At 42.8% G+C, this 144,179-nt stretch overlaps 1 protein-coding gene across 1 annotated transcript; it reads left to right on the top strand.

Annotated features, from left to right (window-relative positions):
* Window positions 1-27,356: 27,356 nt before the first annotated feature.
* Window positions 27,357-113,135, top strand: TCF7L1 (transcription factor 7 like 1). Its single transcript, XM_082255089.1, has 12 exons — window positions 27,357-27,694; window positions 29,392-29,452; window positions 36,533-36,660; window positions 100,552-100,635; window positions 104,706-104,838; window positions 104,918-105,020; window positions 105,102-105,185; window positions 105,299-105,439; window positions 108,967-109,126; window positions 110,298-110,405; window positions 111,410-111,461; window positions 112,570-113,135. Exons 1-12 carry the CDS (start codon window positions 27,509-27,511, stop codon window positions 112,986-112,988), a joined length of 1,659 nt encoding a protein of 552 aa, XP_082111215.1. The 5' UTR covers window positions 27,357-27,508; the 3' UTR covers window positions 112,989-113,135.
* Window positions 113,136-144,179: the final 31,044 nt, after the last annotated feature.

Genomic DNA, 144,179 nt, shown 5'->3' with positions numbered 1-144,179 from the left:
TATTGAAAGGAAGAACGCTGGCATGCATCTCTGTATTGAACAGGGGAACGCTGGCATCTCTGTATTGAAAGGGGCGCGATGATCTCTGTATTGAAAGGGGGAACGCTGGAATCTCTGTATTGAAAGCGGGCCACGGAAAAATTATCAAACGTTTACCGGTCCGTGGCGATAAAAAGGTTGGGGAGCACTGCCCTAGAGAATAAAATGGGGGGCTTTGCAATTTTTTACATCACAGCGGTTTTACAAACACAATTTTTGGGGAAAAAATAGACTTTTTTTCATTTTAATGCAAAAAACCACAAAACATAACCCAAATTTTTTTTCAAAATATAGAAGATATTACACCGAGTAAATCGATTCCCCCACACCCCAAAGCACCTTGTCCCCGGGGTGCTGGGGACAGGGGCCTCTACCCCACAACCTAGGGTGTGGTTGTGGGGGTCTGCAGGCGAGGGGCTTATCGGAATCTGGAAGCCCCCTTTAACAAGGGGGCCCCCCAGATCCGGGTCCACCCTATGTTCACCCTATGTGAATGAGTATGGGTAGTACCCCTACCCATTCACCAAAAGAGTGTAAAAAGTGAATAAAGACAATGCACGAGTTTTTGACAATTAGTTTATTAAAAAATAAAAAACAATACCCCCCCCCCCCCCATGTAGATCCGTTGTCATCAAAAACGTTGTCCACGTTCTTGGACCCAGAAAAAAAGGCGTCACACCTCATCCAAGGCTCCCTGCCCCAGGGGCATGCTGGGTCGGAGATGTCACAAGGGGGCAAGGTTGCCCACCGACATCATTGGGTGACTCCGCCCCTTAGCTAAGAAATGTCAGACAGAGGAGCAGGCAGTCGGCAGGGAGCCTTCGACAAGGCTGGAGGTTTCTATATTTTTTCTCTTTTTGAGTCCAGCGGTACGGTGGGGACGTGATTGACAATTAATCTACATCCAGGGACATTGTTTTTGATTTTTTAATAAAGGAATTGTCAAAAACTCATGTTCTTGTCTGTATTTACTTTTTTCACTTTTTTGGTGAATGGGTAGGGGTACTATGTACCCCATACTCATTCACATGGGGGGTGGTATCTGGGAGCCACCTTGTTAAAGGGGGCTTCCAGTTTCTGATAAGCCCCATGCCCTCAGACCCCCACACACAGTGCCCAGGGTTGCGGTGACGAGGCCCTTGTCGCCATCAACATAGGGACAAGGTGCTTTGGGGTTGTTGAGGACATGCTGCCTGGTATTGTTCAGGAGGGGGGGAGGCATTCTGAAAAATTTTAATTCGTTAGAAAATTAATAAAAAAGCTAAGTTAAACTAAACTCAACTCAACGAAGTCCAAAACGAATCAACAAAATGAAATTAGTAACATAACGTAACATAGTAACATAAACACATTTTCCCGTTCTGCACATGTCTAATAAAGACCTGAAAGTATTATACAGTATTTACAAACTGCTTAGCATGCATAGACTTACCATGAAAAAAATTAATCTGATGCTATATTTACTTAAAGTTGGAACTCCTGCTGCTGTGTCTCAGCCAATGAGGAGGAAGAGACCTGGGAGAGCTGCTGCTCTTGTGTACATCACTGGTTTGAGATTGGGCCCAGGTAAGTATTAGGGAGGGCTGAGAGAGGAGCTGCACTCTGAAGGTTTTTTATCTCTACCTTCTGCCTTTATAACCTCCTGCTAGATCAGTCCATGCTGGCCCCTTTTTCCAGGTATAGCTACATAAATTATTAAGAATAAGTGACTACACTGTTTAAAATCCATTAATACACTGACTCACCCACTCAATGCATACTCAGTTGCACTCTATTTTTCAGCACTGTACTGAAAATGTGGAGGCTTATCTGCTGATATGCTAAAGATTTACTGCTGCTCAGGGGCTCTGGACTTTAGAAAAATGGCAGCCTCCAGCGGGGAGAAACTGGATCAATAATTATTAATGTAGAATGTATGTTCTTTGCTATTTTTTTTATCAAGTTGGTATAGATAAAGGATCCACTTTAAATCCCGTTCACACCTGAGCAATTTTCTGCTTGAAGCTTTTAGCTCTAAAATGCTCAACAAGCCAAATCCTATTGAGTTTAATGGCCCCCTGTTCACATATGAGCATTCTGTCACCTGAAGCAAAATGCCTGTCACTCAACAAAGTACACAAGCTTCTTTTTTGGAGATTGGAGGCAAATAAACTTTAATGGGAACACCTGAAAATGTGCGACATGAGCATTTTGTCGCACATTTTCTGCTCAAACAGCAGCTCACCACCCCTAATCTCCTCCACCGTCTCGCCACCTTGTGCTTTTTATTGCCTAAACAAAAATTCCCGAAGTTGTAAAACGTTTGCAATACACTTCTAAAACCACTCAAAAACTCTCAAATAAAAACGCTTGAAAGTCGCTCTGCTCAGGTGTGAATGCAGGCTGACTAAAGAATTAATTTATTATCCTGTCATACATGTGCAGTTTAACTGCTGAATGATCTTTCCTATGAGGTCCCATTTAAACCTGTAACTTGAAGCTCAAAGCTCCAAAATGCTGAACATCCAAAAACCCCATGTTCCAATGTGCCTGTTCACATCTGAACTTGAAGCTTGTAGCTCGAAACAGTGCTACAGGCTTTAAAGCATTTGTTTCCCCAACACTTCATATTCCTGATATGTGCCTGCTGTACCTTGTATATGTAATGAAGAAGTATTTATTATTTATTTCAGGTAATTATATAGCGCTGTCAATTTACGCAGCGCTTAGTATCTTGTTCTCTTTGTATTGTTTCCTTTATTGGAAATCCCTGGTGTCCTGTGCTTTCCTATTAAAAACTGACCATGCTAAGCAGGAGAGCATGTCGTGGTCAGTTCTCTAGCTGTGCTGGGAACTCAGCCTGCTCTCTACCAATGATCAGACTTGTCCTGACATGCCCCCACTGCACAGCCTTTCACTGGGAAGCTCAGTGTACTGCTGCTTCTCCTCCCCCCCCCAGCTCTTATGGAGCTGAGAACAGAGGGAATGTGATCACTTCTAAAAAAGGGGAAAAAGGTATTTATAATTTTTTTTAATATATACACAGATGTTTTGCTATTAATTTTATTTTTAAACTGAATGGGTTGATTTACAAGGTGATTGTTTTTAAGTGTTTTGACCCCAATAGACTTTTTTCCTAGTAATAAGCTTTCCATTTTCTAACAATGAATCATAAAAAAAAAAAAAATGTAAAGCCTCAAAGGCTTGCAAAAACACATGTACAAAAAAAAACCTGCAAAACACCCAAAGAAGCTCAGCTCAGGTCTGAATACAGCCTAAAAGATCATTCTACCACAATGGGACATACAATGTACAACAATGGGTGTATGGGCATGTTTGTTCCCATGGGGGAAATAGTGAGTGCACCCTGCAGACATTCCTGATGCCAGAAGAACTTTAAGGACCAGCCTATCAACTCTCCCCGGAGAAGGTTCAGCCAGGCCATGTCTTCCACAGTAGGGGACAGCCTGTAGATGTGGATCATGATCAGACAGATCGGGGGAATGTCCTCTGATCACTGCAGGAAGCTTTAGAAGTGACTGGGTCACTTTACTTTGGTGGGACTGACTGTACAACACTCCAGGTTGTCCCGTGTATTTTTATAAAAATATAAAGCCTTTTAGCTGAATGAACTGAAATGATCAAAAATGTTTGTTTTTAAAAACGTAAAAGTATAACCTATTTCCTAGTTCATGACTATTTAGATATAACATGAATTTCCAGACAGGGTTCCTCTGAATTTTTGTACAATGGGCCCTCTTTTTTGTATATAAACTATGCCTGAGGGGAGGTGTGTGCGTGTCTGAAAACTTACTGAAGGGTCCCTCTCATTTTCCCAATTATATTAACCCATGAAAGATTGCACAGATGTGAGTCCCAGCACAATGCACAGAGAATAGGCCAATGGGGGGCTGGAGAACCAGTGATTAATTGTCTGGATTCCGAAGCCTTGTTTTTTTTTTCTCTTTTCCTTTCCAGGGATTTTCAAGAAAGAAACATTGTTTTCTGTCACTTTCCTTCCAGCTTTGGATAAGACGCTGACAGATCTGCTAGGCCCCTCCTATGGAGCTTGGTGGAGTGAGGGCTGCGATTGGGAGGAGGTGATAAAAATGTTTGTAGACTGCTTTAGATTCCCACATTAGATGGCATCCAGCTGTGTACCCACAATCTGCCCACTGAACAATTTCCCAGTTTGGTTGATTGTGACACAAATAGACAAGCTCACATTGAAAATATGCGCTCACTTGTGCCCATGGAGGTGTGCAGCACTAAGCAGACATCTTTGATATTTCTGGAGGCAAAACCAATAGTAATTGGCTCAGAAGTCCAACGTAGATGGGGATACTTACATTTGTCACCCAGGTCAGAGCTTTCCAAACTAGGGCCTGCAGGCCAAATCAGGCCATCTGCAACATTTTATAGAGCTCTCTGATGTTAGTGTAGCGCTACTCTTGGCTACGGCCGCTGATTTAATGTCCCAGGTTCTATTCCTGTTAGTGCAGCAGCCAGGCAAACAGAAATTTCCCATTCTGATTCCGGAAACACAGTACATAAATGTTGCTATTTTAAAAGTTTTATTGCAGCATTAACTTGAATGGGTTCAGAGAGCTGTGGGATACTTCACAATATTAACTGGAACAATGAGGGCACTCTTCCTTGTAGGAGCTCTGCTGAAAAGTCCCTTAGGCAGTGGGACACTAAGTGGACAACACTAGGAGACCAACTGCAATGACCCAGGAAAGGCAAGCCTTGTACTTTGTGCAGCAATGGTGATAAAAGAAAACAGTCAATGAAATTCTTCTCTCTTTGGGTCATTACTCAGAGTGTCTTACCCATGCTGGAAGGACACTCACTGTGTCCTTCCAGCATAGAATAAAACACTGATTCCAGGAGACAGGCTCTCCCTGTGTACTTCCAAGGCAGGTCTTCAGTGGCACCCTACTTAAATCACTAAATGGGCTTGTGGCTGAACAGGCTCTCTCAGCATGACTGGGATCCTGAAGAGCAGGCTATACTTTCTGCAGGACAGCCAGGAAAGCAGGCAGACCTTCCTGGCTGGGAACTTCTACTTCTAGACAAGAACCCTGGCATCTGGGCTCCAGAATATTTATACACTCCCTAACCACCATCTGGACACACCTCTCCAGGGATTGGCTGGGGCTGCATAAATATTCAGGCTGCCTATCTAGCTTTTATACCCACTATATTCTGGAAAGCTTCAGAAGACAGAGGGAAGCAGCAGAGCCCAGAGCAGCCTAGGCTATTTCTGCTCTGCTGATTACAGGAGAGTCTGAAACTAAATTTGCCTTACCAAAAAAAACTTAGCAGCCTAGCAGGAGGATGTTACTAACAGGGACTCTGATGTTAGGGGGCTCTGATGGGGACCTTATTGTAAGGAGGAACTCTGATGGGGTCCCTGATGTAGGGAGACTGTAATGGGTACCCAGATGTAACTGATGAGGACTCTGGTGTAAGGAAGGATTTTAATTGGCTCAAGTTTATTTGGAATCTCTTTGCTTCGTTTTACTGAAGTTATATTGTTCTAAATCATATTATGCCGAAACAAAAAAGTAAAACCTAATTATTCATTTAAATTTGATTAGTTGATTTACAAAACTGACCTATGACCTACACATATAGGAGCATTACTCTATCCAGTAATAAGAAACACATGAAGGGAACTTTCTCTGATGTCTGCAGTCAGCTTAAACTGTATATCTTGCAAAAAAATGTTTTTATACATTTTGGATAGAGTAGGAAGGTTAAAATCACTGTCAGAACTTAATTGCTGACTATGTACCAATCGGGAAATGTCACTTCACTTCAGTCACAAAGACACAAAAGGAAGTGAGAAGAAAATCTCTCTAAATTGATGAGAAATCCCCTCTTATTACCAGAATAGGTATCTTAAATGGATGAATTCCCCTCACCTCCTGTACCAAAGACAGCTGAAAAAGATTGCCCATAACTTATTGCCCAGTGAAAATAGTCACCAGGTAAATCTCCCCAGCAGGGACACAAACCGCAAAAAACAGAGGTTATCATTGTTCCCCACTCTAGTTTGGGCTGAAGTTACCTTTTAGAAGAGAAACAGGGATAGAAGAGCTATAGAGGACATTAGGAAAGTAGTGCAACTGCGATAATCAGACCATTGGTGGGCTATTGATATATGAAAAGCACTTCTAATAGTCTTGCAAACATGCTGAAATAACTCTGTGTGCATGTAATAATACATTTTGGTTCCTAGAAAAGGATACAAGTAATTACACCCTGCACATGCCTGAGGGTAGTGTCGGATGAGTCAAGCACTTGGTTCATCAATTTGAATCCCAACCAGGGCACTACCTGCATGGAGTCAGCATGTACTTTCTGTGCCTTTGTGGTTTCCTCCGGGTACTCCTGTTTTCTCCCACACTCCAATGACATGCTGGTAGGTTAATTGGTTTCTGTCTAAATTGGTTCTAGTATGTTTATGCTTAAATGTGAGATTGGGGCCGTATGCTGACCTAGCTTTTGATTTGAAGGCTCACAAAAAATTGTTTGTCAAAAATTCCTTTTTGCCATCATCACAGCACTGGCCACTGCCAACAGGCTCACATCTCCTGCTGTCCTTACACAGACTTAACATCTCTACTGGGCATTGGTCCCTTCTTTATTGTTGCGCTCCTTGTGATCGTCACCGGGATACCACCACACAGAAGTGAACAGTGGGTCATGGATGCTCCCGGGTCCCTGGCGGCCCCCCTCCCCATTTTTTGAGTTTTCTCCTCTATACCATCTTTTTGGGGGGGGCTTCTCATTCCTTAATACCTTTAACTGGGTCCAATCATACTTATTGTAGACTGGATATCTCCTTATTTATTGGCTGTGCAGCCCTTGTGGACATATTTTACCTTGTGATAGTTATATGTTCTACCTATATCTAGGGCTTTTTTTTTTCAGAAAATAGGTGCAGGAACTCCCCCCCTCCAAGTCACCCCTTGTCTTCCCCCCCACCCACCTTCAATCACTGTCATTTGGTTCCACCTTCTAACCACCTTTCAGGACCTTCCCTTTTAGAATACAGAACCAAGTATCATTTTGTTGTGGTAAGTAATTCGTATAGAGTATGATAGCGATAACAAGAAAAGCATTAAAATAGATCCCTGCAGGCAGCAACAATAGTTGCCCCCTCAGCAACCACAGACCCCCCCCCCAGCAGCAATAGGCCCCCTCCCCACAACAGACTCCCCAGGCACAATGCCCCCCCCCACAAAAAAATACCACCCGAGTAACAATAGATCCACCCAGCAACAATAGACCCCTAGCAGCAACAACAGATCTCCAAGTAGCCAGTATCAATGGACCTCTTCCATAACAGTAGATCCCTCCCAGCAACAACTGACTACTCAGCCATATAAACCCCCCCCCCCCCCAGGCAACAATGGACTCCCCAGGGCAACAATAGACCTTCCCTAGTAACAATATATCCCCTCCAACAACAGTGGATCCCCTAGTAGCCAGCATAGACTCTCCAACCCCTTGCCGTTACATACATTCAGTGCTGGAGGTGCCGGAACTGCGTTCCCCCATGTTCCTGCTGAAAAAAAGCCCTGCCTATATTTCCCTGAAGAAGAAATCATAGTTAGATTCTGAAACATGTTGGATGTTCCTACTGCATGAAGAACTGGTAATTATACCCATTGCAATGGTCCACATGCGATGGAGTTGAACATATCTCAGTAATAATGTCCTTTTATACAATGAGTCTTGTTGTGAGTCTTGTCAATTTTGTTTATGTTAAAATTGATCAATAAATGTTACCTTCTTTACTTTTATACCTATTGCACTGGTACTACACAGCCTTGTCCATTTAAATTCCCGGGGACTCTTGTTTGTTTGCTAGTTTTGCCATCATTGAGTCAACTAATTTTGTTTGAGAACCCTTGAACTTTCCTCCATATCTGCTATTTGAACGGACTCCCAGACTTATTAAACAGGTTTCATTACATTCTATATGATTTTTCATGAATGATATCCACATTCACGGTTAGAAATGTGTTCCATCCTGCTTCTTCTGAATTTTCTTATTACTATGGTAGAAAACGAACAGCAATTTGACCACACTAACTATTAGAAGATCTAACCAAAGTTCAGAAAAACCTCCTTGAGGACAGCGACTGATGGGATTGTACAATATGTAAAGCACTGTGTACATTGTCATCGCTATATACAATAGATATCTATAATTAATAAAAAAGGAAGGTAATAGAGATCTAGTATTTAGAAAGAGCATGGTCAGATTTGTTACCTTTGGTTGTTCTTTAGGATAAATCTGCTTATATGTGGACAGAAGAGACTTTGCGCTGCTGCGTCACGTGTCTTCTTTCTACACTTCTCCATGGGGTAAAGGCATCCTGTAATTCACGTGTGCAGAGAAGCATCATAAAAGTAAATGCAGGTTATAGACCGGCCTTTTGCCATCTTTTAAACATGGAGGAAACCTTAATGTGTATCTAAACCCAAGGGCAAAAATGTAATATATGGCAGCTTACAAGTCCTTAGATGTGGTGGCTGCATTCGTTTCCATCTTTTTCAAGCTTTTACTATATGTTCACCAGGTGATCCTGCCAGTAATACACTTCCTGTCCTAGGGTGGCTACATCACCACTCCGCTGTATCTGTGGAGGGATCCATGGCTGTCATCCTAAGCTGCTCTCCTGATATGGACTAAAAATATATCTATTAATCTCCATTACATCGGGATCAGGGCAATTGGTGATTTACAGGAGAAAGCTATGAAGGACAATAATCTTCAGTGAAGCTCACAGGAAGTGAAACGGACATGGCATTTCTCATCAAAAAGTATTTCCTTTACTTGCTGAAAATGTTCTTAGCTTAAAAAAAGAAAACGAATAGACCTGCCGCATCTAGGGACTAGTTAGTTGCTATATATTATATTTTTGTTCTTAGGTTTGGATTACTTTTAAAATAACTTTCAGGATTTAGGGAGCACTTGCTAATAGTTATTTTATCTGCAGCTTGTGGTAAAGTAAGTTGACTTACTAAAAATAAATAAAAGAGTAAGGCCTCTTTCACATGGCTATACTATAGTGTACACCTGTATAAGGGTCATGTTTGCCTACACGGGGTTGCACAGGTATTGCGTTCATCCCCATGCAGGCAGTCCCACTGATGTCAGTTGGGATGCAGTGGCTGCACGGACACAGCCCTTGTTCCCAATTTGACAGCTGTGCCAGTGTACAGGCCCCAAATGCAGACAGGGTGCGTTCAGTGCCGTACGCCCACACGGCTATTAAATAGAGAGTCTGTACAGCTACTGCATTTCAATGTATGGAACTGCCTCCATGGGGATGCACTGAACACTTGTGCATCCCCATGTGGGCAAACCCCATGTGGGCAAATAATGGTCAGTGGAGGAACGCCATCTTTCATTGGTGGTCTGTGTGTAAGGGTTGCCTAGTTGACTCTGGACCCATTCTGCTTCTTCCTGGATGGGATAGTTGCCTACCTGATGTTTTGGAGTAATGCCTCGTACACACGCAACAATTGTTGGCCGTGAATTTTCGTCCAACGTCCGAACGGCCGATTGTCGGCTTTTTAGTATGATGATTCCGACAACCGACTGCGACTTTTCGGCCGAACAAAATCTGGTGTGCATGCTATAAAATTTTTGTTGGCCGTCACCACAACGGCCGATTGTTTGTCAGTCAGTACAGATTTCGGCAGACAAACATCAGATGAGCAAGACTGGGCATGCTCAGAGAAGAAAAAACACATGGAAAGTAAACCAGCACATGACATCACTTCTGAAGTTGGTTGTTGTTGGCCAAAAAAATTTGTGTGCAGTCTAGAGCACATTTCAACCAACACAACAACACTGGACAAAAGACGGCCGATCGGTCGGCCAACAATCGTTGCGTGTGTACTCCACCATCTTGTGTCACTTACTTCCTGGCCTGAGGCCCATCCTCCCACATATTCCCTGTCTAGGGCATGTTCCTCGGAATAAAGAATGTCCAGTCCAAAAAACATTTTCAACGTTTTACTGCAGAAGTTCAATCACACTGGCACAATGACATTTCTCTTTCTTCACAGGACTACAGTCATTACATGTTTTCCTGACATTAGTCTTTTTGGGGCAGAACTCTCGGTATAGGCCCAGCATCATTGCAGCCATCTTCCCCGATGTTACCACCAGATTCTTCCCTCAGGTGGATCACACAGAAGGAGTTCCTCTCTCACATATGGGGTGCTCCTAACTTAGGCTCAGAGGTCATCCTAAACCAAGCTACGGGACCTGCTAGACGTAGGTCAGGTGTGGCAAGGTTTCTCTATCATCCTCTTTGTGTCCTTTTCTAGTTACCCAGACAGTTCAGCCCAGCTGGTCTCTCTCTCTCTTGCCCAGGATAAAGACCTACATGTTGTTGGTCAGGGGTGTCCTGTGCGCATACCAGAACTCTCCCAGGGCTCAATCCACAGCTGGTATAAAAGGGGTGCTCCACTTCATTCACTACATCCGCAGATTCCTGCCACTATCATTCACACTGACGCTAGTCGCCCATGCAAATGAAGCCTTAGAAACCTCCCTGGTTAGGAATGAGAGGCTGATGTAGACATTTAGAGCCCATTGACATTAGCGCGACTTGTCAGGCGACTTGTCAGCCTGACAAGTCGTGCTCGGTCGCGGTCCATTGATTAGCACAGGACCCGTTCTAATAGGAGCGACACAAGTCGCTCCGACTTAGAAAAAGGGTCCTGTACTACTTTGGGGCGACCTGGAGGCGACTTGCATTGACTTCCATTATGTGAAGTCTCTGCAAGTCGCGGTGCACATCGGTGCACGCGACTTCACAGGTCGCCCCCCAAAGTCGTGTCGCGCTAGTCTGAATGGGCTCTTAGAGGGGGATTCATCAAAATTGGGTAGACAGAATGTAGAGCAGCTGCCTATGGCAACCAATCAGCTTCCATCTTCCACTTTCAAAGCTTAACTGAACAAGCTGAAGATAGAAGCTGAATGGTTACCCTGCACAGCTACTTCATTTCTGATAAATTTCGCCAAACAAAAAAAAAAATTTGCCACTGCTTTATTTGCATTTGAATGGGAAGACATGTCAGTATCACTTTGGAACACGTGCAATTGGCCTAAAGCTGTCCATAGACATTACGGTCCTTTCACATCTTTTGGGTCTCTCATGTGACTTTTATTTCATGTTAACATGCATTGTTTTAGGGCAGCCCATTTATTTTAATGAGTCTGCCAATGCACAGCAATGTAAACAAATTGACCTGCATCTCTTATTTAATGCAGTGCATCAACAATGTACAGCACATGCGCCGTGGTGCGCTGCAGCATGGGTGCATTGGAGGCTATTGTAGATGTGCATTGAAGTGATATTCTTTTTCCAAATATTTTATTTATTGAGAAAGGCAGTACAGTGGAAAAAACAAACAAATACAATTTTGCTCGAAAGATATCCCAGTCAGACAGGGGAAGCATCTTCCATACACAACAAACATGCAAGAATAGTAGCTCGTCGGTGCAGGAGAAAACTGGAAGAACATGTCTCCACGTCCCAAAGGGGAGGCGAGACGCCCCCCCTCGGAACTCGTCTGAACTACAGTAGCGCAAGACACCTTGAGCAAGATAAAATAAATCAGCAGGGCAACGAAAACTTTTCCCAAACTGTAACTGCCCAACCTTTTATAGAATGTTGAGAATACAAGATAAAGAAGTGCAGAGCGCAGAGTAAGAATTCCAAGGGAGGGGAAAGAATAAAGCAACTAGAGGGGCGAAAGCAGAGAAAGAAAAAAGAGGGGAGAAATAATAATAATAAAAAAAAAAAAGGGGGGGAGGGACGAGGAGGGGGGGGGAGAGGTGGGGGGGTAGGTGGGGCGCCCGACACCGACAGCGTCACCTACTAATCCAGCACCAGCTTTATGCGCCCAGAAGGGACTTCCCCTTTGAAGTGATATTCTAAACAAATGTCTCAACACATTGGGGTTGATTTACTAAAACTGAGGGCAAAATCTGGTGCAGCTCTGCATAGAAACCAATCAGCTTCCAGTTTTTGTATCCGCCGATCCCCGCTGAGCCGGCGGATGACAACTCCGTCTCCGCTTGCAATGTGGAGACGGAGGTGTCACAGCCCCCGCTGCTCTCTATGGGGGATCGGATGAGAGTGGACCGTCTGTCCGCTCTCATCCGATCCGATCCCTGAACGGATGGAAAAATAGGGTTTCCATCCGTCCAGATTTCACGGACAGGATCAGATACGGATGGCAGCGGGTGTCAGCGGAGGTGTCTCCGCTGACATCCGCTGCCCCATAGAGCTGCATGGAGGATCCGATCATATTCGCCTAAAAAACTGACAGGCGGATCTGATCGGATCGCCCGTGTGAAAGAGCCCTTAGTAAATCAATCCGAAAGTGCCATGCATTACTATGCATTGCAATACTGTGCATATTTTTGCACAATGCATGGGTGAAAAGTGGCCTAAATGATTCCTGACTTTGACATTATCATGGGAGGGTTGTTGTGAGTGTGGACTGACATGTGTAGATGTTACATGTTCTGATAATTTAATTATCAGATGCATAGCTACACACGCTGGGCAGAAGAATCATTATCATTTAATAATGTACAATCTGGACTGCCAGATGAATAACATCTGCCCTGTGAATGATATTGGTGGGTGCCCTGGTGAATGATATCTTCAGTCTGCCTTGTCAGACAACAATATGGAGCAATAAAATGTTCTGCTATCCAGACTACTTACATAGATTTTTCATCATGAAAATCCTGATAACTGAACATTTTATATCAAACTCATGAGGTATTGATAGGTTTAGATCACCAGGATCCAGTACTAGAGATGTCTACTAACAAAGAGATGAGCACCTGACCAGGGAAATAACTAATAGAAAAACAGATAATATACTCTCGTCATAAAATGATCAAATCTTTAAAAATGAAATGAAAATTCCCAAAGTTCTCCTATTAAAATCAAGCGTATGTGCCGATAAACTAACACCTTTCTGGGTCAGATTTCAGATGTTTCCAATAAGGGGGATAGTGAGGATAGAGATATGGACAACTCTGCGGCCTTGTTATGAAAGGTGCAGGCTCCTAGGCTGTCATTGCTTGAGGCTGCATTCACACCTGAGCGTAGCCATTTACTGGCATTTTTTATTTGAGAATTCTTGTGCGTTTTTAGTACTACAAGCATTTTATAAGTGTATTACAAGCATTTGTCAGATTCAGGCATTTTCCTTTAGCCAATAGAAAGCACTAGGTAGAGGAGAGGGTGAGGAAATTAGGGGTGGCTAACTGATGTTTGATCAGAAAATGTGCGACAAAACGCAAGTAAAATCCTTAAATCAGACATTTTTATTATAGTCTATGTGGCCAAAAACGCTTGTAATTTGCCAAAAAGAAGCTCATGTACATTTTTGAGCATCAGGCGTTATGCTTTAGGTGACAGAACGCTCATATGTGAACAGGGGCCATTGAAATGAATGGGATTTGGCTTGTTTAGTGTTTTAGAGCTTCAAACAGAAAATCACTCAGGTGTGAACAGGGCCTCACTGCTGTTGCTGGGAAGAAGTATGCAGCAAGGGAAATGTTAGGACATACTTGTTGCCAGTTAGTGATTCACTAAGTGCTCGTGTTCACTGACTGCAGCTCCTCTGAAAAGCGATTCAGGCTTAGGTTTCTTTTCACAGACGTCTGACAGGTGGCAAGGAGACCGTATGTAGCCTCCACATCAGCTTTTTTAACCCCTTAAATACCACAACCACTACCACAGCCAACCACATGCATTGACACAGTTGGCAGTTTCAGCGCTACCCCATTCATTTAAATGGGTCACGTTTGACAGGTACTATAATTCCTGCTGCTGCTTCGGTGCTTTATGTACACCCCTGGCTGCTGCTTTTGCAGCTAAAGAGGGAGAGGTTAAGGGGTGGTAAAAACATGTCTTAACCGCATGGTTTTTAAAGCCCCCCCCCCCCCCCCCGCCTCCCCATTGGATAGTGTAAAGGAGCTATCAGTAGTGAAGCAAGGATAAGGATGACAGCCCTAGATCCTATATTTTTGTCCTGACAGAGATTGATATTTCTGTACTATCATATACTGTATTAGACAAATGTAAAAACTGAAAGACATACACAAAGGAAACTTAATAAATATGTGAAAAGTGTGGCATGCATTTGCATTCAGCCCCCCCTAAATCAAAACTTTGTAGAACCGCCTTTCGCTGCAATTACACCTGCAAGTCTTTTTGGGGATGTCTCTACCAGCTTTGCACATCTAGAGTGAAGTTTTTTTCCCATTCTTTGCAACATAGCTCAAGCTCTGTCAGATTGGATGGAGGGTGTCTGTGAACAGCAATTTTTAAGTCTTGCCACAAATTCTCAATTGGATTTAGGTCGGGACTTTGGTTGGACCATTCTAACACATGAATATGCTTTCATCAAAACCATTCCATTGTAGCTCTGGCTGTATATTTAGGATCGTTGCCCTGCTAGTTGGTGAACCTCCGCCCCAGTCTGAAGTCTTTTGCAGACTCTAACATGTTTTCTTCTAAGATTACCCTGTATTTGGCTCCATCAATCTTCCCATCAACTCTGACCAGCTTCCCTGTCCCTGCTGAAGAAAAGCATCCCCACAACATGATGCTGCCACCACCATGTTTCACAGTGGGGATGGTGTGCTCAGGGTGATGTGTAGTGTTAGTTTTCTGCCACACATAGCATTTTGCTTTTTAGGCCAAAATGTTCCCATTTGGTCTCATCTGACCAGACCACCTTCTTCTATATGTTTGCTGTGTCCCCCACATGGCTTTCCGAAAACTGCAAACGGGACTTTTTATGACTTTCTTTCAACAATGACTTTCTTCTTGCCACTCTTCCATAAAAACCAGATTTGTAGAGCACGCGACTAATAGTTGTCCTGTACACAGATTCTCCCACCTGAGCTGTGGATCTCTGCAGCTCCTCCAGAATTACCATGGGCCTCTTGGCTGCTTCTCTGATGAATGCTCTCCTTGCCCGGCCAGTCAGTCTAGGTGGACGGCCATGTCTTGGTAGGTTTGCAGTTGTGAGTTGTGCCATACTCTTTCCATTTTCGGATGATGAATTGAACAGTGCTCCGTGAGATGTTTAAAGCTTGGGATATTTTTTTTTTTTAACCTAACCCTGCTTTAAACTCATACACAACTTTATCCCTGACCAGTTCGGTGCGTTCCTTGGCCTTCATGATGCTGTTTGTTCACTAAGGTTCTCTAACAAACCTCTGAGGGCTTCACAGAACAGCTGCATTTATACTGAGATTACATTACAAACAGGTGTATTCTATTTACTAATTAGGTGACTTTTGAAGGCAATTGGTTTCAGATATTTATTTGTAAAAAAAATTGTAAAGCTCTTTATCATTTTCCTTCCACTTTACAATAAGGTGTCACTTTGTGTTGGTCAATCCCAATATAATACATTTAGGTTTTTGGTTGTAACATGACAAATTGTGAAAAATGTCAAGGGGTGTGAATACTTTTTCAAGGCACTCTATCTATCTATCTATCTATCTATCTATCTATCTATCTATCTATCTATCTATCTATCTATCTATCTATCTATCTTATCTATCTTATCTATCTATCTATCTATCTATCTATCTATCTATCTATCTATCTATCTATCTATCTATCTATCTATCTATCTATCTATCTATCTATCTATCTATCTATCTATCTATCTATCTCTCTTTATTAGAGTAGTGTAAAGATGGCCTAAGATTAATCAAAATTTGACCATTTCAGCAGGGACGGCTGAATTTCAATCCATCTATGGCCATTTCCACTCAAAAGGAGTGCATCTGGTGTGGTGATCAACTTCTCTGGAATAAGACGGTTTGAAAATGTTTGTTTGATCAGCGCAGGCAGCCAATCAGCTGCAGCTCTGATCAGTGTATTCTGGCAGCCGACAAGGCAGAATACAATAGCACAGCAAAAAAGCAATCCTTCATCCACCCTTTTCTTTTTTTTTCTTTACAGCCCACTGGTTTATCAAAAAACTGAATCATCAATAGCCCGCTAAATTTTCCCTTTGTGTGCGCCAGAATGTCTAAATCAGCCCCAGCGCCCCAGTATTTGCTATTAACATTAACAAAAGAAAAGCTAAGTGATCAGAAAATAAGAAGGAAAGTGGAGAGGAAAAGGGCTATTTAAAAAAAAAAGAGAGAGAAAAGAAAATGGTGCTTAAAAGCTCTTTGACATGTAACAATTCACTAATAAAAGTAATATGTTTCCACAAGATTTATCAGTGCCAGTTGAATGCTACATTGTAATATAAAATCTAATGTTACAGTGTAATAGAAATTGTACTGTGGGCACAGCCATAATTATCTGTAGAAACAAGAGCTTTAGCTACATTATATAGAATAGTTTGTCACTGGCGGTACTGAGCCATGGTAGAATGTAGTGGCCCAGTCTGGTGGTCGCTCGGTGGCTGAGAGTGCTGATCTGGAGCTAATCGGCTGTTGGTTTTCCATCATGCTCGTCCGACAGAAGCTGGCCAAACAGCCAGGTTCTGTTGGATCGACTCCCATGCACATGGACTGAATGCCATCCGGTTTTTATTGAACCGGCCGATGTCGCTCTGCATTCGGCCCATGTGTACTAAGCTTAAGTTCCCTCAGGCCCTAAAAAACGAAAGCTGTTCCAGGGAAGGATAAAAAGCCATGGCTGGGGAGACAAAAAAACAAAACAAAAAAAACAATTCTTCATGTGTATGATGGGTAAGGTGGGCAGTGCAGGAGCAGAGTTCTGCCTTTTGCTATGAAGTGCTGCTAAAGCCCCGTACACACGTACCGATTGTCGGCCGAACGATCGGCCGTCTTTTGTCCAGTGCTGTCGTGTTGGTTGAAAAGTGCTCAAGACTGCACACGAATTTTGTCGGCCAACAACAACCAACTTCAGTAGTGATGTCATGTGATGGTTAACTTTCCGTGTGTTTTTTCTTCTCTGAGCATGCCCAGTCTTGCTCATCTTGCTTTTGTCGGCCGAAATCTGTACTGACTGACGAACAATCGGCCGTTCTGGTGTTGGCGTACAAAAATCTGCATACCAGATTTTGTTCGGCCTAAAAATCGGTTGTCGGAAGCATCATACTAACAAGCCGACAATCGGCCGATCGGACGTTGCCCGAATATTTACGGCCGACAATCGGTACGTGTGTACGGGCCGTAAGTCTATGTCAGCTCCTGGTGACCACATGAATAGCATCTTTCTGGAATGATTAGTTTTTATTCTAACAACAAATTCCAGTCTAGAGCAGTGGTTCTTAACCTATTTTGAGTCACGAATCCCTTTAAGAATCCGATGAAAGCTTTGGACCCTCACCATGATACAAATTTAAATGGTAAACATGAGCCAACGATGAGCCAAGAGATGTTTAGCGGTGGTCGCCATAAGCGGTGGCAGGGTGTGTTTTCTTTCATTTCTTTCAATGGGAAACCATTGATTGGGACATGGGGGGATATATAGTTATTGTAAATGTTATTTTTTTATCTGACCCTCATGGGCCCCCTGAAACCCATCCATGGACCCCAGGTTAAGAAGCCCTGCTCTATATGGAATCCAATATGTTGTGCAGTAACATGGAGGTGGGTACTGTACAAGGGAATGCATTTTATAGCCACAGGTTTATCTTAAATGACAAGTTTACTCAGTAACTCCTGATACACATGGATGGAACTGTACTCCTAGCATCTCTAGTGTAATCACCTACAGGTGTGACCAAGCGCGGGCGCATTTCTGAACATTGCGTGAAAGGCAACCCATTCATTTGAATAGGCTGCTCTACACGCAAGAAACCTGAAAAAAAAAGTCCTGACTCAAACAAATACCAAAACTCCTTCCTGTTTTACGATAGGGTGTTGATAATAATCAGTTCAGGTTACTCAGAATTTAAATATAGCGTAAACTATGATAATAGAAAGTGCAAAAATCTATAAGCGCAATAATATAGTGAAATATAGTGACACAGTAACCCCAAGGTGTTCGGCTGCTAACACTACTTGTGTTCCCACTTCACAACAACAAATCAATAAATAACCAAAAAGTGTAGCGCCAGAATTAATGTGTGCAATAAATCAAGAAATCAGAGGAAATAATTCCAAACAAACTACTTAAATAATAAGTGCAATAATATCACCAAAGGATAAGCATATAAATGCAAACAGAATATTATAATGTGTATCAAATCATATCCATACTGAATTATATATCTACATATAAAATCAAAGTGCTCTAGGTAACCAAATAATGTGGATGGTGAAAGCAAAAACAAAGTCCTATTAATCCCAGAACAGTCCAACGTTGCACCTCCGTGAATGTGCTCCAGTGAACCACCACCAAAAGATGCCAAGCCTCTCACCTTCATTTTTGACCCAAGAGTCACTCCGGGTCAAATACAGCTATGCCCCACTGGGGTCAGTAGATGGTAGGAGAGATTGTATAAGGGCTCCAACGGGTTTCCTTGGACCAGGTAACACTTATCCACTTGGAAGGATCCCAGGCATGGAAGGAACAAAAAGAGATTTAAGAGTCTCTGCTAGATGCTGACAAACCATTTATTAAAATCAGTGCACTTACAAACATAGCACTCGATAGTGCATGTAAAATCCCAGTTTCATACTAGGCTCGAGAGGATGTGACATCCAGAAGGCAGGGCCCGTCCCCTATACGCGTTACGTCGTCGCACTAGGCGGTGACTTCTTCAGTAGAGGTCAACTCTGAAGAAGTCTAGCAGAGACTCTTTGATCTCTTTTTGGTCCACCAAACACCCGCTGTCTGTCCTCAGTCCTCCTGTCACTCCTGTGTCTGCTGTGCCCACTGCCCTAGAAGAAGATCCAGCCTTTCATGCGTGAGATGGAGTGCGCTGATGTCTGACATCATCACATGAGGGATATTCCCCAGAAGAGACGCTCCACTCCCTCATACTCTTCAATTTGCATTACGGGCGGCAGTATGAGATAGTGAAATGCCAACCGTAACGCGTCGCAAACTGATGACACAAAAAACTGCTGGAAAAAAAATCTTGGGAGTCAATTTGCTGCCCCACTCCAAATGCTGCCTGGGTCCAATGGACCCACAGGGACCCATGGTAGGGCCGGCCCTGGGCACCATGCAATTTTATGTGCACAAAAATGAATGTATTTCCAGATGCAAGGCGGTGCCGTTAACAGTTAAAGGGCAGCATATTTCTGTGTGCATTGGGAAAAATGCACAATTTTACATGTTACCTACATGCCTAGATGTGAGCCTAGCCTCAGGCTCATTCCAAACCTGATGATACTGGCAGTCAGAGGCAACAGTGCCTTAGATCTCATACTGCAGATTTACAGTTATAATGGTATAGGCATTGGGATACCTAGGCTCCAGGGGCGTAGATAAGAGGGGGGTCAGGGGGGGTCCAACCCCCCGCCCAGAGCATTGGTCAATTTCACAGCAGCTAGGCTAGTGTAGCCTATAAGTTGCGGGAGCCCACTGCCCCTGGGAAGACCACCTGTCCCATCCACAAGGCTGACAGGCAGGGCCCGGCTGACATTGAAGCCATGTTTACTATTTGCTTCACCAACAGATGTGCCTGCTGGGGGCACTGTATATACTGTATATATACACACACCACAATTTGTCACAACGTGGCAGGCGTGCTAATTATTGTTCTCTGGGTATGCAAGGCTGAACCCCCCCAGGAAAAAAAATTATCTACGGCTCTGCTAGGCACTCACTTACCAACAGCTACACTGCTAAAATTAGGAGGAATTACAGACAAAAGTTTTCAGGGTACTGCTTAGGCATAATTAACATTTTTAAATATTCACTATAACATAGCAAATCTTGACTTTTAGTGTCAAGGAGAACTCTGCAGGCCACCATTGCTGGCCTCTGTGAAAAATATCCAGGCTTTTATGTTGCTCAGAACACAGCCTACATATTTTACTTAGTATAGGTTAATAGCTTTCCTAAAACTAACATATACCAAGTCTTGTTATACAATGGAGGCTGAGCCTCTCTAGGGTGATCTTTGCCCTGTAGGAACAAGTGTTTTCAGTTTAGCTCATATCTATATTTGTCCCCTTTTTAAGCACACATAGCTATTTATTTTTGACATTTTCTGCTGATTTTTTTTTTTTTTCAACATGTTCTCAGGCATGTACATAAGTATTCTACAAGTGCAAGACTACTGGTGGCCCACCACTCTTGGCTAATAATGCACTGACAAAGGAGATTGGATAAAAATGGCCAACCTTGCCAGTCTGGAATTAGTCTGAAGCAGAGGATCCAATATTTATTGCAATGGTTGGTCACCCTGTCCACACTTAACTGGCACACTTTATTTTATCTTATTAGTAACAATGCAGGGAGCAAAGAGCAACCAGTAAAAGTAAATGAAACATCAGTAAAGTGAGTTCTGATTGGCTACTATGGGCTGTTTCAAGTTCCTTATTGAACCACTTCATTTATATGTCAGTGTATGTCAAGGGATGTGATGGTCAACCCTAAAGCCCAACTCTGGGAATTACCAAAAAAACTACCCATATACACTGGAGCCCCTTGCACTGCAAGGGTCAAATGCTCATTAGGTCTATGTCAAAAGCACATGTCAAACACAAGACTCACGGGCCAAATCTAGCCTGCCAGGTCATTTCATGTGGCCATCGCACCCAGGAGAGAGGTGGAAGTGAGATGTGGATAACCTGTGAAAAAGAGCTGAACCCTGCACACTGTGCATAGCATATACCTGAACCCCGCACTCTGTATGTAGCGTACCCCTCAACCCTGCACTCTGTACATAGCTCACCCCTGAACTCTGCACTCTGTACATTACACACCCCTAAACCCTGCACTCTGTACCTAGCGCATTCTTCAACCCTGCAATCTGTACACAGCGCTTCTCTGAACGTTGCTGACTGTACACAGCACACCCCTGAACTCTACACACAGTTCACCACTAAAATCTACATTCTGTATACAGTGCATCCCTGAACTCTGCACTCTGTACACAGCGCACCCCTGAACTCTGCATTCTGTATGTAGTGCACTCCTCAACCCTGCACTCTGTATGTAGCGCACGCCTCAACCCTGCACCCTGTACACAGCGCTCCCCTGAACTCTGCACTCTGTACACAGTGTACCCTTGACCTCTGAATTCTGTACACAGTGCACCCCTGAACTCTGCACTTTGTACATAGTGCACCCCTGAACTCTGCACTCTGTAGGTTGTACACCCCTAAACCCTGCACTCTGTACATAGCACATTTCTCAACCCGGCACTCTCTACACAGCGCTTCTCTGAATCCTACACTCTGTACGTAGCACACCCCTGAACTCTGCACACTGTACATAGCGCACCCATGAACTCTGTACACACCTCACCCCTGAACTCTGTACACAGCACACCACTGAACTCTGCACACAGCGCACCCCTGAAATCTGCATTCTGTACACAGTGCATCCCTGAACTCTGCACTCTGTATGTAGTGCACACCTCAACCATGCACTCTGTATGTAGTGTATGCCTCAACCCTGCACCCTGTACAGAGCACACCCTGAACTCTGCACTCTGTACTTAGCACAATCCTGAACCCTGCACTCTGTACACAATGTACCACTGACCTCTGCACTCTGTACACAGTGCTTCTCTGAACTTTGCACTCTGTACATAGTGCACCCCGGAACTCTGCACTCTGTAAGTTGCACACCCCTAAACCCTGCACTCTGTACGTAGCACATTTCTCAACCCTGCACTCTCTACACAGCGCTTCTCTGAACCCTGCACTCTGTATGGAGCACACTCCTGAACTCTGCACATTGTACATAGCGCACCCCTGAACTCTGCACTCTGTACACACCTCACCCCTGAACTCTGTTTTCTGTACACAGCACACCCCTGAAACCTGCACACAGCACACCCCTGAAATCTGCATTCTGTACACAGTGCACCCCTTAAACCTGTACACCTGTGCACCCCTGAACTCTGTATGTAGCACACTCCTCAACCCTGCAATGTGTATGTAGCGCACTCCTCAACCCTGCACTCTGTACACAGCGCACCCCTGAACTCTGCACTATGTACACACCACACCCCTGAACTCTGCACTCTGTATGTACCACACCCCTAAAACCTGCACACTGTATGTAGCACACTCCTGAACCCTGCACTCTTTACACAGCCTACCCTTAACTCTGCACTCTGTACGTTGCACACCCCTAAACCCTGCACTCTGTACACAGCGCTTCTCTGAACTCTTCACTCTGTACATAGAGCACCCTTAAACTCTGCAGTATGTACACAGCACACCCCTGAACTCTGCACTCTGTATGTAGTGCACCCCTGAATTCTACACTCTGTACATAGTGCACCACTGAACTCTGCACTCTGTGCAGAGCACACTCCTAAACCCTGCACTCTGTGTGTAGCTCACTCCTCAACCCTGAACTCTATACACTGCACATCCCTGAATTCTGCCTTCTGTACACAGAGCACCTCTGAACTCCGCACTCTGTAAATAGTGCATCAATGAACTCTGCACATAACGCACTCCTGGTGTTTATTGTCTGTTTAAGATTCCCCACTGCTAGTGCAATCTGGTCGCACTCACCATTCAATGCAGTTTGGCAGAGGGGCGTGGTTGAGTTTCTGCACCTATTCTCTGTGAGTAAAAAAAGCCCAGCATAAATTTATATAGTCTTACAGATACAACTGGCCCTCGGAGGACAACCATAATGCTGATGTGGCCCCGCAATGAAATTGAGTTTGACACCTATGCTCTAGGGCAGTGATGGTGAACCTTGGCACCCCAGATGTTTTGGAACTATATTTCCCATGATGCTCTACTACACTGAAGACTGCATGAGCATCATGGGAAATGTAGTTCCTAAACATCTGGGGTGCTGAGGTTCGCCATCACTGCTCTAGGGGATAAGAAATAAGGTGTCATACTTACCACCCTTTGCTCCAACAGGCTACCTCCACCTGTGTGACTGGTCCCCCAAAGCCTCTTCTATAAGACGCTACAGATAGCAATCAGGCGATTATTTGATCAAATACAATGCAGGACTGATAGCCCTGCATTGTACATGAGACAGAAAGGAACCAACCACTGTGGGAGTGAGGAGTAAGGTATTACATCTTCTTCCTCTACCACCTAGAGCAGGCTTTCCCAAACTTTTTACCCCAGAGAAACCCTTGAAATCATTTTCAGGTCTCTGAAACCTCTAGTAAGATTAGTCCATTGGGGGTAATTAGGAAAACTGGTGGTGGTCACATTGGTGGTGGTAAGAATGCCCCCTACAGGGATGTCCAGAATGACGCCCTTGCAGTCGTACTGCTGATTCTGCCAAATGAAGTTGGACCTAGAAGTTCTAGGCTAGAACTATGCAGGCACCATCAGATAGGAGGTCAGTCATCTACAGTTTAAGGAACCCCTAGCCACCCCTGGAGGAACCCTAGGATTCCACAGAACCCTTGAGAATGGCTGACCTAGAGCTAGCAAGCATTTAAAGCTGAAGTGTGGAATAAACTTTATTATAGCATATAAATAGCCAATGGTCCTAAATCCCAGCTGATCTAAAGTGATACCACATCCCGATATTAGTTAAGAGTAAAAAAGAGGACTGTACGGTACTAAGTGATACAAGAACTAAAAATATCTATATAAAAAATGACAAAACTTTATTGAATATCAACCAATAAAATAGTAAAACATAAAAAGTTTACATAAAAACATCTCCATATTCTGTGTTTTGTAGTGTTTAACAACACCCCAATATTTCTGAAATACATCGGATGAGACCCCAACGCGTTTTAGCTTGACAAGATTTCCTCAGTCGGTTATGTATTCTCAAAAGATGGTTTTCTGCGATATGAATATAATCTATAATCGACTATAAAAAGACATTTATACAGTATCAAATATTGAAAAGGTATATAATTAAACATCAGAATATCAGTATAAACACATCGGGTATACTTATGTTTCATTTTATACTTTTCAACATTTGATACCGTATAAATGACTTTTTATAATCAATTACGGAATATATTGATGTATATATTTATTTTACAAAAAATCATCTTTTGAAGAAAAAAATATATATATATGTATATGTATATATATATATATATATATATATATATATATATATATATATATATATATATATATTTTTTTTTTTTTTTTTTTTCTAAAGATGATTTTTTGTAAAATAAATATATACATCAATATATATAAAACTTGTCATGTTGAAACATGTCGAGGTCTTATCTGATGTATTTCAGAAATAGTAAGTGTTGGTATACAGTAGATTACAGCATATGGAGATATTTTTGTTGTAACCTTTTCTATGTATTACTATTTTAATGGTTGATATTCAATAAGGTTTTGTCATATTTTTATAGATATATTTAGTTCTTGTATCACTTGGTACCGTACAGTCCCCTAATCCCTTTTTTACTGGTTATTAGAGCATTATCTCGGTCCCAATAAGATACCTCTAATGAGGAGTGCCCCACTGGTGGTTTCTGCATGAAGTCCAGGGATATGAATGCTTAAAGTGGATCTAAACCTAAGAACAAAAACGTTCAGTATTGCAGCTTACTGCTTCTTAGATGTGCTGGCTGCATGTTTTCTTTTTATTTATTTTTCTACTTTTTCCTTTATTTTAACCTGGTGATCCTGCCATTAACACACTTTCTGTCCTAGGGTGAAAACTGTACTGAGAAGTGATGTCGCCCTAGGACTACATAACTCTCCCCTCTAGTCTACAGAACATGAAGCAAGGGGGGGGGAAAGTGGGACTTTAAATGAGACTCCTGACCAAAAGAGTCTCCATCCCTAATTTGGTTAACACAAGATAAAAGCAATGTGGGACTTTAAATGAGGTGTGTCCAGCTGTAAAATTAAATTATAAATATATGGTAGAAAGAACCAGATAGGTAGAGATAAAGTAAATCATTTATTAAAAAGTCTATGGACCAAATATAGGTAGAACCAAAGTATTCACTATACACATGCATCCCATGGTAGTGGGAATTACATAAATGAAATACATATGGGTATAAGTGATCTAAAGACAATAATAATGGTAATCAGATAATACAATTAGACTTAATACATTCTGGTATATGGTAGAACTCGTAAAAGGGTCAAGAAATAAAGATACATAATAAACATTGTAATTGATGGATTGCCTGTAGATAACTCAACGCGTTTCGTGAACACAATTCACTTCGTCAGGAGTGGGCAGTAAAAGTAAGTACAGTTCAAAAATCTGAAAAAAGAAATACATAAGGTAAATAACAATATATGTCCAGTGAGCAGGTAGACCTGAGGCACCTGACAATGATGTAACTTACAATGCGATATCAGTTTGAGTTTTCAAGGGGTAACCAGATTGTTCGGGAATAAAGTCCCACATTGCTTTTATCTTGTGTTAGTCTACAGAACAGAGGGAGGTGTTCTGTAGTCCAATAAGCTAGCAGAGATTACAATGCTGACTGATAACAGGCAGAGAGCACAGATTAATGATCAGCTCTGGAGATTTTTAGCTGGATGAACCTTAGTTTGCACAGATATCATAAAACAATTTCAATTGTATAGTTAAAGTGTTTGTTACCCCAGCATTTCCTATTCCCTGATATGAGCCTGCTGTACCATGTACTTGTATGAGAAAGTCTCCAGTTCTCTTTGTATTGCTTCCTTTGTGTGAAATCCCTGGTGTTCCTGCTAGTCCCTCTGCTTTCCTATTAAAAACTGACCACACTAAGCAGGAGGGCACAGCATGGTCAGTTCTCTAGCTGTGCTGGGAACTCAGCCTGCTCTCCTCCAATGATCAGACTTGTCCTGACACACCTCCCTGCACAGACTCTCACTGGGAAGCTCAGTGTGCTGCTGCTTCTCCTCCCCCAGCTCTTATGCAGATAAGAATAGAGGGAATGTTGATCACTTAAAAAAAAAAAGAAAAAATTGTATTTATAATGTTTTTACCGTGTTTTGTTTTTTTTATCTATACACAAATGTTTTGCCTTTCATTTCAGTTTTAAACTGAATGAGTAAGCTCAGTGTGCTGCTGCTTCTCCTCCTCCAGCTCTTATGCAGTTGAGAATAGAGGGAATGTGATCACTTTAAAAAAAAAAGGAAAAAAAATATTTATAATGTTTTTACCTTGTTTTATTTTTTATTTTTTTGTCTTTATACAAATGTTTTGCCTTTCATTTCAGTTTTTAACTGAATGGGTAAGCTCAGTGTGCTGCTGCTTCCCCTCCCCCAGATATTATGCAGTTAAGAATAAAGGGAATATTGATCACTTTAAAAAAAAAGGGAAAATTTGTATTTATAATGTTTTTACCTTGTTTTGTTTTTGTTATACACAAATGTTTTGCCTTTCATTTCAGTTTGAAACTAATGGTTTGTTAGGGGATTGTTTACAATCACTTTAATGAACCAAAAGGGAGAAAATAAAGGACCTTACATACAGATCCTCAACAACAGAGCTTGTCCTGACCAATAAGAAATGTCTGTGATGGGGATAGAATGTGATGGGGATGGAAATGTTTGTGATGGGGATGTGAGTAGAGGATGGCTGTGATTGATCAGACTTGTCCCACAAGTTGCCATCAGTCCATGTTATTGGTGTGTGGAGTGTGGATTGCTGGGCTGTGGCAGTGGAAGGGTTAAGCAGTGCAGCCCCCCCCCCCCCTTCCAGCAGCCCAGGGGTTAATGTTGGCCCCATTCCCTCAATTGTCCATTGAGCAGTTCTTTTTAAAGAAGTGTCAGTTTGCATGTGCTGACTCCTCCCCTGGATCCTGGCTGGGGATCGAAGCTCCTGCAGGTCCACATTACAGACTGCCCAGGGAAGGGAGTAGGATCAGTCCCTACAGTCTGGGGGAACACATCTACCCATCCCCCTCTCCTAAAATAAGAAAGGATCCAGGACATAGGAGTCCCTGATCGGAGGTGTGGAGTGCCCTTCCTTCCTCCCCCCCTGGAAATCTGTGCCGAATCTTGCTGGAGCTTCCTGGGATCTGATCGCTGGGATCTGCAACTTTCAAGGAACTTCACCCCCCATCTTCCCATCCCCCTCCATGGACCGGGACTGATCCGGGGCTCAGGTCCCTGCATGGACCGAGTGTGATCGGACATACAAAGGAGGGCTGTGCGATCATTCCTGAGGACTGTGCAGGAAGTTCTGTAGGAGGAGGAGGAGGGGGACCTGGCTGTACATTGTAGTGGGGGGGATGGGGGCAGAGGCAGTCCGGTGGGGGGGCTGACACCCTGCATGCGCTGATCGGAGCGGGGGGGGGCCAGGATCCGGAACTTTTCTCCAACTTGGCGGACTATGAGCCTGTCCTGCTAGATCGGATCGGCTGTAGATCGGATCGTCTGTTCTCTTCCGGGCGGGGGGATTGTGATTCGGGGGTCGCCATGCCTCAGCTGAACAGCGGCGGGGGGGACGAGCTGGGGGCCAACGATGAGCTGATCCGCTTCAAGGATGAGGGCGAGCAGGAGGACAAGAGCCCCGGGGAGGGATCGGCCGAGGGGGATCTGGCCGATGTCAAATCATCGCTGGTCAATGAGTCCGAAAATCACAGCAGCGACTCCGACTCCGAGGTGAGAGCATTGTACGGGTCCTATCGTCTGATTACAAGTATGTAGAGGGGGGTCCAAACACCCCCCCCCCCACATTATATGTACCCCGATGTGTGATCTACAAACCCCCCCCCCCCCCTGCCATTATGTGTACCCTAGTGTGATTTACAGGACCCCTCTATTAAATATCCCTAATATAGAATGTGTGATCTAAACTCCCCCCCCATTATATGTACCCCAATGTGTGATCCACACCCCCCAATTATATGTACCCCAGCGAGATTTACAGAACCCCTCTATTAAATATTCCTAATATAGGATGTGTGATCTACAAACCTCCCCCAATTATGTGTACCCCCCAATGTGATCTACAACCCCCCCCCCCCTTTTATGTACCCCAGTGTTTGATCTACAACCGCCCCCACATATGTACCCCCTGTGTGATTTACAGAACCTCTCTATTAAATATCCCTAATATAGATGTGTGATCTACAATTCCCCCCCCCCATTATATGTACCCCCCTCTGTGATCTACAGGACCCCTCTATTATATATCTTTGTGTGATCCACAATCCCCCCCCCCTTCCAACTTTATGTACCCCAATTTGTGATCTACAACACCCCTCTATTGAATATCCCTATAATGATAGGGTGTGTGATCTTCAAACCCTTCCCCCCCCCCCTGTGATTTAGAGCACCCCCTGTCATGTGCAGGGGTTTTTGTGTACAGCTCCCTAATTCTATGTATTCCAGTCTTATCTACAGCTCACCTATTCTATGTACCCCAATGTGTCAAGTTCAGCTTCCCCATTCTAATGACCCTTTTGTGATCAACAGCGCCCCCCATATATGTACCATGCTATAAGGTATAGCGCACCTAAACTAAGCACCCCAATTCTGGTTACATGACTCTATGTGCTCTTGTTGAGATGTAAAACTCTTCTGATTCTGTGTGCTCCCTGGCCCAGAGTGATATGGAGGACACCCCAGTTCTGTGTAAAGGGCCATTGATCTGTGTACCCCAATGTGATGTGCAGATCCCAAATATAATGGAGCTTGGTGTAATGAGCCCCCCCCCCTATTCTATGTACCCCAGTGTAATGTGATGTGCCCCTGTATTGTGTGATGTGCAGTGCCCTAACTTTATGCAGCCTGGTATGATGTGTGGTACCCCAGTTTTCTATGGCCCAGCTCTATGCTCCCCTGTATGTGCTGTGCAGCTCATCTTATATAGTCTGTATCTTCTACAGCTACATAAACTCTGAATGCATACTGCTAAGCAGCAGCAAGTCCAGTATGTGATGTCCATCAGTCCCAACTCCATCCACATATGATATATAAGGGTCCCCATTATATGAACCTCAGTATGTCAGCTCCAGATCTTCACACCATGAAAATGTTCTTCAGCCTGCACCCCGATATGAAATCCAATATACAATCTGCAGAACCCCAAATATTGCTCCCCATGGGCTAATCCCATCCTTTAATGACCTAAACATGAATTCCTGGATGGTGGAGAACTCCCCGTATGTTTCCCAATCCTCCATGGGGGGGGGGCACAGTACAGGCTCCTGTAGTGAGATCCTCTGCCCAGTACAAAGCTATGCTAACCACTCTTTAGCCACCCACAACTTGGCCCAAAGTCTCCCTTCTGATTCATACAGCGAGGTGATCTCCAATCCTAGACTGACCGTTCTCACCAAACTTTGATTTTTCAGGTGGAGAGGCGCCCCCCTCCCAGAGAAAGCTTTGAGAAGCACCGGGATTACCTGTCAGAAGGTGAGTCGCTCTACACATCCTCCTCCATTCACATCTCTACTACACAATAAGATGTAGGGGTTATGCAGTTTAACGGAACTGCTACATTGTTGGTGTCACATGAACAAAAAATGGATTGCAAGCTCCTAAATCTAGTCTCCAGTGTCTAGATTTATTATTATATATTTGACTTGGTTTTCCTTACCTTATTTCTAGAACTGTATTGTATATGAAGTGTACAGTATAGTTCTAGACGTATAATTTATTATTATATGATTATCCAATGATAATAAGCCTGTGACTCATTGGAATTCAGTGTGTTTTCACCCAGTAACTTTAATAAATGAGAGCTGTGCCCAAACCTAAACCAGCCAATCAGAATGTCTCGTGTACTGTTTTGGCTGCACTGAATGGTTACAATGGGAATCTGGCTTTGGGCTCTGTTGTCCTTTTTGTTGTATTTATCACAAACTTCTAAAGTTGTCAAAGTTAAACCACCTCTGAATCCAGGAATGAAATTGAATGGATTTCCGCTTGCCCACCCTCTGATGTGATAGCTGAATTTGTTTTCTTCTCTTATTTTATTTTTTTCTGGTTGATCCTGCAAGCAATACACTTCCTGTGCCACCGTGACAACTGTATTGTATATAGGAGGAGCAGTGTTGTCATCCTAGGAAGGAAGTGTATCAGGACTATAGAACACCTCCCTGTCATAGCATTGGGGAGGTGTTTTGTAGTTAATGATAGCTGGGAACAATGCTAAATAACTCTGCAGAGAAACAGGACCGTATCTGCTAAGAAGGTTGCCGGCTGAATGGCTTCTTTAATAAAAAAAAAAAAATAAATATATATATATAAAATATTTTTTTTACTGATCTAACCAAATTCTTTCAGTTGTATATTTAACAAGCCAAAAGGGGCGAAAAGCAAACATGGGGCAATTGTTAAAGTTTGCATATACTTTAAGGGTTAACTGGCGATTGAGCTGATCTATTTTGTATGCTAGGGTTTGGAAATGCTGTTTATCAGAGTCGAGCGTATGATTTCAGAAGCTGCATTTTTGGAACAGTTTTAGCACATGCAGACATTTTGTCCTTTTAGTTCCTCTATCTCATGTTTTGTAGTCAGATTGGGCTTTACATAAATGCATGTCATGTAATTCTATAAATGGTTTATTTTCCGAAAATTGGCAGATCATTTTCACGATTGGAACTGTCAAAGTCTGAGGGCCCATTCACGCAATATGCGTTGGGCTGCGCTGGATGGCGTAATGCATAGACAAGGCAATCTGCATCTAGTCCTGTGTTCAGCTCACACCAATGCTCTGCAGTGATGTGCTCTGAAAAGTAGGATTCGCAAATGTTGGGTTTTCTATTTATTTTTGAGTGTAACCTGTTGCGATGCAATACATTGCAACCCACTTTGATGACTAAAGATGAATAAAATGTCACTTTGACATTTCAATAAAGTTGCAAAAAAAAATGGTAAACCGTGCACTACAGAACGCAGCCTCTCTTGTGAACCAGCCCATGATGCATGTTCTGAATTCCTATACTACCTCTGATTGGTTGTCAAAGCCTTGGTTTTGATCCAAGTTTTATGAAGTTGTAGCTTTTCTCTCTCTTTTTTTTTTTTTTTTTTTTTTTTATACTTTGTGAATGCAGCCAAACTGAAGGTTCTAGAGGCCTGTAGGCTTTGCTCTTGTGGAAGCAGCCATGCTGCCGGCACTGGTTCGCTGTTTAGTGGATGAGCGTAGCTTTCACTAGTTAGCAAAACAGTGTGTAATTGTCATCTTTCCTGTAATGCTACTTAATCTGTAAGTATATATGCAAGTCTTCTGTTTCCAGTATCTCATTCTATGGTAAGAATAATGTAACCTTCATGTTTCACGAGGGTGTAACGCAGCCAGCGCAGGGTGAGTCAGGGCTTTGGCATGCGTCTCCTAGTGGGGCCTTTTAAACCGGGAGCTGTGTTTTCGTAGGGGATGAGGCCATTCTGGAATGAATGACTTTGAGTTATTGTGGTAGTAAAGGATAATCAGCTGGACAGTTATGGCTGGAATACACGATAAGAAAATCGGCCGAAAATTTCCGTTCAGCGAGCGATCGGCCGATATTCTACTTGTTAATGTCCAGCCATCAATGAGCGATATCGATATTGAGAACGAAAAATACAGTTTGAAAAACACGAAAAATTCTATACGTTGGTGTTGAGGTCGTTCAGTTTAAATCTGTATAACCTCATCACGCACGAACACTGTTTCGATGGTCGGCGGGCAACGGTCGGGCGATATTCGGACCGTGTATGTTGGCAACGTTTTCGACCGACAAATACTTTTTCAAAAGTCGGTGGTCGAATGATCGGGCGATATTCTAATCTTGTATTCACACCATTACGGCTTGGGCACCATCAAGTTTGACAATCTGTATGTATGTGGAGCTGTGGCCAGTCAGCTATTGGTCAAGAGCACACACTCTATTTTACCTGGTAGGTAAGAAAAGGTTTTATGCAGTGCTCCTTACCTTTTTAAATATACCCAGTTCCTTAGAACTCCATCGAAGTGAGCCTGTCCATTAGATCTGCTTTGTTCTCATCACATTGTAACCAATTCCATCTACTTGTCGTCATTTCTACAGCCTCTACCTCATTTTGGGCATCTCCGTCTCTGGAGCTCGTAGGTACATGGCCCTCTGCTAGGGTCACCTGTTCTGTAAAGAACACATTCTTCTACTGACACTAATGCAGGGGTGTACAAACTAATATAGAATTTAGGAGCTAGTCTGTCCAATCCAGGAACCAAAAGGTTGTGTTGTGTTGTGTGTGTGTGTGTGTGTGTGTGTGTTTGTTTTTTTTTTTTTTTTTTTTTTCTTTTTTTTAGGCTCCGTTCACATCTAGGCGTTTTGGGGCGTTTTTGGGGAGTTTTTCTGCTCTAGGATCAGCTCTCAAAACGCCCAACAAGACCAATCCTATTCATTTCAATGGCCCCTGTTCACATCTGAGCGTTTTGACGCTGTAAGCAAAACGACCAACGCTCAAAAAAGTACATGAGCTTCTTTTTGGGCAGATTACAGGCGTTTTCCATTGGTTTCTATTCAATCTAAAAACGCCTACACAAAAAACGCCTGTAAATCGCGGTAAAAAAACGTGCGAAAACACTACGCTCAGGTGTGAATGTAGCCTTACACATTTGGTACCTCTTGTAATTTTTGAGGAACATTGGCTACCTGGCTCCTGGGATTTATGCAGCCCTGCCCAAGCAGGACTTAAGTGGGGTACACAAGAGAAGAAAATTGAATTAAAAAATTTGTACAGGGAATGATCAATTGATTTTCATGTACACAACTTTTGACATCCAATCCAGACTTTCCGAATGAAAACTTCTGTGAGGTCAAACTCCCAACACTTTCTCACATGTGAAAAGGACTATTTTCGTCTAATGTGTACGGTCTTTGCACAAGCAAAATCTTAATACAAGACTGCCAATGATCAGAAACCGTAAACAATAAGTCAAACAAAAAAAGCCTTTGTCTGAGAATGTGTGTACAGTTATCTATTATACAGGATTTAGATAGCAGCAACAGTTTGCGCAGTGCTTTACAACATGAGGGAAGATAGTACAGATATAATTAAATACAGGAGGAATCGGAAGGCCCTGCTTATTAGCTCTCACAATCTAAAGGCTTGTGCACAATATAAGAATCGGCCGAACATTTTCGTCCGAGGAACAATCGTACAATTTTCTGATCGTGTAAAATTTTTCTCGTACGGGAACAGAACGAACGTTTTTCGTATGGGGAAAAAGAAATCCGAAGCAAGACTGCATGATCAGAAACCATAAACAAAAGAACCTTTTGCCGTACGTTATTTGTTATTTCCTTACTCATTTCTTACTTGCTGTGAAACATGGAAAATCGGACGATCAAATTTTTTTTTTTTTTTTTTTTTTTTGGTATGTACCCAACTTAAGAGGGAGGGTCAGGTGATGCAAAAGGAAATGGTCATAGAGAATGATAGGAAAAGGGAAGGCTGTAATAAGCCCCCTTTTCGTCATGGGAGAGTGGTGGGGAAATAAGAAAGTTCTGTGAGGTAGATTTCCCTCCTTTTTTTTACCTCCGGTAAAAAAGGAGGGAGATTTAGTGATATCCTGAGGGAATAGCTGTAGTGGGCGTGGCTTTGCAGGTGTCAGTGAACCTATGGGAATAGGTTTAGGGTAGAAGCTTCTAGACCCCTCTAAGCCCCTATAAAAGGAGGGGCTCGCCTCAGAGGGGCTCATTCGCCTCAGAAGACTCAGCAGTGTGAGTTCCCCTCCCTTGTCGCGGCTGTTTTTTATGTGGTGGGTCACTTTTGCTATAGCAAATGGGGACGTTTTTTATATACTTGATTGGAAGTTATGGTTTTACCTGTAGGTTTATTTATCCGGCCTGAGCTGTGGTGGCTAGGCTGTTGAGAGTGTTTACGTTTATTACATATTTATTGACAATTTTAAAACCAATATTAAACGGCTGCTGCCAATAATTTTTCCAAATACAGATGTCTGCATGTTTATTTTAGTTAGTGTTAAGCATAAGAAATCCTGCCTACTGTCCCATGAGCTGATGGAGACAAAGTGCAGATGTTAGGTGGGGACAGAATAGACTTTTTTTGAAGAGAAGTTTTAAGGGATCGTCTAAAAACAAACCGTCATAGATAGTTGGACAGATTGAGGATAAGGAGTTCCATAGGATGGGAGAGGCTCTGGAAAAGTCCTGGAGGTGAGCATGGGAGGAGATGACACCGGAGCTAGGGAGCAGGAGGTCTTCGGAGGAACGAAGAGACTGATTTGGTTGATATTTTGAGACTAGGTTAGTGATGTAGCTGAGGGCCAAGTTGTGGATGGCTTTGGCCCCTTTCATATGGGCTTTCCAATCCGGTCCCCCTAACAGTTTTTCAGGCGGACCTGATCGGATGCTCCATGCACCCCTATGGAGCGGCGGATGTCAGCAGGGACCTCTCCGCTGACACCTGCTGATATCCGATCCGATCCTGTACATGAAATCCAGACGGATGGAAACCCTATTTTCCATCCGTCTGGACGATCGGATCAGATAAAAATGGACAGACTGTCCATTTTCATCCGATTCCCCCATAGAGGAGAGCGGGGCTTTGACAGCTCCCTTTCTGCAAAGTAAGCGGATACAGAGCTGTCATCTGCCTGCTCAGTGGGGATCAGCGGATCGATCCCTGCTAAGCAAAACTGAGTCCACCGGGCGCAGCGCCCGTGTCAGAGGGGCCTTTGTAAGTTGTTAGTATTTTGAATTCGTTGGGTGAGTGGAAGCCAATGGCGGGATTGACAGAAGGGTGGCAGACACTGAACGGATGGTAAGGTGGAGAAGTATTCCAGCAGCATTCATGATGGACTGAAGATAGCAAATGTAAAGGTAAGCCAATGAAGAGGGAGTTGCAGTAGTTGAGGCGAGAGATGTACAGGGAGCGAATTAAGCCTGGTACTCGATCAGAAAATCTGACAAAAAATACTGCTTTCGAGGCGATTGTACAATCACCTTATTGTTGGCACACAGTTTTTTGAGAGCCGATCACGACCGTTCGTCCGACATTATCTAAAGGGACAAACGCAAAAAAATTTCAGATCATACAGTTTTCATTTAATCAGTACAGTTTTCATCTGAAAATACAAAGCTATACATTATTTTTAGTAACCTCTTCTTCATTTTCAATATGAGAATCGCATGCAAAAAACAGCTGATAATTTGTCTGATAATCTTATCGTGTGTACTAGGCTTTAGAAGCTTAGTGGTGTCATTGGTTAGGAAGGGGCATATTTTTGGAGATGTTGAGGTGGCAATCTTTGGACAGTGATTGGATGTGGGGCCGAAAGAGGACTGTTTCCACCTGCTGTAAAACATCAAGGAAAACCGGACGATCGTTCATCTGATTTTTCTTTGTGTTTACTGGGCTTTAGAATATTGTGACAAATGTGTGTTCTGTCGAAATTGAAATGGGTCATCTTATGGGTGGCCAATAACTCTACAGGAAGCCTCCTCATTGCCTCTGTGCCTAATGGTAAATCTAGTCCTGACTGCTCCAACTTGAAGACTCCAGGCTTATTTAAGGCAGTCTGCTGCTATTGTATAGTATAACTTTATGGTTTACTCCTTTTTTTTATAAAGTAGAAGAAAAAGGTCAACAATTAACCAACTTAAAATATTGACACCCATTCCCCCCCCCCCCCCCCCCATTGCTCTGCTTTAATTTTTAAACCAAAAAATAATCTAAAAGCTTCTGTCATATTTATTATTTTTTCTATGGTTTCTTTCATGTGACCACAAAATTGCAGATCTCTGTGTAAATGAATAGGACCAATAAGTTAAAAGGGCTGAATTGCTTAGATCCGTGACGTCACACAGACGTCCATAGCTCTAGGTGTTGTTGGGAATTGAGAGAGTTCATGGCCACCAGCTGCACATTGACACCAAGGAGCTGGAGCTTTGACAGGTGAGCCTAAAATAAATGTCCATTGCTAAAACGTATGCAGGACAGCATTTTAAAGTTGGTCTATTGTTTAGCCTTCTACTTTAAAGCAGAGCTAAACTATCACAAAATAATAATTCTAGTTTTGTACAGCACTATGAAAGACAGACATTGCTTTTATATTTTTTGTTAAATACAGTTTTCACTTTCTTCCCATCATTTTCTCTCCTGATGCCATTTACATCTTGTAGGCTCTCTGTGGACATGGGTGCAAGCCATTTGGGGTATGAATGTCCAATTACTGTGACTGACAGAATCTGCCAGTTAACTATACTTTGATGAAAAACACAGTTGTTGTAGTCCCCAGCACGGGAGTGTGTATGAAAGGGTGACAACCCTGCAGCTGAACTGAGTAAGCGTTGTCACTGTAGGAAATGGAGTGCATGTGGGTAAACCTTGTATGGTTTAATTTTTAGACCTTACAGGAAGACCTGTAGCAACCTATCTGGTTTGTGTTTATTTGAGTCAGGTACACTCTAATTTTGATGTATAGAGCTGCATCTTGTATTGATTAGAACAGTGATCTTGTCGGTTTATGAAGATATTTACTTGTTTTTCCAATTCCTCTTGCAGCATTTAGGAGGCAGCAAGATGCATCTTTCTTCAAAAGCCCTCCCTATGCGGGTTACCCCTTCTTGATGATCCCTGACCTCGGAGGCCACTACTTGCCCAATGGTGCCCTCTCGCCTAGTGCCCGCACGGTAAGCATTTTCCAAGTCTGAGTCTTGTGACATTTGGAATCTTTGTATGTATCTGTATAGATAAATATAACAATACCATTATGACTATTCCCTTAATACAGTTGGATCTGAATCCTAACAGCTGGAGGAAAAAAGTCTGGCATGGGCATGCTAGCAATTTACTCTTCAGCTGTCAGTTCTCTAGTGTAGGTTAGAAAAATAAAACTCCTTTATGGCAAAAGTTCTGTTTTTTTTTTTTTTTTTTTTTTTTTTTTTTATTGTACACCTTGGATCATCGTGTAGATATTCAGCTGGGCATGTATAGGAGTGGCATATCATGTTTTGGGCACAAATGCTTTGCCAGTTTAAGATGCTCCTAAAAGGTCAGATCTTTTTTTTTAGGCATTGTTTAGGGTTTCTGAAAACCTTTTTCCACCACGGTATTTAGAATAAATGTCATCTCAGGCCCATAGGTAGGTTACCCTATTCAAAGAACCTGGTCATAAAATCATCCTCTGGTGTTGATCCTAAGGCACAGCGCTATAAGCTGTCCATACACTGATTTGAAATTCAGCTGGTACAGCAGGGACCGAACAAATTTTGTTCCATGTGTGGGCAGGAAAGTTGTACAGAAGTTGACCTACCGCTCTGCTTCTGTATAACCGCCTTTCTGGATTTTCCTTGCCCAACGAGCGCCGCAGGCTATAAGCGGCAGTGCATCAGTGTTTTCTCCCAGCTGTTAGAATACAATAGCTCAGCAGGGATGATTCTCCCCTCCACCTCAAATGTGTGTGGATTAGGAAATCAAATCTTTTGAACGAAAAAAAAAAAACCTCACTGATTGAATGAAAAAAGTCTCCACCATGGTCTGCCTTGGTCTTCCCCCAAGACTAATTCCGATTGCAGCATCTGGCTATATTTGATCCTCGCATCTTTCATTTGGTCACTATGGACAACACTGTCTCCTTTTATGTGCATTTGCTTAAAATGGGACCGGTTGTGGTGGATATTGCCCTTTATCCAAGGCTCCCATGCAGTGCTGGAGGCAGAATCCTGGAAGTATAGCCTGTTTAAGTGGCAGGTATATCTGAGAAGTGATTGCTTGTTTTAGGGATGGGTATAAAACTGAGCAGTGTGATGCAGAGGGGTGTCCTACTTCAGACCTATCACTGCTTATAAAAGCTGGACAAGACCATCCTCCTCCAGTGCTGGATGAGAGCATTGACTGTGACAGGTTCCCTTAGTTTATAAGGGCTGGTTCACACTTATGCGAGTGCGGGAAGGCTGCGAATTCGCAGCCTGATCCCGCATCGCACACGCACCCCCGGCAGTTCACACTGCCATATGCGATACGCTGGGGGTGTCAATGTAATCTCAACGACACCCCCAGTTTGATCGCATATTGCAGTGCGATCGTGCAGTTCGCACAGGATCGGACCGCACAAGTGTGAACCGCTGTGCGATCCGATCCTGATGCGGCTAGAAAAAAGGGTCCCTGTGCGTGTTTGGTGCGGCTGCGGTGCGAATTTAGCCATACTAACTGTATGGCTAGACTCACACCGCACAGCCGATCGCATGTAATGTCGGAGCAGTGCGCTCCGACATTACATGCGAACCCCGCACACGCACAAGTGTGAACCGGGGCTAAAACTTGAGTTTTTTTTTATTTTTTTTTTTTCAGCTTTTTTTTTTTTTTATGATTCAGAATTTTGCAGGCATACATTTATTTTATATCTGCAGAAGAACCCTGTAAGAGAAGATGTTGAATAACTTTCTAACAGGTGAATCAAGTCTTTGCTCTCTTGAGGAGCTATGAGCACTACGGCTATCCAGTACTTGGTTATGGGTTATGTTGGTTAGCGAGTCGTCTGCTGGACGCTGTGCTTCTAGCTGCTGGCGGCTACTTTTGCTACAAAACACAGCAGTCCGGAGAGTAAAAACACCGTACCCGCTAGGGAAATGCTAACCTACATACCTAGAGTATCTGATAGTGGTGATGGCCCTAGCTGTGCAAGGAACTAAAGACTTGACTCACTTGTTGCAGAGGTAAGCAGGGCTTTTTTTTTCTTAGAATAGGTGCAGGAACTCAACCATGAGACGCGCATGCCAAACGGCACTACATAGTAGGTGTGGCCAAATTTTACTAATAGTGGGAGGGTCTCAAAGGTGTATTAAATACCAGGAGTGCATTATGTCTAGAATTCAGGGGTGCGTTACACACAGTGCAGAGTTTAGGGGGTGAGCTACATACAGAGTGCAGAGCTCAGGGGGTGTGCTATGTACAGAGTGCAGAGTTCAGGGGGTGCGCTACACACAGGGTTATCTACTAAAACTGGAGAGTTCAAAATCTGGTGCAACTGCATAGAAACTAATTGGCTTCCAGGTTTTATTGCTAAGGCCCCTTTCACACATGCGGACTGTTCCAATCCGCGTGTCAGTTTTTTTAGGCGGATCTGAACGGATGCCCCATGCATCTCTATGGGGCAGCGGATGTCAGCGGAGACATGTCCGTCAAATCCGGATGGAAACCCTATTTTCCATCCGTCTGGCGGCTGGGATCAAATGAGAATGGACAGGCGGTCTTTTCTCATCCGATTCCCACATAGAGGCAGAGTTGTATAAAGTACTTGAAACCCATACTTGAGTAGAAGTGGAAGTGCTCGATCAAAAAGTGACTTGAGTAGAAGTACTAAAGTATTCAACATTTTTTGTACTTGAGTAGCAAAATTAAAAAAAAAAAAAAACTACTTGCAATACTTAAGTACTGAAAGTAAAAGTACAAGTACTGTGTTATGTAGTTATTCAAGAAAGAAGTCAAAAGTTTGAACATCATATTGTTTTTTATTATTTCAAATGCAGCTTTTATTTATACATACAGTAGCATTTATTTTCGTATGCGCTGATAATACACATGTTTTGAGCTTCATGAAACCTGCCATCTACTGTTCTGGCAGTGGTAATTTTTATAATTGTAACGAGTAACTATGCAGCACAAAAAAAAAATATTGGAGTAGAAGTATTGAAAAAATGTAGTGAAGTAAAAGTGGAAGTAGGAGACAAAAATTCTACTCCAAGAAAGTACAGATACCGCCTTTCCGTACTTAAGTACAGTAGTGAAGTAGTTCTACTTAGTTACTATACATCTCTGCATAGAGGACAGCGGGGACCTGACAGCTCTGTCTCTACACAGAGCGGAGACAGAGCTGCCATCCACTTGCTCAGTGGGGGATCAGCGGATCGATTCCCGCTGAGAAAAATGTTATAAGTTGTTTGGCTACCAAGCACAGCTGCAGCAAATTCTGATTGCACCAGTTTTAGTAAATCTACCCCGTAGAGTACAAAATTGGTTAACACAGTGCAGAGTTCAGGGATGTACTATGTACAGAGTGCAGCGTTCAAGGGTATGCTGCATACAAAGTGTAGAGTTTAGGTGTGCGCTACACACAGGGTACAGAGCTTAGCCCTCCTTTTACAGCTGCTTACCTTTTGCATTCCACATCTCCCGTTAACCCTCTTTAGCACTGACCATCTGCACCCAACCTTTTCCTCCACTGCCCTCATCTTCTCCCTCACTCCTTAAAAGCTCCACCTTCTGCCATGTGTCTTACTTGTTGCGTATTAAGCTGAAGCACCCATCAAGCTGCAGTACCTCCCCACATACTATAGGGGGCTCTGTCTCGTAGAGATCATCCAGCAGTTGCACCAGCAACTGGGCACTAGGGAAAATGGAGATCAAAGGCTGCAGCCTACCACGTGCTGTACATCTCTTGTCCCTGTCCTGCACTGGGATCTGCTCAGGAGATCTGATCCGTGGGAGATAAACTTTCACTCGTAAACACAGAAGCAGGGCTTCTGTGTTTACAAGTGATGGTTGGAGCATAGAGCCTTAGGCTGGCCATACATGTTCCTAATTTCTTACAATTTTCTGTCCAATTTTCTTGAAATTTACCTTCAAGTATGTAGTACAAAGGCCTGCCTAATTAGATACAAGTGAATGTGTTTTTTTTTTTTAGCTTTGACCTCATATTATGTGGTTTGTGGTAGATCTACCAGAAAATTGTACAACAAAAGTTGAACATGTATGGCCAGCTTTAGCCAGAGGTGGTGGAACGGAGTGGCACCTAGTTCCTGCTGGAAAAGTATTCATCTTCTCTTACAGGATTCCCCTGCCTGACATTTTTCGTCTTTGTAACAGCGTCCTAACTAGAAGATAGACAAAAGTATTTTTTGCTGGACAGCATAAAACGAGTGATGTGCATGTCCTGTGTTCCTGTGTCTTCCATTGTGAAAGTGTGATTTGTAGTACTGGAGCCCCTGACATCCAGCATTCCTTTCCTGTTTGTTTCTGGCAGTTGTGTTTTCTACTGTATACACTGCAGTACATTATTATTATAATTTTATGTATCCATTATCTCATTGTTGCTTTCAAATCCTGTGATGCAATTTTACTACTCAAGTGTGTCCAATGTGTTCATATTTGTTCTGTCAAACCTTTTGTGTGCCTTGTTTGCAGACAAGGTGCAGAATGTGGTCCCTTTATATAGAGTTATAATGGCACTTTTCACATTCCTAATCTGGTGGTGGAAAACGGATTGGTAAATCGGTGTGTGAAAGTGTGGCCAGCATTTTAGTTAGTGTATTAATGAACATTTTTTTTTTAGGGGTATGTATGTATGTATATGTATGTATATAATAAATATGTATATGTATGTATATAATAAATATATATATATATATATATTAGTGTGAGACATAGCGCCCCAAACCTTGTGTACTTCTTATTGTTGCTGGACCTTTTTTTTTTGTCTCTTGCATTTTTTGCAGTGCAATCTGGAAACGAAATCTATTGCTCTGATATTCCCACTTTCAGGGTGGCTACACTTCCATGCAGGGTCTCCCTGGAGCCACCCTGATGCACACCTATCCAGCCAGGGCTATGAACATTCAGGAGGAGTGACCAACTGAAACTTCTAGATCAGGCAGGCATGCATATTATGTGCTGGGTACACAGGAGGCCACCTGATATTTAATGGACATGCATTATAGCCTGGGAACAAGAAATCATGGGACATGTAAATTACAAAGCAGGAGGTCATGTGATACAACAGTGGATACTCCCCAATCTGGATGTTTAGGGAAGTGCTGAAAAAATTTTGAGTGAGCAATAAAAGGTCTTTGGCCCAAAATGCTAATAAATTGCCTGGTAATAGTAACATGGAGCTAAAAGGGAGAATGCATTATACAGCGACTGAGTGTGTAGTACCATTTTTTTTTTTTTATTATCCTTGATTTTTAACAATCTCTATTTTTTTAAAATGAGCACCGCAGAGCTATTGGACAACTAAAAAGTAAATAACTTGTTCTGTGCGGTGGTTTTTTATTTAATTTATGTGTGTGTGTGTGTGTGTGTGTGTGTGTGTGTGTGTGTGTGTGTGTATATATATATATATATATATATATATATATATATATATATATATATATATATATATATATATATATATATATATATATATATATATATATATATATATATACATACATAAAAAATACTTAACTCTCAAAATGGCAGCCTCCAGTGTGTATGATACACATTACGCATCACATTCCAGCATGAAAATTTGGCTTTAAATTCATGCAGCTTGTTTCATCCTGCATAAGTGTGCTTTGACTGAGATACATTGATTGGAGGCTGTGTGCCCACTTTAAGGCCGGCAGCATGAACGAGCTGTTCCTCTCCCCAAACAGACATGGCTTTGTTACTTTTTTTTTTTTCTTGGATTTGTGTGCTCTTGTCTTAATGGAGAGTTATGGGAGTAGAGCAAATATGAAGGCGAGATTGGTGTGCAATAAAGTTTATTATATCTCCCCTGCTTTTTTTTTTTTTTTTTTTTTTTTTTTTTTTTTCTCTATATTCTTTGCACTTCATATTTGCAAAACCTTGGTATCCCTTAAAACTACTTTTTATTGTTGGTCTTATGGCAGATTATGATGTTTATTTGTGAATGCATACTGGCTGGTATTGGGTACAAGTCCCAGGCCAAAATGCCAATGCACTTTGGAAGAAGCAGACTTGTCTTTTTTTTTTTTTTTTTAATTTGTTCGGATGTTGCTTTTATTTTGTCATAGTGATTGATTGTAATGGGTTGTGGTTTTTTTTTTTTTTTTTTTTTTTTTTTCTTCCCCTAAAGGATTTTATATATTTTTTTCTGCTGTCGTTGTATTAAAATTTAAAAACTCTTCCTTGATTGGTTAAAGCTTGTTCGTTGTCAAATTTCAGCTCGTTCCTCAATACAGGATTTGAGTGATTTACAGGGGTTAGGGGACAATGGAGCTGTTGGTAGGATTATGGGTCCTCACTGCTTTTGTCTGGCTCTCTCTTTATTATTTAAAATGCCCCCTCAGCTACCCTTGAGTGCTGTTAATGAGCCAGCATTGTGTACTGTGTTTTGGGAGGTGATCAGGGTGAATTGTCTCGTTGCAAATTAAATTCCTCTACAGACTGAAATGATGCATTCCCCTCCCCCGTGTGCATTGCAAATTGCCTTGCCCTGAGGGGCAGGAGGAGGGCTCATAAGCCTTCCAACCCTACCCCAAACAAGACTCCATCATCGCATATGGCTGGCAGCTATTAAACTCCTGTACCTGTCTCAATTAACTGAAATGTACCTTTTGCCTACCTCAGTGGGGGGGCTGGGCTGGAAAACTTTTTATCAATATTGGTAAAACCTTGTCCATGTGGCAGCAGCTTATAGGCCATGTTGGATGATGCCAGTGAGTTTTCTGGTTACAAAATAATTAAGAATTTCCATAAGGATAGATACACAAAAGTGAGTACACCCCTCACATTTTTGTAAATATTTTATTATATCTTTTCATGTGACAACCCTGAAGAAATGACACTTTGCTACAATGTAAAGTAGTGAGTGTACAGCTTGTATAACAGTGTAAATTTTGCTGTCCCTTCAAAATGACTCAACACACAGCCATTAATGTCTAAACCGCTGGCAACAAAAGTGAGTACACCCCTAAGTGGAAATGTCCAAATTGAGCCCATTTAGCCATTTTCCCTCCCTGGTGTCATGTGACTTACAAGGTCTCAGGTGTGAATGGGGAGCAGGTGTGTTAATTTGGGGTGATTACTCACTCTCTCTCATACTGGTCACTGGAAGTTCAACATGGCAAAGAACTCTGAGGATCTGAAAAAAGAATTGTTGCTCTACATAAAGAGGGCCTAGGCTATAAGAATGCCAAGACCCTAAAACTGAGCTGCAGCACGGTGGCCAAGACCATACAGCAGTTTAACAGGACAGGTTCCACTCAGAACAGGCCTCGCCATGGTTGACAAAAAAAAGTTCTGTGCACGTGCTCAGCGTCATATCCAGAGGTTGTCTTTAAGAAATTGACGTATGAGTGCTGCCAGAATTGCTGCAGAGGTTGAAGGGGTGGGTGGTCAGCCTGTCAGTGCTCAGACCATACGCCGCACACTGCATCAAATTGGTCTGCATGACTGTTGTCCCAGAAGGAAGCCTCTTTTAAAGATGATGCACAAGAAAGCCGGCAAACAGTTTGCTGAAGACGAGCAGACTAAGGATATGGATTGCTGGAACCATGTCCTGTGGTCTGATGAGACCAAGATAAACTTATTTGGTTCAGATGAAGTCAAGCGTGTGTGGTGGCAACCAGGTGAGGAGTACAGAGACAAGTGTGTCTTACCTACAGTCAAGCGTGGTGGGAGTGTCTTGGTCTGGGGCTGCAGGTGCTAGGAGCTACAGTTCATTGAGGCGAACCATAAATGCCAATATGTGCTGTGACATACTGAAGCAGAGCATAATTCCCCCTCCTTTCGGAGAATAAGCCGCAGGGTAATATTCCAACATTAGGACCCCAAACACACCTCCAAGATGACCACTGCCTTGCTAAAGAAGCTGAGGGTAAAGGTGATGGACTGGCCAATCGTGTCTCCAGGCCTAAACCCTATTGAGCATCTGTGGGGCATCCTCAAACGGCTCCATGATGTCGTCATGCAGGAGTGAAAGAGGACTCCAGTGGCAACCTGTGAAGCTCTGCACTCCATGCCCAAGAGGGTTAAGGCAGTGCTGGAAAGTAAGGGTGGCCACACAAAATATTGACACTTTGGGCCCAATTTTGACTTTTTCACTTAGGGGTGTTGCCAGTGGTTTGGACATTAATGGCTGTGTGTTTGATTTTATTTTGAGGGGACAGCAAATTTACACTGATATACAATATGTACACTCACTACTTTTACATTGTAGCGAAGTGTCATTTCTTCAGTGTTGTCACATGAAAAGATGCTATAATAAAATATTTACGTGAGTGTGCGAATGGTAAGAAAAAAAAAAAAATTTATAGAATTTTTATTTGTTGCTGCGTCTGTCCCAAATGAGGAAATCCAAATACTTGTGTAGTTCGGTCTCCTCCTTACAGCTGCATACCATGAATTCTGGGTGCTGCAGTGAAATGATGAATAGTGATGGCAGATTAAGTCCATATACAGAGATCTATTGCTGGTCTAGCATCACCAAGAGTTATGCATGGTGTTTGGGGGCTGCTGTAATGACTACATACCTGAGGAAGGAGTCTGTTGCAACCTGAAAAGCGTTTTTTATTGTGGCGAGTAAATGGTTGGCTCATACCGTAGCACTTGGAGTGCCAGTGGATTCTCTGCAAATGTCCATTGAGGAATTGTCCCCTCACTTGGATGGCTGGCCAATGGGTTAAGAACTGAGAAGATTGTTCCCACTGTGTACACGGACGACAACAACTACAAAAAGTGACAGATCCTTAGAAAAAAAAATTGTTTGCCTCCATGACCACCATCACTGTGACCTAAAGTGAGGGAAGCTTTTCTTTAAATGTACAACCCTTTAAAAAGATTCTAAAGCCTCGTACACACGCAACGATTGTTGGCCGACTGATCGGCCGTCTTTTGTCCAGTGTTGTGTTGGTTGGAATGTGCCTAGACTGCACACGAATTTTATCGGCCAACAAAAACCAACTGCAGAAGTGATGTCATGTTCTGGTTTACTTTTCGTGTGTTTTTTCTTCTCTGAGCATGCCCAGTCTTGATCATCAGATTTTTGTCTGCCGAAATCTGTACTGACTGACGAACAATCGGCCGTTCTGTTTACGGCCAACAAAAAATTTTATAGCCTGCACACCAGATTTTGTTCGGCCGAAAAGTCGGTCGGTTGTCGGAAGTATCATACTAACAAGCCGACAATTGGCCGATCGGACATTGGCCGAAAATTCACGGCCAACAATCGTTGCGTGTGTATGAGGCTTTACCTTTCCTCCGCACTTCAAGTTCTGGATAGAATTACGCTAACGCTGTGCAAAAAGCAGTTTTAGAAATATTAAAATCTGCAGGAGAGAAGGGGGGAAGACACAACCAATGACTGCTTTTTTTTATATAAGCTTCCTAAATTACGAATTGGATTTTCTCTTGACTCGGACCAAGCAATAACTTGTTTACTTTTTCTACCACTGCCTAGAAGGGTGGTAATTATCTCAAAGATAGTTGCAGAACACTGTCCCATTCAACACAATCCTTGCTCCATTTGGCTGAAATTGGTTATGTCGCTTTACTCCCTGTAGCCGAACAGAGCTGGAGGAAGGTGAGGGAAGATGAACTCTAAGCTGCTTGGGCCATCATTAAAGGGAACCCATGGTTTTATTCCACATGGGCCAATTGTTACTTTTAAACTGTAAGAAAACCTTCAAGAAGCATTTTTAAAAGTTTTCAGAGGGTAACAGTGTGATGGTTTAACACTGTTGATTTAAACTGGGCAGAGATTGACTTTACCATGGTAGGGTTTCAAACTGGAAGACCATTAGCCTTCATTTAAACTTGGATAGTAAAGTTGGTGTCTGGTGAAGGGAGGTACATCTCCGTATATCTGTGGAATGCAAAACTCAGAATTAGAATACACCCAATGTAATTGGTAGCCCAGATGATGCACAGATGATATTTTCTAACACCTCAACATTTGGGAACCATACCCTGCTTTCTCAGCAGGCTGGAGTTCTTCCTAAACATTGCTGTGAAATTCTCGCTAGTTTTGGTGCCAAGCAGAGATTACAATTCCTGCATACATGTAAGAATGCATGAGCCATTCCAACGTGGTCATCTGCCAAGGCTTTACCTCAGTCTGTTTTCATGCTGTCCTGTTTCTCACTCCCTCAATTGTACGAGCTCTGCTATTTTCCACACCTCCTGCTCTGCTGGTACCAGCTGTGCCCTTCCCTCGCCATGTGTTTCCTTTTTGCCTCCCAGAAATGACGACTTCTCACAGACATGGCTAAGCACTGTGCACACGATTTGTGCTTGTTGAGAATCCAGTATTTGGCTTTGGTCAAAGTCGGCACAAAGAGCTGCATTAAATTTGTGGAAATCTGATTGACTTCTGTGGGCTACTAAACTGGCCTTTTCAGAAAACCGTCTACATCCAATAGCTGATCTGCTGGTCTTTTATCCTCCATTTTTTTTTTTTTGCGGGCATGTCTTTCAGAAGATGCTATTTACCTGCCTGTTGTGTTGTCCTAAATACTTTGGGCCAGTGGCCTTGAACTACTTTACGGGCCTCCAGCTAGCTGCCTGTGTGTTAAGAGTTGGATATAAAGCGTTAAGGCAAGGCAGCTTGCATGTGCAGTGGTCATTTGGGTATTTCAGCAATTCTCTAAAGCTGGTCATACATGGTGGCCTTGTCAGCAGCAACTGGCTCTACAGAAAAAAAAAAAAAATTAAAGTACCTAGGTGGAAAATTGTCATTCAAGCGATTGACTGCATCCAATTGGATGAAGCCAATGTTAAGGTATTTATGAAATGCAAAACCAGAGAATTCCCAGCTCAACACGCCAACCGGTCTGCTTACCAACTGAATTAACCTGTCCAACAGTATGTGTTAAAACAGGGTTTTAACAGGGTTTTGAGTTGGCACACATTTTTGCAAATGCATGCACATAAGCTCCAAGGCCCCTTCATGGCACCCTGTATTACTTGCAGTCCTAACCAGTGGCGGCTGGCGCTCAACATTTTTGGGGGGGCGCAAAACGAAAAAAAAATCAAATAGGCATTGCTTTGCGGCAAAAAATTGCATGACTTTGAGGTCACAAGTGTGAAAGGGGCCTTCAGTAATCAAAGTACAGCGTGCCTCCATTCAATGCAGAGTTACCACAGCGTGCCTCCATTCAATGCAGAGTTACCACAGCGTGCCCCCATTCAATGCAGAGTTACCACAGCGTGCCCCCCATCAATGCAGTGACCAGCGTGCGTGCCCCCTTCAATGCAATGTGGGCCCCCCGAGACCAGTGCACTTACCTGGAGCAGTCCCGGCGGCGGCTTCTCTTCAGTCCCGGGGGCGGCTTCTCCTCACTGTGTCCCCCAGCGGCGCGCCTCGGCCAATGGCATGGGGTTTGCCTTGCGGCCAATCAGGAAGCGTGTATCGGATGCGCTTCCTGTTTGGCCAGGAGCAGGATCGGTGTGACAATAGCGAATTTTCATTCGCTATTGTCACACAATGGGTGGGCTCGGGGCCTCTGGCTCTAATTGGGTGATTTAAAAAAAAAAAAACCCATTAAGCTCCATGCGCCCTGCATGGAAGAGGGGGCGGCGCCCCTGCGCCCTCAATACACCGGCCGCCACTGGTCCTAACCCTTCTAAATGTAAGAGTCTCCACAGTGGAAGCACATGAATTCTAATAGATAAGGTGCAGGTGGGCCTGGAGGTAGCCCAGTCCTACTAAAGGTACAGGGGCACAATGGCAGCAAAGGTGTCCAGTGTGTCCTCTCACCATTATTTACACCAGTATTAAAGAGATGGCCTTCCACTGTGAGTCTCTCATAAATTTTAGAAGGGTTAGGACTGCAAGTAATACAGGGTGCCATGAAGGAGCCTTGCAGCTTACACATGCATTTGCAAATATGTGTGAACTAAACCCCTTTTTTTTTTTAATGCATACTGTTGGCCAGGTTATTTTGGTTGGTAAGCAGACTGGTTGCTGAGCTGAGATATTTTTCTCTGGTTTTGTCTTTCCTGCGTTTTGCCCTTCCATGTGCTCCTTGCTGTGAAGGCTAGTTATAATATGGGGGCAGGGGCCCTTTCTTTGTTTCAGGTATTCAGCACCTGAAAGTCCACCCAGCTGCTGAACACTATGGCCAACAATGATGTGGCATAATGGATAAACCTTTTTTTGTGGTATGCAGCCATAACTTGGAATTGGCTAATTTACCTGATTTGAGACTTGATATCCCCATTTGTGAATTTTTTTGCCTATCTTCACCTTTTTTTAGGCAGGTGGCCTGAGGAGAACCCTATGTTGCTTTGACTGGTGTCGCTAGTAAAATGCCACATGTCCCAAAAGTCTGGATTCCTAGGCATTCAATTATTAGAAATCCTCATTTCCATCCCCATGTAGCTCGTCCAGAAATTGCATGGTTATGTCACCGGCCAATAGGCATATGGAATGTTGAGTGTTTCTTAAAACAAAAGGAAATCATGGTTACAGTAAAACAACCTCATTTCATCTCAGTGGTAAGGTCAAATGGCACAACATACTTTCTTGACATAAAGTAGACCCTCAACTAGATGGCTGGAGACCATTCTTAAGCCCCGTACACACGAGAAGAAATTCGGCTGAGAAATTTCATCCGATGACCGATCTGCCGATTTTCGGCTTGTTAGTATGGTGCTTCCGACAACCGACTCCGACTTTTTGGCCCGAAAAAATCCTGGTGTGCAGGCTATATAATTTTTGTCGACCGTCAACACACGTCCGATTTTCGTGCAGTCAGTACAGATTTAGACGGGGAAAAAATCTTATGAGCAAGACTGGGCATTCTCAGAGATGAAAGAACACATAGAAAGCAATCCAACACATGATCACACTTCTGAAGTAGAATTCTGTCGTACGGGAAAATTTGTGTGCAGTCTAGAGCACATTCCAACCAACCGACACCACTCTGGACAAAAGATGGATGACCGGTTGGCGGAAATTAGTTGCGTGTGTACGAGGCTTAAAACTGATCCAGGGATATTTGGTGATCAATTAATTGGGTCCCATGTTTGTATTTGCTTATAATGTAACTTGGGAAATGTAGATTGGCCACAAATGGCTCTAATTTTGGCCAAATCCTGTTGAATCAGTCAAACTTCATGCCATGGGTGGTCCTCCCAATGCGACCCAGATTGACAAGCTTTAGTTGAGAAAAAGGAGCCAGATAGTAAAGTCAGCCAAACAGTAACTGCACCTAATCAACGGAAGTCCCTGTTTAGGTATTCTGGTAGTCATGGGTAATGGCTATTATAATACAGTAGCAAGCATTGGGAGATTTCCCCCCATGCACGCTTACAGTAAGTAATTGGTAACAATTTTATTTGTTCAGCCACATGGGCTGAATGAGAGGAACCTTCATGTGTAGGTCCACTTCTTTGTTAGAATCGCAGAACGTGGTTTGAGCAAGACCATTTGCTATGGTGGTGAAATTTTATTTATTTTTTTAATCCCAACTTTTTCCAGACAGTTGGTTCGGAAGGCAAGGCTCAGCTGAATGGCCTCCTAGCCCCCCAGACTTGATCCTAAAGGGGGGAAAAAGTGTTATGAAGTCAGTAATTGTGATAGGAGTTGTCCCAGAACAATTGTTGTGCTAAAAGAGGAAATCTCTGCATGTAACATCAGTTCTGCGACATTAAAAAGTCCAACGTTCTGGTATTCACCAGGTTGTTTGAGCATTTACTGCAATTTAAACTTCACTTTTTTTTTTTTTTTTTTTTTTTTATTATTTTCTTTTGCCTATGGATCCAAACTTTTGGGACCCTCTGAATATTGATCCTCAATAGCGAGGCTTCTGTAAGTTGTGTGATCCTAGCCGGTTCCTCTGCGGTTGTGCTTTTATCCATAGTTGTATGTTCTGGGTCACACTGCTCATTTATCAGGCTCTTCCTTCCTAGGTACAATTTCCTTCCCGCTTTCCTTCCTAGTGGTCATTTTTCTTTCTTTGTTGGTCTGTGTGACATTCAGTGTATAAACAGCAATGCAGACTTTTTTTTTCTGTGGCACAATGCTTCTGTCTGGAAATGTGCTCTCAAGTCATCGGAGCAGAAGGCTATGGAATTATGTGGCATTACCAAGCATGGTGTTTGAATGAACTGTCAGCTCTTGGACCCACCCCTTCCATAGTGATGATCTGTGCCTTCTCTTATCGGTGCTCCCTTCCTGTGTGCGTGTCCTGGGCACAGGTCTCCTGTTGCTGTTGGTTCTGTGTTACAGAAATAACACTGCTGCTAATTGGGGGATGGGGGCGGGGTGGACACAGACCTCCTGTTCACAGGGAACAATAGGTGTTAAGTGAATAAGTGCAGGGGGTGGCAGCGTATACAGGGTCCACATTTATACAAACAGGACCCTATTGTTACTTCGGGCTCAGCAATCTGAGCCTAGATTGAGACAAGTTGCACCTGTTTCTAAAGTGACAACCATTTTATTATGCCTAATATTTACTTTTATATTTATGTACCTCTATTGTTTGTAGGCGTGTGGTGTTTTTTGTCTAGGGCCATTATATAGTCTGTTATCCATTCAGTTAACAGTATCATGGCATGTCAAACCATGCATAATTTGTGAGGTTTGTGTGTGCTTCTTACACGTAGGTGGAATTGAATATGGGAATTGTATCGTACTGCATAAACATAGCCTTGAGATATAAATATATGTGGAAAGAGGAATATTGAGACATATTGGCGTGTTTGAATCACTTGTTGTGGAATGTAGCATGGTGGAGAGGCCCAGAGACTGATGGCGTGTTGGGGCGTATTCACACCAGAAGCATTTGTTGTGCTCCCTATTAACGCATGCCCCTTGGTAAGTATTGTGTAGGGGCTCTGTTACAACAAACCATGCTGGTCTTGTTGTTTTTTTACTTTATTTTGTGCACACCATTGCAGCCCAGTGGTGTGAACGTATTCACTCAAACATCTTTTACAGAAATGAATTCTAAACTTTACCGTTGGCTGTCCTTTTTATGTGCTGCAAGACGGCACTTCCTGGTGTCAAGCCTAGGCCTGGCCCCACTGCCTCCTAAAATTGCTAAGTCACAGCTATCCCAGTGGGTTACTAAGCTGTATTGTTTGTATACATGTGCTGTCCTGCCCATCCACCAGAAGCTGGTGGTATTTGTGCCCATGTGTAGTGTCCACTGCCAGTAGTCTAACTCCCAAATGCCTGAAACTCCAGATATGTGCATGTGGGTTTTTCAGAATTTGCTGTTGCAGTTTAGTTCCACTTTAAACCATGGGGCATAAAACAGCCCTGCCCAATGCATATGGCGTGCATAGGCCTTTACATGGCATCTTTTGGTGTAACCAACTTGTTCAGAGGTATCCTTAAGTGGGGGTGTGTTCTGTTATGTATGTATATATGATATATATTTTTTTTTAACAAAAGTCCTTCTTGCCAAATATAATATAATTAAAAAAATATATATTTATTAAAAAAAAAAAAAATTTGAATTATTTATCGGATTTTTTTTTTTTTTTTTACACCAGAAGTGAATGGGAAAATTCCTCCAATACGCACATGTTTAAGTGCTTTTTTGAGTCACATGTCCACAAACTCTGATAAAATGCTGCTATAACGCAAAGGTGTTTTACAGCCAGTTTTAAAAGTGAACCAGTGTGAAGTGCCCTTACTGTGAAAGTGTGTTTTTTCACCCCCGCCCCCCTCACTAAATGGAATAAAAGTACTCTAAAACTATCTCTTTGGTGTCCTCACCATATCCCCACTAGGCTGATGACTGACTAAGTTCTGAAGTCTTTAGACCAGCAGAATAGTCAGGCAACTAACATTTTCAGCAGTGGCAGCCTGCAGCGTTTCTCAGTAGAAATTTCTTGCAAGGTGAATATACAGTACACTTCCCGGGAACTTTTATTTGGTACACCTGTTCAATTGCTTGGTAACACAAATTGCTAATCAGCCAATCACATCTCAATACATTTAGGCAACAGAATGGGGAAGAAAGGGCATTTAAGGGACTTGAACGTTGTGGCTGTTGGCGCTGGTCTAAGTATTTTAAAAAAAAATGCTGATCTACTGGAATTTTCACACACTGCATCTCCAGAGTTTACAGAGAATGGTCCAGAAAAGAGAAAATATCCAGGGAGCAGCAGTGGGGATGTAAAACCCCTGGTTATCAGTGGAGAATGGGCAGAGGAGACTGGTTTGAGATGATCAAAGGGCAACAGTAACTCCAATAACCACTCATTACAGCCAAGGTATGCAGTATATGATCTCTGAACGCACAATATATTGAACCTTGAAGCAGATGGGCTACAGCAGCAGAAGACAACACCGGGTGCCACTCCGGTCAGCTAAGAACAGAAAACTGAGGCTACAATTCGCACAGGCCCTCCAAAATTGGGCAATAAAGATTTGGCAAAATGTTGACTGGCCTGAGTCTCTATTTCAGCTGCGACATTCAGATGGTAGGGTAAGAATTTGGTGTAAACATGAAAGCATGGATCCATCCTGTCTTGTATCAATGGTTCCAACTGATTGTGGTGGTGTAATGGGGTGGGGGATATTTTTCTTGGCACACTTTGGGCCCCTTGGTACAGCTGAGCATCAACACAATAGAAGCAGTGCCAATGATAGATCTACATATAAAAATATGTGAAAATAAATAAGAGTCCTTTAAATATTAAGGTGGGCGGCACCGTGGTGTAGTGGTTAGCACTTTCACCTAGCAGCAAGAGGGTCGCTGGTTTAAATCCCAACCACGACACTACCTGCCTGGAGTTTGCATGTTCTCCCTGTGCCTGCGTGGGTTTCCTCTGGGTACTCCGGTTTCCTCCCACACTCCAAAGACATGCTGGTAGGTTAATTGGATCCTGTATAAAAATTGGCCCTACTATGTATGTATGAATGTGAGTTGGGGACCTTAGCTTGTATGCTCCATGAGGGTAGGGACTGATGTGAATGTGCAATGTATATGTAAAAGCGCTATACAAGTACCTGAAATAAATAAATAAAAATATTAAGGTGTAAAAGTCCCAGAGTTCTTATAAAAAAAATGGGGAGGACCAATCCAGATCATCCAGTCACTGGTGTACACAGTAGGGAAAGCATAATATTACCCAATAGTGACCGCTTCTTTTTTTATATGGTGACTGGATGATCTGGATTGGTCCTTTTTTTTTTTTTTATAAGGACTCTTAATTTATTTGCACATTTTTATATGTATATCTATCATTGGCGCTGCTTCTATTGTATTGTTTTTATAGGATTGTAATTTGCCTATTTAGCTGGCTGCCTTTGTTGTCATAACATTTTTTTTTTGCTCTTTCTTTTCTGATTGAGCGCAGATATCGCCCTCCCTTTATTGTTTTAAAACCAGCTGAGCGTCGTTTAAACACCACGGCCTACCTGAGTATTGTTGCTGACCATGTCCATCCCTTTGCTGCTTGCTTATTGTCGTATTTTGAATTGACAATATCATTGACTCTGATTTGGATGAGGTAGAGAGTGTGATATCACTACCCTGCCTCTCCACCTCATCCAATCAGAGAACACTTTGCATTCATTTATAAAATACAAAGCATTCTCTGAGTGGCACCATTGCTGAGCTGATGACCTCCTGGGTTCAGTGGTGTCTACCTCTGATTTCCAGCTTCCAGGATTCATCAGGCAGGTATGGTTTATACATACTTTCATTGGTCCAAGCTGAATCAACTTCTTTATGTAAAAATCTCCATACATGGAATTCTGTAAGTAGGTCCTCATTCCTTAATCTAAAGCCCCTTTCACATGGGCAGAGTCCGGGAGCAGCTCAACAGGTAATCTGACCACTGATCCCCACTGAGCAGGCGGAAGACAGGTCCAAGTCTGCTCCGATTTTTATGGACACAGCCCGCTTTACTCTATGGGCAGTTGGGTGGAAATTGACTGCCTGTTCGTTTCCATCCAACAGTTATCTGATCCGCCAGACGGTTGCTAAACGGATCCCCTTCTGTCTGTTTTTAGGGGACCGGAGCGGGTGTCAAGGGACACATGTCCTTTGATATCTGCTGCTCCATAGAGAGCAATGGATGGTCCGCTTAGAACTGACATGGCGGACCCCATTGGTCAGTCCATGTGAAAGGGACCTAGAGGCAAATAATCGAAGATTGCGCAATCTGACTGCAACCTGCAATGATACAATTTAATTTGTGTTTGAAAGTAGTAGAGGCCTTCTAGATGTCAATCTCACCAGCACTTAAAACATTTTTTTCATACAAACAATTAAATCGGTTTCTCATATTGTTACCTAGATGTTCATACTTGGGCTGTTCTGATATAAAATTTATAAATACTTCTAAAATTCAGGGTCAGTTCACACTGCCGCGGCCTGAAAATCGCATGACTTCCTGGCGATTTGCTAGTGACTTGAGACTTCCAGGGAATGCCTGTGCAATCTTCCTGTAATGTCTGATCCAAATCGCCTCAATATAGATGCAAATCGGACTTTGCAGCGACTTCCATTAAAGTCTATGGGCACAAGTGGGATAGAAGTAGTACAGGAACCTTTTTCTAAGGTCTGAGCGACATCAGCAGTGCTAATTAGGACCGCTCTCACTGACTAACATGGGACTTCGCATGTCACGCGACTTGGGCTCTCACAAGTCGGACCCAAAGTTGTTGGCCGGTGAACTGAGCCGTAAAATTAGTTATGTAGCATGCGCTCTAGAAAGATATTGATTACACAGGGGAAAAAAAATTATATTTCCACAACTGGTTGTTGCATTTCCAAATACAGTATAACTGAACTTATTCGGCTTACTAAAGCATTGTGTGGAAGTCATTTTCACCTTGTTTCACTCTGTTGCATCACGGTGATGCTGATCTCCTGCAGCCTCTTTGCTGCCGCTTCCTGTCTACATGCATGGCATTTTCAGGACTGGCTTCCTGATAGGGACCATGGCTTGTGTAATGTGTGCTGTAATGGCCACTTGTACCCAGTGTTGTATTTTGGTTTTGTGCTGCCCTAGGCAAGACTAAAATTGGGCCCCCCCCCCCCCCCCCCACCTATGTAACTTTTCCCCACTCCTTCTTCTTCTTCTTTTTTAATGGATGTGGCTCCCTCAAATTGAAGGACTACAAGTCCCAGCATGAACCCCCTGAGATCTCACGAGAGAGGGGGGTGGGCGAGGGGGGGTTGAGAAAGAGGGGGGGGGGTGAGAGAGAGAGAGAGAGAGAGAGAGAGAGGGGGGAATGAGAGAGGTGGCTAGCAACCAGTTACCAATAGAGACTCAGGTGGAGGGGGGCGGTTTCTTTGCTGCCCCCTGCAAAGTGCTGCCCTAGGCCTGGGCCTTGTTGGCCTAGGCCAAAATACAGCACTGCTTGTACCTCCCACTGAAGGGTCATGTGACAGTGTCCATGCCTCCCAATTCTGCTCCTGTGTGTCATGTTGTCACCCTATTACAGGAAGTACCAAAACAAGCGCCCTTCTGGCCAGATCATGCATCGTTTTTTAATCTGTAGAATTCTGCGGCATTAATTAAAATAAATTCTAAAATATAATTTCCCACAGCAGATGCAAGCCCAAGTATTTAATCTCTCGTAAGCATTACCATGTTAATGTCATTTTGAAATATAATTTCCAAGATTTGTAAATCTTCAGTGTTAAGTAATACCCAATGATCAGGGAATGAAGGTCTCTGTCCCAGATTGTTGGCTGTTGTGATTGGGGATCTCTATTGGCTAGTTTTGTTTTCAATTTTTGTTTTAGTTTGGCCTTGTTTAGTAGATGGGAATTGCTAACCTCATTGTTGTGTAGCAATGCTGTAATAAAGCTTCAGAGGTACAATTTTTTTTTTTTTTTTTTTTTTTATGCGTTTCTGTACAGAATGCTCTTGCTATTTCAGAAACCTACTGTGTGTGTGTTTGTGTGTGTGTGTGTGTGTGTGTGTCCCTTCTATTAGCAAGTATTTTTAGGATGGGCTTCACCAGGGCTGAACAAATGTCAGGAGGCCAGCCTAAAAAATGCATCTGGCATCTAAAAAACGAAATGCTCGTTCACACAAATTTTTTGCTCTGAAGAGCGAGCCCCGTTTTTGGTTCACGCTTCAGATCATTTGTCAGGCAACGAAGAGGTGCGCCTTACTGCCTGCCTTAACCCCTTGATCGCCACACTACTGCATTGCATCAGTGTGGATTGCATGCAGTTGTTGGGAGTTTGCAGAGCAGACCAAATTGCTGGAATGGGTCGCTTTCAGTGGGCTTTATAACTCCTGCTGCAACTGAAGTAAATCATTGTAGCCACATCTATACATGTACACTCCTGCCCTCTGCCGCTAAAGAGACTAGCGGGGTGGTCAGTAAAAGCGTGGCTCGGCTATAGGGGTTTAGCGCCCCCCATTTATAACCAGTTTATAGTTCATCCACATAGGAACATCCATACCAGCCCAATAGATACAATTGCTATACTATTCATACTTTATTGCTTTTCAACAATTTTAAAACTTGCACATCAAACAGACAGAATTGGCTTCTTGTGCAGGCAGGGCTGCTGTTAGAAATCACGGGGCCCCGTACATCCTACCTGGCAGGTCCCTCCCCTGAATATATCAAGACAATATTTTTCACTAAAAATACACTAAAATCGTTATTAGCCGCCACAAACCTAACACAGAACCTGTGTGAATTAGCCCTTTTTATTTGTTTTTACATAAAAAAAAAAAAAATATATAAAATTTAATTTCAGGACAGGGCAGCCTGCTGCAATGCAGGGGGGGGGGGGGTTGGGGTGCACAGTGAAAAGGGGGCACATTGGGGGGGGGAGGGGTATCGGAAGCAGGCAGAACAGAGAGAGGGGTATCTGTGTTGGAGAAGCAATTACAGGAGAGAGAAGGGAGAAACTTGCTTTCAGCTAGGGATCAACCGATTATTGGCAAAGCCGATATATCGAGGGCCGATATGCACTCTCCCCGATATATCGGAATTGGCCCCGGGGGTTACTGCAGCTAGAGGCATCACCCCAGTACTGGCGTCCATAGCCGACGGTCAGCTGTCTTGTAATGACACCCGATGATAAGGAGACCGTCCCACCGCTAGAGCCGGGCAACCAGCCTGCACGGCCGCTGAAGACCCAATCAAAGCTGCATTCAGCTCTGATCGGGTCTCCAGATTAAAAAACACAGCATTCAAAACCGCCAAACTTGGCGTTTTGAATGCTTTTAAGTGCAGAGGAGGGGTTTGGGGGTGTTTTAGACACCCAGATCCCTTCACAAAAGTACCGGTTATGGAAAAACAAAATTCCAAAATTGGCCAAAATATCGGTATCGGCAATGAAAAACCGATGTTGGGTCGATCAATACTTTTCAGCTGCTGCACAGAGCCACACAGGGCTTCCTTCCTTCTGTAATCGCCCAACCGCACAGATTTCCCCTATAATGTTGGGGCACCCCTGTGTGCAGGCTCTAATCACATTGAATGTCCACATTTGTTCTGATAGCCCTAGACCATTTGATCTAAGCCAGGTTCTGTGTTGGGTTTTTTTTTATTTAATCTTCAATTGTTGGGAGGTAGATGTTCCACAACATACTGCATGTCTGTTTTATAGATGGGACTATAGTGTATGGTTAAGTGCTTTCTGTATGTTTTCTTTTTTCCCCTATATATGCTGACCCTGGATAATCCAGGAAGAATCTCCATATAATCTAATCGCTCTTCGCATCCGACATGACACTTAATTCCACCCTGGAGACTTGTTGCAGTTTGGAACGTAGTCAGAAACTTACTTGTGCAAACAGCTCCGTAGAATCTGTTTGTTCTTTAAGTATGTGGTATTTGCATGCCGATAAATGAGTCCTTTGTGTAAAATTCAGTTAGCATGCTTTAACTAATATTTGGGTGCACTGTTGCTGTAATTAGTGCCCAGGTCCTCCTTTTTTTTTTTTTTTTTTTTTTTTTTCATTTTTTTTTGGGGGGGGGGGGGGGGGGGGGTTGCCATTTTTTTATTTTTATATATAATTTTTTTTTTATGCACTCTGATGCTTGAGGAGCAACAAAACCCAAGATCGATGATGCAAATTTTAAGTTTATTAAAAAAAAAAAAAAAAAACTAGAGTCTGTGAATTTAGAAGTATGAATGCTGAATATTTTAGTGTCCTAACAGAACACTGAGTAGTTGGAGTGGAACACCCTTCCCTTGCTTACAGAGCTCTTTTCCGGATGGGAGGTGGGGACAAGTCTCAGCTGGAGAGGGGCCTCAGGCTGCATGCAGAAAAACATCCTAATCCTTTCCCAGAATCACCTAGTACAACTACACTAGACGGGCCTAAATTCAGCCCTTCTACCCATGGGACGCGGCCCGTAATGCTGCACATCTTATCGAGAGGCTCTCCTCTTGGGACAAGTGCTCTATCCGAAGCAATCCAACTGAAGAGATTTGGTTATCAGCAAAGATAATACATCCAGCACTGGAATGATTGACTGTACTGTGCAATTCCTTCTTAGCTATTTTTTTTTTTTTTTTTTGGAGTGGAGGAGGATGAAACTGGTTGCTGTATTTTTTTTTTTTTTTTTTCTCTTTTGTCTGTCTAAAGCTGGCCATATGCTAGACTTTTGCACAAATGTTTTATAAGAAAAATCTCCTCTGTACATTCGATTGAAATGATAAACGCACTATATTGTCAAAGGTATTGGGACGCCTTCATTTACACGCCCATGCACTTTAATGGCATCCCAGCCTTAAGTGGGGTACACACTAGTAGAAAATCGACCGAAAATTCCCGTCCGAGGTAAAATCGTCCGATTTTCGCCTGGTGTGTACACAACTTTCAGCAGCCGATGCCGACATTTTGAACTAAAAAAAAAAAAAAAACGGAGGGACAAACACCAATTTTTTTTCGTCCGTCCTCAGACGACCGATTTTCGTTTAATGTGTATGCAGTACGTCTGTGAAAAATCGGATACGAAAGACCGCGCATGATCTGAAGTTGCTGACAACCCGGAAGTCTAGGAACAAATGTGCCAAAAAAAAGAAAAATCGGACGAGAAATTTTGTTAACATTTATGCACTGTCAACTAAAAACTGTTATGAACGCTGAGAAGACAGAAAAATCGGAGGATATTTCGTCCGATTTTCGTCAAGCGTGTACGGCCCTTTAGTCGGCAGGGCTCAATATTGAGTTGGCCCAACCTTTGCAGCTTCAACTCTTCTAGGAAAGCTGTCTACAAGGTTTAGCGTGTGTCTATGGGGAATGCTTGACTCTTCTTCCAGAAGAGCATTTGTGAGGTTGATGTTGAAGAGAAGACCTGGCTCACAGTCTGCGCTCTAACTCATCCCGAAGGTGTTAGATCGGGTTGAGGTCAGGACTCTGTGCAGGCCAGTCAAGTTACTCCACCCTAAACTCACTCATCCACGTCTTTGTGGACCTTGCTTTGTGCACTAGTCCATGTCATTTGGGGGGGATTATGGTGTGGGGTTCTTCAGGGGTTGGGCTTAGCCCCTTCGTTCCAGTGAAGGGAACTATTAAGGCATCAGCATACCAAAACCTTTTGGACACTTTTTCAGGCCTGTTCCCTGTGGGAACAGTTTGGGATGGCCCCTTCCTGTCTCAACATGACTGTGCAAAGCAAGGTCCATAAAGACCTGGATAAGCAGCAACTCCATAGAACATCTTTGGGATGAATTGGAGCGGAGATTGCAAGCCAGGCTTTCTTGTCCACATCAGTGCCTGACCTTACAAATGTGCTTCTGGAAGAATGGTCAAACATTCCCATAGACACACTCCTAAACCTTGTGGACAGCTTTCCCAGAAGCATTGAGGCTTTTATAGTTGCAAAGGGTGGGCCAACTCAATAATGAACCCTATGGACGAAAACTGGGATGCCATTAAAGTCAGTGCATGTGAAGGCAGACGTCCCAATACTTTTGAAAATATAGTTATCTCTTGAAAGTACTTTTAATGTTTTTTGCTTTTTGAAACGTGATTTGAGTGAATGGATTTTCCCAAATAACCACATTTTACTGAGAAAATTGTTCATTCATTCCAGTTAACTTCTGTCCTGCTCCTTTTTGAATCTGCTCGCCTTTGCAGTTGAAAATGAACATTGACTTGACCCCACTAACAATTAGAAAATCCTCTCAATGCGCTTAGATTTTTTTTTTTTTTTTTTTTAAGTCACAATCAAAGGCTGCACACATTCTCCCATTAGGCAAAGTTTCAGGAATCCTGATACTATCTGCCTTTTTTATTGGAGGAAAAAAATAATACATTTTTGGTATGATTGGCATGCTGAAGCAAGCGCTATGTGGCACTGTCAGTTTTCAGAAACTGTAGCATGTTGGCTAGGGCACCATGGAATATGAAGTATGCAGTGGTCACATCTACTGTAGCCCAGTGAATGCAAAATCTTAAGCCTAAAATTTGGAAGCTAAGGCGAGTTGTAGGAAGCGTCATGCATACAACCTTTATGCCACATATCTCAAGCACAGAAGTTTTTGTTGGATCTTTACCAGGATTATGGCTCTTTATCCTATTGGGGAGGGGGGGGGGGGTGACTATTACATTTTGACTCTACAGTTTGGAAATTGGGGCCTAGTACTGTAAAGTGTAGAAAACCCTGGAATCTCTGTTATGCCTCGTACACACGCAACGATTATCGGCCGACCGATCGTCTGACTTTTGTCCAGAGTTGTGTTTTGTTGGTTGGAATGTGCCTAGACTGCACACTAATTTTCTCGGCCAACAAAAATCTACTTCAGAAGTGATGTCATGTTCTGGTCTACTTTCCGTGTGTTTTTTCTTCTCTGAGCATGCCCAGTCTTGCTCATCCGATTTTTGTCTGACGAAATCTGTTCTGACTGACGGAAAATCGGCCGTTCTGTTCAACAAAAATTTTATAGCCTGCACACCAGATTTTATTCGGCCCGAAAAGTCTGAGTCGGTTGTCGAAAGCATCATACTAACAAGCCGAAAATCGGCCGATCAGAAGTTGGCCGAAAATTCCCGGGCAATAATCGATGCGTGTGTACGAGGCATTAGTAAGTGTTGGCATTCTGACCGTACGGTTTTGCAGTTCCTTAGTGTTCGTCTGACTACACTAACCAGCTGCCTCGCAACAAGCCGCAGTGTTGACACACTTTTTTTTTTTTTTTTTTTTTAGGTTTCAGTAAAGCGCTATGGTGGAGCAAAGACCGCTTAATTTTTTTTTTTAGCTTTGGCTAGCCTTCCACCTTTTTTTACTTTTGCCTCGTGTGTAGCTATTTGTGGGGAGCTTTTAAGAAGCAGCTTTTCTGTCCAGTAACGTGAGTGTTGCATCTCAAACTGACAGGCCGCATTCCATCCCGGTTCTGTTAACTACGAAAAATGGAGGCCTTCTCAGGGTACAGGAGGCAGGTATGCTTTTGTTGCAGCATTGAAATGCTTAGCGAAGATGTCAACCAGAACAATGGTGTCAAGACATGAATGGATTTCCCCAGGCATCCTCTCTATCACCCATCCTCTTCCATTTTTATCTCCCAAGAAAGGAACACAAATAATGGTCACAAAGTACTTAGCAGTTCAACCATGAAAACCAAAATGGTGGGCATTTAGGAGCACCCATGTAGAAGAGCAGTCAGTCAGGTGTTGGCAGTTCTCCAAACTTTAGTAAACAATGTTCAGGAAACTGAGTGTGGCGAAGGTTTGCCTTGTGGATTAATCTTGTGTTGTAGTAGCGATTCCCCCAAATGTGGTACTATTTTTGTGCCAAGTAGCGTGTGCCCCAACAGTGCTATGAAAGAGAAGGGGGGGGGGGGACTCATGGGTCATTAACAAGTGGATCAGTTATTTTGGTGCTGAATGGGATACAAACATGCATTTTTTTAATGATAGGATTTTTACTGTTAGTGTCAAATGATGATGGTATTTATCACGGTGTTAATTTATTACATTTAATATCATAACTTGAAGGTTAGTGTTGGCATCAGCTGTGGAAGATTTTCTGAGATTAATTGTCTACAATGGGTGCATTTATTTGGGGACTGCTGTTTTTAGGATATGGTAAGTACAGCGCATGCTAAAGGTTATTTCTGTAGCAAATTTTCTCAAATACTAAAATTTCCGCTGCTGCAACTCTAGAAACCAAGCCAGTTTACAGAAACCTAAATGTGACATGCCATTGATGAGAAGGACCTTTTGTATGAGGTCTATGGAAGTTAATTGCATTTCACAGTGGTAGTGACCTATATTAACCTCTGCTTGTAACTAAACCTTACATTTTAATAAATAAAGGGATTTTTTTGTGAGTGCCATCGATATCCCAGCATCCTTGGGAGTCAAAGTCGTCATCCTAGATCAGTGATGGCGAACCTTGGCACCCCAGATGTTTTGGAACTACATTTCCCATGATGCTTAACTATACTCAACTACACTGCAGAGTGCATGAGCATCATGGAAAATGTAGTTCCAAAACATCTGGGGTGCCAAGGTTCGCCATCACAGTCCTAGATTGTTATAATGTAGTTTGCCACAACTCCTTATGTATGTTCACACAGATTGGCCTACTCACCATAAGGTGAAATGAGACCTGTAATAGTGGCTTATTTCAATTTGCCATAAACAAACTAGCCAATATTGGGCTTATGCCTGCACCTTGGGAAGCTAGGTTATTGGGAGAAGGGGGTGTAAAGTCCTTTGGTTTACTGTGGGGGTTATTATCATGTCTTGGGAATCTTTTAGGGGCAGGGAAAGGGGGATGATGGGATTGCAAGGCTTTTTGTAGATTGTCATTCTATTTTGAGGTAAAACAAGGCAGCTACATCACTGGTCTTATTGGGCCAAAAGCTTGAGGAGAATTGTTATGATTGTGGTGATTTTATTTATGAATTTTTTTTTTTTTTCTCGATTTCAGTTTAGAGAAAAAAGTATGAGTCCTGACTGAAAGTTGTGTGCATTTTGGATATGAATAGACCCCCCCCCCCCCCCAGTACACACGATCCGAAAATCGGACGACGTTCCGTCTGTCTTTTTGTTTGGTTGTTTAGGAACTCTCAATTATATTCACAAACGGGAGAGGTTACTTACGAAACGAATTTTCTCGGACGATGATTCAAAAGCTTCCGGTATACGTAATCACGTTGTAGCGCGTGAGGGGAAATGATGTCTACTGCTCATGCGCTGTCTACTGCTCTCCATTTTTTTTCGGACGAACAACATACTGATAATACGATTATCGTACAATGTGTTATAATACGATCAAAATTTTTATGCTTGCACGACCGGATAATATCGGGCGTGATCGCCTCTCGTAAGCTGTGTACTAACGATCAGATTATCGTCCGATCTTTTCACAAGCGTTATTTTTCGTCCGATTTTCGGATCGTGTATGTCTAGATCTCTAAAAACCAAGCCAAACCTGCAGCAATTTTTTTAGATTGGAGTGTCAAAAACTCATCAACTCCTCCTTCATCAGGTATAACATGCTTGTTACACCTGATGAATGATCGTGACTGATTCAGAACTCTAACTCAATGAGATTGACAAACTCAACAAATAACAAATCTATAAGGTGTTGCAGATTGGACTCTGGATTTGCATCTAATGAATCCATTTTCTTTGGGGGGGGGGGGGGGGAGATAGGTATGTATGTTGGGGGATGTTTGTGTGTTGTTTTTTTTTTTTTTTTGGCACACAAAGTGATAGCCTGCAATTTTCGATCTGTCCTTGTTGCTAGAAATTTCCCCTCACTCCCTGTCTGGTGAAACCATTGTCACTGCTACAGTTTTTCGGAGGGGAAATCTCTCCTAAAGCAGTATAACCTGATGAGGGTTCTAATCCATTCTTCACATTATCCAAAACAAACTTTTTGGCATACACTCTAATTAGAAATAAACACTAGTGAATAGTTTAGTTCAAGTGGTACTTGGCAAGCAGGAAGGGCCCATATACTTGTGTAACCTTGACGCTTTTTCTGATGACCCAAGTTATTCGTATATGAACCATCCAATAAAAATTCAAAAGGCTTTAATTTTAAAATGGTCCCGAATCTTTTAGAGCAAAGCGGACTTCTGCCTGTTCTGAGGACCCAGGCTGAGATTGGGTGTCTCACTGTTGGCAATACTTGGCCTTCGAAGCTTTGCAGGGTAGGTTTTGTGTGTCAGACGTGGCTGGTTATCGAGAGCAGATGGGGAGTTTGTATGTTTTTGTCCTTGTTATCCCCCCTAGTGTTCCTCCCCTTCTTCGCTCCACCTAGGCTGTGCTCCTGGTTTGTGTTTTCTACAGACTGAAAGGGGTCTGTGTTTTTGCACCCTCCTCCCTCTCCCTCCCTGACATGTGGAATTTCACAGCGCTGCATAGCCTTAAGTGAGTGTGTCACTTCTGCATCCTGTGTACAGCCCTCCATAGATCTCGCTTCATGCTCATCAGAGTCTTAAAGATGGCTGCCGTAATGTGCAGGACTCATTAGAGCCTTCATGTTAGGGTTTTCTGTGAGGTAGAATAGTTTTTAAAACATTTTGTTTACTTGTGTGTCCAACTTAAATTCAGTTAGCAACCACCTCTCTGCCTTTATTTTCTTTTTATCAGATTTTTAGAAACTGGTTTTTAGATTTCCTTTTTGTGTAGGATCTGTTGTGCTTTCCATGCTTGCAGTATAGGAATTTGACCAACTAAGGGTTAATGGGGCAATGATCTGCAGCGTACCCCCCTCTCCCCCCTCCCTGGGCTGTGCACACAGCTTCTTGTCTCACAGGCTGAAAGGAGCTATTCATTCTCACAATACACAGCGTAGACCATGAAACCAGCTGAGCAGGATTCAGAGCCTGCAGGAGAACTCCCCCTTTTTTTTATGATCCTTCCCTGACAGCCCCTCAGAACCCTCACTACACTCACAATGACAGCGGCCACAATGGGCCTTAGTGCTCAGGTAGCGTCTCACGCCTGACGACACGGTCTCCTTTTCTTCTTTTAACCTTTGTAAAATCTTGGCTTCCACAGCAGCTTGCCTGCCCCACATCGTATGCTCTGAACTTTGCTATATTGGCCTATATAATTCCATAATTTAATGACTGTTCTCTGGCAAAGGAGCAGTTATCCTTCTTTTGTAATATTTTGCCTATTCCACTGCTGGAACGCTCTGGTTTGTATTCAGAATTAACTTCACTGTAAGGTCTGCATTCTTTTGTACCAGAAAGCCGATCCGGATTTATATGTCAATGCCTTGTGGATTGGGGCCCAGTGTTTGTTTTTGGGGTCCCTGAATGCAGGAAAAAAACACAACGTTTAGGTCCTGATGCAATGAAAAGTAGAGACCTGGAAAAGGGACGAAAGTCCATTTACTGACTTGCAAAGCTACTTTTTTTTTCCAGAACCGGCAAGTTTGGAGACAGTACAAACACTCTCTCTCTAAACCAGCCTTTCTTTAGTTTGTACCCCCTGAAGAACCCTTGAGAAAAGTCTCTGGTCTTGAAGAACCCCCCCCCCCCCCTGCTAAAACCACTTTATTGGGGGTTAGAGGGAAAAATGCACCTTACATTAGTGGGCCAGTGGGAAGAATCCCCCGCCCTAATATTGATGGCCAGGAAAGAATGCCCCCTTAGTGGTGGGTCAGTGGAAAGAATTACCCTCAAGTGGTGGTCAAAATACCACCTTTTCAGACTGCTAAAAAAAAGTTATTTGGATGTCATGTAGTTGGGTTCTGCCCAATGCCATTGCTCTGGAACTGTGCAAACTTCATGAAATGGAAGTTCAACCGCTCAAGGAACCCCTAGCAACCTTTTGGAGGAACCTTTAGCTGGCCATAGATGGATCTATTCTGAACTGGCCCACTTTCGATCAGTCTATGGACAGGCTGGTGTACTAAAGTCAATCTATCTACCTTGTTAGGTTTTTTTCACCTGATGACTGTTGGCGGGTTTAGGTTCGGGCAGTGATGACTTTATTCTGCCATGTGGAAGGCTCTCTGTGCTCCCTGCTCACAGAACACCGTAGCGCTGTGGGAGCCATTTTCCCCCCTTAACACTTGGCTGTGTTGATTGGGGGGGGGGGGATTGAGAAATTTAGTAATTTTCTTTCTTTCAGCCAGGGGTTGAAGCAAAGAAGATTGCGTAATATATGGCCTTCCTAAGGCCCCTTTCACATGGGCAGACTGATTGGGCCTTCCTGTCAGTTTTTCCAGGTGGACCCTCCATTATCCTCTATGGAGTGGTGGCTCTACATGGACATATCCGTTTTTTTACATCTACCGACATCCGATCCGTTCAAAGCAGACCAATGGGGAACCATTCCCTATCCGTTGATTGGATGGCAGTCGGATGTAAACGGTCACGGGGGTCAGTTTTACATCTGACCGCCCATGGAGAAGAGCAGGCCGTGTCTTTGCCCGCTCTGCATAAGTGAAGCAGACTTGGACCAGCCATCTGCCTGCTGAGTGGGGAATCAGCCTCGTGTGGAAGGGGCCTTAGCGTTTCACTGAGTCCTGGTTGAGCATGGCTGCTCTAAACTGTAATTTAGTTTGTCCTATGACAGTTTATAACAAAAGTTATAATCTCAGGATTATGATTTCAGTATAACCAACTCCAATACCAAGGAATTGGTGAAATGCATTGGAACCAATTTGAAGTTGTACAGTTCTGTCTTGTCCCTCATGAATTTTGGGTCTTAAAGTTGGCCAACCATGGAGTGCCTAGGCACTGAGTGCAACCACAATCTTATCTGTGTTTATAGTATTGAGAATAATTGGCAGTTTTACGTTTCCTTAATAGCTGATCTTCTTTTTTTTGTGTACTTTGAACCCCTCTGAGAGCAGGAATCTATATCCTATTTGCTTAGGCTTTGCAGTAATCTGAAATGGTTGCTGGAAGCTGAAGCACAGGGGGTTAATCTCCTCCATATTGGTCACCGCTACACGCTCACAGACAGCTGCAAGGGCACATCTGGCTTGTATTATTTTGGGGAATGAGCGTCTTGGAGGGGGGCTGTGAGCGTATGCATGAGGTGGGGGCTGAAGGGGGGGGGGTCCTTAATTATGATTCCCATGCAGTAAAATCCAGCTGCGCTCATAACTTTCTCTGTTTTCTTTAACCCTTCCTGAGTGCGCTACCTTTTTTTACAGACACACCAGCGATCAGTAGAATGCCCGTGCAACCGCATTAGGCAGATTTCTGCAGTTTGGTTAAAAAGCTCTTTAATTCCTTCGCAGCTCTGGCCTGTCCTGCCGGCTCGGAATGTGTTACTTTTGGTGTAAATCTCTATGGAAAATCGCACCACTCAAAACTTCTCCTGTGGTTGATTAATTTTAGCTTGGTTGAGGTTACAAAATGGCCATCATCCCTCCCTTTCCCAGTGGGGTAAATGGTTTTTATAGTTTTCATAGCCTAAAATTTCTCTGTAAAGCCCAGATTGTGAAAGGTCCGGCCTGTTTCCCTGCGGATTTTTGCATGGCAGACAGCTGAATATTTGTGGTAACTTATTCTGATGGAATTAGCTGGAGGCATACTTGTAATGGGTACCTTAGGTCACGATAATGGTTTTAATTATTTATTTTTTGCTGAGTTTTTTGTTTTGCTGCTCCTACCAGCCAATGGGTCAGTGTATGCTTTTTGCCTTTTTTGTTTTCATTTTTGTTTTGGCTTTTATTCTTTGAGTAGGTGTGGAGGAGTTTTTGTTTTTTATTTTTTTTTTTTTTGTCCATTAATTTTTGGAAGATGGCACCTCTGATTTGAAGAGTAAGCTCTGTGGCACAGCTGAATTGTTTCTGGCTTCCATATGGCATGCATTTGGCCCAGGAAGTATGCCTATGAGCCCTGTGTAATTTCACACTAGCTAGGGCTTGGGAGGTGGTGCAAAGGCTTCTGGGATCATTGACACCTCAGGGGCAGCTGTTAAACTGCTCTCCAATCTTTACGTACTCCTTATACTTGTGCCCCACTCTGAACCCCATCATAGGAAGCCCACAGTTTCATCTGTAGAATTGTAGCTCTTGGTTATGTAGCCATGTAGTCCCCCTCCCCTTCTGGAAGCTGACACCAGCTGTACTCGCCATGGGGGTGACAGGGATCACTTTCTTGAAGAGCGGACACTTACACTGATTTATTGAGTGACAAGAGGATGTGGTGCTCATTTCATGGGAGCATTATAGGTGCCAAGTCACCAGAACTAGTTTTTTGCTGTATTTATTTTTTTGCCTTCTGTGGCTGGATATAAATATGGGAATTTTGGGTCTGACCTTTGGAAACGCAATAAAAAGAATGGTAAAATAGTCCAACTAGCCACCCTCATGGTTGTGTGGCGGGGGTTTTTTTTTTTTTTTTTTATTAACATGGATATATAGAATAGGTTAGAAATGCAACCTCCTGTCCAGAATTTTTTAATTTAATAATAGTTATAATAATAATAGTTATAATAGTAATAATAATAGTTATAATAGTTATAATAATAATAGTTATAATAATAATAATAGTTATAATAAAATAATAATAATAGTTATAATAAAATAATAATAGTTATAATAAAATAATAGTTATAAAAAAAAAAATAAAATTATAATTGTAGTACTGTGCAGCCATTTCTGTTAATAGATTCCTAATATCCTAATATATTTGTTGTACTTCCCTAGTCCCTGTAACTTTTTACTAAAGTTGCTCTATGGTTTCTGCATGTTGCTCTATGGCTGAAAATAGCCATGTTTTTATATAAACCATGTAACCTCCACATGCTGTAGTTTAAAATGAAGAAGAATGTGAATTTTTTTTTTTTCTGTCCAAATCCTGCATTGGTCTTGGGCCCAGTCATGTGACCAATGGCAAGACATTTTTCACCGGGTCTCTCCTGATGCAGAGAATCTTCTGGAGCTCACATCAGGATTTTGCTAATTAAAGAGAATATTTTTGGCTTTTTCATTAACTTTTAATTAGAGCGTGGTGAGTGAATCTGGATGTAAATGTGGTTGTTTTTTTTTTTTTTTTTTTTTTTATACTGCTTGAGCCACAAATATTTGAGCAGAGATGTTTATTCCAGTTGCCCTGGGACTCTGGGAGACTTTCTTTTTCTGTCCTAGGATTCTGTAAAATCTTTGGATGGTGTCCTAGGACAAAAAAATACTTTGCACCTCTGAGTTTGGGCAAATACCATCAACTGAAGCTGTGAACTTATTTTTTTTTTTTTTATTTTTAAGTGCAATAGTCTTTGGCAACCTATCCGAATTCCCTTTGCTGAAGTCAAAGGCCAATCAGTTCACAATGGACTATATGGTGTGTGTGTGTGTTCTATTTTTTTTTTTTTTTTTTTATTTTATTTTATTTTTTTCCCCAGTGCATGATTGTTTGTTTGAATTTTGAGAAAAGAAAGACCTATAGTAGCGGAGTAAATTTGAAGGAATGTGGTGCAGGGGACGTAGATAATGACCAATTCTAATTTCCTGAAAGTCCAGTGGATACACGGGATAGCCTGTTAGAGGTGATTACAAGATATGCATGCTAAATAGATTAGAGGAGAAAATTAGATTTATCTGCTGCTTATTTGCATGGAAGAGGGAAAGAACAACATTGGGGCATTAGGGTGCTGATGGGTCGCAGTGAGTAGGAGGGGGGAGGAGGGGGGTGCTAGTTTGTTGTTACACAATTGACTCAGTGTTAGAGGCTGCGGGGTGATAGAGTGTATTGGGGCAGAGAGCAGACTTGTCCAGATGGAAGAATTGGACGAGGGGGAGAGCAGGAAGTGGGATATTGGAGGGAAGCGTTAAATAGCGTGAACAGCTACGGGGCATTTCTGTATGATGGGGTTCAGGTTTCAGCACTGAGCGAACACAGAACGGATGTGCCCCCCCCCCCCTTCTACCCTCCTCCTAAATAGACCCAACTAATAACTTCGAGGAGCCTGATGCATTGTGGAAGCCATTAACCCCTGCAGAGCTGGGGTTAAGGGGTTAATATTCCTGAGCTGAATAGTTTGTGTATGCTTTTCACTCTTCATAATGAAGCATATTGGTTTAAAAATCTCCCCACTGGAGTTACATTTTTGAGAGCTGGAGGGCCAGGTCTGCATAGCTTGTGATGAACAGAAATCCTATATAATATAAATTTTGCATTATTGCACCTATGTTAAAGTAACATGCATGGTTTGCTGCATGAAGGCAGTCTATTCATTTTAAATGGAGTTATGCTGGCCATACACGCACAGAATTTCAGCCGTTTGCAGACTGAACAGTTATTCGTCGGTCGAAAGCGAGTTGGCCACTAACTTGCAGAATAAACTCTTTTACATAATCGTTTTCATGATCATAATGATCGTTCAATAACCTGCACAATATGAGTGAGTCAGAATATTATTTTCATTTCAATTTTGCCATACACAAACTTTTGTAGTAAGAAACGATAAAAGTTTTCGCTATGGATCCATCGACATTAGCCGGGCACATGATCGAAATCGTCGGTAAACTTGTGTTCACTAACAGCCAGATTTTCGAACGATCTTCCCTAAAACAACCATTTTCGGAGGAAATTCTGTGCGTGTATGGCCAGCATTTCAGTGCACCCTAATGCACTAAATATAGGACTTTTTTTATAGTGTATTTTGCAAAGAACCTCAACTCACAGCATATGTTGCAAATTGGCCTATTTAGGAATTTTTGGTCGCCATTCTATTGGTTTTCAGCCATTTTTAAAAGGAATGTCAAGGCAAAAAAAAACCTTTTGTACATTTCTGCAATATACATGCACATTTCCCCAAGTGTTATCCCTTTAAACACACTGCAAGTACAGAAAAAACTGCCAATGTTCCAAAAACTATGCCTAACTTCCTCTTTGACATGACAACACTGTGTATATTTTGGCTCTGAATCTTTACCGCGTGCTGTCAGCCCTGCCTACTTCGATTCTGATGGATTACAAAAAACTTCTTCATAACCCCTCTTTCACAGGAAGTTATTGTCTCTCTAAATTTTTGGCTAAATCAACAGGTAATGGTGTCTACTTGGAACTTTTTGAAAGTCTTCAGTTATATATGTTCTATATTTTCAAGACCAGAAGGAAATCTAAAGTTTGTTGCTGGGCTTATGTAAACTTTGAGGCCCTGTTCACACCTGAGCGTAAAACGCTCCTCTCTAAAGTTTCAAAACGCCCAACAAGCAAAATCCCATTCATTTCAATGGGCCCTGTTCACATATGAGCATTTTGTCACCTGAAGCAAAACTCCTGAAACTCAAAGTACATGAGCTTTTTTGTTAGATGTAAATGTCTGCCTCCAAACACCTGCAAAAAATGCCTGAAAGACAGCCCAAAAACGCTCAGGTGTAAATGGAGCCTAATGGGCCATACACTATACAATTTTCTTCAGATTTTTTTCCTTCGGACTTACTAAAACCAATATAATATGAGGTCAAACCTAAACACTTTCAATTTGTATGCAATCAGGCATACCCTTGCACTACATAGAAAAGACAAATCTAATGGAAAGCTACCAACAAAAGTTGTATAGTGTGTATCCAGCTTTAGGCTCCATTCACATAGTGTATCTATTTCAGGCCTGTTTTTGGGCGTTTTTCAGGCGTTTGGGTGTTTTCAGGCGTTTTTTGCAGGTGTTTGGAGGCAGGCATTGACATCTAACAAAAACTCCTGTAATCTGCCAAAAGAGAAGCTTGTGTACCTTTTGAGCTTCAGGTGGCAAAATGCTCATATGTGAACAGGGTCCATTGAAATGGATTTTGCTTGCTGGGCGTTTTTGAGACTTCATAGATGAGCGTTTTTACAAGCTGAAAAACACTCGGTGTGAACAGGGCTTAAAGCGGAGTTCCGGATACAAAATCGACCTAATCGATTTTGTGCCCATCCGCTTGCTTTGCTTCACCTGAAAAGGAATTGGATAGTTAGGATTATTTATTTTTTTTTTTACTTGCCTTGTAATTGTAGAAAGAAATACTCACTCACCTTTCGTCACTTCCTCCCTCTGCGGCCTCGGCCCGCGCCGTCACTTCCTGGCTTGCAATGATTCCTGGGAGCTGAACGTCATCGCTCCCAGGAATCAATGCGCCTGCACTGGCCCCGCTCGTCACTTCCGGTGCGACGCCGCATTCCCTGCTAAACCGCTTCTGGGCATGCCCAGAAGCTGTGTAGGAATGCGGCGCCGCACCGGAAGTGACGAGAGGGGCCGGGGAAGGCGCATTCTGGGAGAAGAAGACACGGAAGAGGACGCAGAAGAGGATCGCGCTGGCTTCAGCTGCCCACAACAGAGATGGCAACGCTGCGGAAGAAATTTTATAAGAGTATTTCTTCTTGCAGGTAAGTGCGAACCAGGACAGATCAGAGGCTATCCATTGTGGAATGTGCTAGCCCTGACTGTCCCGGGGGTTCACTGAAAAATGTTTCTGTGCCCGGAATTCCGCTTAAGTGTTTGGTTCTAGGTGTACAGACCCAGAGTGGGTGAACCAAGTTCACCATTACATCAAACTGCTAGCAGATTAGGGTGACAGTTTGTCTTCTCTAAGGCTTTGTTCACACCTGAGTGATCTGTTTGTTTTTTACTTGCGTGTTTTTGGAGCAGCACCGTTCATTTGATTAGACCTCCCTCCGCTCCAAAAATGCTCATGCTCCTGGCTCGGTGCCGAGATTTGGTACGTTTGTGGTGACGCTTGTGCCACAATTTGTCACTTGACAATTGCTGCAAAATTGCTTTTTTTTTTTTTGGGTGGCGGCATTGCAAACTCATTCCATGTTTTGCCGCGATTCTCGAATCGCAGCAATATTGTCCGCAATCCAGATCGCCCAGGTGTGAGCAGAGCCTTTTATAGTCAGCAAATCTCAGTGTTCAGACAGAAAATACAAAACTGCTTTTGGCCTCCTCCTTGCGTGGTGACAATGTCTAAAATAATTGGTCTACAAGTAGTTCTTCTGTCATATTGACAGTTCGGTCACTGGTGACACCTGGAACAGAAATCTGAATTTGAGACCCGTTTGTGTAGTGTATATCTTTGCAGTGGCCACTGATGGGAAAGGTTTATCAGCTGTTACAATTTCAGTTCTCTCAAATTTTGCAGAGAGGCCTTTTCTTATCAAACAAAAGATTGGACTTTTAGGCCCTGTTCACACCTGAGCTATTTTTCTGCTTAAAGCTCTAAAACACTCTACAAGCCAAATCCCATTCATTTCAATGGCCCCCGTTCATATGAGCGTTCTGTTGCCTGAAGCAAAATGCCTGTCGCTCAAAGTACATTAGCTTCTTTTTGGCAGATTAGGTGTTTTTGGCCTCATAGCCTTTAATACAAACGTCTGATTAAGAGTTTTACTAGTGTTTTGTTGCACATTTTCTGCTCAAGCAGCAGCTCTCCACCCCTAATTTCCTCACCCTCTCCTCTACCTGGTGCTTTTTATTGGCCAGTTAAAAATGCCTGAAGCTGAGAAAACACTTGAAATACTCTTCTAAAAAAAAAAAAAAAAAAAAAAAAAAACTAAACAAAAAATAATAAAAAAAACTTTAAAAATTTAAAAAAAAAAAAGCCAAATCCCATTAATTTCAATGGCCCCTGTTGACATCTGAGCGTTCTGTCGCCTGAAGCTCAAAGTACAGGAGCATCTTTTTGGCAGATTACAAGCGTATTTGGATGCATAGACTTCAATAGAAGTCTACCCTCAAATTCTAGTGCTTTCTATTGTCTAAACAAGCCTGAAGCTGTAAAACTCTTGTAATACGTTTCGAACATGCTTTAAAAAAGCTGCAAAGTAAACGTAAAGTACTAGATGCCAGTGAATCGATCTGCTCAGGTGTGAATGGAGCCTTTAGCTGACAAATGCCCAATAGGGCAGCAATCTGTCTTTGGTACATTTCCTTTAAGCAAAAAAGCCCTTCTCTCTCTCTCTCTCTCATTGATGGGATTTGCTAGAAAAGCTTGTCCTATTTGTGATTTCCTCCGGATGAGATGGTGTTGGGGCTGTTGGCGCTTTTTTGCCTGCCAATGCCCAAACTAACACTTGTGTGACCAGAGCGTACCTGTTGAAATTCAAAGCTGGGACAGAAGACATCCCAAATCTGCCTGATATTGGTGAACGGCTGGACAACCCCACACTATCTAGGGCCAACTTTACTGAAATAACTTTTACACTGTGTGCCTTTTTTACCGAAAACTGCAGCCAAGCTTTCCGATAGTTGTGCAGAAATGGAGTCCGCAGAAGACTGTGGTCTATATATTGCTCTCTAGTCTTGTAGAATTTAGTGTATGGTCTTCATCTTTATACTGAAGTACCTGGTAAACCTACATTTTTATGCAATGCAAGTTTTACGTTGGTTAAAGGAGGGGGGGGGGCTTTGAAACTTTTCTTACACAATGCTGGTGTGCAGGTTAAGGCTAGGTTCACACTTGTATAGGAATGCATGTAAATTTTCTGCACCCGCTGGCAAAATGCGCTGCTCTTTAGCAGACGTGCAGCGCATCTGAAAATGCAGTGCATTTATGGATGCATGAAACTGCATGGTGTAAAAGCAGCAAGGGATTCTCTGTGGGTATGGTTTTGAAAAGGTGTTAATTAGGGGTTTAAAACTCTATTGTATTGCGGGCCCCATCAACATTATGGTTGCCCTCAAGGGGCCAGTTGTATCTGTGAGACTAGATGTGGATGAGGGCTGGAGTCAGCTGTGGGAGTCTGCTGAATATTGAGAGGCGGAGACGAGGGGGTGCTGCTGTTGCCCAGAGAGGTAAGGTTTCTGGCAGAGGAGTTCTGCCCTCCTCTCTGATGCCAATGGCTGAGGGGGTTCCGCAGCTGCGGGAGAGGTGTGAGGGCCACATGAAATTGCCTGACTGGCCAGAATCGGCCCATGGGCCTTATGTTTGACACATGTGGTGAAAGTCTACTGTGCCTGTGCAAATGTGGCATGCAGGGAAAGCATATATGTGAAGCTAGCCTTAAGCCAGCCATAGATTGTTCGACTCTCGCCCTAGTTCAGCAGGGACCAGGTAAAATTGGAACCATCTATCAGGCATATTGTACCCAAGTCCATCCATTGATTTGACTTGGGTAAAACCAGCATGTCAGACTTTTCCATGTGAATATTCCCAGTAGCTATAGCCATGAATAATCGCTGTTCTGCTCCCTACACCCCCCACACTGGTAGAGTAGAAAACAATATATCCGTGGGAGAGGATGATTGTCAATTTTGGGGAAGGGGGGGGGGGGGTAAATAGAGCAATTTTCTTGTTTTAAAGGAAAAAATTGCATCTATGATCTACCTAAAGGAGGCATTCCGGTGACCCATGGACTTTTTTTTATTTATATTTTTTAGAAATGGTGTGGAGATAAGAATGTAAGAGTTGTTTGGTGTTTGTTTTGTTTTTTTTTTTTTGTTTTTTGTTTTTTTTGTTTTTTTGTATATATCATATTTTTTTTTATATTGTTTAATTGCATTTTGTGGCCCTATGACACCATACTGATCTGGCCTATTTCCGCGTTGTACTAGGATGTTCATGACTCAGCTGCTTTACAGATAAATGGGCTCTATAGAAAAATGGTCAGTAAATTTTTTTTCGGTCTGTTTAAAATCTTGGGTCTATACATATGGCTCCTCTTGTATATCATTGCGCAGTCTTCTGGAAGCTAGCAGGGGAAATGCACCTCGGTTTCTTTTGTTAAGGGTCTTTTTTCTTCTTTTTCAGAATTTTTTTTTTTTTCTTTTTTCAGAAAAAATTTTAGCCTATTAAAGTATTGGCCACATTCTCTATTGGAAAGTGAATGGCTGCCTGAGGCAGGCATTTCTAACCCTCCCTTCTATGCACTCTTTCCATCTTTTCCTTTTACTAATGGTCCCTATTGTGTCTCGGTGAAGAAGTGTCTGCTTCTCTTGTGAATAGGCCTGGTTTCCACGGTAACCCAAGCCAAAGGCCCGGCTGACCCCTGACCCCTTGATTGCAATAAACCCCCCCCCCTCCCTCATTTTGATGATTGGGTAGGGAATAGTGCATATCATTTTAGTGCTGCGACTGCCTTTACAATGGCAGACCTTTTCTCCTTACTTCAAAATGGCATCTCTATCGTGCAGATCCTTTTCCTGCGTCTTGCTGCAATTAGAGCAAATACTAAAGTTTTTGTAACTTGAACGAATGTTACGGAAGAAAAGGTAAAACCTCCAGCTGTGAAAGGAGAAGCTTGTATGAAAGTTTTTTTGCAGACAACAGATTAATCCAGATGCAGTTTTCGACCACTTTTGTATGGATTTGTTCTCTCCATCTCCCAAGCAGAGTTGCCCTGTTGCCCCCTCCCCAAGCTTGGGCCCCCATGAGCTCAGCCTGTACATTCCTCCCTGTAACTGGATTTGCAGCTGTTTAGGAAGAAAAAAAAAAACTTGCCTGAGAAATCCTAAACAGCTTGTCCCACTGTCAGAAGAGGGGAACGATGTGGAGAAGGAGGGGAAGCAGAGCCAGGGAACGAGGTGATGTGACCCACGGCTGAAGTGGAAATGTTACTAAAGTGATTACTACATGACCGGCCAGAAATGAATTGGCCAGGGTACAGATTGAGATGGTGACCCTCTAATCATCTAGTTCCACTGAAATATACAGTTGATTTAGGTTAAAATCAGTTTACGTATATGGCTTCAGATGTTTTAGAAACTTGTAGAATGGATTTATTGAGCTCTTTTGATATATTTTGGGGAGACCATTTTTCTACATAGACATCCATCTCTTTGGTGGTTGATACTTTTAAAGAAAAACTTAAGCTTCTTATTAAAATTAAACTGATTTGTAAATCTATTTGATCTCCTGGGTTTTTTTTTTTTTTTTTTTATTTTATTATTTTAAAATTGTTAGGCCTCTAACATGCTATTGCCATACATGACTGCAGTGTCCAACTGCTGGCGTGGACCGATTCGGGACTAATGGTCCCATGATGCTTCAAGTTCCATCATGCAGTGAGTGCAGACTGTACATGTTGGTATTCAACCTTGTAAACCCAGACCAGAGTATGAAGCTAAAGGTCACAACACTGCCTGGGGCCTAACCCTGCAAGATGGCATTTTTGCCCTATAATCGGAAGTGGCTGAGGACCATATATATATATATATTTAACAGCAAGTTTTACACCAGAAAGGGAAGATGCATAGTAAGATTAATATACAATAAAAGTACACAGAGGAAAATGATTCAATATTTTTAAATGCACAAGTTTGGATGAACTTTAAATGCTTATAGTGTAGAGCAGGCCATAGATGAATCGCGGGTTTTATTCCCCCCCCCCCCCCCCCCCATCAACCGGCAGGTGGAACGAAAAAAATGACAGCATGGATACATACATACAGTGAATATAAAGTCTACACACCCCTGTTAAAATTTCAGGTTTCTGTGATGTAAAAAAAAAAGAGAAAATGAAACCTTTTTAGAACTTTTTCCACCTTTTTTTATTGTGAGCTATAAACTGTACAACTCAAACTTTTTGTGGTATTTGATTACCTCCTGCGATTATTTTTTATTCCATTTTTCTTCACGCTTTAGAACAAAAAACAATTCTGGGGAAAAAAAAAATCTTTTACATAACATTCCCAATAAAATATAAACCTATTTTTTTTTCATAATTTTAGGCCAATATTTATTCTGCTACATATTTTTGGTAAAGCAAAATCCCAATAAGTGTATAGTGATTGGTTTGCGCAAAAGTTATCGTGCCTACAAACTAGGGGAAATATTTATATCTTGATTTATTTTTTTACTAGTAATAGCAGCGATCAGCAATTTTTTTATTTTTGCGGGACTGCAACATTGCGGCGGACAAATCAAGACACCGAGCTGACATCTTTTACACTTTCAGGGGCACCAGTAACATAATCGGTGCAAAAAATATGCACTGTTACTCTACTAATGACACTGGCAGGGAAGGGGTTAACACCAGGGGTGATAAAGGGGTTAAACGTGTCCCTAAGGGTGCTTTCTAACTGTGGGGGGGGGAGGGCTTACTGAATGAACTTACTAACTAGGAGGAACACCGGATCCCTGTGTTTACAATGGCAGACCACTGTTCTGTCTCCATGGGGAGTGATTGCGGGTGCCCGGCGGACAGCGTGCCCCCACTAGTGGACCTGCAAAGCGGCATACAGGTACATGGTTTCATGGGACAGAGCCAACCTGCTGCAGTAACTACAGTGGCTGGTCACCAAGCAGTTAAGCAATCACATTTACTCATGTTAAATAGGAGTCAGTACACACCTGCCATCATTTTATAGCACCTCTGATAACCCCAAATAAAGCTCAGCTGTTCTAGTAGGTCTTTCCTGACATTTTCTTAGTCTCATCCTACAGCAAAAGCCATGTTCCTCAGAGCTTCCAAAGAATCAGAGGGAGCTCATTGATAAAAGGTAGAAGTCAGGGGAAGGGTACAAAAGAATTTCTAAGGCATTAGATATACCATGGAACACAGTGAAGTCAATTGGAGAAAATATGGCACATCAGTGACCTTACCAAGAACTGGACGTACCTCCAAAATTGATGAAAAGACGAGAAACTGGTCAGGGAGGCTGCCAAGAGGCCTAGAGCAACATTAAAGCAGAAATATCTGGCAAGTACTGGCTGTGTGGTACACGTGACAACAATCTCCCGTTTTTCTTCATGTCTGCGCTATGGGGTAGAGTGACAAGACGGAAGCCTTTTCATACGAAGAAAAAACATCTAAGCCCGACTAAATTTTGCAAAAACACCTCTGAATTCTCCCAAAAGCATGTGGGAAAATGTGTTATGGTCTGATGAAACCAAGGTTGAACTTTTTGGCCATAATTCCGAAAGATATGTTTGGTGAAAAAACACTGCACATCACCAAAAGAATACCATACCCACCGTTTTCAACTTTCAACTGAGTTGTACAGTTTATAGGTCACATTTAAGGTGGAAAAAGTTCTGAAATGATTTTTTTGTCTCATAATTGATTTTTTTTTTTTTTTAATTTAAATCACAGAAACCTGACTTTTTGGGGTGTGTAGACTTTCTATATTTACTGTACGTACATCCATACATTCGATGTGGATGAGGAAATCCTCCCTGATTTAGTGCTGTCGGCTATAGATGGCAACATCGACCAAGCATGGAAAATCCAACTGCCCATCCAAGTATGGCTGGCATAAAGTGGTTGTAAAGGTAGCTTTTTATCTTGGCGCATTCTGTGTTAAAACTCCCCCTCCTTAAACTTACCAGAGTCCGCACTTGATCCAGCTATGTGCCTATGAGCAGCGGCTATCCCCTCTCTCCCCCTCCTCACAGGGTAGATAACAGCAGGAGCCATTGGCCCCTGTCGCTTTGAGCCACACTTTGTCTATAAACTCAGACAACCCAGCTCAGGTTGGAGCCTGCAGGTATGTCACCATAGGAAGCCACGCACCAAGAAGGGGAACCAAGAGCGCTGGCAGGGGACCCGAGAACAGGAGGCTAGGGGCTGCTCTGTGCAAAAAATAGAATAAAAATAAATGCACAGAGCAGGTAGGTTTTTAAAAGCAAAAACATGTGCCTTTACAATTATTTTTAAATTGTCTACATTTCCCTCCAGGTATGGCTACTCATGCGTACAGTGGGGTGCATTGGTGAATCTGTGAAATAAACTTGATTGTGGAATCTTTAGAAATCATTATGGGGGGGGGGGGGGGAGAGGAGGAGTTTGTTACCACAGATTATAGATGGAGATCTTTTGCTACCAGCTAAAAAGACTTTCCTCAACTGGTTTTTGGGAAAAGATGCTAAATATATTATTTTTGTCATTCCAGCATTGTAAATCAGTGCAAACCATTAAAGCTAAAAGATAAATGTTATTGCTAGCTGAACACTAAAGGATAATCCCATCATCTCAAGATAAAATCGTAAAGTGCAGCACAATAATCACTAAAACCTTTCAAAAATAAAGTCCAACGTAGAATCACAAGACCCAGAACACAGTAGTATCCACATGGGAAGATAGTCTGTCAGAATATATGTGACCATCCCTCCCACCAGCAGGCAAAATGCTTGCTTACCGCAACATATGGGCCCCTGAAAGAAAAGGTCAATTGCGGATGTCCCCACTGGGAAATAATGAAGAGACCACTTGCAATCCAGATACTCCGCTGGACCCAATAAACATGTGGATGAACATGCGGCATAGTCCCGTTGGACGTAACGCGTATGGGGGGCAGGGGCAGAAGCTGCGCTGTGGACAACACCCGCTGCCATCCACCTGTAGATGGAGTTGTATCGTAAATTTATTGACTGATAGCCTTTGATTCATGGATACCATGTGAGTGTGCTACTTTTTAATAAAATCTATATTTTTAGTGGCAGAGAGCGCTTAGATTTTTTTTTTCATCCACGCGTTTATTGGATTCGTTGGAGGATTTGGATTGCCGGTGATCTCCATTATTTCCTGTTAGTTCAGGGGTCCATCTCTTGCGGTAAGCAAGCATTTTGCCTGCTGGTGGAGGGATTGTCACATATTCTGACATCGGACTATCTTCCCACGTGGATTCTTCTGCTATGTTCTGGGTCTTGTGGTTTTACATTGGACTTTTTGTTGTTTTTGAAAAATCTTAGGCTACATTCACACCTGAGCGTAGCGTTTTTCGCGCGATTTTACCGCGATTTACAGGCGTTTTTTGTGCAGGCGTTTTTTGATTGAATAGATACCAATGGAAAACGCCTGTAATCTGCCCAAAAAGAAGCTCATGTACTTTTTTGAGCGTTGGGCGTTTTGTAAACTGTGTCAAAACGCTCAGATGTGAACAGGGGCCATTGAAATGAATAGGATTTGTCTTGTTGGGTGTTTTGAGAGCTGATCCTAGAGCAGAAAAACTCCCCAAAAACGCCTAGATGTGAACGGAGCCTTAGTGATTTATTACGCTGCCCTTTATTATGAATCTATATAGTCAACGTTTTGTGCCTTATCCCCAAACGTGTATGGACCGTGTGTGTTTTTTTTTTTTTTCTGGGATTTTTGCACCAGCTCCAGGTATTTCTACTGAGGAAATTACCAAGACTTTTTACCTGTGCTGGGTTCAAACTTTTTTTGAGTTTTTAGATCAATTTGTGAAAATGTTATTTGTAACAGGCGTGAAATGTTTGTGTCAAATTGGTTGACAAATTGTCTGTTAAACCTGATTTAAGTATCGCATAGGCCTTCAAGCAAAGTGGAAGTCCATTTACCAGCAGGCAATGTTGAACAGCAGAGCGCTGGGTTTGTCAACTTTCTACTTTGCACTTCACTTTTTTTTGTCTGTTTCTTTTTAGCTGCTTCCCTCTCCCTCCTTTCCATTGCTGCAGCTGTGTTCTATCCTTCTCCAACTGTAGGAATGCTGCAGATATTTCATTTCTCAGGCATGTTTTATATCCAAAGGGGGAACTTGGTTGAGTAAAGGAAGGAGGATCCTAATGAAACATGCATTGGACCTAGATACCATCTCTGTCTATAAGCATAAATTATACCTTTAGACACTTGTATGGGCAGGCTGGTGGAAAGATTTCTTCACTCCAAGGTCTCCATGTATGGGATCTCAATAATGAAGTTGTATGCTTCAAACTCAGTATTTATTGGCCTAACAAGTCCTTTTTATATTCTACAAAGCTCATATTTTTTTTCTTTTCAGCTGGCTAGTATACAAGTCTTTGCAGGTGCAGATCCTGAAATGTAATTTTCTGTCACCAAGTTCAATAAGGCCCCTTTCACATGTGTGGCCTGTCCCACGACTTAGGACTGCAAAGTCGCATGACAAGTCGTACTTCAAGATTACACAACCATTGGTTCAAGTCAAGTCAAAATTGCTCGACTTTTGGTCGCACGAGTATGAAAGGGGCCCTACATGAATACCTATCAAAGCTGGTGGTATTGTAGTGTTAAAAATGTGCTTTTAGGCTAGCAAGCTTTGACCTCCACACTGGAACTGTGACACAGGCTGTTTGATAATGAGCATCAATATAATGTAAACTGGAATTGGCTAAAAAGTGGTAAGGAGGTAAGTGGCGCTGCCCAATATGAATAAAGAGGTGTAGGGAGAAGGGTGTAGTTCAAAGATATGAATGGATATGATCACAATGTGAAAACTTATTAACAATAAAAATGACTTAATGAGAAGTGTGCTTAAATCAATAAAATATGGTCAACGTATAAAATGCTTATACTTAATATGCTAAGTGACACACTATTAAGTGACTTGATAGTGATAAAAATAAAATAAAGGCTGTATTCATTCTCCAATAAATAAATTTTATAAAGTGCAGATCGGTCCAGATTTATAGAAGTGATAAAGTGATTCAGTGGTATAAATCAAATAAGTAAAAAAATTCCAATTTAAATTATTACAGTGCAGATCACAATCAAGATCAAAGATAAGGTGCTAAAGTGGCTGTGTGTAGGTAAAACCAACCAATGAATAAGCCCCAAAGGGCGTGTGAGGATGAATTCAAATCAGTGAATAGATATCAAAGGTAAATGAGACACAAAGTGCTATCAGATCAAGTAATGGGCAATTACTTGTGCAAAGTGGTGCGATTCCAAAACCGCATAGACATAAATGATGGGCAAAATCGCATACAGAGGAGTATAAAAAATGGGTGTTCAAGAGGTGGTATATATGGAGTTATATAATGGTCCCGCTCGCACGTGAAAGTGCTCCAGTGCAGGGCTAGATCAGTGCAACTTCACATCCAAAGGTGACTCTAGTGCTTCCTGTGACTCTTCCAGTGTGGCCAGTGGGATGGGTCAATGATGCTCCCCTCACTCCCAGGACCACACTTACCAGAAGGAAGAACCCCTACTGGGGTAGTAGGCCTGTAATCAGGGTTATTTATGACTCTTATAACCCTCAACGCTCATCCCTTGGTTCCTCTAGATGTTATAATCAATAGGGATCCTATCTGCTTGGATGGGTGGAATGGTCAATAAGGGTCCTATAGCGTGGCCAATCAGATTCCAGATATGCTCCGGGTCACATGTGAGGAAAGAAGAGCTTGTATAGGGTAGTACTGTTTTGAACAAGTGTATATTTATTAAGAAATATACTCACATTTTACATGCAGAATAAAGGCAATAAAAACGAGTGGTCTGTAGCGCTGGTGCTCTTCCGGAAAACACGAGGGGTTTCACGCGGCCAGAAGTGCGTTCCACGAAGGTCGGAAGTGACGATCTACGTGTTTCGTCTTACCGACGTCATCAGTTCCTCCTCCAACTCCTTACCACTTTTTACACCTTGCTGTATATCCTTTTGGTTTACAGTCAAGAGTTAGGCTGCAGCCAGCATCTTACACTAATTTTTATCCAAGCGCGGATTCTTTCCTTTTCTTGGAATTGGCTAAAAGCTAATGGTTTATTTTTTCCTCTGCAAAGCAAAATCCAAGAAAATGCATCTATGCTGCAGTGACGGCAGGTTGTTGTCTATAGTGATCTCCAGTTCTGTCTTGGTAGGGAGGGAACACTATTGGTATTCTCTTCGAATAGATATCGGATTTGTGAATAAATTTTGAGGGAGAACCTAACCATAAATTTCACTTTTTTTTTTTTTCTCCCCTAAACCTAAAGGGGTACCTACCTCTCTAGCTTTAAACAGGAAAGAGAAGTAGGTAGAAAGTTGCCCACTATAAATCAAGGTAAATGAAGACTTCAAAATTAACTGTCCCAGTTCAAAATAGTTCTACTTTTTGCCAATTCTTTGGCTTAATACATGGCTACAGAAGATTATAATTATTATTATTATAATAATACAGGATTTGTATAGCGCCGACAGTTTGCGCAGCGATTTACAAGATGAGGGAAGACAATACAGTTACAATACAATTCAATACAGGAGGATTTAGAGGGCCCTGCTCGTTGGAGTTTACAATCTAGAAGGGGGGTAGATGTTAAGATGAAGCTGACTGGAGGGCAGCCAGTTAGATTTTTGGGTCTTTAAATGCTGCCTTCAATGCATCTAAAAGTATATCCAACTGCTGATAGATATAATTTCCCTTTTTCTCCCAGGAAGAATGGTGCTGTCATTGTTTAGGCATTACCTAGGGTCAGCATCCACTTTCCGAACTAAGATTGATTTTATTTTCCAGGTACTTGTATAGCGCGGTCAATTTAGGCAACGCTACACATACATATTTTGTACATTTACAGCAGTCCCTGCCCTCAAGGAGCTTACAATAGAAGGTCCCTAAAATGCATGCATGTTCCAGGGCCAATTAACCTATGAGCAGGTCTTGAGTGTGGTAGGAAACCAGCACAGGGGAAACATGCCAACCCTGGGCAGGTAGTGTTGTGGTTGGGATTCTAACCGACGACTGTAGTGCTGCTAGGTGGAAGTGCTAACCACTTAGCTGCTGTGCCGCCCATAATTGGGATTCATATATGAATTTTGGTTCATGCATGTCAAAATTCTGTAATTTCTGAGGAGTCTTCATTAGCCATTACATTGGTTGGAGGTACACATTCTCCTGCAGAGTGCTCCCTCATGCCTTTAGCAGACTGATGGTTTGATTGTCCTTTTCAGACATAGACAATTGACTGGTGCTCAAGGACCTCTTTTAAATGATAAAGGTCTATTGTGGGTTTTGTTTTTTTTGTTGCGTTTTATTTTTTTGTACTGTTCTGTTATGGAATGTCAGGCACTTGTACATCCAAGCATGAAAGCTGAGCGTAAAGACACCGGTAATGGTGCAGAGGATGGTTTCATCTCTGTTACTAGTCAGTCTGTAGCGGATTTCGAACACTGACTCGGCCTGCGCTACTGCTGACACTATTCTGTATGCAGTTGCCTGACTTGGAGTAGAAGACAGACAGTTTAAAATCGGTTACTTAGCTTTGGAAATGATTCAGAGTTTGCAACTAGGTGCTACCAAGAAATTATGGATATTCTTGTTTTTCCGTTGTCACACCCTCACCGGGGTGCAATGTGTCCTGGAATATACTGTAGATGGACACTATAGTCTGTGCTGTCCACCCATCTAGTTGTGAAAACCTTTGCGGTTCTTGACTGGGAGATGTATTCCAAGAGTAGAGTCTACGCCATTCTAATAATATAATGCTCCTACAGACAAGTGTGGTTTAACATTACATGGGTGCAGAGTTGTATAAAGTACTCGAAACCCATACTTGAGTAGAAGTGGAAGTGCTCGATCAAAAAGTGACTTGAGTAGAAGTACTAAAGTATTCAACATTTTTTGTACTAAGTATTGCAAGTAGTTTTTTTTTTTTTTAATTTTGCTACTCAAGTACTGAAAGTAAAAGTACCAGTAGTTTTGAAAAAAAAAATTGCTACTCAAGTACTGAAAGTAAAAGTACAAGTACTGTGTTATGTAGTTATTAAAGAAAGAAGTCAAAAGTTTGAACATCATATTGTTTGTTTTTTATTTCAAATGCAGCTTTTATTTATACATACAGTAGCATTTATTTTCGTATGCGCTGATAATACACATGTTTTGAGCTTCATGAAACCTGCCATCTACTGTTCTGGCAGTGATAATTTTTAGAATAGTAACGAATAACTATGCAGCACAAAAAAAAATATATCGGAGTAGAAGTATTGAAATCATTGAAAAAATGTAGTGAAGTGGAAGTAGGAGAAAAAAATTCTACTCTAGGAAAGTACAGATACTGCCTTTCGGTACTTAAGTACAGTAGTGAAGTAGTTCTACTTAGTTACTATTTTTGACTCTCTTTAAATGACATTTCTTTAACATGATGGATAGGTGCAATGAGAGACTTGAGCCTGAAGTTCTGTTTTTTTTTTTTTTTTTTTAAATTTTCTCTCCCATATGAAGAATGGTTATGTATGTACATTTAACATGTCAATCGCTGCTCATGGTTCCATTTACCCACTTAGGATCCTGTCTTGTCCAGTAATTAATATTACCTAATGTAAGCCACTCCTTCCGTCCTGGGTTCAAGCTGTGAATGCAGGTGGACTGGTTAGGTGGGAGGCCAGGCTTGTTGAGGACAATATCACCTGTTTTAGTATCCTGTAGTCTTAACTACACATACCTGCAGGCTAGTTAACACTATGTGTCCGGTTAAAAGGAAAAGTCTGAAATATTCCATTAGTGCAGTAGAGTGAAAGAGGTAACCCATTTAATTACCGAAAGATTTAAAAATATTGTTATACCTTTTAGTAGCATAGAGGGAAAATTGCCTTCTGAAAATGCGAATTGCCTGGTTGCTATGTTCAACTGTTTCAGTACTGTGAGTCTTTGCCCCAGAACAAGTATGTATATAAGGACTGCTAACACTCCTGAGGTGATTTGTTATTCATAACGTTCTAAAGCTAGTTGGGTCCACTTGCTTTAGTAAGTTTTGACTTGTCTGTCTGGTAAAAATGTGAAGAAGCACTTTTGACCTTCCTGATTTGCATATTTTGTGGGTTGGTGATTCATAACTTTCTTTTACGCAATTGAGGGCTCTTTATTGTTAGAGGTAAGGATGTGGAACTCTCTTCCACAATTGGTGGTATCAGTGGGAAGTGTCGATAGTTTCAAAAATTTAGATGGGCATCTTAGTAAATGCAATATAGAGGGATATGGATCATTTTGACTTACACCCCGACTCTCAGCCAATGGCTGAGGGCGCTCACCATGGGGCACCCCTCTGTCAGAACACAACAGCTGAGCAGGGGAGATTTCTGTACGATCGTTGGTACAGCGGTTTAGACCAGAATAAATATTTAATATAATGTATTTCTTTTCCCTTTTTTTTTTTTTTTTTTTTTTTAACCCAGTGGGTGAAAGGGGGGGGGATGAGGGGTCTTGTTTTCTAGCATAGATTTCCAAGTAATTACAATAGAATTGCTCTGGGCCCCAGCACCATTTAGTAGAGGAGTCGTGAAAGAGACTGTTTGTGGTGTTAAGACCTTGCCCTCCTGAGCTTTCTGCTGGTAAATAGTCATTTAATGAGCTAGAATCACAAGACTATCACAGAGCAGACCAGATGACCCTGTACACCAATTCATGGATGTGTGGGATACTTGGTAGGCTTGTTACAGACCGTATTCACTGTACATCAGTGTGACGGCTTACACAACCATGCAGAATTATGATCCTTATTCTGTTATCCTACAATTGAGCAACCAAATAGGCTGTTATCAGTAGTGATAAGAAGGAAAATGTGCAGCTATTTACTAAAGGGCTCAGATGGGGGGGAAAAAAAAACTCAAATACCTCCTTATTTGTACCCAAAAACTTCTAAGACTTTTTTTTTTTTTTTCCCCTTCCATCTGAATCCTCCATTATGATTGTTCTCGCAAATAATAAAATACATTGTTTATTATAATGTCCTATTTCTAGAAAATAAAATAACCCTTAAGTTGCATGTGCAGGGTGTGCGTGGTGTGGTATATTTACCCCCCCCCCCCCATAGCTCTATTGGCCCCCTACTTTTACTCCACAACTTCATAAGCAAATGAGATGTGGTGTTAGTAGAAACAAGTCAGGTTATTCTTTGCTTTCTATGTGAGCAGGGGGGTGACCTCCCCTTTCTGCTGCTCCATTGTCCAACTGTCTGGGCATGTGCTAAGGCTACTAACGGGGCCACAGACCTCCTTCAGTAAAGTGCAGAACCATCCTTAGGCCAGCCATACACTGTTCAAATCTCAGCCAGTTCAGCAGGATTCTGCCGAGATTCAAACTGTTAGTGCCGGTTCACACTGCAGCAGCACGACTTCTGGGGCGACCTGTGAAGTCGCGTGCACCGCGACTTGCACGGACTTCATAAAATGAATGTCTATGCAAGTCGCTCCAGGTCCCCCCGAAGTAGTACAGGACCCTTTTTCTAAGTCGGAGCAACTTGTGTCGCTCCTATTAGAACTGTTCCTGTACTACACAATGGACCGACGACAAGTTGCCTGACAAGTCGTACTGGTGTGAACCAGCACTTAATGGACAGGCTAAATGTACCAAGTTGATCAACTTTGGTACAACCAGCCTGCCGGATTTTCTTGCAATTATCACTAGAGGCTACTATAGCCGCTAGCAATAATAACGGCCTTCTCCCAGAGAAGACAATGTCTTGGCAGGAGGGATTGCCGCATCAACATGGTCTGTGTTGATGGGGAAATCAAGTGAATTTCTTTCCTTCAACCAATTTGCTGTGTGTATGGCCGGCCTTAGATTTGAGCAGTTAAGCCGTGTGGTCTGCTTTTATGGGATCTTATGGTTGAATTAAACAGAAGTGTTTTCCTTTCTTAGTGGAAACCTGAAATAAGGTTAGCGTGACCACAAATGGGAACACTGCTTTCGTTTTGCACGACCTGGCAGATGCCCTTCAGGACCAGGAAGTTGGCAGTACAGTGGCACTTATCCATGAGTTTTATATTTAGACTTCTAGCTGCCAGTGTAACTGTAGGGAGGACTGTAAGATGAGCGCCCATTCCTGCAGGGTTGGGGAAGGAATGTGCGCTGATCTTTGAGCTAGGTGTACTCCCTCAGGAATGAGCTTTATTTGCACACCTTGTGTTCTAGCAGAGCTTGGAGAAGAGGAGGGGGTGCAACATGGCTAGATAATTGTTTTGTCCCTCTGTCACAATTCCACCCTCCCATTCTATTCTCCATTTGCTTGCCTGGGAATGTAGTTTATGTGCGCTGACCCCTGAAGTGGCGGATCATGTGACCTCATGGGTATTGATGAGCTCTCGCATTTTAGACCTGTTTATTCAGAGACTAAGAAGTTTTGCGTACTAAGGCCATGTCCTGCATGTGTGCTGGCAAGCCTTAAGATTTTGTAGAAGTATCAGAACAGTTTGGATAGTGTTGCTAAAGACTTCTGAGTGAGTCTTGTTTTTACAGTATATCTAAGGCCAAAAAATTTTAAATTAAAGGTTTGGGTTGTGGTGAGTAATTGGAACCCTTGTTAGGGTTTTTTTTGTGCTGTCCTTGTCTTTACCGAGAAGATTTATTCTTTATCTTCCTTGGGCTTGTCCTAGTGACTTTTTTTTATTTTATTTATTTTTTTTTTTTATTGCTGCATCTCTGTTCAGGAGATACAATCTCTGTGTTCGTCCTGGTGACTACCATCTGTGGGACACAAAGTGATCAATACTCCAAAATTTGGAGGAGTTTGCTGAGCAAGCAGTAGAGGGGGAAGTCTTCCATTGGTGACACTTGTTCTGATTTTTCTTAGAATGGATTTTTCGCTCCCTGTTCTGTTGTCTACAGGGCAGGAAAAGAAGGGAAATAACTCCCAATGGGGCATGGATGGCAAAAAATTACAGGTTGTTACCATTCCATAGTCTATACAAAACGGTTGCTGTGGTACGCTGCAACATGGTGCGTTCTAATTGCTTGGCACTTTCCTAAGTGAGGCAGAAGGTTTTGGTGTAATTACTTTTATAGAGTGTGTATGTGTATATATGTGTGTATGTGTGTGTATGTATATGTGTATATATATATATATATATATATATATATATATATATATATATATATATATATATATATATATATATATATATATATATATATATATATTATCTTTCGGAATATCCACAATTGTTCATGGGCTCACCATGGCTCAAACAGTAATCACATGTGGAATTTATAGAGGGGTGAGTGGCAGGGGGGTTAGCGAGGAAATGGGACCAGTTTGCTCCATTCTTCCAAACTATGTCCTAGTAGCCAATGATACAAGTGGGCACGGACATGGCAATATTTTTAAGTCGTAGTGTCTGGGTTCTGGACTCCATTATAGCTGCTTTCCTGCAATAACACGAACGCCACTAAATCTGGTTAAATAATTGTTCGATATATAAAACATAGTACAATGAACAAAAAGAAGGCGAAGTGCCTGTGTTGCCCATAGCAACTAAACTTGTAGGCTTTCCTTTTCTAGTATGTTTTTATGATTTTTTTTTGTGTGTGTAATGGCAGTCTTTCTGCATGTTGTATGACAGCTGATGCTTTTCACATCTGACGGCTCTGTATTCTAAATTTCCTGGCACCGCAGCCAACAGTCACCTTTTTAGGGCCTGCTGACAGTGAGAGTTAACTCTGCCCTCCTCTTCCTGAGCTTCCAGGAGGGCTCTGGGGTTCCCTGTTTGTATTTTTGTCTCTTTGCCAGATTTGGGGACTCCCCCTCTCTACCCGGTTCTCTTTCATCCAGTGCTGTGTAAGCCGCATCAAAGGCTCCGCTGGAGGAAACATCACCCTGCACAGGGTCAGAGGGAGGCCGTCTGCAATCCCAAATACAGCACCGCCACCTTGTACTTGGCTCACTGCTTTTTATAGCTCAGGGAAAATAAAGATGAGAATTTTTTTTTTTTTTTCCCCGAGTTCCAGTCCTAACATATAAAAACGACCCCATGCCACCAGTATTGATCAAAAAGATGGAATCCTTACATGTGTACTTCTGGCTCTCATTTGTACATGGTGGAAACGTTCATTGCTTTGCTTTGTGGCCAGTAAATCTATTTCTTTATACATTTTTTTTTTTTTTTAAAAGCATATATTTAAATATTAAAGGTAATACTTTATTTTGCTTTCAATAGATTAGCAATTGGCCAAAACCCATGTCCTCCTCCTCATTATTAATAAAAAATATTCATATCGTATATCATTTTTTTTTTTTTTTTGTATTGAGATTTTCTTTACCTTTTACCTAGAATGGATACGATGGACAGTGAAAAGGAAGCTCAAAATTAGGGAAATTCCCCTTTAAAAAAACGTCACCAGCAGTTTGTGTCCACATTGAAAGAGCTCCTATATTCCTGTTCTGCTGACAGCTCAGATTTGGGATTTTCCCTCTGTGTCCCACTGATGGTCACCGGGACAAATGGAAAGAGTGGAGCTCCTTGGCATGAACAAAAATTTGAGGGCTTCTAAGCCCCCACTACTCTATCCAATTCTTCATTTTTATTTATTTTTTCCTGCCATGTGTCTACACAAGGAGCAGTTCCTAGGATTGCATGCAACATTAAAGCAGTTTGCAAATAGACACATGGTCTACGTATCTGGATTCGTGGTGCCCATACACAGGGCAGTGATCACCTAGACATTTTTGAGTAACCTGTACGATGCTTCCAACCTATCTCTAATTTTTAGTGTAGGCAGTACTTCTGTCTACATTCCCTTTTGCCCCAATAAGTACATTTTTTGGGTACAGAATATTCATACACCGATCTTTCCAAACCGAAACATGGAGTTTCTCAGCTCATTGGTGGACCATAGCAAATTTGTGTGTGTGGGCACCCACAGATGTTCCTTGTTGTAGGGAGAAGTGATTAACAGGACTACGCAAGATGTCCGCAGGATGGCTGAACAGGCACAGAAGGTAACCATGTTGAAGGAACTTCTGTTTGATATGCCCGAGGGTGTTTGCATAATACCTAAATATTTGACCCCTCTATAGCCTAGGGCTAACTTTTTATTTTTTATTTTTTTTAGATTGTAAACCATTGTAACACTGGTGTCTAATAGGTGTCTCACCTTGGTTATGTAAAAGGGGAAATGCCTCTGCAAACATGTATACATTTTAGGCATTCTCAGATATTCAGACTACGGAATCCCTAGACTTCAGTGAGATCACTGTGGCACAAGCTACTTATCACGTTCTTGAATACTTTTCCTGTGACTCTTCTACAACAACCACTCCTCCTTCTTTTTTTTTTTTTTTTTTTTTTTTTTGCGTGGAGTTTTTTTTTTGGTCAACAAAAATGGTTAATGGACTCCCAGCAAACTGAATAAGGCTTTGCTTACATGTGTCGTTATGCAGCATTTGCACCTCCAAAGAAGGCTACTGTAATTGATTATATGTTCATTCTACAGGGCTGTGAAATGTGCCACTTGTTCCTAAAAGGAATCTGGGAGGATGAAGATATGGGAGCTGCCATAGCAGACACAAAGGACCCATTCAGACTGCTGCTGTGCATTGCTGAGGGTGTATTAATGCAGTTTTTTTTTTTTTTTTGCACAGTAATGTGTATTGCATTAAGGTCCTTTTTTTTTTTTTTTTTTTTTTTTTTTGAATGGGCTGCCTGTGCTCAGAAAAGTACACGTCGCACCACAATGCACAGATAATTTACATCGATGCCTTGTGATGTGCTGCCTAGGTGTATTGGGGTGCTACTTAAAAAGCAAGGCCATCCATAGCGGTAATGCATAGTAAAACATGCGTCAATGCAAAGCAATATTGGGAATAGGCCTTTTTAAAGTTGCACACTCCAGGGAAGTCATCCTTGGGGTATGTATGTATGTATGTATGTATGTGTGTGTGTGTGTGTGTGTGTGTGTGTATATATATGTGTGTATATATATATATATATATATATATATATATATATATATATATATATATATATATATATATATATATATATACATATACATATACATATACATATACATATACATATACATATACATATACATATACATATACATATACATATACATTATGCATAGATTTCTCTCGTTCAGCCCACAAGCACAACAAGTCAACTAGATTCCTTTATCCATGCTAAGCAAGTTAGACGTAGGAATCCCTGCTGCTGGCTGTTGTAATCAAGAAGCAATTACTAGAGTAACTGCACCGATAGCATTCGGTCAGTGTTTGGGTGACAATTTTTTTTTCCAAGCTGGGTGGTGCCAACAAGGCCACTTACAGCTGTATGTCCAGTTTTCAATCCTATTTGGACCTCTTGGTAAGTCCCTGACCAGGAACTAGCATGTGTATATCTATTGAGTTGCCTGTTGTACATAAGCCTATTGTGGGTTAGTGATTTTTTTAACAGGCCATGAAGGAAAGAGGGCTTCTATAAAGTTTGAACCAAGTGGGCTATCTCCGCTCCCATTTAGCTGTCGGGATCCCTGTAAAGAATGGATGGACAGCATGCTCATTAACTTTAGTTGAGCGGTGGCTGTTGTGTTCTAGTGACAGGTACACATTAATTTTAAAACACTGGGCTACTTTTTCTTCTAGCATGCCCTGGGATGGCTCTCGGGGGAGCAGACACATTACAGGTTTTAGGAAGACTTAGCAGCATATAGCAGCTTTGTGTAACTGCATGCACTCCCTGAGTCTCCCTCACCCCGCTTCTTTTTCCAGAGCTATAGGTCTAGGCCCAGCCAAAGTAAACATCCCCAGGGCAGGAGTGACTGGGAGACTGTGCCACCGATGGGGGGGGGGGAAGGGAGGCGGAGAGTGTAGGGATGGAGGGGGAGGGCGGGAGGGGGGAAGCATTCCTGAAGGCTATAGCAAAGAAAACAATTCAGCATTAAGAAATCTGTCTGCATGAAACTGTCTGTATAGCAGAGTCTGTTTACAGAGCCGTGTAGAAATGTTCACCGGTGCACTCTGGCCAGCTGCTTGTAGCACCACTTGTGTACTTTTTATACTTTATAAAGTTCTCAAACTTTTATAGCTTCACTTATTTACATATTCTGCACTCAGAATTCGGCTTGGCTATGTTTTTCGGTGCTGAGAGAGTTTCTCTGGACTCCTATAGCAGCAACTTTCAGTTCCAGTCCAATGCCAGGCTGAGGCACGTGCTTGGTTTTTATTTATTACAGATAACATGACTGAGACCCTTTTTGAAATGATGAGTTTAAAGCAAATGTAGCCTTTGCTTTCTGAGAGCAAGTCCCTTCACAGTATACAAATGCTTCTCTCTTGTGAAAACTTCTTCGAAGTGCCCCAGTAGCCCTGCACTCCAGTGAGCTCTGTGCCAAGCTAGATCTTCAATAAGTCAGCTGAAGTATCTGTTAAATGCCCCAAAAAACCCACTCTGTGTGCCTTGTATGCCAAGCTAGATTGAGCTTTTGTTTAGTTTTTGAGCTACTTGTATAGCTTCATCAATATAAACAGCATTTTAAATATATATTGTACATTTACATCAGTCCCTGCCCTCAAGAGCTTACAATCTAAGGTCCCTAACTCTCATTCATACACCTACAGGGCCAATTTAGACAGGGACCAATTAACCTACTAGCATGACTTTGGGGTGTGGAAAGAAGCCGGGGTACCTGGAGGAAACCTACGCGGGCACAGGCAGAACATGCAAAGTATTTTCTAAATTGCCTAACCCTACACCTCCAGTGAGCTGTATATGCCAAGCAAGATCTGCAGTTAGAGCCAAATGAAGTGTCTTCTAAATGTCCCAATAAGCCCACACTCCAGTGAGCTGTATATGCCAAGCAGCTGTGGCCATCTAACTATACTCGCCCACCCAATCTGTGCAGCCTGCATAGAAAAGTACACTTTGTTCTAGGTTGCGGGGTATTTGCTACAGCTCTCAAAGTTTGTTACAATTGCAGGCAAAGTGTGTAGAGGAGACTTAGCTGAGGGAGGTATTTTCAGGCCCCAAACCAGGCTTACTACATCTGATATTGAACAGGATTGTTTTGGAAATAGATTTTGTTCCCAAAATTGGAAAGATGCTAGAAAGCTAGGTGCGTAGAACCCGCTACCAGATATAGTGAGAAAATCGGCCATAACTGCCTGTTGGGAACCAGTTTGACACAAGCGTTAGTAAGTGAGATGAACAGACCAGTAACTGTCTTTGGTTGGATAACTTGTATTTTAGTTGTAGAATAGATTGCATCATGCTAACAAAGGCATTTGTTGGTTAAATAGACATTGAAAAAAAAGGTCTTGCACAGGTTTGGGACTTGTTGGAAAAAAAAAAAAACCCTAAATACATTTTAAAGCTGGTCTCTAGGATGGAGCCGAGAGCTGGCCTAATCAGGCTGTTGCTTCTCCTTCACGGTCCTGGCACAGGATGGGAGCAGAGAGACTGCCAGTCTGCATTACGTAAAGCCCAGCTATGGGTTGGGTGGGTTAAATGTACCCAAGATGTGAGCTTGGGGTAGTAAGTAGAAATATTTGCCTTTGTTCCCCTATAGGTAACTGGTCCCTTCAAGCTGCTTTAGTTCACTGCCTGGCTGGTTGCAGCTCTCCAGTGTTTAATCCTGTACAATGCAGGAACAGCAGTCCTGCATGGTATGTGGTAGAATGGGGAGTGAGTAAGAGCACACACGGGCTTTTAACAGTGGAGGAGAGTGCCAACTGCCTGGGGAACAAGGAATAAAGTTAAAACTGGCCATAAGTAGATCTCTAACCCCTCTGTTTTATTTATATATTTTTTTTGTGCCAGTCGTGGCCTTTGGGAGACTTTCTTAATTTCCTGTCCCATGGCCAACACAGGAAGTGAAGGGAAATCACTGAAAATAAAGGTCGTCTTTTAGGGCCTCTCCAGTCACCAGAACTAGTGTCCCTTTTTTGGAAGGTTTCCTCCTTATTACTACTTTGTGGACAACCCAAAATTTGGGATTTTTACTTTCACTTTCAGTAATAACCGTAAACAGAACAAAGCGAGGGGAAATCTTTCTAACAGGGCTCAGACAGCAATTAAAATCTAATAAGGGGGTCTAAGCCCTCTCTAGTCTATCCAAAACCAAAAAGGGAAAAAAAAAAAATGTTGCCTTTTTTTTTTTCCTGGGACTTTGTGGGTCAGTATGTAAACACTGCAGTGAATAGAACGTCTGCTCAAGGACCAAATATGCACTGTTCTAAGACTGCTTTAGATCTCAAACCATCCTCAACTGATCTCAGGAGCCAGTGTGTACTAGAAACGTAGATAACCTGTGGAAGACACTGTGACCACTGGGTCTTTATTTCTGCCATCTGCCTTTTTTTTTTCCTGATAATAGACCTGTATGTTTATTCCAAAAAATATTTAAATTCACTTACTGCTGACTCGCTACTTCTGCTGAAAGCCTGTTCCAAGCATCCGCTCCTCGTATACTTTTGAACATTTGTTCTTGAAGTTTGAGGTCGTGCCCCTGTGTTTTTGTGTTCAGCTTCATATTGAAAATGCTGCCCTCCTGACCTTACACTCTTAATGTTTCAATCATGCCTCCCCTTCGCATCTTTCCTCGAATCTGTACATAAATACGTTTCCTCAAGTCTCTTCTGAGCCTAAATTCAAGCAGTGGGTGGCCCTGTCTGCACTGCCTGGCTTGCCAAACTGATTGAAAAATCGAATGGAGCTGGGTGGAAAACTTTTGGCTGAATACTGACTGCATTTTTAGATCGGGTATACAATAGTCGCCAATCAAGGTTCCTCCACCCATGCTGTTTTGGCCTGGTTGGAGAAAAATATGCATGTATAGCTATCCTTGAACATTGTACCAATTCGTTGCTTGCCTCTGGGTTCCTTTCTTTTTGAAATTGAGATCTCGAGAATTGTACACTGTATGCTAAAGTATCTTTATATTGTGGAATACCTTGGGTGGTTGGAACTTGCATTCGAGCAAGTCTGTAGATCCGATCACTGTAACTCCCAACAGGTTTGTGACTCTCTCTAGTTGTGGCTCACTTTGGGACTCTCTCTAGTTGTGGCTCACTTTGGGACTCTCTCTAGTTGCGGCTCACTTTGGGACTCTCTATAGTTGCGGCTCACTTTGGGACTCTCTATAGTTGCGGCTCACTTTGGGACTCTCTATAGTTGCGGCTCACTTTGGGACTCTCTATAGTTGCGGCTCACTTTGGGACTCTCTATAGCTGCGGCTCACTTTGGGACTCCACAGGTCTGTGTATCTCTAGCTCCAGTTGTGGTTCTGATTGCTTTGTATATCAGAGTAAAGACAGAGATGGCAATAAATGTCACACAAGTGAGGAAACAAATGGCTTCTTGGGGCCTGTTTTCTGCCCTCTGCGAAGTTGTTTCCTTCTTTTTTTTTTTTTTTTTTTTTTTTTTTTTTTTTCTTGAAATCTGAACAGAAAACCGCTTATGATTGTGTATGATGGCCGGCTCCCTGCTCTTATCACAGGAACTACTCCATTCAGCATTTTTAGCCCCTTCCCTTTCTGCAGATATCAGCTTATCTGTCTGCATGGAAGAGGGTTTAAAATTGGAACGCTGCTGAGAGTAGGGGGGGAGTATGGCGGGGGCTTGATGGGGGGCGACAATGCCATTTGTCTGCTTAAGTTCTGGAAATTGTCAGAAGGAACAATAAGGACGTTTCCTGCTGGATTCCAGTCACTCTGCAGGCTGCTGAACCCTCACCCTCCCCCCCTAAACACCCACTCATTGCCTCTAGGGAGCAGGCCTGCCACTCTGTGCCCTGTCTGCTTCGGGCATGGCCCCTTGGCCAGCTTTTTGTTTCAGTCATGACAAACATTTAAGTTTTTTTGCTAAAGTTTAAACCATTTTTCGAGCTGGTGCTGGAAAGAGCCTGTGGTGTGGCGGCTGCCTCCTGTGAATAGGACAAGGCCTCCAGTCTCTAGCTGCAGGCTGCTCACTCACAGCTGGACCTTGTCTCGCTCTGTGTTGGTTTTACTGCCCCAGTTCCTTCTCCCATGTAAACATTCCCGGGATCCTCCAGGATTTATATCTGCCCATGCTGGCAGTTTCCTGCTACCCCCCTCTCCCTGTGCAAATCCCTAAATCCTCCCCAGCACTGGAGGATCTGGGGGAAGAGAAGGGCTCAGATTTCTTCCATTATGTTAGCTCCGAGGTTTACAGGCAGGCCATTTGTCAAGTATATTCTGTCAAAAGTAAATAAATGTGGGAAGCAGTTTTTTTTTTTTTTTTATCCCCTCCTCTCCCCCCTCTTTATATGTTCCATAGATCATGTGCATTATAGAACCAGAACGCCAAATCTCCAGATTCGCCATGTTCTGTTCAACATGATCTTCCCTGGGGTGACAGCATAATAAAATATATGGGTACAGCAAGATTTGATCTGTTGACTAGATCTGTTTTTATGGAAGAAACCTCCCAACTGTACCTTGGCAAAGCTTACGTGTGTGTCATGGCTAAATTACGGAGTTGTCACACAACTTCTGTCCGCCCAAAACCTTATTCCTGGAAATCCTAAAGGGGGTTATAGATGCTTTTAGAAACCTGTGTCATGGTAGTGCAACAAATGATAGTTTTTGATGGCTTCATCTACTTGTAACCTTTTACACGAATCTGTCGCCAGTTTCTCTCCTAATGCAATGGTCGAGATTTACAGGCCGCCAAGCTAATTGGCGAAGTCGGGAGAGTAATGCCCCGTACACACGATTCAAAAATCCGACAGCAGATCGTCGACTTCTTTCCACTTGCTAGTCCCGTTTTGAAACCGAATAGGTTACTAAAAGTTGCGAAAATTCTCGTACAACGGAATGAAAAATTGGAAGTGACGTATTGTGTTTTCAGACGATTACTGTATTGCTTAAACAAAATCGTATGAGAAATTTTAATGTTTGTCCCTTCGGATAATAGAAGATGAACTGTTGTGATCAGCTCTCGAAAGCTTTTTTTGAATGAGAAAATGGCTCCGGGACGGGTGTTTAAGGACCCTAGCTGGCAGATGTATAACAAACGGATGGAAAACGGATGACCAACTGATGTAAACTTCATCCGTGTTATGTTTTTTTTCAAGAAAAAAAAAATACTGACGAACGGGTTCGCATGTGTGAAAGGGCCCTAATGGAAATGAAAATTTGTGGCAGAATTGTTTTAAAGATGCGACACAACAAATGGTTAACTCCATCACGGAAGAGGTATTTACCACCACCTTCCTCATCAATATGGTGCCCCTTTTTATTTTTTACCATAATGACCTACAGGTAAAGTGTCGCAAATACGAACTTCTTTCATTTCTTTGCACACGTCAGTATGAACAATGAATGTCCCAAGGTTTCCATGAATGTCAGAAGGATTCCAACTACATGCACAACGCCCGAAATGCGTCCAGCATACCTTCTGCCATCACCCCAATAGATTTTATTACTTGAACCAGAGCTTCACTCAAAGTGAAGTACCGCTGTCCCAAAGCCATTTCTAAAAATAAAGAATGCGTTAAAAAATGATTAAATCTCCTCCCTCGAAACTGACCTGCAGGTTTTCTGAGGGGGGAGAAATGTTTTTTTTTTTTTTTTTTTTTTTTCTTTACCTGCTCCCACTTTTACAATCCTTTCCCCATCCTGAAGCCTCCTGGGACACGTCACAGGTCTCACTAGTGAAATCCTCTATGATATACAGTGGGAAGCTGAGTAATTGGGAAGTCTCAAGCCAAATCAAGATGGCAGCACCGGGGACCCGCAGCAATGAGAAGAATCGCAGGAGGGCCGTGCTGGAATCTGCTGACTTTCAAAAAGTACTTTCCAGTTCCAAGTATTTGTAGCTGCTGATTTTTTTGTAGCTTAATGAAGTTCCCCTTTAACAAGAAACCACATCTCCTGCTACTCACTGCAAAACTGAACCTTAAAACCTTTATGTAAATGAGAATAATAGGCGAAAATATTTTTGTAGTTGTTGTGAAATTGTCTCATAAGTCAAAGCCATAAAAACATTTTTGATAAATGTCAAAACCAACTGAAGGCTGGGTTCACGACTCTCTGCTTACCCTGTCGTTTTATTTTTTTTGCTTTTTGATGTGCGTGCGTGTTTTTTTTTTTTTTTTTTTTTGTGCGTGTGGTGAGTTTCTTTTTGCTGCTCAAAAGCGTGTCTGTGTGTGTTGAAGAATGGATTTAGTTGTGCTGTACAGATATTACTTATATTTTACATGTTATCTATTGCTGAATTAAGAATCCATCTATTAATAAATTGTTTCTTTTTCCCTCTTGAATCTCATGAAGTTGTTGTTGATGGAATTGGGCCATGTTGTATGTTTTCATTCTCCTGCTGTATTGTCTTACTTTATGAAGTGAACTGTAATGGCGCCATCTAGAGGGAGTGAAAAAGCTCTGCCTGAGTCAGCTATTCAAGGCTGATAAGTTTTTAGTGCCCAGCCTTAGACTTGTAATGTAATGTTATTTTTCTGAAACTTCTCAACATACTGCAGGTTGTGTCTGGCTTCTGTAAATACAATATTGAAAGCTTTTGAATGTATGGGTGAATGTTTATCGGCCGTATTCAGCTGCCTATACTGTGGCTTGGTGGGATTGGTCAGGAAGGCAACAGTATATAGTAAAATCTGTCCTTGTAACAACTTTTTAAAAAGAACCCCTTATAAATAAATGTCTATAGCTGCTGACCTTGTTTTAAATCGGTCTCCTTTTACTTTTCAGTATCTACAGATGAAATGGCCTCTCCTTGATGCCCCAAGCACAGCAGGATTGAAGGATGCCAGATCACCATCACCCGCACATTTGGTAAGTTGGGTAATGCATGTCTCATGTATGTTACAGAATTATGTTCCCTCATGTGACCATTGACATTAAGATACCCGTACAGGGCTTCATGGCATAACCTGACTGGGGACCTATATATCTATATTAAAATGTATCTGACCCCAAGTACTATGAGGTGGCCACATTAGTTTTCTTTTTTCTGGCTTTTTCTTCCAGTTTTATTGGTGAACCTGCCAGTAACACGCTTCCTGTCTTGGGGTGACAACACCTGCTTACTGTACTGTGTTTAGAATAACTGAGCTGTCACCCTAGGAGAGGAAGTGATAGGATGACTAACACCTCTCCTCCACATCTCCATACCAGGGGGGGGGGGGGGGGGGGTGTTCTGGAGGTTCATAAAAAACTTGGGCAGGGCTGATAACATTGACATTTCTGTACAGCTTTGTCAGTTCACTACAGGAAGCAAGCTCACCGGATTTCTAGTAGGATCAACAGGCGTTTTTGCACGTATTGCATAGATCTAACCCATCCAGTGGTATATTGGACAGATCAAAAGGTCCTTTTTACACACTTTGAAGGCTTTATTTCACTAAACTAAACTAAACTAAACTAAGGCTATCCACATTTAGAATTTAAAGTTAGTTCACCATTTTTTTTTTTTTTCCTGTAAAGGTAAACTAACATGGTACACCCTTTCCAATCCCCCGCTGTGCTGAGCCATCGGGGCCTACGCAATCAGGACGGACCAGCGCGATTCGCTGTACAGGTGCTGAAGAAGCAGAATTGCTCTGGTCTGGCCCGGAAGCCCTGCGCAGAGCAGAGATTCCAAATCCATTGACCGCTCTGCAGTATGGGGTGGGGGGGGGGTTAAGAAGAGGGTGTGCTGGCCAAAGACTGATTTGGCTGGTTTAGCAGGAACTGGACGAATTTTGATCCATCTGTGAGCAGGTTGGTTGTGCTGAATTTGATATACAGTAATTGTATTCTGATGGCGGGGAAACCTCCCGCTGTCCGAATACAATAGCGTAGTGGGATGGGATAGATTCGCCTATCAATACTGACTGTGTTGATGAGGGAATTGAGCAATTTTCTTCAACCTGTAGTTGAAGGAAAAAATATTTGCATAATGTATGTCCTGCCTATGCCAAAAGCAGAACCTTCATACAAATGAGTAAATCTGGTTGCCCCAAATTTACAAACTTTAAACTTCTTCTATGCATGAAGGTTGAAGAAAAAAAAAAAAAACTGTGTGCTGTACCCCCCCCCCCCCCACAGACCCAAATACTCACCTAAGGGGATGTGCGGCTCTCCTGGGACTCCCTCTCCTCATTGGCTCTACAGTCAGTGAGCCAATTGGGGGGGGGGGGGGAGGTGGGTCGAGCCACGGCTCTCTCTTATGGACGTGTAGAGCAGGGCTCAGGAGTGAGCATGCGCTAGTGCACCCAAAGCCAAGCAGCTTGCTTCAGGTGCACTGAACAAGGGGAGGAGCAAAACCATTACACAGAGCAGGTAAGTATACCGGGTTTGTTTTTTGTATTACTTTACATTTAACAAAAAAACATAGTAAAGCTTTCTTAACAGAAGGTATTCACATCTCCCAAAATAAGAGGATTATTCCTCATTTTATGACGGTGGGCAATGCCATGCAAATCATTCCTTTGTCATATAAGCCAGAAGCGCTGGTGTATAGTACAGATATAACTGAATATTATTATAGAGCCATTTATTCTGAATTGCATACAGCTGTTTCAGGCTTTGTGGCCACAACTTGTGTGGTTATACAGTCTTGTTAAATAAAAGGGATGTATAATCCCCTCAAATGCTTTTGTCATTGGTACCCTAGTTTCAGGTTTGTTATATTAATTTTTTTTTTTTTGTACTGTACGTCTTCAGGGTGCTTTTCTACGGAGGGGAATGGGGAAATGAAACCTATTTGCCCAATGTAATGTTTATATAGAAAGCGCTGACAAGATACACATGCATTCATGCTCAGTCTTGCAGCACAACGTGCACACACGCATGCTTGCATAACTTTACTCGCTCACTCATGCTTGCATTTGTGTTTGTGTGCCGAATGTTTCTCGTCACACACGGGACCGTCTTTGTTCCTCCTTTGTATACCTGTATTAGCACCTGAATTCCTGTCTATTCAATAGGCATTAAGTCTTTCAGCACAAAGAGCTGAGCTGCTGCCTAATGTAGGAGGGGGCTGAAGTTAAAATCTTCACAATCCTTCACTGGAAAGAAGACCGATTGCTTGGGTGGGGCTCGGCCTACTTGGCGTCTGCCTTCCGAATGCTTATAGCTCCTTAATGGGGTTCTTTGGAGGAGAAAAACCGCACAAATAAGGAGGGATTAGATTGATTTGTGAGGGGCCTGTTTTACTGATGGTCTGCTTGCTTTTACCTGTTAGGGCGTGTGGTTTCCCCCCCCCCAGTAAAATGGCTGCTGTGAAAATGGTACTTACCAGACCAGTGTGGTATGGCAGAAATGTTGGGGGGGAAGAAGACTGCAGAATATAACATGCATAGTAGCCCAGAAAGCCATCAAAGCTATTTTAAATTGGTTCTAAAGTCTAAAATGTTTTTTTAACCTCCCAAAAGTGGAACTTCTGCTTTAAAGCCTCCTGACCCCCTAACATGCCACATTTTGTCATGTCATGTGTTGTGTTTTTTTTTTTTTATTATTGGGGGGGGGGGGGGCGGTGTGCAGATTGCCTAGTTTTTCGGATACCCACTTCCATGTCCGCTCAAATGGAAGTTCTCCACTCCCCCCTCCCAGCAATCTTCTGGGACACGCCACAGGTCCCAGAAAGTTGCCTGTTCACTAAGTACACGCAGCGTGACTCACGCATGTGCAGTGCGCACCCAGCTGTGAAGTCGCAAGCTGCCCACACTAGAGATGCCCGGCGACGTGGGGAGAAGAGGGAGAGGACCGAGGCTCCCGTCGGCCGCATTGCTGGACCGTGGGACAGGCAAGTATGTTTAAATCAGCAGCTACGCTTTTTGTAGCTGCTGAATTTTAATAAACACAAAAACAGGTGGAACTCTGCTTTAATGCATTCCGTGTGTGTGTGTGTTTGTTTGTTTGTTTGTTTGTTTGTTTGTTTTAAATTTGATCTCCCCGTCAAATCCCAGCCCCCCTCCAAGGTCTTACTGGAGTCCTCACTGGTCTCGCAAGCATTGCTGAGGCACCCAGAGCCATTGGCTCCCTCTGCTGTCTGTCAAGTTATGTGATGAGGGTACAGGGGGTTGGGGCCAAGCTGCTCTGTCTGTACCAATGGACACAGGCAGTGTGGCTCGGGATCGAGCCCGCAGTTGTCCTATGATAGGAAGTGGCTCCCCATGGTGGCACACAGAGAAAAGGAGTCGTCTGGAGCATTGGTGGGGGACCCAAGAAAAGGAGGTTTGGGGCAGCTCTGTGCTATTCCACTGCACAGGTTAGGGAAGTATAAACCTGTTCTGTCTGGTTTTATATAAAAAAAACAAAGAAAAATCCCTTTTTAATGTCAGTGTTGTGACTTTTAAAAGCAGTATAGCCAAAGCTATTTTGGCTATACTCCTCCTGGGATCACAGGAGTGCAGATCGTTCTGCACTCCTCCTGTGATCCCTTTTGAGCAACAGCTAACTAGCCAAAATCAGCCAGTCTAGGCTGTGGATAGGCAGCTGGCTCGGCCTTTCAGTGAGCCGCTGGGAAATGAGCCAGCAACTCCCTCCCCTGCAAAGCTCAGCACTCCAGTGAGCCCTGGAGGGGCAAAGCAGAGAGCCCATGACTGACGGTCATTGACTGTCTGCTCAGTGAAGACTGAACTGGGCAATTAGCGGTCTTTGATCGCTCAGTCTCTGATGCTGCAGGGGACAGATGCAGCATCGCTCTCTCCAACTAGATGAGTATGTAGGCTGTTTTTTTTTTTTTTTTTTTTTAATCCATACTGCTTTTAAAGCATGTCAGGGGCTCAATCACATTATGCATTGCATTAACCCAACACTGTATAAAATAATGGACTCTACCTAATCCCCCCCCCCCCCCAACGCAGCACAACTTGTTAAAATGGTCTTGTATTAATCTGGTGATTTGCTTTTTTCCACAGTCCAACAAAGTTCCAGTTGTTCAACACCCACATCATATGCACCCTTTAACACCCCTCATCACTTACAGCCAAGACCGCTTCTCACCAGTCACTCCACCTGGACACTTGTCACCCGAAATAGACCCAAAGACCGGTGAGTGTGGTATTCTAGAAGTTTAACACTGCCTTTTTGTTTTTGTTAAATGTCATTAATTTGATGACTCTTCTCACAGGAATTCCCCGTCCTCCTCATCCGTCAGAGCTGTCTCCATATTACCCTCTATCTCCAGGAGCTGTAGGGCAGATTCCTCATCCTCTGGGATGGCTGGTTCCACAGTAAGTACTAAAACCGGCTTTGACTGTAAATCTTTTACCCATGTTTGGCGTTTGTTTTATACTCTTTTGTGTGTTTTTCAGGCAAGGCCAGCCTATGTACTCCATTCCTCCAGGTGGATTTAGACATCCGTATCCTGCTTTGGCCATGAATGCCTCAATGTCCAGGTAAACCAAAAGCTCTTGTCACTCCTTCCTTGTTTGCCATTGACATTTTTGCTACGGATTTCTGATTCCTTGTTGCTCACAGTGCATATCGTCTCCGCTTCTAATCCCTGCAGCCTGGTTTCTAGCCGATTCTCTCCGCATATGGTGCCCTCTCATCACAGCTTGCACACCTCAGGGATCCCTCACCCTGCCATAGTCTCGCCTATAATCAAGCAGGAGCCGTCCTCTGGAAGCCTCAGCCCAAATCTTAATTCGTAAGTATTTTCAAAATGAACTGTAAATGTAAGGCCTTGTTCACACTGGGCATACTAAAGTATACACCCGTGGAGGGCCATGTTTACCCACACAGGGATGAACAGCTGTTCTGTGCATACCATTCAGGCAGTCCCATTGATGTCAATTGGGATGCAGTGGCTGCACTGACATAGCGGAAGCTTCCAATTTGATATCTCGCAGGTGCCTTTCAGGATACACCACTTGCACCCACATTGGATGTCAAATTGGGAGCAATTTGGCCGTGCATCTGCTGAGACCCATTTGGCATCAATGGGACTGCCTATATGGGGATGCATGAAACCCCTGTGCATCCCCATGAGGGTAAACACTGCCCTCCACGGGCATATTCCCTAGTATGCACCTTCTAAACAAGGCCTCGCCTGGGAAGTAATATCCATACAGTAGTAGAATGAAACCAATAGTCTTTTTATATGCTGTATAATGGATCGCCTCCAAGATCCATCAGCTTTCGAGGCAAAGGATCAATTACTGCTATCTAGATGCTTTCTCTATATATGGCAAAGCTGGGAATGATGCAGATGACTAGGTCTGGATTGCAGTGCAGTCTCAGCCAAATTCTGCATTCCATGTAAAGTATCTAAATTTACAATACCAATTACAGGAAACTTTGTTGCACTCACAATAACTAGCTTGAGTTGAATGCCAAATTCAAAAGAAACAGGACATGGCTTCATTAGTAAAGCAGTGTAAATTTATGATTTTGTTCATTTTGTGGGTCTGCTTATCAGTAGCAATCTATAAAGTTTTTGGTCCAAAGCAGCAGGTTATTATGTCTGACCATTCCATCACATAGAGCGGGGGTTTCACATAGAGCAGGGGTTTCAAACAATTTAATTGCAGGCCATACCTGTATTATGGTTGCTCCCAAATGGTCGTTTGTATCTCTAAGACTAGATGTCCAGCGCACTCCATCTCCCCTTACATCAGATGTCAGAAGTGCATCCTCTTACCTTTGTGCTGCTGCTGGGGAAAAAGCGGTGGGGTGGAGCTCGGAAGGAGAAAGTCCTGGAGTCAGCTGCCAGAGTCTGACTCCTGAGACCGAGGAAGACCGAGACAAGGGGGTGCTGCAGCTGCACAGAGGCTGCTGACTGCTAAAACCAGGTGCTAGGTTTGTTTGGGGGTGGTCCTAGGGGTGGTTCTAGAGGGTGTGCAGGGGGCTCGAAAAAAGGTGTTACCTACAGAATGGGGGGGGGGGGGATAGTTCTGCGCCTTTTCTCGGAGGGGGGAGCCCTGCTGCTATGTATAAGAATACAGAACCGTATAGCAAAATAAAAGTACTATTGTCTAGTAATAAAGTGTATGTAAACCCTCCCATATACCATGTAAGTGAATAGCCTCAGATGATACACAGAGATAAAACCAATATCCCTAAATAATGGCTTTACATGTATATCTGCTTTCTAGACTCTTTAGAAAGTGCACATCGTGTTACAAATTTTTATTCCTGCTGAAACTGCGTGTCTCAGCAGTGAAAGGGGATTCTGAGCATATACGGTGTGAGAGCTAAATAGAGAAAAGGCACAACCCCCCCCCCCCTTTCACATAGGCAGAGGAATGAAGAAACTTGCAGAGCTGTGCTGTGAATAGACCAGCTCCAGGGGCAGACTGGCAACTTTCGGCCCAGGGGGCAAGTACAAACCAGAGACCCATGGTTCAGCGATTCGGCCCCCCTCCCACTCTCCTAATCCTCCTCCTGACCCCCATTCCAAGCTGAAGCCCTGCTACAGATACTCTCTACTTACCTACTTAATCTGGGTTCCCGACCTGGTCAGCAGGGGAGGTTGGGGGGAAGCTGGGACAGCTCATTTGGGGCTGGCCGGGGCAGAAGAGTCTCCAGTGGGGCATGGAACCAGCCTCTGTTCAGACAGTTTACACCATCCATGCTGGGAGGAGGCCTGTGCTTTGTCCTTGTCTTCAACTCGCACTCAGTAGCTGCATGTTCTTTTTACTTTTCTTCACCAGGAATCCTTTAGGCATGTCTGCGACAGAAGTGGTGCAGCCTTTTTACGGGGCATCAGAGTGGCCCAGTAAGCAATTGCCCACCTGCCCCCTGGCCTAGTCCTCCTCTGACAAGCTCTGTGCTTATCGGTCTCGAAGTTACCTCCTGGACACAAATTTCCAGCTGCTTTGATCTCCTATGTCAGGGAACTTTTCAGATGTTATCATGCTGATAACAGAGGAATGAAGCAGCAGAAAGACACAGGGTTAGGGCTTTGGAGAGCGATAAGTAAGCACTACAGATATCTGCCCAGGTCAGATTTCATGAATGGGGTTTACATCTACTTTAAAGATGTACAGTAGGGAATTAGGTATAGAGATTCTACAGTTTGAGAGAAGCTCAGTAGCGCACACACTTTTTTTTTTTTTTTTTTTTGTTTAAGCCGATAACAAAATGTATTGTATTGCACCTTACCAATTCTAAGATTTGATGGCTGCTGTCCAAGGGTGTCTCCATGAGTGGAGACAGCCTAATACAGGAAGTGTTACTGTCCAGATCTCTGGGTGAATATTGGGCCTCATGCACACTGGACGTTTTTACAGCAACCCACGAAAACGAGTGGGTTTTGAGTGGCGTTTTTCAGCTGTAAAAACGCGCTAACATCGATAAACACAAACACATCAAACGCTGCTAACTGGCGGGTTTTTTTCCGTTTTTTTATTCCATTTCTTTTTTTAAGCCTTGGTTCTGTTTCGAGGTGTCGTTCATGGAACATAGCCTGGGTTCACACTGGTGCTTTCTGAACACCGCATGTGATTTGCACCAAAAAAGCACCGCATTCCTGTGCACATCACTTGTGATGTCTGTGCAATGAAATTTGAGCCATGTATTTTTTGTATGACTCAAATTGCATCACATTTGAACAAAAATGTTGGATTACCCCCTTTTTTTTTTTTTTTTTTTTTTTGCTCCCTGCCCCTAAAATATTATGGCAAGCATTACATTGTGGGAGTTACTAAAGTAGCAGAGGGGATTTTTAGCTAAAAACGCCAATGCAAAAAAGCTGAAAGCCGCTGAAAAACTCGCTACAAAGCTACTGGCATTTTTAGAATGTCCAGTGTGCATGAGGCCCAAGTCTGGGAAGGGGTGGGGGTCTAAAAGAAAAAAATAACTGCAGCCATTAAGCATTGGTAAGCTGCAGTCTATTGATTTTTGGGGTTTAATACTGATTTAAGGCCTACGCTGCCCAAATCTTGAATTTTTGTTATGGATGGGTACTGATATATGTTCTATTAAACACTCATTGGTGGGATTTCCTTACAGTAACATTGCTTTTGTTGCTTGTTCCTCCCAACACTTTGTAACACACCTGTCATTGTGGTATAGCTGGATCCCTTAATTTTTATGCATCTTATATTGCAGGACAGGGACTTTTTTTTTTTTTTTTTTTTTTTTTTTTTTTTTTGTATTGTGACTGACACCCTTGGGTAGAGCTGAAATTTTATTGATGGGAAATACATTTTGACACTCCGTTTTTCCTTGCAGGAAGCCACCAGTTTCAGTTAAGAAAGAAGAGGAGAGGAAGCCACATATTAAAAAGCCTTTGAATGCCTTCATGCTGTACATGAAAGAGATGCGAGCAAAGGTGGTTGCGGAATGCACCCTCAAAGAGAGTGCTGCCATCAACCAGATCCTTGGCCGCCGGGTGAGTTTTAAAAGAAAAAAAAAAAAATCAGCCCAATTTTAATGTGTAACAATAAAACAGAGGGCGCCCCAGCCTAGTGCATTCTCCTCGGATATCCTTGAAATTATTATTATTATTATTATTATTATTATTATTATTATTATTATTATTGCTAAAATCAAGAAATGTATTCTATGCTCCCAAACCAACATGTGTACAAGTTTTTCAGAGCAAATTCAGGTTCAGGCTGCCAAGAGTCCTGTATGTCTTTACAGCACATCAAATCGCACAGAGGACCAATACAAGTCTGGAAGGCTAATGCGTTTTGAGGGACTTGGCCACTTCCTCAGAGCCAAAAGACTTGTGGCATAGAGCTGCACTTAAAATGGTTGTAACCATTTAAAAAAATATCCTGTCCCTTTAGGGCATGATGTATAGCAGGGGTGTCAAACTCTCATTTATGGACCGCATTAGCATTATGGTTGTCCTCAAAGGGACAGTTGTATCTGTAAAACTATAAACTATATAAATATATGCAGGGCTTTTTTTCTAAAAATAGGTGCAGGAGCTCAACCACGCGCTCCCCCCACCCCCAAGAACCACATCAAACTATGGGTGTGGATAAATTGCAAAGTGATGATCGTAAGGGGCAATAAATACTAGGGAGTGTGAAATTCAGGGATTCACTACCTACAGAGTCCAGGGGTGCACTATATACGGAGTGCTACAGAGTGCAGGGTTTTCCGGGTTTGCTATGCAGAGTGTGCAGGAATTGGTGCTGTTTACATCTCACTTCAATCCCTCCCTCTGCATGCGAGGGCCACATGAAACTGGCTGGCTGCTTTGCAAATGATACTAGGGAGCAAGTATTAAGGGGCAAGTGTGTACAGAGACAAAGCTTATGTTGCTGCCATTATGGATAGTAAGGCCTCCATACTGGAAGCGCAGCTTGGCTCTCCAGCAAGGCGGCCCCGTCCTTTTTCCGTTCCCATGTTGTGATGCAGTTGCAGTTTGTCCAGACTACCCCAGTCATGGGCAGCAAAGCATGGAATTTGTGTGGGGGTCACGATGGGAACAAGACATGAACAGCCTGTAGCACTTTGAAGTGCAGGAAGTTTTGCTTCAAATTTTGAATGTGTGTTTTGGAGAATAGAAAGTTTTAAATGCAGGTCTGACTGTCCTTTCTCCACAGTGGCACTCCTTATCTCGAGAAGAACAGGCAAAGTACTATGAGCTGGCAAGAAAAGAGAGGCAGCTTCACTCTCAGCTTTATCCAACGTGGTCTGCAAGAGATAACTATGTAAGTGTACTATACCACACATCTGACTTTTGGATTGTACTTTCAATATCTTTGGACGATTATCTCTAAATGCTTTTGTAGTTCAAAGAAGAATATAATATAAATATAATTCAGAGTAGAGAACCAATCTATTCATTTGCTGTAAATTAAATGTAAGCTTCAGCCTCATAGACTATCAATTACAGGCTCTTCAGCTCTGAGATTAGAGAGGCCATGAAGATTAGAGCAGAACTATAGGCACAACCCCCCCCCCCCATTTTGGATAGACTGAGGGAGGTGTGTGTGTGTGTGTGTGTGTGTGTGTGTGTGTGTGTGTGTGTGTATATATATTATATTATAATAGAGAATGGGATAAGAAGCAGCACAAGGAGCCATTCAGTTGGGCTCATGTTTTTAAAAGGGACATGCTTATGGGAGTAGAAAGCAGAAAGCCAGATAAGCTCATCAGTTTGCTGCTTCTCCTTAACTGTCCAACCATTAGCTGGGGGGGGGGGGGGGTTACAAGACCTGAAAGTATTACGGAAGCAGAGAAGATCCAGGTCCCTTGTCCTGCTAGACAGCGCTGTTATGTGAATGTTAGGACTGGATGGACAGAAATGAAAATCATTTGGCGGGTAAAACAACCATAAATGTAACTGATCAAGTGTATTTATCTGCTTTGCCTGGAGTTTTCCCTTTTTAATCTTGGTCTAAAGAGGCGTGTTGCGTACATCCTGAGTCTAGAATCCAATGGGCTTCATGTGTTCCAGGAATTTAACCAAAGAACGATACTATAAGGATGTTGCCCTTTGAAATTATTACCCTGGGCACTTTTAGGTTTGGTAGATTTCACTTTAAGCATGAATTCAGCAAAAACAGTTGATTATTATTTGTCATCTTTTGATGGCGATATAAATTGTGTGCTGCTTGAGCAGTGTACAGCTCTACTGTAATCACACGTGTATTGTTTTGGTAACAAAAGACACATAACCGATGTTCATTTATCTGGGCTTTCCATCTTTCAGGGAAAAAGAAAGAAGCGGAAGAGAGAAAAGCAGCAGTCGCCAGAATCAGAAGGTAAATGCAGTTATCTTAAGAGTGCGTGTTGTAGGGATTGTCTTCTAAACCTCCTTCACTAATGTAGCCCATGGAGGGACAAGTCATACCATCCTTGTGATGTGGTGATTGACATAGCAACAATAAAAAGACGTGTAAACCTCTTCCCCCAACAAATAAGCCACAATCTTCCTCAAATATTACACGTCTCCCTTTGTTTTATGCATGTCATTTCCCTGTAAAGGCCTCCCTTGTGTATGACAGCCAAAAGGACTGAGATTGCTGTTGTCACTGACAGCACATCCAAGCTGAAAGCACACAACAGGAGACGTAGCAACTGGAAGGTAGTATCACAGAGCATTACTTGGGTGACCGCTCCATCATTTGATTGTGGGCAGTACTTTACAGCCTTTGGTATCCTAAATTGTCCCATAAAGGAGTTGCAATCAAGACTTGGAAATGTATGATAGAGAAACCTTCCTGATACCACATCAGATCCAAGACAGGCTATTAACAGGAGATAATTATTTTCTCTGGTGCGAATAGGGGTCAGAATTTTAGCCTGAATTAGCCTGAATTTGCACCTAATCGGACCAGAAAACCCCTCCCCTGGTCCCTTCTTCTGTCTGGACCACGGCCACCCTGGGCCTGTGTGAACTGGCTCCTTTGAGAGCCAGTCACACTTGCCTGTCATGCGGATTGGATGCCGGGAAACCCACATCCAAGTCACATATGTGAGAACCCAGCCTAATTGGTGGCTGTAAATGCAGAGTCATTTGGCAGAATGATCTTTCTAAGGAAAGATCCTTCCACAAACCTGATTAGGGGAAAACTATTGGGATTGGCTAAGCAAAACCAATCTGACAGTTTGTCTTCCAAGGACTGCCTGGGTAGGGAATGTCTGGTGCCATTGGGAAAAACCTGCAGACAGGAACAATCCAGATACTACTATAAAGGGCTTGGTTGGTGAACATTTCCTGATGTCTGTAGGCATTTTTCCTGTAATAAATGTTGTTAGACTTGCAATTTCTTTCCAAGGCTTTCATTTTTAGGTGTATACTATGCTGTAAAAAGAATCTGTGAATTTGCCTATTCTGTAAAGCATTGTAACTTTGTTTTTCTATTACAGCTTGTAAAGTCAAGAAGATATGTGTGCCTCACCTTCCTGCGGATAAATCGTGTGACAGCCCAGCCTCCTCCCATGGTAGCATGCTGGACTCCCCAGCAACACCTTCGGCTGCTCTCGCTTCTCCAGCAGCACCAGCGGCTACCCACTCTGAGCAGGCTCAGCCACTCTCACTCACCACCAAGCCAGAAGCCAGAGCACAGTTGTCACTCAGCCACTCCGCTGCCTTTCTGGCCTCCAAATCTCCGTCCTCCAGTCTGTCAGGACACCTGCCATCTCCTGTCGGATCTCCACTACTCTCCCGTCCCATCCCGCTTACATCCTCCATACTGTCTCCACATGGTGTCTTCCCATCAGCCCTGCAAGCTTTACCACTGCTGCAGGCACAACCCCTGTCTTTGGTGACCAAATCCAGTGACTGACTTGAAAGGATTTTATGGCCCAGGTAGCTAGGACCCACACAGATGGAAGTAGTCCCTGTAGACCTGCACATGCCCTGCTCTGCACTCCTTCATATACAGCTTTGCAGATATGGATGTTCTGCACTGACTTGTGTATAAAAAAGAAAATGCCCTGCATCCGGGACCCCGTCATTCTTGCCTTTTTGATGCATACAAAAATGGAACAATGCTTTGTGGATATGGACATCACTGTGCACTGATGCATACAGTTCACTGCATTGGCCCTACAGGACATGAATTATTTTATAAATGACTGATGATTGGACAATCCACTGACGGGAATTTTCTAGTGTTGATGCTAACGATTATCTGGTATGGTGCAGGCAGACCAGGGTACTGTCCCAGGCTGTACTTCTCCAACAACCAATACACCGCATACTTGGCCAGAAACACCAGACCCACACGGATTATTGGTCAATATTTGACCTGGCGGCTTTACCGTTGGTTCTGCTGATCTTGTTGTTAAATCCTTTTCTGTATTTTTTAAATAAAATTTAAATGGGGTAAATAGGAAAAAAAAATCCATGTAAATTGTACATAGAAATGTGCCCAGGTAGGGAAACATGGGCTATGCATGTTTGCTTTTATTGGGGAGGGGGGTCTTTTTTATGTTCTAAGAGTCGGGTCTAATTTTTAATGTGCGCTCATTGCCATGTTGTGGAGGCAGCCATTTTGTGGGTTTGACAAATATCGAAAAGAATGCAGCTTCCCATGGAAATCACAGCCATTGATCCAGTCAATTTGTGGTCTTCAATAACTGTTCAGATGTGACCTATTCATTTAGAAGAAATTGGTGGCATTGCTATTCTGAGATCTAATGGCACTGTAAGAAATGACGCGATCAATCCATGGTCAGACATTATGTGGTCTTAAAAGGAACCTGTCATGATGGCCTTTTTATTAGCATCAACCAAGTTGCCTATCCTCTGCAAGACTACCACTATTGTTTGACTCCTGAAGCAGTGCTACATCCGGGGCAGGCTTTTCACGATTTTTTTGTGATAACTGTAAAACTATGCCCTGTCTTAAAACTTTATTCCAGGAGTCATCGGTGGCTGTCTCCAGCACTGGATGGGAACTTTACCTGTGACAGCCATCAGCCTTCTTTACAGGTTCCCTATAACCATTTCATAGATTGCAACCTAAAACTTTTCAAGGAAGTAGTTGCATCAGGTCAAATAGCCAAGTGTTTGTTTTACTTTTATTTTATTAAATGCGGCATAAATTCTCTCTGATGTCACTACATCCTTGTTCATTTCTAGGCTGAGTATTTATTATCCTAATGAATGGCAGTCTCGAGGGTGATGGGTTCACATTGGGTCCTGGACTGGAGGCTGCAGTCTTTATCTGGCATTCCCTGGGTTAATTTCACCTATATATGTTTTTTTTTTTCTTTTATTTCTCCCACTTATTCTGAGGTTTTGTGTGTTATTTTTCCACCCTTTTTTCTTCATTCCAGTCTTATCTCCGGTTTTATTATGTATTATTTTTTTTTTTTTTTTGTTTCATGGAAAAGAAAACTCTTGAAAAAAATTTGACTTTTTGTAACAAAATAGAAAATATATTGTGTTTTAAAATACGTGTTTTTTTAGTTTTTTCTTTTTTGGTTTGGAGCGCAGACTAAGATTTTTTGCTTTATGTGCAGGGTTGTGTGGGTGAACATAACCCTGCACATAAAAGCTAAATATGGGGTGATCCTCTTACAGCTACACTACAGTATAGAAAATTAAAGGGGAGCTGTAATTGCTAAATTGATTGATGGGGCAGACTCCAATCTATCCAGATTCTCACTTAAAGTGGCTGCAGTGTGAGAACTCTTGCCATATCATACATGCTTGCATGTGGCAGACTTGCCTACTAGAATCCTTTTTCCTCCATCACTGCCATCTTCTCAAGAACTTTTTTCAGCCCAGTGCCTTCCTTCGGCCACTGTTGTAACTTCTGTGTATGCATGGTTGGAGTTGCATCCTCTTAGCACAACTTAAAGTAGAACTATAGGCAAAACCTTCCTTGTTCTATACAAAATTAAAAAAAAAAAAGTGTCATAACCCCCTGTCAGACTTTTTTCGCCATCTGTGTCCCATTGGAAGATTACTTTTCTGGTGACAACCCAAAATCTGGGTTTTCTTTCATTGATGATGGTAAACAGGACAAATGGAGAGGGTGAATGTTAATCGATGGTAATCTAATCCCTCTCTACGCTAGCCAAGAGAATTTATTTTTTTTTTTTTGCCTTTTTAGTTAGGCTTTAAATGCTGAAAGCAAGCACTGCACAGTTTGGATTCCACCACAATACAGAGAATTCACATGTAATGACACTGGCAGTATTAAAAAAAAAAAATCTGGGGTTTATTACACACAAAAAGCAAATTGGAAGTTTAATTCACCATTAATCCCACTGAGGGAAACAAGTTATTTTTCACCAGGGAAGGGGAGATTATTTAGGGAGTGGATAAAAGATAGAAATACACAGTTGAAAGATGGGGAAATGTTCACACTACAGGATTTGAACTGAAGCACAAAAAAATTTTTGGCGATTGACTGGCAGTATTTTCAGTTGAAGCATTTCATGGCAATGTTGCCGCAACCAATAAGATCGGGTGAGAATTGATTTTACCTTTTTAGAACAGCTGTGTAGATCAACAAATACTAGACACAGCATTTCCCAGATCAACAAGATACTGATGTTCGCTGAACCAAAAATGCTTCCATACATTGAAAAATGGGGAAAGGAATTGGGAGCACGTGTGAATGACCAATAATTAAAAAAAAATTCTAAAAATGGTACATAGTTCTGCAGTAGATATACACCATAGAAATGAATTACAAATGCCTTGCTAGATGGTATAGAACACCTGATATAGCACATAATTATCAAACCAGAAAATCGCCAAATTGTTGGTGAGGTTGTAAAACAAAAGGCAATGTGGCCCCATATGGTGGGAATGCCCAAAAACAAAGAAATATTGGAGAGAAGTGTTACAGATCAAGGAGATTACAAACCTGGAAATGCCTGAAGACCTGTTGGTCTGCTTATTGCACAGCACAGAGAACCCAATAAAATATTACAAAACTTCTATGATACCACATTTTAATGAACACAGTGAAAAGCTTAATTCCACGATATTGGCAGAAACACAAGTTGATTATAGATATAAAAATGGAACATCTGTGCTGTAGTAAGAGATAAACTTGCTGATATATGGAAATGTTGGCTTGAATTTAAAAGAACTAAATTTATGGAAATTATGGGAGAGCAGGAGGCAGAATGAAGAGCATAGAGACACCGGAATAAAAGGTAAATAGCAGAAAGGTGTGGGGGGGGGGGGGGGGGGAAGAGGGCTAGGGAGGGGTTTTGTACAATGAAAATGTTGGATGATAAAAAATTGTTTTCTAAGTGAATTAAAATGAAAATAAATATATTTGAAAAAAAGCATGCACTGCACAGGCGGTATATGCAAAAAAAAATTGCAAGGGGAAATATTGCTGAAAGAAGAGACCTGCAAAGTTACTTCACAAAATAAACTCACATTTTATTTATTTCTAATTATTTAACAAAGTGTTCCATAGACCACATGCAAACATGGTTTATAGCAAGATTACATTTACAGAAGGTGATCAAGTGGAAAAAAGATACAATACTCTGCACCAAATACGATATTTCACAAAGATAACCAAGTGTAAAAAAAAAAAAAATCTCCCTTAAGATAAACCGATGGTAACAAGGGACTTCTGGAGGGAAAACCTGTAGGAGTCTATGAAATGTAAAAGGGGAGGTTTCCCATCCTGCATCCCCCTTGTACAGCTGAGATGGCAGCATACAATGGTTATTGCTTTATTTTTAACTTTTAGATGTGCTTTAAAGTGACTTTCATGGCAGCATATACTCACTATGGCTCCATTCAGCCACATAATGAAATACCCAGATAGATTCTGGAAATGGTGGAGCTGCCTGAGCATGAGATTCACTTCCCTTCTTGGTCCTCGTTCACATTGGAGGCGGGTTTGAAATCGGGCACGTTCAGCTGAACTCGCACCATTTCAAACCTGCACTTCATTGCGAGTTTGGGGGCGATTTGAAAGACATTGGTGTGGGTTCATGCACAGATGTCTATTATCGCCCCCTGATGTTACCAAAAATAGTGCAGAAACTACTTTTGGAAATTGGTGTGGTGTGGCAAAGTCAGCGACTCACTGATACGGACAGTGCTGTTGCCGGCAATAGACTGCAATTTGGCATGTGATTTGACATGTCCTATCGCCCCGATGTGTAATCTCTTATAACTGGTGCCAGATGTATGGCAGGTTTGGAGTTTTACACTAGGCTTTCTTTTCAAAGCCCTTGTGGCTGTGTGTATGGGTAAGTTTTTTTTATTTTTTTTTTTATTTTTTTTTTTTTTTTTTTTTAGAATGTGTCCTAATACACACAACATGAGTTTTCAAATAGAGCAGAAGCTGATGTTGAATTTCAGGTTTAGAAAAGGCTAGATCTTCCATGACAGAGGTCGAATTTTGGACCAGGCCAAAGAAGGCAAACCATTAAAGAAATATGGAGGCTGCCATTGCGAACCCTCTGAAATTACTAGATTTACTGTTATGTTGATCCTCTGGCTTTAACAATTTGCGTCACTGATGTGGCCCAGGTTTTCAGTTTATAAAAGTCAGAACAAGTTTGTAGATAAGGGCATATCTGTGTTCAGACTCCAAATATTGAATCCAGTGGGTCATCATGACAGCCAATGAGTTAGCAGTGGGAGCCTACATGTTTGTCTCAGGAAAGATTTCCACTTATCAGTGCCTGATGTCACAATGGAGGGCAGGTCTGGCTTGCAGTATCCACACTAATTCATCCCAAAGATGTTCTATCCGGTTGAGGTCAGGACTCTGTGCAGGCCAGTCAAGTTCCTGCACCCCAAACTCGCTCCTCCATGTCTTTTATCCTTGCTTTGTGCACTGGTGCGCAGTCATGTTGGAACAGGAAGGGGCCATCCCCAAACTTCCCACAAAGTTGGGAGCATGAAATTGTCCAAAATGTTTTGGTATGCTGACGCCTTAAGGCCTCATACACACTAGATATTTTTTCTTTTTACAGCTGCTGTTTTTGGTTTCAGGCATTTTTTTTCTGCAGCCAGTAAACTCTGCAGCTATCTGTCCATGCACACACAGACTGTTATCAGCGGTTTTTGGCAGGGGTGTTTTTCTGGCTGGAAAAAAACCCCCAGAAATAGTGGGTTTTAAGAGGAGTCTTTCAGCTGTAAAAATGCTCTAAAGCCCCGTTCACACGCATTGATAATTGGCCGTGAATTTTCAGCCAACATCCAATCGGCCGATTTTCGGCTTGTTACTATGATGCTTCCGACTCCGACTTTTCGGCCGAAAAAAATCTGGTGTGCAGGCTATAAAATTTTTTTGTGCCGTCAACACAACAGCCGATTTTCCGTCAGTCAGTACAGATTTCGGCAGACAAAAATCTGATGAGCAAGACTGGGCATGCTCGGAGAAGAAAAAACACACGGAAAGTAAACCAGCACATGACATCACTTCTGAAGTAGATTTTTTGTTGGCCGAGAATTTGTGTGCAGTCTAGGCACATTCCAACCAACAAAACACCACTCTGGACAAAAGTCGGATGATCGGTCGGCCGATAATTGTTGCGTGTGTATGAGGCATTACTCTGATAAGATGAAAAATGTGGCTATTTGGTGTTTATAAGCGTTTTTTGAGCCATAAGCTTTTGTGGGAGTAAAGTTTTGTTAAATACGCTGCAAAACTCATTCTACAGCTAATGCTACGGGCCTTTTTTTTTTTTTAATAACGTCTAGTGCAGTGTTTCTCAACTCCGGTCCTCAGGGCACACTAACAAGGCAAATTTTAAGTATTACTTTGGAGAGATGCAGACTAGAATACTGCAGTCACTGAGCAGCAAATGATATCGCCTGTGATGTATTTCAGTTTTCTTGCAAACCTGGCCTGTTAGTGTGCCCTGAGGACCGGCATTGAAAAACACTGGTCTAGTGTGCATGAGGCCTAAGCGATCCCTTCACTGGAACTAAGGGACCAAACCCCTGAAAAACAACCTCACACCATAATGCCCCCTCCACCAGTGCACAAAGCAAGGTCTGTAAAGACATAGATGAGTGAGTTTGGGGTGGAGGAACTTGACTGGCCTTTACAGAGTTCTGACCTCAACCCGACAGAACACCTTTAGGATGAATTAGAGCGGAGACTGCGAGCCAGACTTTTACCCCAACATTATTGCCTGACCTCGCAAATGCTCTACTGGAAGAATGGTCAAACATCCCCATAGACACTCCTAAACCTTGTGGACAGCCTTCCCAGAAGAATTAGAGCTGTTATAGCTGCAAAGGGTGGGCCACCTCATTATTGGTCCTGACCAGCAGTCATGAATGAGAGTGAGTTGCCAGCATTCTCTGGTTTCAGCATAGCCTTTACTTTCTCAATGACCTTGGTGAATCTTTCCCAGCATTTCGGTTTGATAATACTTGTCACTCTTCAGTGTGTACCTTGGCTCAACTATGGACATCAACCGCTTAAATCCAGAGTCGGACTCCATTGTAAATGGCTGGCTATCAGTGACCATCATCTCTGTGATTACTCTGTCCATCAGTTGGGATCTTCCATCCGAATATAGCCACCTGTTTTTTTTCTGAAACATATCGGTTATTGTTGCCTGAGATACTGGGATTTCATCTTGTGATTTGTGTTTTATCTGTGCTGCATGATATAATTTAACATGATGAACTCTTAGATGGGCCCAAAGATTTGATATATTTTTGGTTTTTGCAATTGCTGATCCCATGCTTACATTGTTTGTGCACGTGTTGCATACTATTCCTTTACTGGAGATGGAGATGAGAAATAGTCCCAGATCACACTTTTACTTTTTCTATCTGCATCCATCTTTATTGAAATTTGAAAGACACTACTAAAATTTAAAATAGTGTTAAAAAAAACTGGCTGCCTGGCACCCTGTGGTGGGTGGGTGGCTGGCTGGTACAAGGCCTGTGGGTGGCTGGCTGGCTGGCACCCTGTAGTGGCCGGCTTGCTTGCTGGTACAATGCCTGTGGCTGGCTGTCTGGCACCCTGTGGTGGGTGTCTGGCACCCTGTGGTGGGTGGGTGGGTGGCTGGCTTTCTGGCACCCTGTGGTGGGCGGGTGGCTGGCTGACTGGCTGGTACAGTGCCTGACCTGTGGCTGGCTGGCTGGTAAAGGGCCTGTGGGTGTGGGTGACTGGCTGGAACCGGGCTGCAGTGGGTGGGTGACTGTCATACACTCTCGACTAGTCCCGACGGTTAGGCCCAGTGCGCGAAGGCGCGTAGCGCAACATATGCAATGACGCCATGACAATATCGGTAATATCAGCAAGTTCCGGGGCTGATACCGATATATCGGGAAAAGTGAATATCGGCCTCCGATAATCTATATGGATTCCAGAACCTGAAAATCCCTCTAGTATGCTGCCCATGACAGAGGAAGCTTGGAATAGCGACATGAACCAGTAAGACAGGTTTAACCTGTACTGGACCAAGAATGTAGACTTACAGGTTTCCTAAATAGTTTTAATGTAGAGCAAATTATCAGGAAAATGTTCACTGTACAGTTCCCTCATGCCCCCTCCCCTCTCCATACTGCACTGTGCTCTCCTGCCCCCCCCCCCCCCCCCACACACACACTGTTCCCTCCTGGATCCCCTGTGCTCTGTCCTGTTGACCCCCTGTGCACTGCTTATCTCAGGTTTAACCCAGAATTGAGCATCTGTGCAAAAAAAAGCAAGCACAAGTTTCACATTAAGGAGGCAAGTTTCAATTTTTATTCTATTGTTTAATGCTATTTCTAAGAATAATTGTTTTTCTATCTATGTTTAACGGAGCATAGTCTAAGGTGGATGACTAGGTGATACATCACACCACAGGTCACACTTTTCTCTATACTTCCACCTAGTCCCCTTTATAGGGTATTCAGGTGTTTACTACCACCCTTTTAACATGAGGACTTCGCTACAGGACAGTACACCCAGGTTGCAGCGTACTCCTTAACACATGCATACCTTATTTCCACACCTTACCTCGTAATTACCCTATAGGGGGAATACCCTCACCGATCACAAGGGCAGAATCCAGGAGCAAGGGAGCTTTGGCAAAAGTTCAGGCTAACATTCACTCTGCCAAGGCCTGCCAAATACTAAATTCACTCAAGGTGACACTTCCCATACACTAAGAGCTCATACACACTGCAGATATTTCTACTGTAAAGCTCCTCTCAAAAACGCAAGTTTGGTGAGGGGCTATCATGGAGGGGAGTTTCTAGGCAGAAAAAAATCAGAGCTCAAAAAAAGCTCAAAAGCCTGTAGGAGCAGGTACTTTGAGATGCAGTGTGAATAAGCCCTAAGCAGAACCTTACTGTTCTCTGCATATGTCTAGCTCTATCTAGCCAAGACAGATTTTGCAAACATTTTAGACTTTCTTGAGAACTAAAGGTTTTAGTACATTGTCCAGAGCGCCAAGCTCTCCTTCAACCTCTCTGTGTCTCAAGGAGTCCAAATGCAAAGTGCCTGCCTCCTTTAGAGGATGCTGACATTAAAGGGAATGAAGCGGACCCAGAGGTAGTGTTAGAGGAGGCTGTGAAAGAGTTCTCTCCCCAAGCTTTTTGTACACCTGATATTATGTCTTCACGCAATATGCTTTCCAATGTAGATATGCTAACTTTTGCTGTGCACAAAAAGTCTCACCATTGCTGCACACGATTCTCCTTTATCCTGCCATGTAGCCTTGGGTACTAAGAGACCTGCTAAGTCTAAAAAGACCTTCCCCATTAATGAGCAAATAGAATAAGCAATTTATGATAACTGAGTGAAAACAAACATTTTCACCCTTCTGAGAATCATTGCTGAACACTACCTAATGTAAAAAGTGTTCTGTTCCAGTAGCTGACCCCAACAAACATCTTACTGTGTCTATGGAAGATGTTCCATCATTTTAAGATTTTGAAACGCTTTTAAACTTGCAGGCCCAGCTCTGAAACCGGTTATTGTTGAAACTTCTGGTTGCCAGACCTCAGCTAATTGGACTAGGGCAATGAACAACCAGCAGGATCCTGTCTTCCGGTATTGAACCTTGGCGGACCACTTGCAGACACTGTCCTCTGCCTTAGTTTTTTGTGTTAGATGCCCTAGAACAGTGATGGCAAACCTTGGCACCCCAGATGTTTTGGAACTACATTTCCCATGATGCTCAACTACAATGCAGGGTTTATGAGCATCATGGGAAATGTAGTTCCAAAACATCTGGGGTGCCAAGGTTTGCCATCACTGCCCTAGAACATGAAGTCATGAAACCGAGCTCCAAAAGAGCTCTCATTTCTATCCAAATGCCCAGAAACTTATAGTTGAAAGCTTGGAGGACGTCCATTTAGTAAGGCACTTGACAAATTCATTAACCGCTTGCCGCCCGCCCGCCGTCATATGACGGCGGAGCGGTGCGACCATTATCCTGGGCTTGTGGTGGATTTGGTAGGTTTTGTGTTCCTAGTCTTGCAGTGAAGAGAAGGCCTGAGTTTTGGCTTTAAAGAAGAAGCCTTAGGAGAATGATGGCACACTCTTCTTTTAGAGGAGGTAAAATGTGCCTAGGAAAAGGGCTTAGAAACCTACTGTTGTGAAAGGAGTACTTTTCCTCCTGTAACATCTTTAACCACTTGCCTACAGTGCACTTTCACCCCCTTCCTGCCCAGACCGATTTTCAGCTTTCAGCGCTCTCACACTTTGACTGAGAATTACTCAGTCATGCAACACTGTACCCATACAAAAATTGTGTCCTTTTTTTCACACAAATAGAGCTTTCTTTTGATGGTATTTGATCAATACTGGGTTTTTTATTTTTTGTGCTATAAATAAAAAAAGACTGAAAATATCGTGAAAAAACGCATTTTTCTTTGTTTCTGTCATAAAATTTTGCAAATTAGTAATTTTTCTTCACAAATTTTGGCCAAAATTTATACTGCTACTTATCTTTGGTAAAAAAAAACCCAAATAAGTGTATATTATTTGGTCTTTGTGAAAGTTATAGAGTCCACAAGCTATGGTGCGAATCATTGAAAATTGATCACACTTGATCACACCTGATGTACTGAAGGCCTATCTCATTTCTTGAGACACTAAAAGGTCAGGAAAGTACAAATACCCCCCAAATGACCCCTTTTTGGAAAGTAGACATTCCAAGGCATTTAATAAGGGGCATGATGAGTTTTTTGAAGTTGTAATTTTTTCCCACAATGCTTTGCAAAATGAAGATTTATTTTTTTTTATTTTTATTTTTTTACAAATTGCCGTATTAACAGGTTATTTCTCTCACACAGCACATGTATACTTGCAACTACACCCCAAAACACATTCTACTACTCCTCCTGAGTATGGCGATACCACATGTGTGAGACTTTTTCACAGCCTGGCCACATACAGAGGCCTAACATCCAAGTAGCAGCGTCCGGCATTCTAGGAGCACAAATTACACATATCATTTCCTGACAACCTATCGCACTTTTGAAGGCCCTGGAGCACCAGGACAATGGAAACCCCCATAAAATGACCCCATTTTGGAAAGCAAACAGCCCAACGTATAATTTTTGAGGCATAATGAGTCTTTTGAATATGTCATTTTTTTCCACAAGTTTTTGGAAAATGTGGAAAGAAAATGAAAACACATTTTTTTTACACAAAGCTGTCCATTTATGCAATATTTCTAACACATCGCATGTACATAGCAAAACTTGCACCCCAAAATACATTCTGCTATTCCTCCTGAGTATGGCGATATCATGTGTAACATTTTTTCACAGCCTGGCCACATACATAGGCCTCACATCCAAGTAGCGCTTTACACAAAGTTGTCCATTTATCCACTTTAAGACTGGGCCTATTTTTGACACTTGGTGTTTACAAGCTAAAATCATTTTTTTTGCTAGAAAACTACTTTGAACCCCCAAACATTATATATTTTTTTTTAGCAGAGACCCTAGAGAATAAAATGGAGATCGTTGCAATATTTTTTATCACACCATATTTGTGCAGCAGTCTTCCAAATGCGATTTTTTTGAAAAAAATTCACTTTTTTGAACTAAAAAATAAGAAAACAGTAAATTTAGCCCAATTTTTTTCCATAATGTGAAAGATAATGTTACGCCGAGTAATTAGATACCCAACATGTCATGCTTCAAAATTGCACATGCTCACAGAATGGTGCCAAACATTGGTACTTAAAAATCCCCATAGGCAACATTTTAAAAATTTCTGCAGGTTACCAGCTTAGAGTTACAGAGGAGGTCTAGGGCTCAAATTATTGCACTCGCTCTAACGATCGCGGCGATACCTCACATGTATGGTTTGAACACCGTTTACATATGTGGGCGGGACTTGCGTATGCGTTTGCTTCTGCGCGCGAGCTTACGGGGACAGGGCGCTTTAATTTTTTTTTTTTTCCTATTTATTTTATTTATTATTTTTTTATTTTTACACAGTTTAAAAAAAAAAAATGTTTTGATCATTTTTATTCCTATTACAAGGAATGTAAACATCCCTTGTAATAGAAATAGGCATGACAGGTCCTCTTTATTGTGAGATCTGGGGTCAAAAAGACCTCACACCTCACAACTACACTAAAAAAGAAAAAAAAAAAAAAAAAATTGTTGAAAGAGGAAAAAAAAAAAGCAAAAAAAAAAAGCGGCCCTTTAAACCGGTTGCTAGGCAACGTCTTTTGACGTAGCTCCGGTCCTCCAAGACCATAGAGTTGAATGAGGGCCATTTTGCCCTCACTCGACTTCCTGTCTCTGAGGATCCGGGACCGGATAGTTTTCACCGCTGCCGGCGGGTCCGGTAAGCCGGGAAAACGTCTGGGACGTGGCAGGAGGGGGGGGGGGCACCTCTTCCCCTGCACCGTAAGGGTAATTCCGCGGCGAATCCGCCACTGGGACCACCCTTATCTGAAAGCCGACCGCCTGCCGTTTCAAAAAATACCGGGGTTATGGGGGCTATCTGCTGCCATAACCCCAGTATTTAGCTTTTAATGGCCGACGCATATAGTCGTTAGGCGGTCAGTAAGTGATTGCATGTATATGGCAAACAGGTGACGATGACTGATGGGGTGACAGGTGACGATGACTGATGGGGTGACAGGTGACAATGACTGATGGGGTGACAGGTGACGATGACTGATGGGGTGACAGGTGACGATGATTGATGAGGTGACAGGTGATGATGATTGATGAGGTGACAGATGACAATCACTGACGGGGTGACAGGTGACGATGATTGATGGGGTGACAAGTGACGATCACTGATGGGGTGTCAAGTGACGATGACTGATGGGGTGACAGGTGACGATGACTGATGGGGTGACAGGTGACGGTGATTGATGGGGTGACAGGTGACGGGCGATGGTCACTGATGGGTGACAGGTGACGGGCGATGATGCACGGCGGTACTGATGGCAGTCTCTGGTGACCGGTGAACTTTAGGCTACGTTCACATGTGAGCGTAGCGATCGCGGGCAGAATCACTGCGATTCTGCCCGTGATCCAGAAATCATTGCAAATTGCGGGGCGCCTGTGCGTTGCCCGTGATTTGCAATAGCACCCCAAATGCTGTGCGATGTTGCTGCGATTTCCGCCTGCCGAATCGCGGTAACATCGTGCAAACAACGCATGACGCTCCAAAGAAGCTCTTGTACTTTTTTTGGGCGTCATGCGTTGTTTGCATGATGTTACCGCGATTCGGCAGGCGGAAATGGCGGCAACATCGCACAGCGTTTGGGGTGCTATTGCAAATCACGGGCAACGCACAGGCGTCCCGCGATTTGCAATGATTTCCGGATCGCGGGCAGAATCGCAGTGATTCTGCCTGCGATCGCTATGCTCACATGTGAACGTTATGGGTGTCAATTTCTGGGCACTGATGAGGTGACTGTTGGGTGACAGGTGACATAGGGGGGGGGGGGGGCTGAGGACTGTGTGGGGGGACCTTTATTAGTGTGATTTTTACTTTGTGACATGTGTACAGAGCAGTAACTCACTATTTCTAGCTCTGCTCTCCTCATACTGGAAACTGTATGAGGAGAGAAGAGCTAGTAACAGTCAGTTACTGCTCTTTGTTTACATTTTGTGATCGGCTGTGAATGGATTCACAGCCGATCACATAGTAAACAGTCACTGTCAGTGACTGTTTACTACCGCCGGTGACAGCTGTGTTCCTACGGAACACAGTGCCACCGACATGACCGCGCTGCGCGCTCCCGATCGCGCATGCGCGGTCATCTTGTGGGCGCCTTCATTGTGATCGGCTGTGTCATTGGAACACAGCCGATCACGTAGGAAACAGCCACGCCCATTGGCTGTTTCCCCCCTGCCGGTGACGGGGGGTGTCCCGGGGACACCCCGACACCGGCAGTGCAGGGCGGCGCGCACGCGATCGCGCGCCTGCCCTGCTTAAAGTGCCGCCGTCATATGACGGCGGCCCAGGATAATGGTCACACCGCTCCGCCGTCATATGACGGCGGGCGGGCGGCAAGCGGTTAAGCAGGGCAGACGCGCGATCGCGTGCGGGCGATGATGCACGGCGGTACTGATGGCAGTCTCTGGTGACCGGTGAACTTTAGGCTACGTTCACATGTGAGCGTAGCGATCGCGGGCAGAATCACTGCGATTCTGCCCGTGATCCAGAAATCATTGCAAATTGCGGGGCGCCTGTGCGTTGCCCGTGATTTGCAATAGCACCCCAAATGCTGTGCGATGTTGCTGCGATTTCCACCTGCCGAATCGCGGTAACATCGCGCACACAACGCATGACGCTCCAAAGAAGCTCTTGTACTTTTTTTGGGCGTCATGCGTTGTTTGCATGATGTTACCCCGATTCGGCAGGCGGAAATGGCGGCAACATCGCACAGCGTTTGGGGTGCTATTGCAAATCACGGGCAACGCACAGGCGTCCCGCGATTTGCAATGATTTCCGGGCGGGCGGCAAGCGGTTAAGCAGGGCAGACGCGCGATCGCGTGCGCGCCGCCCTGCACTGCCGGTGTCGGGGTGTCCCCGGGACACCCCCCGTCACCGGCAGGGGGGAAACAGCCAATGGGCGTGGCTGTTTCCCACGTGATCGGCTGTGTTCCAATGACACAGCCGATCACAATGAAGGCGCCCACAAGATGACCGCGCATGCGCGATCGGGAGCGCGCAGCGCGGTCATGTCGGTGGCACTGTGTTCCGTAGGAACACAGCTGTCACCGGCGGTAGTAAACAGTCACTGACAGTGACTGTTTACTATGTGATCGGCTGTGAATCCATTCACAGCCGATCACAAAATGTAAACAAAGAGCAGTAACTCAGTGTTACTAGCTCTTCTCTCCTCATACAGTTTCCAGTATGAGGAGAGCAGAGCTAGAAATAGTGAGTTACTGCTCTGTACACATGTCACAAAGTAAAAATCACACTAATAAAGGTCCCCCCACACAGTCCTCAGCCCCCCCCCCCCCCTATGTCACCTGTCACCCAACAGTCACCTCATCAGTGCCCAGAAATTGACACCCATAACGTTCACATGTGAGCGTAGCGATCGCAGGCAGAATCACAGTGATTCTGCCCGCGATCCGGAAATCATTGCAAATCGCGGGACGCCTGTGCGTTGCCCCTGATTTGCAATAGCACCCCAAACGCTGTGCGATGTTGCCGCCATTTCCTCCTGCCGAATCGCGTTAACATCGCGCAAACATCGCATGACGCCCAAAAAAGGTACAAGAGTTTCTTTGGAGCGTCATGCGTTGTTTGCGCGATGTTACCGCGATTCGGCAGGTGGAAATCGCAGCAACATCGCACAGCATTTGGGGTGCTATTGCAAATCACGGGCAACGCACAGGCGTCCAGCGATTTGCAATGATTTCTGGATCACGGGCAGAATCGCAGTGATTCTGCCCGTGATCGCTATGCTCACATGTGAACATAGCCTAAAGTTCACCGGTCACCAGAGACTGCCATCAGTACCGCCGTGCACCATCGCCCGTCACCTGTCACCCATCAGTGACCATCGCCCGTCACCTGTCATCCCATCAATCACCGTCACCTGTCACCCCATCAGTCATCGTCACCTTTCACCCCATCAGTCATCGTCACTTGTCACCCCATCAATCATCGTCACATGTCACCCCGTCAGTGATTGTCATCTGTCACCCCATCAATCATCGTCACCTGTCACCCCATCAATCATCGTCACCTGTCACCCCATCAATCATCGTCACCTGTCACCTCATCAATCATCATCACCTGTCACCTCATCAATCATCGTCACCTGTCACCCCATCAGTCATCGTCACCTGTCACCCCATCAGTCATCGTCACCTGTCACCCCATCAGTCATCGTCACCTGTCACCCCGTCAGTCATCGTCACCTGTTTGCCATATACATGCAATCACTTACTGACCGCCTAACGACTATATGCGTCGGCCATTAAAAGCTAAATACTGGAGTTATGGCAGCAGATAGCCCCCATAACCCCGGTATTTTTTGAAACAGCGGGCGGTCGGCTTTCAGATAAGGGTGGTCCCAGTGGCAGATTCGCCGCGGAATTATCCTTACGGTGCAGGGGAAGAGATGCCCCCCCCTCCTGCCACGTCCCAGACGTTTTCCCAGCTTACCGGACCCGCCGGCAGCGGGGAAAACTATCCGGTCCCGGATCCTCAGAGACAGGAAGTCGAGTGAGGGCAAAATGGCCCTCATTCAACTCTATGGTCTTGGAGGACCGGAGCTACGTCAAAAGACGTTGCCTAGCAACCGGTTTAAAGGGCCGCTTTTTTTTTTTGCTTTTTTTTTTCCTCTTTCAACAATTTTTTTTTTTTTCTTTTTTAGTGTAGTTGTGAGGTGTGAGGTCTTTTTGACCCCAGATCTCACAATAAAGAGGACCTGTCATGCCTATTTCTATTACAAGGGATGTTTACATTCCTTGTAATAGGAATAAAAATGATCAAAACATTTTTTTTAAACTGTGTAAAAATAAAAAAATAATAAATAAAATAAATAGGAAAAAAAAAAAAAAAAATTAAAGCGCCCTGTCCCCGTTAGCTCGCGCGCAGAAGCAAACGCATACGCAAGTCCCGCCCACATATGTAAACGGTGTTAAAACCATACATGTGAGGTATCGCCGCGATCGTTAGAGCGAGTGCAATAATTTGAGCCCTAGACCTCCTCTGTAACTCTAAGCTAGTAACCTGCAGAAATTTTTAAAATGTTGCCTATGGGGATTTTTAAGTACCAATGTTTGGCACCATTCTGTGAGCATGCGCAATTTTGAAGCATGACATGTTGGGTATCTAATTACTCGGCGTAACATTATCTTTCACATTATGGAAAAAAATTTCAAAAAAAGTGAATTTTTTTCAAAAAAATCGCATTTGGAAGACTGCTGCGCAAATATGGTGTGATAAAAAATATTGCAACGATCTCCATTTTATTCTCTAGGGTCTCTGCTAAAAAAAAATATATAATGTTTGGGGGTTCAAAGTAGTTTTCTAGCAAAAAAAATGATTTTAGCTTGTAAACACCAAGTGTCAAAAATAGGCCCAGTCTTAAAGTGGATAAATGGACAACTTTGTGTAAAGCGCTACTTGGATGTGAGGCCTATGTATGTGGCCAGGCTGTGAAAAAGTGTTACACATGTGGTATCGCCATACTCAGGAGGAATAGCAGAATGTATTTTGGGGTGCAAGTTTTGCTATGTACATGCGATGTGTTAGAAATATTGCATAAATGGACAGCTTTGTGTAAAAAAAATGTGTTTTCATTTTCTTTCCACATTTTCCAAAAACTTGTGGAAAAAAATGACATATTCAAAAGACTCATTATGCCTCAAAAATTATATGTTGGGCTGTTTGCTTTCCAAAATTGGGTCATTTTATGGGGGTTTCCATTGTCCTGGTGCTCCAGGGCCTTCAAAAGTGCGATAGGTTGTCAGGAAATGATATGTGTAATTTGTGCTCCTAGAATGCCGGACGCTGCTACTTGGATGTTAGGCCTCTGTATGTGGCCAGGCTGTGAAAAAGTCTCACACATGTGGTATCGCCATACTCAGGCGGAGTAGTAGAATGTGTTTTGGGGTGTAGTTGCAAGTATACATGTGCTGTGTGAGAGAAATAACCTGTTAATACGGCAATTTGTAAAAAAATAAAAATAAAAAAAAATAAATCTTCATTTTGCAAAGCATTGTGGGAAAAAATTACAACTTCAAAAAACTCATCATGCCCCTTATTAAATACCTTGGAATGTCTACTTTCCAAAAAGGGGTCATTTGGGGGGTATTTGTACTTTCCTGACCTTTTATTGTCTCAAGAAATGAGATAGGCCTTCAGTACATCAGGTGTGATCAAGTGTGATCAATTTTCAATGATTCGCACCATAGCTTGTGGACTCTATAACTTTCACAAAGACCAAATAATATACACTTATTTGGGTTTTTTTTACCAAAGATAAGTAGCAGTATAAATTTTGGCCAAAATTTGTGAAGAAAAATTACTAATTTGCAAAATTTTATGACAGAAACAAAGAAAAATGCGTTTTTTCACGATATTTTCAGTCTTTTTTTATTTATAGCACAAAAAATAAAAAACCCAGTATTGATCAAATACCATCAAAAGAAAGCTCTATTTGTGTGAAAAAAAGGACACAATTTTTGTATGGGTACAGTGTTGCATGACTGAGTAATTCTCAGTCAAAATGTGAGAGCGCTGAAAGCTGAAAATCGGTCTGGGCAGGAAGGGGGTGAAAGTGCACTGTAGGCAAGTGGTTAAAGATGTTACAGGAGGAAAAGTACTCCTTTCACAACAGTAGGTTTCTAAGCCCTTTTCCTAGGCACATTTTACCTCCTCTAAAAGAAGAGTGTGCCATCATTCTCCTAAGGCTTCTTCTTTAAAGCCAAAACTCAGGCCTTCTCTTCACTGCAAGACTAGGAACACAAAACCTACCAAATCCACCACAAACCCATCTTGCCAATGAAGGGATGCCCTCACTACTAAGAGTGGGAGACATCTGTTACAGTCTGCCTTTCTCTGGGTACCAGAGGTCCGAGACTTGTGGGCTCATTCAGTGGTTTCAAAGGGGTACAAAATAGAATTAAAAAACTCAACCTCCTCTTAGTTTTCATCTCTCAATCCAACTAAAATCTTCTCAAGGACAGTCAGATCTGCAGACCTGTTCATGGTACAAAATGGTGTTAAGCAGGACAATATCTTTGCAACAAGATATATAGCAGCTTTACAGGAAGACTTAGTAAAAATAGAGATGTGGGCAGCTATACATTAGATGAGGTTTAATATTGAAAAATATTAAGTTGTACACTTCTGGGCTAAACATATGCATGTAAGTTACTCGCTAGGAGGAGAGCTTCTTGGGGAAATCAAGGATGGAAAACGATCTGAGGGTCTTTGTAGATCACAGACTCGGCAATAGCATGCAATGCCAAACTGCAGCAAGCAAAGCTAGCAGACTATTATCATGTTTTAAAAGGGGAATTCACCTAAGATAAAATAATAACTCTGCAACTTTATACAATTTTGGTTCAGGCACATCTTGAGTATGCTGTCCAGTTTTGGTCAACGATCTTCAGGAGGGATGTCTTTGAACTTAAGAGAGTCCAAAGAATGGTAACAAAACTTTAGGGGCCTGGAAGAACAACTACAAAAGTTAAACTTTTTCTCCCTGGAGAAGAGGTGCATAAGAGGTAATATGCTTGGAATATACATATCTCTAAACGGTATTTGTATCATTAGGAGAAAACTATTTAATCTAAGATCTGTAAAGAAGACACACTGCCACAGTTGAAGTTGGATGGGAAGCAGTTCAATCTTTGTGTAAATTATTGTTTACTGTTCGAGCAGTGAAGATGGGGAGCCCCCTACCACAGTTAGTGGTGCTAGCAGGAAGTGTAGATACATTTAAAAAACATTTAGATGTGTTTCTCAGCAAACATAAAGTACAGGGATATGCAAATTGGTTGCAACATAAACACACACACACACACACACATATATACTGTATACGGGTTACTCTGGATGGACGGGTGTCTTAAGTCAGCCTTACCAACTATTTAACCAAATGGGGATATTCGTAATATTCTGTAGACATGTTCATGACGAAAAAATTTGTTTTGTTTTGTTTAGATTTATTAATGTAGTAATTTAGTTTAGTTAAATTTTGTTGATTCCTTCAATTCGTATTCGAAATTCATATTAGGAATTCGTTTTATGTCTTTTTCGAATTTTCTTTAAATTTACAGTTTTTTTTTATTTAAATGTAGCAAAGTAAACAAACAAAAAAAATCCTCATCAAATGATTACAATGACTCTTTAAATCATCTTTGGCTTAACAAAAACAGAATTATTTCGAAATGGTACTCTAATAACACGCACAGGCTTTGATATCAGAAATATGTTTACAATTCGAATTTCAATAGAATTCGAAGTAAAATTCGGATGAATTTCGTTTCATTATTCTGAGCATTCAGTAAACTTACTGAAAATTTTGAGATTCGGACATATCCGAATTACGAACAATTAATTCAAGTGTTTTTTCGGAATGAAACGAACCGCACTTGTCTAATATTCTGGACCTAAAATCTTTAAATAAACACCTTCATGTTCAAAGTTTTGTATGGAATCCACAAAATTGGTTATTGCTCCGTGAGACAAATGGAAATACTTAGCATGAGTAGACATCAAAGATGCTTATCTACCTATAAATTTCCATTTACCCACCTCATCAGCTCTTTCTGCGCTTTGCAGTAGGAGACAAACAATTCCAATTTGTCACACTGCCATCTGGCCTATCCTCTGCACCCAGAGTGTTCACAAAGGTACTTGTACCTTTTCTTACCCTCAGGGCATTCGGGTGACAGGGTACCTAGGTGACCCCCTTCTGAAAGACTTCTCTTTAACTATTGCTTCACCTAGAATATTTAGGCCACATTCTGGACATTGCTCAGATTAAAATCATTCCTCTAGTTAACAAAATTCTCTCTCTAAGATCTTCTGCTTGGATCTTAGGAGACAACCCTCAGTAAGATTCCCTATGAGAGTTCTGGGCCTCATGGTAGCTTCATATGAGGCCATAACCAAGGCCTCTCCAATGCAACAGCTTGTTGGGCTGGAACACGCACACTCCTTCTCTCAACCTCTCTATTTGCTTCTCCAGCCAAGCAAGGAACTCATTAGCTTAATGGATTCCCAATCCAGTCTTGATAATGGGGAAGTTGTTTCTACCACACCTAAGGAGGATGACAACAAATGTCAGCCTCGTAGGCTGGGTAGGAGTGTTACAATTTCTCACAGTTCAGGGAACTTCCTATCAACATCTTGGAGCTCAGAGTGATAAAGCTAGCTCTGAATCACCGGACCCCCCTGTTTCAGGGTCATCCAATAAGGGTACAATCAGAAAACACCACTGCTGTGGCCTATATCAGCCACCAAGGGGGTGCGAGGAGTCAGGCAATCCTAAGTAAAGTAAATCTAATAATCATGGGCAGATTAGGACTCTCCAGCCCTCTCTGCTGTTCACAGCCCAGTAGTGGACAATTAGAAGGATTACCTCAGCCATCACCATTTGCACCAAGGGGAATTAGTTCTTCATCCCAACATCTTCAATCTATTTTATGTCAGAAATGGGGAACTCCATATGTGAAAACCTGGCCTCCAGGTACAACAAGTTACCTCGTTTGTAGCCAGGACCAAGGTTTCTCTAGCACTGGCATTGGATGCTTTGATTATTCCCTGGACCTCATTCCGGTTCATATATGCATTTTGTACAGTGAGAATTATTCCTTAACAGTGCTGCAAAATAAAACAAGAGAGGAAACTGTTGATTTTCATTAGACCAAATTACTCCAGGAGAACCTGGTAAACAGACATACTCAAACTTCTAGGGCATGATCCCTGGCTTCCGGACAGACCAGACCTTCTTCATCAGTTCCATCCCGCTTCTCAGTCACTGGCTTTAACGGCATGGCTGTTGAAACACGGGTCTTGAGGGGCAGGGGTTTCTCTGATTTTGTTATTCCCACATTGCTTAAAGCCAGAAAAGCCACTTCCAGAAAAAATTACTACCATAACTGGAAATCCTTTTTGCCTGGTGTAAACACAGATATTTGAAACCCAGAGATTTATTTTTGCTCTGCATTCTGGCTTTCCTATCAATTGGTACTTGAACAGAATTTGCCCTTAAAGTGATACTAAAGTGTATTTTTTTTCCCCGTTAAAAATAACAAACATGTTATACTTACCTGCTCTGTGCAATGTTTTGCGTGGAGCAGCCCAGATCCTCCTTCTCTGGTCATTCTTCGGTGCTCCTGACCCCTCCCTCCTGATGAGTACCCCCGCAGCAAGCAGCTTGCTATGGGGGCACCAGAGCCGAGTCACAGCTGCCTGTGTCCATTCAGACACGGAGCTACAACCTGGCCTCGCCCATTTTCTCAACTCTTTGGCTCACTGACTTTGATTGACAGCAGCAGGAGCCAATGGCGCTACGCTGCTGTTTCAGGCAATGAGGAGGGGAGTCCCGGACAGCCGAGTCTCTCATGCAACATCGCTGAATCTAGATGGACCTCAGGTAAGTATTAGGGGGGCTGAGGGGGGCTGCTGCATGCTGAAGGCTTTTTATCTCAATGGATAGAATGCATTAAGATAAAAAAAAACCTTCTTCCTTTACAACTACTTTAAGTACTCTTAATGGACAGTTTTCAGGCTTGTCAATTTTGTTCTGTAGCACCCTCTAGTGTGTGCTATAAGTAGAGCAGGCAAACCATGCCCTGACTCACACTGTAAATTTGTGAGTCAGCAATTGGGTCAGGGTTATTAGAGTTCAGGGCTGGGTGACTCATCTCAGCAGCTCTCTGGTGCCTCACCCAGAGTGTAGGAGAATGTTCTGGAAGATAGTGGGTGAAGACTAGGAGGGGCTGCTCAGCATATTTCGAGGTCTCTGGCCAATCCCTGGATTGGGCCTGGCAGGGAGCCTTTAAATAATGATGAGTTATGCCAGCAGGGGCAGTCAGTTAGGAGATGGAGTAGCAGTGTTGAGGAGGCTGTTGGTGGCTCTGAGGGGTACCCCTTAGTCTGGAGGGGATGCCCTGCTGGAAGTATCCTGCCATAAAAACAAAGGGAGGAGCCACATGTAGGTAGTCTCCCTTGAAGACAGCGGTTGGCCTACCTTTTCTACCTAAGTTTAAGTTTTCTATCTTTTCCCTGAGGGATCTCCAGAGAGTCAGCTGGATTGCCTGGTGTAGAGGTGGCCAGGAGGGCTGGTGAAAGAAGCAGCTGCAAGCAGACGGGCTAGCATCGCCTGAAGAAGTGGTAAGGGTATCATTGGCCACAGAGGAAGAAGAAGGAAAGGTTACACACTGTTTCACTCCACATGTGCTATTTTAAGGGACTGTGAGTTCCTGCCTGTAAAGGGCTGTTACTGAACTGACAAGGAGTCTGTCAGTTCCATCAGGAGTGAATCAGCAGAAGTTGTGAAAGAAAGGAGCAAACTGTGTGCAGCAGGAAAGCTGAAAAAGAGTCTGTATATAGGAAGGTGTCCCTGAAGCTCCTGTTAAAATCAAGTGGGCATCCCATAAAATCCCTATCCCCATCCAAGTTGATAAAACAACAATCAAAAACAAAGCTACTGACTGTTTTCTGACTTTGTGTGCCTGTGAAGATTCAGTTTGCCTGGCTGTACAGGAGTGGGGGATTCCTGTTCATCTGCAGCTCCTACGTGGGGTGTGCTACAGCTCCAAAATCCTCTGGCTTCATTTTCCCTTGTAAAAACCTTTATTCAAGGTACAGTATTTCTGGAAAAGACCCCCCTTACAGCACCCTGTGCTTCTATGATATCTTAATTTGGTTCTCTCTGCTCTGCAGAAACCACCTTTTAAACTCTTCAGCAAACTCTCTCTGGGTGATCATTCCTGCAAGGTAGCCTTCTCAGTGGCTATCCCATCTATCCAATTTGTCTGTGAACTAGCTGCTCTCTCTTGTAAGAAGTCATTCCTGATCCGAAAAAAAGTGGTTTGTGCTCAACACCTAGCTTTCTGCCTGAGGTGGTATTTAACTTTCACATTTTGTGAAGGCATAGTCTTTCCCTCTTTTTGCCCTACTGCCAAGCGCCCTAAAGAGATTTCTCTTCATCGTTTGGATGTTGCCAGAGCTATCAGAGTTTATCGAACAGCCACAGCTTTTAAAGAAAGACAGATTCTCTCTTTGTCTTGTCAGGGCCTCGCAAAGGATATCCTGCTACGAAATCCACTATTGCCAGGTGGATAAGGCAACTCTTCTCAAAAGCTTATCCTCTAAGGATCAGCACTCTTCGGTGGGCACTCCACAAGCAGGGCCGGTGCTAGACTATTTTGCACCCTAGGCAAGACCAGCTACTTGCGCCCCCCCCCTAAAAAAAAAAAAAAAACTGTACATATTGCCCCCCTTCCTGCACATAATGCCCCCCTTTAACCCTACACTACCCTTCCTGTATACACTGCCCTCTCTAATCCTACACCCCTCTTCCTGCACACACTGCCCTCCTTTAACCCTACATCTCCCTTCCTGCACACACTGTCCCCCTTTAATGCTACACCCCCTTCCTGCACACACTGCCCCCCTTTAATTCTACACCCCCTTCCTGCACACACTGCCCTCCTTTAATGCTACACCCCCTTCCTGCACACATTGCCCTCCTTTAATGCTACACCCCCTTCCTGCACACACTGCCCTCCTTTAATTCTACACCCCCTTCCTGCACACACTGCCCCCCTTTAATTCTAAACCCCCTTCCTGCACACACTGCCCTCCTTTAATGCTACACCCCCTTCCTGCACACACTGCCCTCCTTTAATGCTACACCCCCTTCCTGCACACACTGCCCCCCTTTAACCCTACACCCCCTTCCTGTGCATACTGCCCCCCTCTCTAGAAGTGACATCCACCAGGGATGAGGAGGTGACAGGAGAAAAATGTGGCACTGGCCATGGCTGCGCCCTTGGTGGTAGTGCGCCCTAGGCGGCTGCCTAGTCCGCCTAGTGGTTGCACCGGCCCTGACCACAAGATCAATGGGTGCTTCCTATGCATCAAGCCTCTGTTGCCCAGTTTTGCAAGCCTGCCACCTGGTCTTCTGTTCATACATTTTCCGAGGCGGAAGTCCAAGCTTCTGAGATTGCAACTTTGACCACAAGTTCTTGCAATTCTTCCCCATTCCATCCCAATTCTTCATTCCCTTGATAGTTAAAAATGGGAACCAAAACCTAATTCATGATGAAAACCTCCTAACTAGCTCACTGAACAGGGACACACACAAACATAATACTGAGGGATTTGAAGACATAGCCATACCGGGAGGAAAAGTGGATAGGTCTATTTCTTCTATGAAGTGTCATTCTCTCTACCCCATCTTTCTCTTTGTTTTCTGTCTGCCTTTCTTTAGTCATTTCCTTCTGCACTTTCCTGCCATTAGTCCTCCTGCCCTCTGCAAACAACTGTCCTGACCTTTTACTGTGGACCTCTATTTAAACCAAACAAAAACAAAAGACTTTCATTGCAATGATGGGCATAGAGTGCATGCTTAGACATGCTGTCTCGATGTTAGTGGCTGTCACATTTCTTCTACACAATAGTGTAGCTGCAGCGCTGAAGAGGAGCATATTGGGGGGGAAGCTAAGAATATTCATTGTTGTTATATAGTTGTCATTTTTCTGAACTTTATCTTCAATGCCATTTATAAAAAAAAAAGGATAAATTACTGTTTTTTGTCTTATTCTTGGGGTATCTGGAGTTGAGCTTCAATAAAAAGATTGTTTTACGTATTATTTGCTTTTTTTTTTTTTGCTTTGCTTTTGTGGTCTGTGAAGTTTCAGGTCATCATGATTGTCACTTCTGGATTAATAGTGACTGCTTTGGATTTTCAACAGAATCCCATGGGAATTTATGGTGTCTCCAGTGTAACAGCCTCCTTACCCCTCCTTCGTATGATGAGCTACTTAATTCCTGCTAATTGAAATGGCTAATGATGTCCCCGGTGCCCCTTCTTACAGAGCAGGCTGGGGTTAATTGGGCTTATTCATTTATACACATCACGGAATCCTGGGAGCAGCTGCTTCACATGAGCTAGGGAGACCTAGATTTCTGCATTACATGCAGCATGAGCATTATACATATATCCATACACAGAAAATTACTTAAGTATGGGGGGGCGGGCACAGCTGTTCCCAGGCTACAGGAGCTATGGGGAGTCGGACCTGCAAATTTATGCCTGCAAAGCTGGCATTAGACTCTGGCCAGAAAGTGGGGCATTGTAGCTTTAATAGATTGGCACCCTTACTATGGAAGACATAATAGAAAAGTTTGCGCAAGATATTTGGAAGGTGCTTCGGGGGATACATAGTTAATTTGCCCCCGCCCCATATGCCATTCCTGCATTATTACCACTGAGGGATGCATCTTCTTGCTTTACTTTGCAAATTTCCCTTTAACCTATATATGTTTTGTTACAGGTTTTTGACTTCATCTCTCCCCTACCTCATATAATACTTGACACCCCTCCATATATTGGTGGAACTGAACTGCAGTGCCATCATCTGGTGATATAAATGTAGCAATATTTCCAGGCATTAAGCCTGATGCGGGTCTGCCATTGTTACCGGTAACACTTCCAACACAGTGTGAGATTGGAGACAATAACCGTTCCCGGCATCTTTGGTTTGTTTTGTTTATTTGATATTGGGGATGGGAGAAGGGAATGAGTGGGATACTCCTCTGGCTCAACTAGGTTTAACTGGGACACTTGATAGAAAAACGCCTGTTGGCGCTGTTTTGACGCCAGCTGAATGCCGACCAAAGCTTCCTGCCGCTTAGAGATACTGTTTTGCTGAAATGTGCTAGAACTTTGACTTTAACACACTGGTTAACTCAGAAGATCCAGGAATGTAGTGACACTTGACTCTTGACACTCTGTCTAGCAGCTCAAAAGTCCAGTGAACAGCTCCCTCCAGCCCTTCACTGACTGAGGTAGCTCCTTGTAACTGCTAGTGCTGCTGCAACTCTCAACACTGTACACTGCACGCTGTACACTTCACTCTTCAGGGCCCAACCGCTGGCGCCCCCTCTGACACTTCAGGGTCCCATTCTAGACACCCCTCTGACACTTCAGGGTCTTCTCACTAGGCACCCCCTCTGACACTTCAGGGTCCTCTCACTAGGCACCCCCTTTACCGCTAGCTAGCTCCTGGATCCCAGAGACCTTCACTGGAGTGGTCCCCTTCAAGCTGGGCAGACCTCTAGGGGCAATTCACAGTACTCACGAACTTAGAATGTTTTTCTGGAACTGAACCCCTCTTTCTCCGCTGGTGCTCGGCAGCTCAGCTCAGCTCAGCTCTCTCTCTCTGGATTCTCAGGCAAACCACCCAAGACACCCGATCCTTCTGACAGGAGGAGAGACAGCTGTACTCTCCCTCCTGGGACTCTGCTTCCTGCCAAAGACGCTGCGTCATGCGCTCCTCTCAAACGTATACCCACTCCCAGAATCCTCTGCGGCAGAATCTGCCTTCTGGGGTAGATACAGGTCTGAATGTGCCTCTGATTGGGTTTCCTCCACTACCCAATGTGAATCCTTTCATGGAGCCAGTGGGGCAACTCCCCTCTCAGCAGCCGCACCTGGGAGACATGACAGCCCAGCTGAAAATCATGGCCCTACTGTTAGGCAGCCAAGGCTCACTATACTTTTACCTAGCACCTACCTTGTAGGGTGCTACATCAAGTTACAGCCTTACCTGCCCCTATACAAATCATTACAAGGACCTCATCTGGAATTTACAGTTACGTTTTAGGCCCCCGTTCACAAAAGGATATTGGGGAACTGGAGAAAGTACAGAGAAGGGCAACCAAACTGATAAGAGGCCTAGAGGAGCCCAGCTATGAGGAAAGATGACAGGAACTGAATTTAACATGAGCTATAAATATGCTAAAATGACGCCATAAATCAAAATTATTAACCATCACAAGTGCCAGTGATCCCTATGTCGAAGTCCTTGACATATATGCTGTGTATAAGTGTAAAACATATAAAAAAATATTAACAACACAAAAATCTATATCAGCGAGTCCACCAAAAAACATGAATAAAAAAATCCACTGTATAAAGTAATAGTCCACTAAAATAGTAATGGTTTCTGTAACCATATATCCATATTCGAGCAGTGTAGGTGCGTTCCTCCAAAGAAACCAAAGTGCTTCACCAAGTGCAAAAGTACAACGCTCTCACCAGAGCCCCCAGGTCCCAGAGACCGTACCGCGTTTTATAACAGATTGTACCATAATGAACTCTTCCAAGATGGTAGGTAATCCACATGTAGGAGCTTCCTCTCCTCAGATTCTCGGCATTAATGGGTATAAAAAACAAATAACACGATTATAGTGCAACACCGTTTATTAAAACCAAACAGGTTAAAAACAACTTTGCAGTAGTTGCCCTTACATTAAAAAGTGCCCCGAACGGTCAGGTTGCTGCTATACTCTCAGAACCTTTGTTTCCAACCAATAAAATGGCCGCCGTGTCTCCTTGCTGGCCTCAGCACGACGAACCGCAGGCTCCTCCTCCGACCGGTTTCGTCAACACGTGACTTCGTCATGCTGAGGCCAGCAAGGAGACACGGCGGCCATTTTATTGGTTGGAAACAAAGGTTCTGAGAGTATAGCTCCGAGACATGCTGTGATTTCTTCATGCAAACGTGAGTTGCCACTCTGCTTTTACTGAATAAACCTGTGAACGTACTTCACTATTGGAGTTGTCCCTCTTTTCCTTATGTTCACTTGTTCCGGTCGGAGCTGCTGAGGGAACACTGGGAATCGATACATGTCGATCTGGGCACTGATTTGATCACACAGGCTGTCTTTGATCCTTGTAATGGGGGTCATTGCAATTTGGTAAGAGGCCATTTATTATCTTGGTGGGGGTTCCTGCACTCGGGGCTTTTTCCAAGTTTGAAGTGGTGGACAGTTTCCCTTCTTTATTGGAGCACTCTCTGATGAACTTTTGTTTACTGCACTTTTGTATTTGATCCATTTGAACATTTGTATGGACTGTGGATTCAATTGTGTTAGCGCTGCACCAATCCTATTCTATATTGCTATTTAGATCTGGTATTTCTGATTCTAGATCAGGTGCTGGCTGCTTTCATTTGGTCTGTTGACTTTTTATTCATGTATGTTTTTATCTTTACATTTTAGCGCAGCAATATCCCCATTTTTATTTTACCTACATGTGGATTGCCTACCATCTCAGAAAATGGTACAAATAAGATACATCTGTTATAAGACGCGGTATGGTCCCTGGGGGCTCTGGTGAGTGCGATGTACTTTTACACGTGGTGGAGCACATTGGTTTCTTTGGAAGAAAGTACCTACACTGCACGAATATGGATATATGGTTATAGAAACCACCACTATTTTTAGTGGACTGGTACTTTATACAGTGGATTTTTTTATTTATATATTTTTGGTGGACTCACTGATATAGATTTTTGTGTTGTTAATATTTTTTTATATGTTTATTTTTTACACTTATACATATAAATGTCAAGGACTTCAACATAGGGATCACTGGCACTTGTGTTGGTTAATAATTTAAACTGTTAAAATGTGGAATAGATTTCTACTTTATTGAGTTTTCTTTTTGCCTTCCTTGGATAGTGTATATCTTTTTTTTTTCTGTTAGTTGAACTGGATAGACTTGTGTCTTTTTTTCAACCAGATAAACTATGTAACTAAAACTGTAGAAGCCAGGCTCGAAAATTTGTCACAATTAAAAACCACATTTTGTACACTACGTCCATTGTCCATGATATAATGTGGGGGCATCTGCCATCTCTATGTTTTTTCTATTGATACGACACTGGAGGTTATTTTGTGTCATCTGTTGTTTTTAGCAGCTCATTTTCAGCTTGGCACAGTAACCACCATATGTATCCATTCTTTCTTTTTTTAACCTGCCCTGACCAGATTACTAGTTGCATTGGGTAACATATACAAGCTTCAGGTGTTTTTGTTTTAGCCAATGGAAAGCACTAGAGGGAGAAGATTAGGGGTGGAAAACTGCTGTTTGGCTGGAAAACGTGCAACAAAACGCTCATAAACCGCTAATGTCACGCGTTTTCATGCATTTATATGGAAGTCTATGGGGTCAAAATACTCCAGTCTGCCTGAAAAGAAGCTCATGTATTTTTTTGAGTGACATGCGTTTTGCTACAGGTGACAAAATGCTAGATGCAAACAGGGGCCATTGAAATGAATGGGATTTTTCTTGTTGAGCCTCTTGAAGCTTCTAGCTATAAAACACCCAGGTGTGAATGGGGCCTTAAAAGTCTATTTAGGGCTCTTTCACACGGAGCGGACCGCATTGCGATCCGCTCCGGCACTTTTTTTTTTTTTTCACGGAGCGGATGACACTTGTGTCATTCGCTCCGTATGTCCGCATATCATCCCATCCGCTTGCGGATGATATACGGACATAATGTATGTCTATGGGCATTGCGGATGTCAGCGGATGACACCGCTGACATCCGATTTTGCATCCGTTCCGTTTTTTAACCACTCTACTACCGCTCACAGTAATACTACTGCGGCAGAGTGGCTCGTTCCCGTCCAGTCACGTAGTATTAACGTGACTGGACTCCTCCCCTTCTGGGCGGCGCTTGCGCGCCGCCGGAGGCTCGCTCCCGCTGTTTTCATTCACAGCGGGAGTCGGGCCAGGGGAGGAGCAGCGGCGATCGCCGCTGCTCTTACCCGATCGTCGGGGATCGAGTCTGGAGATCCGCCCGCTGTGTGTAAACACAGCGGGCGGATCTCCATAGTGACAGGGAGTGACAGATCAGACTGTTCAGCATAGCTGGACATCCGATCTGTCCATGAATCACATAGTCACCTCCCCCCCTACACGTCAGTAAGCACCAGGCATACATTAACCCCTCCCTCTCCAATAAAATTAACCCCTTCCCTGCCAGTGTCATTTTTACAGTAACAGTGCATATATATAGCACTGATTACTGCAGTAGTGTCACTGGTACCCCCAAAAGTGTCAAAAATGTCAGTCAGGGGTCTGGTCTGTCCGCCGCAATGTCGCAGTCCCGCAAAAAAAATCGCAGATCGCCGCCATTACGCGTTAAAAAAAAAACACCAAAAATGACAGAAATCTTTCCCTTTGTTAGTAAACGCAATAACTTTTGCGCAAACCAATCAAAATACGCTTATTGCGATTTTTTTTACCAAACATATGTAGCATAAAACAAATTGGCCAAAAACTTTTAAAAAAATTGGTTTTTACATCTTTTTTGGGGGGAATTTCATATAAAAAAATGTGAAAAATATTGTTATTTTTTCAAAATAAACGCTCTTTTTTTGTTTATAGCGCAAAAAGTAAAAATCGCACAGGTGATCAAATACCACCAAAAGAAAGCTCTGTTTGTGGGAAAAAAAGGACGTAAATTTCGTTTGGGTACGGCGTCGCACGACCGCGCAATTGTCAGTTGAAGTCGCACAGCGCCGAATCGCAAAAAGTGGCCTGGACGGAAGACAGCAAAATCCTCCGGTTGTAAAGTGGTTAAACGGAACAAAAATAGGGTTCTATTCCGTTCCAAAAAACGGAACAGAACTGAAAGGATGAAAATCAGATGTCAGCGGATGGTCATCCGCTGACATCCGCAATGCCATTGACATACATTATGTCCGTATATCATCCGCCAAAAAATAGGATGATTTGCAGACATGCGGAACGCCCGTGTGAAAGAGCCCTTACTCTGTAGTACCAAGTGTCAGCGCAGTGTAAATGCAAGGTAACATTGGCAGGACTTGGGCTTCCGAACAACTCCTATGTAAGCCAGTATACGAGGCTCAGTGATTTCAGAAAGGTCAGTCAAAATGACATAAAACTAAATAGTAAAACGTCAATCTATAAGGTCTGGGTTTTAGCTTCTACAGTGCCTTGAAAAAGTATTCATACCCCTTAAAATTTGCCAAATTTTGTCGTGTTACAACCAAAAACTTAAATGTATTTTATTGGGATTTTTTGTGATAGACCAACACAAAATGGCACATAATTGTGAA

Source organism: Pelophylax lessonae (genome assembly GCF_965119305.1).
Source record: "Pelophylax lessonae genome assembly, chromosome: 4".
Lineage (NCBI taxonomy): Eukaryota > Metazoa > Chordata > Amphibia > Anura > Ranidae > Pelophylax > Pelophylax lessonae.
The sequence above is the reverse complement of the archived record's forward strand: the minus strand, read 5'-3'. Positions and strand labels throughout refer to the sequence as shown.

What these genes read in the sequence shown, in the direction of transcription:
- TCF7L1 (XM_082255089.1), top strand. Translation starts at nt 27,509, where the DNA reads ATGCCTCAGCTGAACAGCGGCGGGGGGGACGAGCTGGGGGCCAACGAT. An exon ending in GCAGCGACTCCGACTCCGAG is followed by an intron (nt 27,695 to 29,391) that starts GTGAGAGCATTG and finishes TTGATTTTTCAG; the next exon opens with GTGGAGAGGCGCCCCCCTCC. An exon ending in CTCAGCCCAAATCTTAATTC is followed by an intron (nt 105,440 to 108,966) that starts GTAAGTATTTTC and finishes TTTTCCTTGCAG; the next exon opens with GAAGCCACCAGTTTCAGTTA.